This window comes from Saccopteryx bilineata, chromosome 3 (assembly GCF_036850765.1).
Source record: "Saccopteryx bilineata isolate mSacBil1 chromosome 3, mSacBil1_pri_phased_curated, whole genome shotgun sequence".
NCBI lineage: Eukaryota > Metazoa > Chordata > Mammalia > Chiroptera > Emballonuridae > Saccopteryx > Saccopteryx bilineata.
This window is the reverse complement of record NC_089492.1, coordinates 57027774-57171952: the sequence shown is the minus strand read 5'-3', so window position 1 is coordinate 57171952 and position 144179 is coordinate 57027774. Positions and strand designations below refer to the sequence as shown.

The window sequence follows — 144179 nt, the reverse complement described above, 5'->3', positions numbered from 1 at the left end:
ATACACCAGTTTATAATTCTCATACAGCATCAGGGTGGTTAACTCATGGGGTCAATAATCTCCATACAACATCAGAGTTGTTCACTCTTTCATGGACCAACACAAAATTTCTGGCTGAGCAGGGGTTGAAAACCACTGGATCAGAATATTATCTTCAATGCGCCAAGGTTGTGGGTTTGATCCTTAGTCAGGAAACATATAAGAATCAACCAATAAATGCATAGACAAATGAAACAACAAGTCAATGTTTCTCTCTATCTCTCTCTAAAATGAATCAATAAAAAAAAAAGTGAGGAGTGCTTAGTGGTTGGTAGAATATGAATTAAATTCAGGGAGGTACCTAAGATAAGCACCAGGTTTCTTGCATGAGCAAATAGTTAGCTATTGGCACACATGCTGATGTGGAGGTACACTAAGATGAGCAGACATAGGAGGTAGGTAGATTATTTTTGTTTATTTTATTTTATGAGAGAGAGAGAGAGAGAGAGAAGAAGAAGAAGAAGAAGAAGAAGAAGAAGAAGAAGAAGAAGAAGAAGAAGAAGAAGAAGAAGTAGAAGAAGAAGAAGAAGAAGAAGAAGAAGAAGAAGGGGACAGATAGAGAGGGAGGAGAAGAGATGAGAAACAACTTGTAGTTGTTTCACTTTAGCTGTTCATTGATTGCCTCTCATATGTGCCTTGACCGAGAAGCCTAAGCTGAACCAGTGACCACTTGCCCAAGCCAGTGACCTTGGGCTCAAGCCAGCAACCTTGGATTCAAGCGAGCCACTTTGGGCTCAAGCCTTGGGATCATTTTGATTCCACACTCAAGCCAGCAACCTGTTCTCAAGCTGATGAGCCCGTGCTCAAGCTGGCGACCTCAGGGTTTCTAATCAAGGACCTCAGTATTCTGGGTCAACTCTCTATCCACTGTGCCAAAAGATTAGAAAGGAGGTCAAAAGATTAGAAAATTGTTTTTAGAATATTTGAAGTGGCATGTTAGTTACCAGTTGTGGCCACTAGATGCCCATGTTCTAATCTTCAAAATCTATAAGGTAAATAGGAGTTTATAGATGTGATTAAGTTAAGGATTTTGAGTTGGGAGATTGTTCTGGATTATCCAGCTGAGCGTGATGCAATTACAAGGGCCTTGAGAGAGAGAGAAAGAAGCTAGAGGATTAAAGTTGGTAGTAGAAGATGTAAGGAAGTAAGCAAAGATTGAAAATGATGTAGCCATAAGCCAAAGGATGTTGACAGAATCTAGAAGTTGGACAAGATAAGAAACAGATTATATTCTGGAAACTCCAAAAAGAAAGAGCCCCGTCAACATCTTAAAATGCAGGATCACCTTGATGTGCCTATTGGTCAAATAAGTTTGTAAATATGATATGTGTTTGCTCACTTATAGTTTGCACTGGGTGTGGAGGACAGACTAAGCAGGCAGGGTCATTATAGTCTAAGGCTTCGTTTCAAAACTAAGCTTTTCCCCATGCCCTTGACTGTTGCATGATGTGGGGTGGTGCACTCTCATGAGGAATCCCATTATGCTTCAGATAAATGACTTTGTTTCAGAGACTTCCTTGTTTAGATATTGGATTAAAGGTTTTGATTTCTACACTATAAAATGGGGTAGAGGAGCCCATGATGGAGGAGAGCAGAGAAAGGCCACGTGGAGGAGAGGAGAAGCAGCTGAGATGGCGGAGTGTTAAAGGAGAAGCCAGTTTGTGCAGAAAGGAGGAGATGAGGAACAGAGGTTAATTAGACTGGTGAGCTATTGAATAGAAACCTTTGATTCTAGGAAACTTGGATAAGTCAGTGACTTTGGGAGCCCTGAATGGAAAGGGAAGTGTTTTCCCACTGTGTGTATTTCTTGCCCATCGGGTGTGAGCTAAGATTAAAACTAATGGCCCACCAGTTCTTGGCTCCACTGTTTTATTACTGTCTGTCTGAGTCAAATGTGAGCCTGCATGGGCCAGGAGGCTGTGATGGTGGCCGCGGCAACTGGCTTTATAGTGCCCATCACCTATGTCTCAGTACACAGTAGACTTACTCCCTGGCAAATGGAGTGTGAGTGAAAATCTGTACAATGAACCCCTGGCCCCTTTTTTTATCTGTTCGTTGGCTTCAAGGAAGCTCATGGTCAGGGATGTAGCCATTCCTTGCCCCTATGCAGGCAGCAGATGGAAAGATACCTCTCCAGAGAAACTCAAGTGAAAAAAACCTGAAGATTCTGACAGTTGACCTAATCATCCTGTAATGAAGTCTTTCACTTAACATGCACATCTTTGTTTTTAGTTCACATATAAAAAATAAGCAGATACTGAAGATTTCCAAAGATCTGAAGAAGATTCTACTATGAGGAAACAAGCAGAAAGAAAAGGAAATGGGAGGAAGCAGTGCCAAAAATATTAAAAATTCATCATTAATCTTTTTAGAGAGATCAACAAATTATTGCATTAATAAAAGGAAAACGGTGATATTTTTAAGGAATAGTCAAAATGTTACATTGTGGAAAGGAGATCTTTGAAATTAAAATGTATTTGAAAAAAAAAACATTAAAAAACTCTAGGTTTAGAATAAAAAGTCAGTTTTATCTTCCAGAAAGGAGAACTAAAATTACAAAAAAATATTAAATAGAAGAGAAATGATAAGACCAAGAATTGTCCAAGAAATCCAACCTTCAAATACTAAAAGTTTCAGAGATAAAAATGAAAGAAGGATATTATCAAACAACTAATGCAAGAAGAGTACCAGAACCAAAGAACAGCTGTTTCCAGGTTAATAGGACCCACTGAATGCCCAGAACAATTAATTTTAGAAAAGATTCACACCATAACACATCCCTGTAAAATTTTAATTTTTTTTTTTTTTGTACTTTTCTGAAGCTGGAAACGGGGAGAGACAGTCAGACAGACTCCCGCATGCGCCCGATGGGGATCCACCCGGCACGCCCACCAGGGGCGATGCTCTGCCCACCAGGGGGCGATGCTCTGCCCCTCCAGGGCGTCGCTCTGCCACGACCAGAGCCACTCTAGCGCCTGGGGCAGAGGCCAAGGAGCCATCCCCAGCGCCCGGGCCATCTTTGCTCCAATGGAGCCTTGGCTGCGGGACGGGAAGAGAGAGACAGAGAGGAAGGAGGGGGTGGGGATGGAGAAGCAAATGGGCGCTTCTCCTATGTGCCCTGGCCAGGAATCAAACCCGGGTCCCGCGCACGCCAGGCCGACGCTCTACCGCTGAGCCAACCGGCCAGGGCCTATCCCTGTAAAATTTTAGAATATTAGAGTGGATCCTCAAAGTTGCCATACAGAATAAATATAATAAATCATAAAACCATGACTGAGAATCAGAATGCGTTGCACTTCTCAACAGAAATGCTTGAAGCTAAGAAAGAAAGAAAAGAAAAGAAAAAAGAAAAGAAAAGAAAAAAGAAAATGCCTGTGGTGGTGCAGTGGGATAAAGCATTGACCTGGAACACTGAGGTTGCCAGTTTGAAACCCTGGGCTTGCCTGGTCAAGACACATATGGGAGTTGATGCTTCCTGCTCCTCCCCCTTCTCCTCTCTCTCTCTCTCTCTCTCCTTTCTAAAAATTGAATAAATAAAAATAAAGTCTTTGAAAAATTATTTAAGAAAAGAAAAGAAAGGAGGGAGGGAAGAAAGGAGGGACGGAGGGAGGGAGGGACAGAAGGAAAAGAAACTTTTTTTAGAAATAGATAAAAGAAATGCTTGGGCTGGAGGACAATGGAACAGTGCCTTTTAAAATTATAAGGCCAAGTGATTTCTAAGTTAGGTGTCTATACTGAAGTCTATATTAGAAGTCTATCTATATCATTCAAGTGTGATAGAATGAGGACATTTTTATATACACAAGGAATCAAAAAGTGTATCTCTTATGCTCTCTTTGTCAGGAAACAATGACTAGGTAAATGTGTAGTCTCTGCACAAAATAAGAATACAACAAGAAAAAAGAACGGGGTGGGAAAGTTCTTATAACACAGAGGCTTTAGCACAAGAGAGGCAAAAATAGTGGAAGAATGATGTTGAAGGGAGATCTGGGGAATGAGGCAGGATAATAAGAAGCTAGGTAAATTCCTTCACTTGTGAAATAAGAGAAACAAGGCCAATCTGAGAATTTACAGCCAGTTAATGAGTCACATAGTTTTATCTTTTCTAACCAAGGACACTTAGGAGCAAATAGTTTACACATAAAGACTGTCCAAGAGGCCCTGGCCGGTTGGCTCAGCGGTAGAGCGTCGGCCTAGCGTGCGGAGGACCCGGGTTCGATTCCCGGCCAGGGCACACGGGAGAAGCGCCCATTTGCTTCTCCACCCCTCCGCCGCGCCTTCCTCTCTGTCTCTCTCTTCCCCTCCCGCAGCCAAGGCTCCATTGGAGCAGAGATGGCCCGGGCGCTGGGGATGGCTCTGTGGCCTCTGCCTCAGGCGCTAGAGTGGCTCTGGTCACAACATGGCGACACCCATGATGGGCAGAGCATCGCCCCCTGGTGGGCAGAGCGTCGCCCCTGGTGGACGTGCCGGGTGGATCCCGGTTGGGCGCATGCGGGAGTCTGTCCGACTGTCTTTCCCTGTTTCCAGCTTCAGAAAAATGCAAAAAAAAAAAAAAAAGCCTGTCCAAGAATAGGCTGGCCTAAGTCCTGGTTCCTCTTCAATCATGCTCTTTAGATAAAACTAACTAGAAAATAGATAACTCTAATACTTGTTTTCGCACATTCTGATGAATCAACATATTGAATGACTTACCTAGAAAGCTAATGAACATTCTGCTAAGACTGTGCCCTTCAATCTCCCCTAGGATACCCAGCGGCAAAAGGAAGATAAAAAACCTCAAGACAAAGGACCTAGTGGCACACTCTAAAGCAGTGGTCCCCAACTCCGGGCCATGGACTGGTACTGGTCCCTGGGCCATTTGGTACCAGTCTGCAGAGAAAGAATAAATAACTTACATTATTTCCGTTTTATTTATATTTAAGTCTGAACAATGTTTTATTTTTTTAAATGACCAGATTCCCTCTGTTACATCTGTCTAAGACTCACTCTTGACGCTTGTCTCGGTCACATGATACATTTATCCATCCCACCCTCAAGGCTGGTCCGTGAAAATATTTTCTGACATTAAACCAGTCCGTGGCCCAAAAAAGATTGGGGACTACTGCTCTAAAGCATGCCTGTTGGTCAAATAAGTTTGCAAATATGATGTATATGTTTGCTCGCTTATAGTTTGCATTGGGTGTGGGGGACAGACTAAGCAGGCAGGGTCGTTATAGCCTAAGGCTTAGTTTCAAAACTAAGCTTTTCCCCATGCCCTTGACTAGTGCATGATGTGGGGTGGTGCACTCTCATGAGGAATCCCATTATGCCTCAGATAAATGACTTTGTTTCAGAGACTTCCTTGTTTGGATATTGGATTAAAGGTTTTGATTTCTATACTATAAAATAGAGCAGAGGAGCCCATGTGTTGGGCAGATAAAATGTATTATGCTCACTTTGTTAAAGATTACGCTGCCCACGAGGAGGCCGTTGCCCAGGTGATATTCATGTGTGTTGGGGTGGGCTAAAGGCAGGCAGAATCCTTGTAGCCTGGGGCTTGGTTTTGGGATTAAGCCTTTCCTACCCTTTTTTGATGTGGGCTGGTACAATCCAATCTTGCCTCAGAGAAGTGACTTTGTATTAGAGACTTCCTTATTTTGTATATTGGATTAAGAGTTTGGATTTCTACACTATAAAATGGGGACGAAGCGGGAGCTTGCTCTTGGTTCCTGGGATGATTAGCATGAGAGAGCAGAGGGAGCAGAGCAGAGAGCAGAAAGAGGCCAGGTGGCCAGGAGAAGCAGCCAAGATAGCGAAGTGTTGAGTGAAAGGCCAGTTTGTGCAGTTTATGCTGGAGAAGGAAGGAGATGGGGAACTGAGGAGAATAAGTCTGGTGAGCTAGAAACCTTTGCTTCTAGGAAACTCAGATAAATCAGTAGCTTTGTGAGCACTGAATGTGATTGGGTTTTGGAGCCCAGTGTGTGTTTTTACTTGCCCGCCGGGTGCAAGCTAGGATTAAAGATGAAGGCCCATCAGTTCTTGGCTCCGTTGTTTCTTTACCGACTGTCCGAATCCAATGCGAACCTGCATGGGCTGGGCTGCTGTGATAGTGGCCCTGGCCGTGGCTCCTGGCTTTACACCATGCTAGAGGAGAGCAGAGAAAGGTCACATGGAGGAGAGAAGAAGCAGCCAAGATAGCAGAGTGTTGAAGGAGAAGAGAGTTTGTGAAGAGAGAAGGAGATGGGGAACAGAGGTTAATAAGGCTGGTGAGGTAGAAAACTTTGATTCTAGGAAACTCGGATGAGTCAGTGGCTTTGGGAGCCCTGAATGGAAAGGGAAGTGTTTCCCCACTGTGTGTATTTCTTGGCCACCGAGTGCAAGTTAGGATTAAAGCTAATGGCCCACCAGTTCTTTTTGTTTGTTTGTTTGTTTGTTTTTTGTTATATAATTTTATTTAATGGGGCGACATCAATAAATCAGGATACATATATTCAAAGATAACATGTCCAGGTTATCTTGTCGTTCAATTATGTTGCATACCCATCACCCAAAGTCAGATTGTCCTCTGTCACCTTCTATCTAGTTTTCTTTGTGCCCCTCCCCCTCCCCCTTTCCCTCTCCCTCTCCCCGCTCCCCCCGTAACCACCACACTCTTATCAATGTCTCTTAGTCTCACTTTTATGTCCCACCTATGTATGGAATAATGCAGTTCCTGTTTTTTTCTGATTTACTTATTTCACTTCGTATAATGTTATCAAGATCCCACCATTTTGCTGTAAATGATCCGATGTCATCATTTCTTATGGCTGAGTAGTATTCCATAGTGTATATGTGCCACATCTTCTTTATCCAGTCATCTATTGATGGGCTTTTTGGTTGTTTCCATGTCCTGGCGCCCACCAGTTCTTGACTCTGTTGTTTCATTATCATCTGTCTGAATCAAATGCGAACCTGCACGGGCAAGGCGGCCGTGATGGTGGCCGTGGCTACTGGCTTTACACCCTCTGAACCTGTCTCAAAGGTCTCCTTTTTCTCTAACTTTCCAGAGAGCCAAAACATTCCCACCTAGGTGCTCTCCTGTTGATTCTTCTAGCTTAAGCCTTCCTTTATTACATTGTCCGCAGTTTTAATAAACGCACTCTCAAAATCACCTGGACTCGTGTTGTGAAATCTTTCCTACATAAAGTCAAGAATCTGCACACTATCTGCAGGCCCAGGCAGACCTGCTCTGTTCCCATTCCCTATCAGGTAACAAGATGACAGCTACTACCTGATGGGGCAGTAGCGCAGTGGATAGAGCGTCGGACTGGGATGCGGAAGACCCAGGTTTGAGACCCCGAGGTCTCCAGTTTGAGCGAGGGCTCATCTGGTTTGAGCAAAGCTCACCAGCTTGAGCCCAAGGTCGCTGGCTCGAGCAAGGGGTTGCTAGGTCTGCTGAAGGCCCCCGGTCAAGGCACGTATCAGAAAGCAATCAATGAACAATTAAGGTATTGCAATGCGCAACAAAAAACTAATGATTGATGCTTCTCATCTCTCTGTTCCTGTCTGTCTGTCCCTGTCTATCCCTCTCTCTGACTCTCTCTCTGTCTCTGAAAAAAAAAAAAAAGATGACCGCTACCCAAGAAGCCTAGAAAACAGCAGTCCCATTTGAAATTCGATGATAAAGAGTTCTAGGAGGGATATCTCCAAGAAAAGTAATATATTTGAAAATAGAGGAAAATTCTTGCTCCTGCTGGTGAGGAGATGAATTAATGATAAGAAATTAGCCTGACCTGTGCTGTTGCAGTGGATAAAGCATCGACATAAAACAATGAGATTGCTGGTTCAGAACCTTGGGCTTGCCTGGTCAAGGCACATATGGGAGTTGATGCTTCCTGCTCTTTCGCCCCTTCTCTCTCTCTCTCTCTCTCTCTCTCTCTCTCTCCCTCTCTCTCTCTCTCTCTCCTCTTTCTGAAATGCATAAATAAAAGCTTTAACAAAAAAGAAATTAGACTAAAGAGCAGTAAAAAAAAAAAACCTGAGGCAAACTGACCAAAAAGAAATGTAATTATATCACTCTAGATGACTCATCTTTTAATAATACTTATGTAGGCATAATTAGATCAACATATTAGTTTAGTTTAACTACAGATGCTAATGTAGTTATTTTCCAGAACATGTTACTTTCTTTAGGATTTTCAGTGGTCTGATACAAAAATAGATCTACAAATATAAATACACTCTAACCATTACCATGGTAGGTTATAACTAACCAAAGATTATATTAATTATCTTTTTATTAGATAATTAAATATTAAAATCTCTTTAATATTCTGTGCTATGCCCAAAGTACAGTGCTCTTATTTAAAAGGATGTCTCATTGTATCTGGTTTAAAATGTTGCTTATAGGTAAGAGTAAAGATGAAAATAACTATATTTTTATTTCATTTTCAGAACTGAGAATTTTGTCTTTTTAAGCTTCCTAAAACATTAATAGTGAATAGTATTATCACAATTAGCATTGTTATTTCTAAAGATTTAATTTTAATATAAAGACGAAAAAAGAGATCATTTGCAGGTCACTTGCTCAATCGAATTATGTAACTTCCACTCCCTCTTAGAAATCTCAGCCACATGGCAAACTCAATTGCCCTGAACTTCTTATAATGTTAGCCTTTATTCCGGAACATATTTCTCTCCTAGGGTTTTTATCAACAAGATTACAAACAATGTTTTGTTAAACAATGAAACCACCACTTAACACGCTCTGCAGCTGACTTTCCTGGAAACAACTGGTTTATGCACATTCTAGAGACTCTCACTTAAAAGAGAACATGTTTCTGGAAAATTATGAACTGCAAATTATATTTTGTCAGTTCAATCACTTTTTAGATCTACAAGGGGTGCTCTCTATTTAAAAAGAACATTGGAATAAATTATTTTGTAAAACCTAGACATTTGTGAGAGTAAATAATATATAAGTAATTCTTTAGTAAAAATCACTTTTTCAGTTTGGATATGTGTCGCTGCTTATTTTACAATAGAACGTTCCTGTGTAAATAATAATAGTCTCTGTTTCTAAATTACCATTTCCCCATGTATTTACAATGTCTACAAAGCTATTTTTACGTTATTTCATCATAGATGGCTTGCCATAGTGAAGTGGTCATCTGTACTAAACATTCTATCACGATCATGAACCTCGCCTTTGACAGTTGGTAAACATATGGTTGGTTGACATACCAATAAGTTAAATATAAGTTGTAAATATAAGTTAATTTATAGTGTGGCATTGGGCTTCTCTTTCAAAGGTGTGTGTTCTATCCTACTTTCCTAAACAATTAGAATACATTATACCATAATTAGAAAATTCTTTCCCCCACAAAAGAGAAATATTTTGTGGGCTTATCAAAAGATTTTAAAGCAAATGTAAAGTGACTTACAATTTTTTTTAAAAAAAAGGGACTTTCAATTGTCAATTGAGTAATTATTTTGTTTTAAACCTCTGTTTTCTCCTTCCTTGCACTGGCCATGATGAATAACACTTATGTGAACCCTAAGAAAGAAGATACCTTTTAAGGAGGGGTCCTGGTGGCTAACTGGGCTGAAATTTAAAAACCAAAAACAAAAACAGAGCCTAGCAGCCATTTCTACACAGGTTGCCACTCATGCAAACTGCACCTCAAAGAGAAGTCTGCACTGCACTGCCTGCCTCTGCTGTGTTTCTACCATCTGAGCCAGCCCTTATTACAGACCTCCTGGAATCTTATTTCACCCAGTAAGGCTGAGGCTTTCCCCATCCAGCTGGAACTGCCACAGGTATAGTCCCATCAGCTTCTAAACCAACCAATCAAAACAGTTCCATTTTGACCAATCTGGACAGTGCCTTTTGGACCAATCAAACTGCAAGGACTTGGAGTCCTCATTTGCATGAGTCCAGACCAATCAGGGACCAGGGGGCAGGAACTTCTGTCTGTATTTGTTCCCCTCTGGCTTTGAGTGCACTTTCCATTTCCAGGCAGGAGTGAAGAGTGCATTTTCCCCTTCTGAAGCTGAAACACCCAAGATGTCTCACAGAAGCAGAGAAGAGCAGTGTAGAGCAAAGCAGAATAACCAGACCAGTGCAGACCAGGGCTCAGCACGGCAGACCAGCGGAGAGTAGAGCACACCTGTCTAGCCAGACAGGGACCTGGCCTAAGGGTCAGGTCATCTAGCCCTAAAGCCTCTTCACAGTTGAGCTGTTTTCAGCACAATTGGGAATTCTTGTTGGTGTTAAATTGATACCAATGCCGTCAGTTGATACTTATAAGGAGAGAAATTTAAGTATATGTTAGCCTACTTGATGCAGGATCCTTCTAACAGAAAATATAAAGAGTGATTGATAATATACATGAAATACTCTAGTAGAATTGAAATAGCCATGTTGGTAAAAAGATACAGCTCTTTCTACATCAGGATTCAAAATGATTGTTATAGGAACACAAACTAGAATATTTTGTGGTCAGTTATATTGTTTAATTTTTAATATTCTCTGGAAGAACATCTGGATATTGTTAAGAAAGTAAAATCATTGACCTCTGAATACATGTACCTTCCACCAGAGATGCACAACATTGACATTTGGATTGCCCTGGCTTCTAAAATTTATAAGCTGGTGTTCCCTACCGCATAGGACAGTACTCTTTCAGTATGTTGGAAATTTTATTTGCTCTTAACTGTGGAATTTTATTTGGGATTTTTCCCTAAGGTGTGAATACACACACCCTTAAAAAGGATGCCAAATGCTCTGTCCAAATTATACATGGCCAAAAGTGTTCCAGATGTTCAGAATCAACCATATTAATTGTATTTACCCAGCCAGAAAATGCATAATTTCTGAATTGTATTAATATAGAAAATTACTATAGTTCCTTTTATTCATTCAGTTTCTTGTGTGTGGGTGATGGGGTGACTACATTAATGTGACCTTTGGATCCCCACCCTCATCCTTCAGGTCTTGTTTTTGTCTTTACCATAAAAATTTACATGTAAGAAGAAATGGTTTTTCTTTGCTTTTTGTCTTTATTGTTTCTTCTGTATTAATCATTACTTCATTTTATAGAAACTTCCTGAGGGCTGAGGCTCTGCTTTCAATGGTCTTTAATGCCTGGCACAATGCCTGAGGAACAAAAAAGATTTTCAGAATTCAACAATTACAGTATTATCTTGTTTCTAGGACTCATATTATTTTTCACATTTTAACTATTTAGAACTTAAGCCTTCTGTCATAATCAATGTTAACAGATTATTTCAGCTGCAGACCTAAGAGTAAGTTGAGACAGTTTTCTTTACCGGCTCATCTATCCTCTGTAGCCATACTCAAAGACTACCCCTTGAACGGACTGTCATTTAGTTACACTATTTGCATTCATAGCACTTCTAACTGCTACATTTTTAACTTGAGTTAAAATTCCTGTTGTCACTGAAAATGTCTTCAAAAAGATTACATAATGGAGTAATTGAAAACCACTAGGTATGAAGCAGATTGCCTATACAACTAAAGACAGCAAAACAAGACCAGAGAGAGACTGGATTTCCTTATCTCATCATGCACATGTTTTAGGAGGTCTAGTTTCCTCTCTCACGATTAGTCTTTTCTCCAGTGATTGACTCTGCGAAGGCTCCACCCTCTGCAAGGGAGGCCGACATCACAATAAACCTAACATCTGTTAAACAGCTGTATAAAATGAGCAGGGGAAATCTTCTAGGTCCAAAATCTAGGCTGGACATAGGAAATTAGGAGAAATAGGTATACTGTTGTTATTGGAAGCCAAAGGTCTGGCTAAGGATACTCAAGAAGAATAGCATGGACAACCAGACTTGTATGCCTGTGTGAGGGGTGTAGAGATGAAGCTTGCTGGCCAGAATTTTGGGAGGTACAGCAACCAGCTCTCTGAGCTTTGCCACTGGCACAAAAGCAGAAAGTACTCAGTGTGCTCAGTATAAGTGAATCTCCTATTGAAAGTTATAGGGATATTACTGGAACTCTCAAAAAATAACAGGGTAATGCCCACTTTTTAGTTCTTAAAACCTAATAGCCAATGTGGGATGTGTAATCTGTCCATAGAAGGAAGGACAAACACTGTCCTATCTGTTGCGTCTCAAATCAAGTTAGAACTGGCTCTCTATGATCTTATAGCTAAATCTTTCTGGTGTCCCCCTAAGGTGTGTGGAATACCTTTCAATGTTACTTTTCTGTGCACTCAAGCATATTCCCCCAGTGCCGCTCCCTGGGAACCTCCTCAGAGCTTTGTCTGAGCAGTTTGCTCTTCTGGCCACCGTAGAACCTTTCCAGGATGTTTCATCATTTCACCGTCTCTGTCCTCAAACTTACCCCACCGTTCTTGGCTGAGTCCCGACTCCTGCGTCGCCTCACTCACTCTCTCATTCTGGAAAAGCACACCTTCTAGTCGAGTAGCTGCCAGAGAAAAGGATCACCAAAAGTAAAATGTTTAAGGCTTGGTGTTTCTGAAGATTTTATTCAAGATGATGAAAGAAAATAAAATTATGGAAGAAAGAGGATTAGAAAGCCAAGTGTGACTGAAGAATGGGTGTTAAGATGTAAAAGAGAAATATTTTATTAGTTAGAATTTGCTCTGAAGGTATTATTTTCTTGGTACAGTCAGTTCTTTATAACAACGTGCATGAATTCATTTAAAGCATTGTGCTCTACAAAAGCTTGCACTAAAAACAACAAGGCATATTGAGTAAATAGGTTGGGACATATCACGCTGCTCAACTTTATAGTAAGAGCACCAACAAAAACAATAAACATCTATTTTTCTTTTCCTCCACTAGTAGCTCTTGACATTGGGTTTGCACATTTCTTCTTTGAGATCTAGGAGCATTTACATCCAAAGGACCAGATTTATCAGAATTTAAAATCTGATTCAGGCACCTTCATCATTTTTTTTAAGCACAGAAGTAATGTTTTGCAACTTTCTTATCTGTCTTTACAGCTCCACCAGACAGCATAATGCCAGTAAATGCATGGCTCTTCTTGAAACCGCTAACCCAGCCCTTCCTTTCCCCAAAGGAAGTAAACTCTGTAGGACCTCTTTCTTAAGGTGCTAAGGCTTGTTCTTGAATTGTGGAGAAAATTTGCTCCTAATTTATTGAAAATCACATGATGAGAAAAATTGTGTATTTGCCAATACAATTTCAGCATTATTACCCTGATATTATTCCTCATTTATTAATAGTGTCTGAGCTAATTCACATTGCTGAAACACATAGGACAGCAGAACAGACCTTAGGCTCTGTTCTCTGAAAGACTTTAGGGAATGAATACACCACCCCTAGAATCCTACCACTGTTGTGATTTGCTTTCCCGACCCCACTTCCTCAATCTTCTCTTTATATTTCTTTTCTTTCTTTTTTTTTCTTTGTACAAGCAAAGAAAAGATCATTGATTTAGTTATGATGGTCTTCAGTTGCACACAGAAACCTAAAATAAATGGCTTAAACATAATAGATATTAATTTTTCTCACATGAAAGAAGTCTGGAAGTAAGATCATCTCATGATGTAAAATTCCTGCTCTGTTCCAGCCATCACATCCACATTCCAGGCAGCAGGAAGGAGGAAGAGCAGATGGGCAGAAAGGCACAAATCCTCCTCTTTTATGAAGCCTTCTTAGAAGCTTCAGAGAATGCTTAAATTGTATCTCATTGGTAAAATCTAGTTGCAGAGGGTCTAAGAAATACTGTTCTGTAGCCAAGCACATTTGCTGGGTTCCATTATTAAAGAAGGGAGAATGGATACTGTGAGGCAATCAGCATTGTTTGCCAGTGTTATTTCAAAATGTTTAATATGTCTTGAGCATTTTTAATGTACCAGGAACTGTGTCAAAAATAAGTGAAATTCGATTTCTACCATTAAAGATATATGACAATATGAGGTGTAAAGTCAGACTTAGGAATTCATGGTATAGGACCTGGCTGGGTAGCTCATTTCATTAAACCGTCATCCTGAAACACCAAGGTTGTGTGTTCGATCCCAGTCAGGGCACATACGGGAAGCGACCAATGAATGAACAACTAAGTGGAACAACAAATCAATGCTTTTCTCTCTCTCTCTGTCTCTCTCTCTCTCAAACCAATCAATCAATAAGTAATTTTTCAAAAGTTAAAAAAGAATTCATGTAAATAATAGGGCATGGATTCAAGTCCAGTTATGGAAGGGTGCTCTACTCAGAGTACACCACCAAAAATTACAATTTTTAACTTGATCTCTGTATAACAATATTGCCACTTGCTTCACAATCATACCTGGGAACAGAAAAATCACCTTGAAGCAGATTCTTTTATTCTGGGAAGGAACAGGGGCCAATTCCCTCAAAGAGCTCAGAGACATCTTGGAGGAAAGCAAGCTGTAATCTAATCTTTGTTCTCTAAGATTTGAAGTTATGGAGATCTTCCATAATTAACAAGGGTGATCAAGATAAATTTTCAGGGCTAGGTGTAGGAAATGGGGTCCCTGAAGTAGAGTTATTGTAAAGTTAGAGGGGAAGTCAGCTCTGATACTCAGTCTGAGAGAGAAGTGAAGGATGGGTGTATCTGGGTCCTGTGATGTTGTGTCCTGGGACTGGACCTGGCCCAGTCTCCAGAAGTCAACTTGTGCTTTGGAAATTCCTGCACATCTGAAAGGGTAGGGTGTTCCTAGATATCAGAATAGAAGTGCAGAACTGCAAGGACATATCTTGGAAATTTACTTCCCTAATAACCCACAGCCATGGATCTCTTTAGGGGAGCAAACAGGGCGGAGGACTTAGCCAGTAGGTACATGCCTTCCACCCAGCTTTCAGCAGATGACTCTCCTTTTGCTAATTTCTTTCCCCTCACATTCCGGGACAGTATTTCATTGTTCACCAGTTCTCATAATATGCTTGGACCATTCTGCCTTTCCAGCAGCCAATGAGATCTGGTTTGGCTGAGACCATCCTTCATTGAAGACAGTGTAGGGAATGTGTAACCCACACCCAAAAGAGAATCACTGTAACTGGAGCAAGATACCATCTGTATTAGTTTCCTATTGCTGCTATAACAGAATACAACAACCTCACTTCCTTAAGACAGTACAATTTTCTTATCTTACAGCTATGGAGGTCAGAGGTAAAACAAAAAAATGGGTCTATGCACCAAACTCAAGGAAGTGGAGTAGTTTTGTTCGCTCTGGAAGCTCTAGGGGAGAATTCATTTCCTTGTCTATTTATTTATTTATTTATTTATTTAGTATTTTTTCTGAAGATGGAAACAGGGAGGCAGTCAGACTCCCGCATGCACCCAACCGGGATCCACCCGGCATGCCCACCAGGGGGCGATGCTCTGCCCACCTGGGGTTTCGCTCTGTTGCAACTAGAGTCATTCTAGTGCCTGAGGCTGAGGCCACAGAGCCATCCTCAGCGCTCAGGACAACTTTGCTCCAATGGAGCCCCGGCTGCGGGAGGGGAAGAGAGAGACAGAGAGGAAGGAGAGCGGGGGGGGAGGGGGGTGGAGAAGCAGATGGGTGCTTCTCCTGTGTGCCCTGGCCAGGAATCGAACCCGGGACTCCTGCACGCCAGGCCGACGCTCTACCACTGAGCCAAACAGCCAGGGCCTTCTTTGTCTTTTTAAGCTGCCTGCCTTCCTCGGCTCATGAGCACTTCCTCCATCCTCAAAGAGCATCACTCCGAACTCTGCTTCTGCGACCGCATCTACTTCTCTAACTGTAACCCTTTTTTCTCTTCCATATGAGGACCATTGTGATTACACTGGGCCCACTTTGGTGCTGAAAAAAGAGTGCTGCAATAAATCATAAATTCCAAACTGGGCAGGTCATGGTGGGCAGTCATATCTCAGGTCTATAACTTCTTTAGTGAAAAGTTTTTAAGCAAGCCCTGTCCATTGCTGTGCATCTAGGTTAAAATGTCAGAAGTAATACCTCTTGAAGTTGTAACCACCCTCAAGAGAGCAACTTAATCATCATTATTCTATAATCCAATCCCTGACTTGGCTTTACTTTCTCCTAGCTTCACTTAATCTTCCTTACTTCCCTCCTTAATTTCAAATGAATAAAAGAAACTGCAAAAACTGCCATTCTTGAAGCATTTGAGACCTTGCTTCCTGGCAATGTTGTCAGTTTTGGCTCAAATTCATACAAATTCTCTGCAGATTTGGCTCTTTCTTATGTGGACATTAATAATTCAGAATAATCTTCCCACCTCATGATCCTTAACTTAATCACATCTGCAAAACCTTTGTGCCATGTAAATGAACATAATGCACATGGAAATCTTTGGAAAGTCATTATTTTGTCTATTACATCAACATAGCACATGAGGCCACTATGAAAACAAGAAACTGTTTAACTTTTCTGCTTCGGAAGCAACTCACCAAAGCCATATCTGACTCAACGGGCAGGTCCCTCTGCTGCTGTGAGCCCACAGAAGCAGGTCCTAGGTAAACAGACTCCTCCCTTGGGACGCTCAGAAGCACCATAGTAATGGGCAGAGGTGCTGAGATGGCTTTTTGCCCCACCAGAAAAAAAAATTACAGAGGATATTTTAGCCCAAAAGATATGCAGATTTCTAATTTGAAGGCCTGCACATTTCACAGAAACCCCAAGCCCGAATAATTAAACAAGCAAGGGAGAAGCACTAGGGTGTTTGCCAGAAGTATTCATGGGGACACAGAGCATGCACACTTCCTGCTCTCCCTTGCCTTCCTCCCGTGTAGACAAAGGGCAGTCACAGCCCCCTCATGGGTAAAACACTGAGTGTGGAAACTGCAGTGAGATAAGCCAGGAATCCTTCAGGTGGCTGACTTCTGGAAAAACTGAAAAGCATTGAAAGATAAACAAGCTAAGGCCACATCTACACATCTTTTTTTTGAAAGACTTGTTTGAGAATATGTATATTAAAGCAACTTTAAAAATTACTCTAAAATGGTGAGATATAAATGTGGAATATTAAAAAGAGTGATGAGTAATACTAGCAAAATATGTATTTAATTCTAATTATTGGTGTATGATGTGAAAATATCCAAAGCTTTAAGATTACAAAATGGAGCTTAAATTACAAATGATCTTTACACAGGAGATTCCAAGATACCAGGAGGAGGGAAATCAAACTATCCTCAATTTTTATATTTGAAAAGATAAAAAGACACACTATTTCTGGATGTTGCTAGAAGAATGAAGAATAAAGAATAAGGAAGAGAGAGATAAGAAACATCAATTCTTTGTTGCAGCACCTTAGTTGTTCATTGATTGCTTTCTCATATGTGCCTTGACCAGGAGGCATCAGCAGACCTAGTGACCCCTTGCTTAAGCCAGTGACCTTGGGTTCAAGCTGGTGAGCTGTGCTCAAACCAGATGAGCCTGTGCTCAAGCCAGAGACCTCGAGGCTTTGAATCTGAGCCCTCTGCATCTTAGTACAATGCTCTAAAGACTGTGCCACTGCCTGGTCAGGCTCTACCACATTCTATTGGTCAAACAAGTCAATAAAACAGTACAGACTAAACAGGAAAAGAATTAGCCTTCATGTCTCTCACTTGGAAATAGTAGCCACTTTTAATCTACTACAGAAACCATTAATGGAAGCAGCCTCTGTGAAGTATATAGGTTGAATGGAAAGACATAACTCCTAAGGAAAAGGTTGAGTTCTATTATCAGAACAAAAGTGGAATAGAAAATGTACATTATGTACTTGGCCATGTGAGTAGTGTTAGGATAGATCAATAGGGGTCAGTTTGAATGTAGGACTGAGAAACCTCTGGGAAATATTAATGATAGAGTAGATAGAAGCTCATACACTCAAGAGCAAACTGTTCTTTGATTCCATCTTTGAGGGTCTTAATAAAAATCCTTAGCAGAGAAGATCCTGCTCTTTAACCAGATAGAAAGATTGTCTGATAGATATTGGAAACACAAGGTGGGACAGCTTTCTATCTTGTGAATAGTTTTGGTAAAAATATGGGTGGAAGTTAGCCAACCTTGCAGAACAGATCAAAGATTGACAGAAGCTACAGTGAGAGAAGGACAAAGCTGCCTGTCCAGGGAGCAAGACTAACCTCCTTCCTCCGTATGAGACAACCAGGAAACCAGATATCCACAAGTCCATGTGGGAGCTGGAAAAGAACTGAAGGCAAATGACAAGCAGTGCTCCTTAACCCTTGAGACCTAAGGTGACCAATCATCCTCCTCTAGGGAGGACAGTCCTTCTTTTGTAAGTTCTGTCCTCCCTTGAAAAGTGTCCTCCTACATGTCCTCCTTTTTGATATTGAAAGACTAATTTGTAAACGTCCATATTCGATCAATGCAAAGTCGATCCATTGAGTGTGATGTAATGTATTTGTATTTACATGATTCATCAAGGATCAGTAGTACAGTGTGGCCAAACATGATTGTGAGATGCATGTGCTCTGCATGGAAGACCTTGAGAGAATGCGCGATATACCGAGATCGCAAATGGCTTTGTGTACTTCTTACTGAAACACAACACAGCACATACAATATTGTAGACTCATGATTATTTCTTTCTCAGTGAATATTCAATCATAGACAGGTAAGCACAATTCACGTAAAATTCAATATGAAGGATATTTCTTGTTCAGATATTTCCAATATATTGTTATAAAATGATACATTGACAAAAATATTCATTCAATGGAAAAGTACTCATTTAGATAATATTATTAAAAATTAATAGGCAATTATTAAAAACTAATAGGCATGTAAGCATAATTACAATATAAAATATTACAAATGTTTTTATTTCGCATTAATCATATATAGTTAAGTGTATTATTGTTGCAATGAATAAAATGTTTCTTTTATTTACAATATTGTTTTCTTCAATTTATTTTTGTCCTCCTTTTCATTGTACAAAAGCTTACTGACACTATACCTGGCACATATCCCACTTTTATTTCCAGATATCTCATCAGTGACTTTTTTAATTGTCCAACCTAGTATCTAGAACACAAAGTAGGTAGAATTGGGAGAACTTTGACGTTTGTGGAGTCAAGAGGATGATGTTGGAGGATGTACTAGGAAAACCCATAATTTCCGGAGTAGAATATAAACCAGGAAAACACTGTTTTGTTACAGTTACTGTTTGTCTACTGAGTTCCCAGGCAAGTGTAACCTGGAGATACACAGATGCTATGTAGAAATTTTGAGAAAAAGGGAAGAAACTCTGTATACCCGTTATCCCTCTACCCTAAGTTATCTATTCTTAGCTTGAAATTTAAACATCATTAACTTGCTCAAAGATTTGGGGAAGACATTATTTATATTCACCTATCTGAAAGTAATGAACATTGCTAAGGTATTTTTTCTCCTGTTTTTAGGGAATAAATGGCAAAAATAGAGAGTTTTGAAGCTCAGTTTAAAATTTTCTTAAGTTAAAAATCCAAAATCTAGGGTGAGTCAGTATTTATAATTAGTCATAAACAGCTAAGTATTGGAGTTATTATAAGACAGTTGCCAACTGGGAAAGGAAGGGTGGGGCGTGGAGGGCCAGAAGGCAAATGGAAGGTAACCACGGCTTCGCTTGGCGGTCAGGTGCCTAAACTTTCAAGTTTCAGTTAAGTTCTTAAAGGAGAGAATTTTAGTAGCATATATAAAATCTCTTTCCAAGTAAGTCCCCTTGACACATTACCCCTTTACTTGTTTGAGGTACAATTATGCCAATATCACTTTTATGTCCTCAATTAATTACTCAAGTGACCACCTGTCTAAAATAGAAGGACATCCAGTATCCTATTGTAAGTTCTTCTCATCAACAAGATATAAGAACTCAAAGGGGTTAGTCTTGTCTACAAACGCCATACAGAAAGACAAATACAAAATCCCACTTGTTTACCAGTGGATTCTAGTTTTAAAACATCATTGTTATTCATTATAGCACTATTAAAAACTGATTTCAACTGATAGGAATGTGGAAAAACAGGAACTTTTGAGAATGCAAAATGGTACAGTTACTCAGGAAGACCATTTGCCTAAATAAATATAATCTACCATATTATTCAATAACCATAAAGCTAAATATAGTCTACCATATTATTCAATAATCATGCATTTGTGTATTTTTCCAAATGAGTTAAAAATGTGTCCACACAAAAACTGGAACACAACTATTTATAGTAGTTTTATTCATAATTGCTTAAAATTGGAAACAACTAAAATGCTCTTGCACAAGTGAATGAATAAACAAACTATGGTCCATTTGTATTATCAGTTTTCTTCAGAAACCCAACCAGGAGTGCTGATGGTGTAAGTTCCACTCTGAGTCCTAAGACAAAAAAGTACTTGGAGACCTTCAGGCAGAAAAAGTGAATTTTCTTTTACTCAATTTTTGTTCTATTCTGGCATTTATGGACCAGAAGAGGCTTGCCCACAATAGGGAAGGTTACCAACTTTACTCATTTTATTTATTCAATTTTTAATTTCATCTACAAACATTCTCACAGACACATCCAGAATTAAGTGTAAGTATCTGACACCTTGTCAGTCAAGTTGACACATAAAATTAACCTTCACAACATCGACACAATGAAGAGGTGAGTTATTAAGTTATGCAAAAATATGGAGAAATCTGAAATGCATATTGTAGGTGAAAGAAGCCAATCTGAAAAGGCTACATACTATATGGTTTTAATTCCATGAAATTCTGGAAAAAGAGAACCTATGGAGGCAATAAAAAGACCAATGGTGGCCAGGGATTTGTAGGGGAGGCAGTAATGAATAGGTGGAGCAGGAGCAGGAGGGATTTTTAGGGCAATGAAACTAATCCATCTGATTCTGTAATGATGGGTCTATGGCGTATGGCATTATGCTTCATCAAAACTCATAGAACTGAATAGCACAAAGGCTGAATCCCAATGTAAGCTTTGAACTTTAATGAATAATGTTAACTTAAAAATAAAAGGCCAAAGGGAGAGGCAGCAAGTATTTATTGGAGAGTCAAAAGAATTTGGGAAGCACTGGTTCAAGCAGAAACCCAAATAGTTTTCCAGTTAGTAGGTGAAGGCAAAGGGGTATTTGTAAGAAAGGGAAAGGGAATAATTATGTGAGTAGAAGAAAGGAATGTCTGTGGGTTCAGATAAGATAACATAGCAATGCAATTCTTAAGAATATTTAAAATTTTCAGGCCCATGGTCATATCTGCTTTTCTGTTAGCTTTGCAAATAGTTCTGTGGAATACTATGCTGCTTTAAGCCCAGTGCAAAGGTTATTTTGCCCAGCTTCAACATTCCAACGGTTTAAGGGGTATGATATGCAAAGTAGTTTCTTTAGAATGATAGCTCCAACTCCCTTTTACAGTGACTTAGTTAATATTATTTCTTAAAATAACAGTGCATCAATATTAGTTTATCAATTATGACTAACATACCACATCAATTCAGGATGTTAATAATAGGACAAACTGTGGGGAGAGGGGATATATGTGAACTCTCTGTACTTTCTGCTCAATTTTTTTTATAAACTCAACATGTCCTAAAAATGAAATCTGACAAACAAAAAACTCTTTCTATACAGCCAGATGTATCCTTGTGACTTGTGATATTGCTACATGTCTGAATCCTTTTGTAGGCTGCAGAGTGTCTTAGACTTGACATTTTATTTTGAGTGTTTTAAATTTTTTATATCCACACACTTAGCTTTCCCCCCCAAAGTCTGACTGTCTTATTTGTGGGCCTTGGTTTCAGAGGCTCTTTCTGTCTGTTAAATATTAGAGCAGACACAGCTCTTGACCCAAGACATCCAAGCTTTTCTATGAAAACTGAGGCCCCAGTACAAAGTCTCTCTTCCTACTTGGTGAGCTCTTATTTCCTGTTAGCTAACCTAGATGGATTTAAATCTCACCATAGATTTACAGAATTCTACAAATAGTAAGAAAAATCAACCCACCTTCAAAAAAATAAAACATGCCATAAGTCCAGACTCAGAGATAACCAAGATGTTGGAATAGACAGAGAATTTTATATAACCATAATTAAAATGCTAAAAGATCTAGTGAAATAAGTGAACAATGAGCATTAACAGAAAGTTAATGTCATTAGAAAAGCAGAAACCATGAAACAGTTAAGTGGAAATGCTACAAATAATAAATATAAGACTAGAGATGAATTGTTCTTTCAATGAGCTTATAGAAGCCTGGAAATCACAGAAGAATTAGTGGACTCGAAAATAAGCAAATAGGAACCATACAAATTAAAAACAAAGGGAAAAAACAACACCTGTGGGATAATAACAAACTAATATACATGGAATTAGAGTCCCAGAAAAAGAGAGTGAGAGAAGAGTAGAAAAATTTTTGAAGAGATCATAACCAAGAACTTTCCAAAATTAATTTTAAAATACAGTCTGACCTTGTGGTGGTGCAGTGGGTAAAACATTGACCTGGAATGCTGAGGTCACTGGTTCAAAACCCCGGGGCTTGCTGGATCAAGCCACATACAAGAAGCAATTACTATGAGTTGGTACTTCCCATTTCTTTCCCCACTGCCACTTTTCTCTCTCGCGCGCTTTTCTCTCTAAAATCAAGAAATAAAATTGTTAAAAAAATAAATAAATAAAAACAAAAGAATACAAGGTAGAGATTCAAGAAAAAAAAAAAAGAAAGCCTAAAATGATCATTGTCAAACTGCTGAAAACCAAAATTAAAGGAAAAAATCTTGAAGGCAATCAGAGGGGTTAAACATTACATATAGATCTAGTACCACAACCTGGAAAAGCGACCAGATGGTCAGTCAGCAGCAATTGTCACTGGTAATCTGACCAATGCTGGGTTTCTCTTCTTTATCCACATGCTATGCAAGCAGAAAACTCATGTGGACTTAATCTGGTATCTTTAGGTTTGGAGCTTCCCCAGAGTCTGGCCCCTTAATGGTCTTACCTTCTTGTTTTATAAAGATCAAAGCCTTGGCTTACATCAACAAAATGGAGGTTTCCCCAAGACCAAGTTTTGCTGTTTCCAAAATGTGGGGTACGAAACTGAGCTCTGTTTCCTCAAGTTGAGTTCATACAGTACTTCCTAGAATTCTAGTTCATGGTTCCATGGACCGTGGAAAGAAGAAATTTATCTGCTGAAATGGACTCCCCATATGACCAACCGAGAGCTCAGTTTTTATGAATAAGAGTCTAGCAGCCATTTGCAGCCATACTCTTGTCTATGGGAAGACATCAGGCTGAGGTTCCTGCACTGTACGGTACCTTGTTTGTGTACTGTCTGAGTCAAACACTGCAGGAAAACCCGTGTTTCGTATGGACTGAGACCTGACTTATCCAAACAGAACTTCGCAAATTGTATTCTTGTTTGCATCTATACTGACCAGTTAGAAATGCACAGTTTGTGGGTGGAGCGATGTCCTAAAGCGCAGCTACCAGTTCCATCCCAAGTCAGGGCACATACAGGAACAGCTCGATGTTCCTGTCTCTCTCTTAGAAAGAGAGAGACAGAGAGAGAGAGAGAGAGAAAGAAATGCAGTTTGGACTGCACAATTTAGACACCTCATCTGCATAAATGGGAACCTGGGTGGGAACATTCTGTATAAAAGATGGCCTCCCTTTTCTCTTGGTGGAACATAATTTTGGTTACTACCTAAATCTGTGTCTCTGAGGCTGCAGCTCCTTTTTGCTCTAATAAATGTTTTTTCTTCTTTAACAGTCTAAAATTAATTTTGGCTTACAGTTCTCTCAGTGAGAGTTGGTTGCTTCTTCTACTAATTTTTTTAACTACAAAGGAAATGTCACTGTACATGTTTGTCCACTAGAGGGTAATATGAGCCCTAACTTCTTAAAACATGAGACTGAACCAGAATCTTGCACAAATGTTTTATTAGTACATTAGAGAAAAAAGTAATCAATAAACTCTACAACTAAAATTTAACTAATCTTTATATTACCTTTTGATTGGAACATACATAACATTTTCTAACAATGCACTATAATATGCAAAAGTTAAGCAAATATACAACAAAATTATTGCTAGACATTCTAGAATGATAAAAGGATCGATCTGTCAAGAAATTAGAACAATTATAAATACACATATAGGCACATAACAAAAAAATCCCAAAATGCATGAAGCAAAACTGACAGAATGTAAGGGAAAAATAGGCAATTCAACAACAAATATTAGAAGATTCAATATCTAACTTTCAATAATGTACAGAACAGCTAGAAGAAAGGTACAGAAATAATACCTGAACAACATTATAAGCAAACTAGACTTGATAGACATATAGAACACTTCATACAAAAACAGCAGAATACAAATCTCAAGTGCATGTGGAATATTCTCTTGAACAGATATATATTAGACTACAAAACAAGTATTAATACATTTTTACCATTAAAATTTACAAAGTACATTCTCTGATCATGATAAAATAAATTCAACAACACTAAATTTTTGGACATTCACAAATATGTGGAAATTAAATAACACTTTTAAAAGCCAATGGATTAAAGAAGAAAACACAAAGGAGAGTAGAAAATACTTGGAGATAAATGAAGTAAAAAACAACATACCAAAAATCAATGCAGTAAAAACAATGCTTAGAAGGAGACTTATAACTGCCATATTTTAAAAAGGAAGAACTCAAATTAATAACCTAATCTTTCACCTTAAGAACCTAGAAAAATATAAAAGTAAGATAAACCCAAAACAAGCAGCAGGAAGGAAATAATAAAAATCATAGGAGAAATAAGTGAAATGGAGCATAGAAAAACAATAGACAATCAACAAGTTGGTTTTTGGAAAATATCAACAAAATTGATAAACCTTTAGCTAGACTGATCCAAAAAAGGAGAAAAATAAGAAGAGAGAAAACTCAATTACTAAAATAAAGAGTAAAAGATGGGACAAGAAACAAGGGAATGCTAAGAGCAATTGTATGCAAATAAATCAGACAACCCAGGTGAAGTGGACACATTTCAGAAAGATGCAAACTATCAAAACTGACTCAAGAAGAAATAGACTATAACAAGAAAAAATATTGAAGTTGAAATTAAAAAAATTTTCTACAAAAAAAGCTCAGACTAGATCACTTTAATGGTAAATTCTACTACCAGCCATTTAAATAAGAAATAACACTAATTTTTCAGAAATATTATGAAAGGAAGGATCATTTCCTTCCTTTTATGGACCCAAATCATTTTATGGACCCAGTGTTATCTGATACCAAAATCAAATAAATATATCACAAGTAAAATAAACTAAAGACCAATATTCTTTATGACTATACTGTAGATGCAAACATTCTTAACAATACTAGCAAACTGAATATAGCAACACATAAAAAGCACTGCACACCATTACCAAGTGTGATTTATTATAGGAATGTGAGGGTGGTTCAACATACAAAAATCAACCAATGAAATATACTACATTAATATAATAAGGACAAAAACCACATGATTATTTCAGTAGATGCAAAAACCAAAAAAAACCCTATTTAACAAAAGTCCAATATTCTTTCATGAGAAAAACACTAGAAACACCTCAAACTAAAAGTAGAAGGGCACTATCTCAACATGATAAAGGGAATCTATAAAAAACCCACAGCTAACATTATACTTAATGGTGAAAGACTAAAACTTTCCCTCCAAGATCAGGAATAAGACCAGGACATCTGTTTTTGCCACTTCTATTCAACATTGTGTTGAAAGTTATATCCAGAACAACTGCGCAAAAAATAAAAATGAAATAAAATAAAATAGAATACAGACATATTTGAAATGAAAACTATCTCTAATTACAGGAACCATAATCTTGTCTATTGACATTTTTTAAAAATCTACAAAAAAAGCCTCTTAGAGCTAATCAAAGAGTTCAGCAAAGTTACAGAATGCAAAATCAACATTCAAAAATCAGTTTATTTCTATGTACTAACAATGAGCAATCTGTAAATTAAATTAAGAAAACAATTCTCCATATGTGGTATCAGTAAAAATAAAATAACTTGGAATAATTTTTACAAGAGAAGTGAAGACTTGTATACTGAAAACTACAAAACATTATTGAAAGCAATTACAGCAGGCCTAGATAAAAGACATCCCTTGTTCATGGATCAAAAGGCTTAATATTGCTAATATGACAATACTCTTCAAATTAATCCATATTTATGAATGCAATCCCTATCAAAATCTCAGTTTCCTTTTTTTTTTTTTGCAGAAATTTACAACCTGATTCTAAAATTCATATGGGAACGTAAGAGATCCAGAACATCTAAAACAATCTTGAAAAAGAATCAAGTGGAAGGGCTCAACACTTCTTGATTTAACAACTTACTGCAAGTCTACAATAATCACAACTTTGTGGTTCTGCCATAAGAGTGGATATATGGATTGATGGAAAATAGAGTAGAGTCCAAAAATAAATGCTTACATGTATGGTTAATTGATTTTCAACAAGGGTGCCAAGAGATTTCAATAGGAATGAATATTTTTCTCCACAAATGGTGCTGGGACAACTGGATCTCCACAGACAAAAAAGTGAAGTTGGACCCCCTACTTCATACCATATATGGAAAGTAACACAAATAGGATTAAAGTCTTAAATATAAGAGCAAAACAATAAACCCATAGGAAAAATCATAGGTGTTAAGTCACCATGACCTTTGATTAGACAATAGTTCTTAAGACATAAAACACCAAAAGTTTAGCCAACAACAAGGTAAGTAAATTGAACTTCTATAAAAATTTAAAATCATTATGTATCTAGTGACAATATTAATAAAATGAAAGACAACACACAGAATGGGAGGAAATATTTGAAATGATATTTAATAAGGGTATAGTATGCATAATATGGAAAGAATTTTTCATCTGAAAAATAAGACAATAAATTCAGTTAAAAAATGAGGAAAGGATCTGAATAGACATTCTCCAAAGAAGATTTACAAAGAGGCAATAATCACATAAAAAGATGGTCAAACCTGAACTATGGTGGCACAGTGGATAAGGTGTCAACCTGGAATGCTGAAGTGCCCAGTCAAGGCACATATGGGAAGTAATTGTGAGTTGATGCTTCCTGCTCCTACCTCTCTTGCTCTCTCTTTCTTTTTGTTCTCTCTCTAAAATGAATAAATAAAAGCTTAAAAAAAAGGATATTCAACATGATTAGCCATTAGGGAAATGAAAATCAAAACCATAATGTGACACATCCATTAGAATAACTATAATTAAAAAAAAACAGACAATAATAAGTATTGACAAGGACATAGAGGAATCAGAACTTTAACACATTACTGGTGGAAGTGTAAAATGATGTAGCCACTTTAGAAACCAGTTTGGCAGTTCTTCAAAAAGTTAAACATGGTTACAATATGATCTAGTAAATCCACTCTTAGCTATGTACTCAGGAAACTTAAAACACATGTTCACATAAAAAACTGAATATGAATGTTCATAGCAACACTACTCCTAAGTAAAAAGTGGGAAAAGTTTCAGCTTTCTTTCTCTCCTCTTAAATGCTTTCTCCTTTTCCATCTTCCTGAGCTCTCTTACCTCCTGGTGAGGTTTATTGGGCCCAGTGAGTCCAATGAACCACTATTTTTTTTTTTTTCTGTTGAGCTTTCTGGCCTAAGTTCTACAATGTTCATACTAAGGTGAAATTATAAAAAGCAAAGCAGCCACTTGGCCTTCTCTGATTCTAGGTCCTCAGGCTTGCCTTTAATTTGGGGGAGAGGAGTTCTCCCTGATACAGCATAACAGGGCAAAAGTAGGGCTTGGAGCCAGAGCTTCCCAGCATTAAGTCACCTATCAATGAAGAAAACTGTCCATCTCATAGTGCTACCATGTGATTTAAATGAAGCAAGTATGTGAAGATCTTGCTACAAAAAATTAATTAATTGCCTGACTCTTTATTACTAAAAATCACATTTTATCAGAAATCAAACAGTGGATTTGTTCTGTTGATTAGCTATATCACCTGAGGCCAGAGATTTTGACTGTCTTATCTACCACTGTATCTCCAGAACCTAAGGGATACCTTGCTCAAAGTAGGTGCTCAGTTAATATGAATGAATAAATGAATGAATGAATGATGAATGAATGAAATGTATGAAGAAATGTTTGCTGAATGACTTATTTATCTCTCATCACTTAATAGCACCTTCCACTTATTTAAGTATTGAGAACATGTTTGATGAATCAACTTTATATTTGAGTATGTAGGTGGTACGCTTATCCTTTCCTAAATCTGAACGTGTAAAGTTCTGAGGTGTAAAGGAGAAATGCTGGGCTTCATTTCAGGAAAATCTGGGGTTGTGTCCTGGTTTTCCACTTAACAAACACAACAAGCATTTAAAAAAAATTTTTTTTACAGAGTCAGAGAGAGGGATAGACAGGAACAGACAGATAGTAATGGAGAGAGATGAGAAGCATCAATTATTAGTTTTTCGTTGTGCATTGCAACACCTTAATTGCTCATTGATTGCTTTCTTATATGTGCCTTGACCATGGGCCTTCAGCAGACTGAGTAACCCCTTGCTTGAGCCAGCGACCTTGGGCTCAAGCTGGTGAGCCTTTGCTCAAACCAGATGAGCCCTCGCTCAAGCTGGTGACCTCCGGGTCTTGAACCTGAGTCTTCTGCATCTCAGTCCGACGCTCTATCCACTGCGCTACTGCCCAGTCAGGCAACACAACAAGCATTTTTGAGCATAGATTGTGCCAAGCCCTAGGGTAAATATTTTATGCACATTATCTTACATTATCTCAACCTCTCTATTATGAATCATGCACTATAATTACCTTCATTTTACAGATAAGAAAGCAAACACTTGGAGAGAATAGCATCTTCTCCAGAGGAATATACTTAGTCACAGCAGCAGAGCCAAGATATAAACCTAGATTTAATTCCAGCTTCCATTCCACTGACCATATGGACTATTTCAAGCTATGTGACATTAGTTACTAAACCTTCATGTCCCTATTTCTGTACTTTAAGATAGCTAGTACTTGCCCTGCCTGGATTATTTCAAGCTGGAAAATATATATCAAAATATATATTTTTAAATTTTTATTTATTGATTTTAGTGAGAGAGGAAAAGAGAGAGGTGATGGTGGTGGTGGTGGGGACAGCAAATCTGTTCATTTATTATGTATATGTGTGCCCTGACCAGGGATCGAGACACAACCTCTGCACTTCAGAATGATGTTCTAACAAACTGAGCTATCCAGCCAGGGCATCTCAAAAAAAAATTATTTTTAAAGCTCCAAATTAATGTAAACATTACTATAATTCTTTGATACACAACTTATGAACACCTTTTTATTCTCTAGTCTTGTGATATTGTATTTTTTCAATAGATACATTTAGCTATACTAGGCATTTACAAATTCAACACGGTGTTTGAGATTGAAAACTGTATCTGAGAATCAGATATTCTGTATCTGTCACAACATAACTTTTTTTTTCTAAAAAAAATTGAAAATGTAGGTCAAATGTGAGACATATTTCCTAAGGGCTTATTATGAAAACCCAGATTAATCCTACTAAAACCTACCAGCCCATTCCACTTTGGTGTCCCACTAATTTGCCCTGAATTAGGAACTGATTTGCAGTCTTGACCCATGAGAGCTCTGGGATGCTCTTGGAAAATGCCAAGCATTGCAGTAATTGAGGCAATCTGCATTCCACCATAGAGAGTGGGGTTGATTTGTGAATTAGGAGAATAACTCGTTTGACAAATTGTTTGACTATATTCACAGTTCATTATATTTAAATCAGTCATATTGATGTGTGAGTTCTATGTAAATATGTTTATTGCATTTCTTAGCAGAAACTGCCAAATAGGCCATCAGATTATAACAACATATACAGACTAATAGCTTTAGTTGTTCTGTTTGCTTTCTGTGCCTCTAGTTTGAGTTTCCATGTTTCGCATATATCTGTTCATGGGCCCTATATTTTCTGAGGCCTAGAATAAATTCTTTCTTAACACATCAGTAATCATGTGGACTACTCTCTAGAGATAAAGAGGAAATTGACAAGCTATGGATGGATTAAAGAATTGAAGATAAACTCAGTGCATTAGGCCAGGCCTTCTGGCAACTACAGCACGATCCTTTCTACATCAGGACACTCACCGCTTCCCCTGCTGCGGTGCAAACCCACAGGGTCAGGTTTTCTTGTTAAACCCAGTATCCTTGGTGTTGATGCACTGCCTGACACATGTAGTAGTGCTCAGTGTGTCTGTGCACATGTATGTGTGTGTTTCTGTGTATGTGCGGAGAGAGAAAAAGAGAGAAAGGGAAAAGGAGAAAACAAAACTTTACAATTTGAAACAGCAGAGAATAAAATATCAAGTGAAGGACTTTCAACTCAACTAGCATTTATTTAAAACCAGATATCCGAAAACTATGTTAAACTCATTGAAATGTCATAAAACCCATGCATAAAGCTTACTTATCAGGAAACTTTTTAGATATTTTCTTGTAGCCTATTAAGTTTGGACAGTTGTTACAAACATCTGAATGCCTACTCATCAAATTAGAAGCAGAATATTAGGGATGTGATAGATGCCACTTATGGCCATTGTAAGATCAGTGGCCATGGTCATGCAGGTTCCCATTGGATTTGGGCAGATGGTAAAGAACTGTGGAGCTGGAAGATGGTGGGCCATTCCACTTATTCAAGTCTTGCAACAGTGGACAAGCAAGCAGGCAGTGCAAAACTGCTTCTCCCTCTCTCTCCAGGCTCACCAGCCAGACTGTCTTGGGAAAAAAACCCTTCTCTGGCAAATACTGTAATATCAAACAATGGCCCCTCCCTAGAAGGCAGGCAATCTGCAATTTGCAATCTGCTGCCCTGAAGACAAGCACCCACAGCCTTATGTAGACTACACACATGGTGCTGCCCTGTGCTTATGCACTAATCAGGCAAAATACAAGAGAGCAAGGTTAACACATTTGTTTACCCAATAGCCATGTAGCAAGAAGTGGCATCATCAGAAAGAAGACATAAACCATAAGTAACAAGAAAAAAAAAGAATATGAATATTTAAGCTGCTGCTTTTCCTCAGCCCACAAAAGAAATCTGTGTATGAGTTCCCTGGGATTTTGCTATATAGAAAAGAGATAGTAAGTGAAGGAGTAAGAATAGATCAAGGTAAGGGAAATCGAGAGCAGTAAGTGCATGGCCATTAGTAGCAGCCATCCCGGCCATTCACATACAGGTTTCCATTAGATTCAGGCAGATGGTAAAGAAACAGTGGAGCCAAAAAATGGTGGGCCATTCCTTTATTAAAGTCTCGCACCAGCCGATGAGCAAACACACAGTGAAAAACACTTCCCTCTTCATTCATTCAGAGCTCACAAAGCTCTGACGCATTCTCCGGTTCCACAACCAGGAGAATCTTCTCCAGTTCCTCCTAGAATCAAAGGCCCCACTAGTCTCATTGTGGAGCTTGCAAAAGCACCTCACCTCTGGTTCTCCATCTGCATACCTTCTCTCTCTTTGCATAAACTCTGCATTCTTTCTGCTCTCACTCTGCAAACCTGGCTTCCTTCTCTTTGCAAAACTTTCTGGCCTGAAAACCTCTCCTCCAGCCAACATTAGCAAGACAATGGCCCTTCCCAAGCAGGAAGGTAATTTGCAATTTCACACACCACACACCTGGTGCTGTCCAGCACCATTTTTTAACACTAAAAGTGAGCAAGCTCAAAAAGTACAAATTTTACAAACTCATTTGCCCAATAGTAAGCGTTAACCAGGCTATATTTGAAAGGAGTTCATGGTGATCTGAGAGGGAGTAAAGAAAACAAGACTTAAGGAAGTTTTCCTGGAGTTGTGACTGTCTTTCCCCTTTCTTTTTTTCTTTTTAAATTTTTTGTATTTTTCCGAAGCTGGAAATGGGGAGACAGTCAGACAGACTCCCGCAGGCGCCAGACCAGGATCCACCCGGCACGCCCACCAGGGGCGACGCTCTGCCCACCAGAGGGCGATGCTCTGCCCCTCCAGGGCGTCGCTCTGCCACGACCAGAGCCACTCTAGCGCCCGGGGCAGAGGCCAAGGAGCCATCCCCAGCACCCGGGCCATCCTTGCTCCAATGGAGCCTTGGCTGCGGGAGGGGAAGAGAGAGACAGAGAGGAAGGAGAGGGGGAGGGGTGGAGAAGCAGATGGGCGCCTCTCCTGGGTCCCCTGGCCGGGAATCGAACCCGGGACCCCTTGCACGCCAGGCCGACGCTCCACCACTGAGCCAACCGGCCAGGGCCTTTTCCCCTTTCTTATTTGGAAAATTTTACAGTTTCAATGTAATTATAGACTTACAAGAAATTGCAAAGATAGTACTTAGAGGTCCCGTGTACCTATTCCTTTACATGTTAGTTTGTTTGAATTTTTTTTTTCTTCAAGAGGTGACTCTAAAGAGTTGTTTGTTATTAGTTAGATTGCTGTTTTCTCTAATTATGATATTTTGCTGTGATGGCCTATGCAAAGGTTTAGTTTTTAATATTGAAAGGAGATATAATAATTTTTAAAAGCACACCAGACTAAATATGTTTAATGTGCACAAAGTCCTAAAAAACCTAAATAGATTGGGAAATTTATGTACTGCCATACAATGACTGGTATTAAATATTATAATCATAGATTACACAAAAATATTTTTATCTGTTTAAGAAGGCAAAAAAGCATTAAATAAATTTATAGTTTTTAAAGCTAAGATAATGGAAACAAACCAAATATCTGCCAGTAGAGAATTAGTAAACTATAATACATTTAGTCAATGGAAGGATATACACATATTTAAATGAAGGTATAGAAATATTGCGGAGACAATAACTACTCGGAGGCCAGATGGCGTGCACCAAGGGACATAGGGGAGACCACCTCACAATCCCCTGTACAGCTTTCATGAGAAAGGCCTGACCCTCAGTCCCTATGGGTATTTGTTGATACACACAGATAGAAGCAGAGACAAGAATAAGGAAGTCAGGAAGCAGAGAAGAGAATGGGGAAGTCTGGAAGGAGAACTTTTTTAGAGCAGACAAAAGAGCAAGGGAACTATCTCACTTTTGAGATATCTACCCCTCCAGTTGATTAATCAGAATTGCTAATTCTATCTCTATTGTGCTCTGTTCTGCATGGTACTGCTTTCAATACTTTCTGTCAGTGACTCCACTATGGCTTTTGTTTCAGGGCACTGAACTCTGTCCCTATTCTGTGTTTCTACTCAGAGCCTCTGCATATAAATACATATATATCCTCCTCCTCCTCCAATAGATATGTATTGTCACAGGAAATGTCCACAATATGTATTTATTGTTTTGTGTGCTATAGAAAAGATCTTTAATATAGCCCCATCTTTGTGTGTGGTTATGTGTGACTCAACAGCTGTCTCCATGATGTCAAGTCCAGTGCTCATTTTTTTGTCATCTACTTGACCTCAAAGTACCACATAATATAGTTAATCACTCTTCTTTCTTTGAATGCATTATCCTCTTTCTTTATGAGACACCATATTTTCTTAGTTTTTCTCCTGGTCTTATCTCCTCTTCTCCTGCTCTCTGCTTGATCTCAATAAACGGAATGCTCTGTTGCCTGGTATCAAGCTCTATTCCTTTCTAAGGATTTATTTTCTCCTTACGTGATCTTTTAAGATCTTTAGGCTTTACAATCCTAAGGAAAAAGAATGAAGCTGGGGGCATTACAATACCTGACTTTAAACTATATTATAGGGCCACAATAATCAAAACTGTATGGTACTGGCGGAAAAATAGACACTCAGACCAATGGAACAGAATAGAAAGCCCAGAAATAAAACCACATATATATGGTCAAATAATCTTTGATAAGGGGGCCAACAATGCAAAATGGAGAAAAGAAAGCCTCTTCAACAAATGGTGTTGGGAAAACTGGAAAGCCACATGCAAAAGAATGAAACTCGACTACAGCCTGTCCCCGTGTACTAAAATTAATTCAAAATGGATCAAAGACCTAAATATAAGATCTGAAACAATAAAGTACATAGAAGAAGACATAGGTACTAAACTCATGGACCTGGGTTTTAAAGAACCTTTTATGAACTTGACTCCAATGGCAAGAGAAGTGAAGGCAAAGATAAATGAATGGGACTACATCAGAATAAAAAGTTTTTGCTCAGCAAGAGAAACCGATACCAAAATAAACAGACAGCCAACTAAATGGGAACTGATATTTTCAAACAATAGCTCAGATAAGGGCCTAATATCCAAAATTTACAAAGAACTCATAAAACTCAACAACAAACAAACAAACAAACAATCCAATAAAAAAATGGGAAGAGGACATGAACAGACACTTCTCCCAGGAAGAAATACAAATGGCCAACAGATATATGAAAAGATGCTCAGCTTCATTAGTTATTAGAGAAATGCAAATCAAAACTACAATGAGATACCACCTCACCCCTGTTAGATTAGCTATTATCAACAAGATGGGTAATAGCAAGTGTTGGAGAGGCTGCGGAGAAAAAGGAACCCTCATACACTGTTGGTGGGAATGTAAAGTAGTACAACCATTATGGAGGAAAGTATGGTGGTTCCTCAAAAAACTGCAAATAGAACTACCTTATGACCCAGCAATCCCTCTACTGGGTATATACCCCAAAACCTCAGAATCATTGATACGTAAAGACACATGTAGCCCTATGTTCATTGCAGCACTGTTCACAGTGGCCAAGACATGGAAACAACCAAAAAGCCCTTCAATAGAAGACTGGATAAAGAAGATGTGGCACATATACACTATGGAATACTACTCAGCCATAAGAAATGATGACATCAGATCATTTACAGCAAAATGGTGGGATCTTGATAACATCATACGGAGTGAAATAAGTAAATCAGAAAAAAACAAGAACTACATGATTCCATACATTGGTGGAATATAAAAACGAGACTAAGAGACATGGACAAGAGAGTGGTCGTTACCAGGGGTGGGGGGAGGGAGGACACAGGAGGGAGGGATGGAGAGAGTTAGGGGGAGGGGGAGGGGCACAGAGAAAACTAGACAGAGGGTGACGGAGGACAATCTGACTCTGGGTGAGGGGTATGCAACATAATTTAATGACAAGATAACCTAGACATGTTTTCTTTGAATATATGTACCCTGAAATATTAATGTCATCCCATTAACATTAATAAAAATTTATTAAAAAAAAAAATCTTTAGGCTTTAAATAACATCTAAATGCTGATGACTTGAGATTTTTATTTCCAAACGTGGCTCTTCTCCCTAGCCTCAGACTCTTAAACTCAACTGTCAATTTGACGTTAATCTTTGGATATCTAATAGGTCTTTCAAATTTAAAATGTCCAAAATAGTATTTTGACCTGTTGCCCTCTAAAAATCTGTCTCTCTCTACTCTAATGCATCCCTGTGTATGAACTTGCTCTTGACTACTTATTGTCTTTATATCTTAACCATATTTCCCCTCATTCACTCTACTCCAATCTATTTTACCTTTTTTCTGGTTCTTAGATACACCAAATTTATTCTTGATCAGGATCTTTGTATCTGATGCTCCCTCTTCCTGAAATTCTCTTTCTTCCAATTTTCACTTGACTAATTCCTTCATACCATTCATTTCACTGTGTTGGAGAGACCTTTCCTGATCATTATACCTAAAATTTCTCTCATCCCTCAATAGTTCTCTGTACCTACCTTTATTTTATTGATAACACTTATATTTCATCATCTTTCTCTACTGAAATAGAACCGCTGTTAGAGAATCTTTCCATCTTATAAACTTCTGTAACCAGAATATCTTGAAGAGTTCCTGGTACAGAATAAGTGCTCAATTAATATAGACAGATAGATGATAGATACGCAGATGGTAGATAGATAGATGATAGATAGATAGATAGATAGATAGATATGCACTGAAATAAAGTTTGAAAGGATATATACCAAAGAGTTAACAATGGTTCCTTTTGAGCGGTGAGTAGTAGGGAAGGTTTCTACCAACCTATGTTTCAGTTAGTTTTAAGTTACTTGAAATGAAATCATGTTACTTTAACAATTATAAAAATTAATAAATATTTTTAATTAGAAATAATGGTTGATAAAGTTTTGGTGCTTACATAAAATGGTTAATTGAAAGATACATTTATGTGAGATACTTTCTTCAAGATGTTAGGTAAGTAATATGTTACTGTATATAGTAAAATAGCTATAATTTTGAATTATGGGAAGTGTCAGAAACATTTCACCCAGTTCTTTTTTCTTTGAATTTGACCACTGTCTCTCTTGTAAATCACTTTAGTTCTCTTCAAAAAACCACAGAACAAATCATTAGCTTGGTAATAATTTATATTTATTTTTCTTTCAATTATTATATTTTTCATCTCTATTTAATATGTTCATCCTGAACAGGTCTGTTTTTTGATGATCATACTACCCTTGTAACATTAGCTGTCATGCCCAGGTCTGAATGTTAAGTCAACATGAGTTTGAGAGACCTTCAACTTATCAAGTATTGCAGGTCTCTGATTGTTTTGGAACTCTTTCTGATACCTGTGGACTTAGTTCAAGGCCAGCTATTTTTTTTTTCTAATAGGATGAACAAATGGTTAATTTTTTGCTCTGGTCATTCAAGTACAAGATCTTAACCATGTATAAAAAGTCTAGGGGCAGTATCTGGTCCTACTTTCAGATTCTTTCAGATTCTTTCCCGTGGAGGTTTTGCTGTAGATTTGCAAAATGATGACCATATCTTTGATCTGGGGAATTGTGATAGCAATGTGCTGTTTCTTGTGGCTTATTCTTGGAATGAGGAGAAGGTAAAAAAGTTTTATCTTTAAGTTGCATCTAACTTCATTCAGTTAGTGTTCTTTTACTTTCATTGTTATATAATAAATTTAGCTTTCTGTACTTAGATATACTAACATTTTCTTCAGTAATTTTCTTCTCAAGTTAAAAAGAATATGAATAAAAAAATTTAAAGTGGAATCTTTTTAATTAGATCTAACAAAAGATAAAATAACAGGTTATTTTTTTTCAGCATTGACCTATCAGTGGTAATGCAAAAATGTACAATCTTGTTAAACATAACTGACAGCAATTTTATGAGCTGTCTGTGTATGTTTATATGTGTGTATACAGAGGAACTCTGGACTAGTAAGGATACAAGTTGTAAATGGGATCTGCATTAGAAAGGCTTTTTTTCTACCATGTGGATCAAATAGATACTCTGACTAAATAAATATTTTCTTTTAGCTAGTTCTTGTGCATTATATAGACTCAGCCTAAGTTTAGATGAGAGCACAGTGGCTGCCTTGATCATTCTATTATTTTTTCTTATTAAAGATATTCTACCATGATGAATTGGGGAACTGCTAAGTGTATGTAACATCACTTTTATTTGTGTGTATCATTTATTCATAACTAGTTCAAGAATACAAGAAATATAAGTATAGTCATACATGTAGCCATAGTTTAAATTCTGATTGGAACAAAGAGTATTTAGGAGGGGAGGAGTATGTAAATATTTTGTTACATCAATCTCCAAAAGACAGGATTACCTAGAGCATATGTTCAGCTGTGTAGATTATGTGCGGTATACCTTTTACAAGTATTATTTGTCCCTTAAAGTGTTTTAATTCAGGCCTGATAGTTTCTAGTTTTAATTAATCTACTTATCTTTGAACTAAGAAAATAAAAATAATTACTTTATGCTATGCTATTCTATCAAGATGGATAGTAATTTATATTAGAAAATAAATGTTTATATTCTTTAATAAAAACAATTAAAATAACATAAAGGAATATTGAATTATAATTGATGATTTTATCAATGCTTATCTTGCTTAATTTTATTTTATGATAAGCTAATTTCTCAAATGATATTCTCATCTTTAACTATCATCATATGATAATATCTTCAGACTATGAAGATTGTAAAAACTTCATTTCTGCAATCCTCTCTGTTATTCAGTATTTTATATCTTTAAAAAAAATACTCAAGCAGATAATGCTTAGAAAAATATGAGTGCTAGAATGTAGTTTGGTTTCTGTATTGAGAGCAAAAATCTTGTAAGCTTGTTTATCCTTTTCATCCTCCTTGTTGGGAAAAGTAACTAGCAGATAGTAGGCATTCAGTAAGTGTGTGGAATAACAGCATGGATGGATACATGGGTTGGTAACCATTTTCACCAATATACCATCTTACTAGGTTACTATAACCCATTATTTTAGTAAACAAGCAGGACCCTAACAAAAAGTATCTATGAATTATAGAGTTTTGAAGTTTGAAGTCAGTAGTAAAAATTTTAAAACCTGGTAGAAATATAAAACAGTGTGCAATTTTCCCTATGTCTCATATTTTTGTGTCTTACAGACAAAAGGGTGAACCACCTCTGGAGAATGGGCTGATTCCATACCTGGGATGTGCTCTTCAGTTTGGTGCCAATCCTCTGGAGTTTCTCAGAGAAAATCAAAGGAAACATGGCCATGTTTTTACCTGCAAATTAATGGGAAACTTTGTCCATTTCATCACAAATCCCTTGTCATACCATAAAGTGTTGTGCCATGGAAAATACTTGGATTGGAAAAAATTTCATTTCACTACTTCTGCAAAGGTAACCATTTTTGCATTTCTACAGAATTCTCTTCATTTTCTCCATTTTAATACATTAGTTCACTAGTCATTTTGAGTACTTCAAAGAGATGTTGAAGACATGTACCAGTATATAAATATTCTTAGAAATATAATAAAATTAAACATAATCTCCTGGTACTAATTATTTAAAAAGTCAAAATACATATAGATTGTCATTACTTGATCAGCCAATGAAGACAAAATGAAAATTATATATTTTACTGAATCAGAGGACATTTTATAAGTAAGATAGGTACAAACATGCTCATGTCAACCATGTCTACACAACACTCAGAGTGCATGAAGTGAGAACTTAACATCAAATTGTTTTACCACACTCTTGCTGTACCTTTGTTTAATTTTGTTAGGGAATTGATCAGATAGTTTGACATCATTTAGATGTGATCTAAGAGGCTCTTTTAGAGAGAAAATAATTATGGTAAACAACATTAACTGAGTCTCTGCAAAGAAGTATTAGACATGGTGTCTGCTTTTAAATACATTAAATTCTGGTTAAAATACATCTACAAAGACTATAGAAAAGAACTAATGATTAAGCACCATTATTAATTAGTATGGAATTAGCATGCAATAAATGCCTTACATGATAAAAATAAGAAATAGACGAATAGATTGGCAGAGGGAAGTTCTACTGAGGAACTGGGTTTTAAACTTGGCCATAATGAAAGCACATGATTTGATCATTTATTAGTAAAATGTTATGAACCTGTATGTGGAAAGGCCAATCTCCACCCACTCCTCTTTTTTAACAGGTAGACTTTTTTTAAAATGAAACTTTTCCAATTGTAAAAGTATCTAATTTGTTTTTCAGCCATATGCTAGCACTGAGTCAGGTTTAATTTTTTTTTTCACACGTTTCATTTACTATCAGGCATTTGGGCACAGAAGCATTGACCCGAGTGATGGAAATACTACTGAGAACATAAGCAAAGCTTTCATCAGAACTCTGCAAGGCGATGCTTTGAGTTCCCTCACAGAAGCCATGATGGAAAACCTCCAACTTGTCATGAGACCTCCAACTGTACCTGAATCAAAGATGTCGGCCTGGGTGACAGAAGGAATGTATGCCTTCTGCTACCGAGTGATGTTTGAAGCTGGGTATTTAACTCTCTTTGGCAGAGATCTTATAGGACAAGATGCACAAAAAACACTTATTCTAAATAAACTCGACAACTTCAAGCAGTTTGATAAAATCTTTCCGGCCCTGGTAGCAGGCCTCCCCATTCATGTGTTCAAGACCGCACACCACGCCCGGGAAAAACTGGCAGAGGGCTTGAGGCACGAAAACCTGGGAAAGAGAGACCATATGTCAGAACTGGTCAGGTTCCTGAATGACATGCTCTCCACCTTAGACGACATGGAGAAGGCCAAGACGCAACTCGCTGTTCTGTGGGCATCGCAAGCAAACACCATTCCAGCCACTTTCTGGAGCTTATTTCAAATGATGAGGTAACCAGCAACTTATTCAGTTATTTCTTTCTTTCAGTAGAAGGCAGAAATTCAACAATTAGAGAACCACGGGCAGCTATGACTGGTAAATGTGTCTTAGAGAAGCAGAGATCTTCCCAGGGAAAAGACTGTGTTGGTGTAGGGGCCATTTCGGTCATCTGGGCCCTGAGTCCTACTCTTAACCCCAGACTTCTCATCATAACAACATACTAAAGTCCATGACTTGGTCTTCATAAAAGTATATTTAATTGATTATGATTTCTGTACAACAAGAGGGCAGGATCTATGTTTTATTCATTTGTGCATGAATAGTATGTTTTTTTCTCTCAATTAGTAATTTATGTCTTACTGTTTATTTGACCAACTGTAATGGTTATAGATCAGTTATTCTTGATGAGATTCAGCTAGATTTTGCTTTATAAAACTGTATGTAGCAAAACAAACAAACAAACAAAACTTCTATGTAACATTATTTTACATAAACATGATTTCTTTCCAAAGTGTTAGTGTTTTGGAAATTTGACATTCAAATGGTTTATTAAGTTATTCCAGTTAAATTGGATGTTTAGTATCATGTAAACACATAATGACTATTCCCTAGGGTTGAAAATGCCAAATTTCCATTGATGGCTGATAATTTTATGTCTGCAAAATAAAAAAAATATTTTCAAAACCACTGCACATATAAAAACCCATTATCAATCTAATAAAAATGTTTTCTAGAGTGTTCACTTCAGAGTGCTCTGTCCAAAACAAAATCACGTATTTACAGGAAGATTACAACATCAATTTAATGTCATATAGGTAATAGTAGCCATTTTATGGTAATCACACAAATATTTATCTGTCAGACATTTCTGAGAATCAAGTTACCGTAATCATGTCATACAGTGATTCCTTATCATGGCATTAAGATTCCAGTAATCTTCAGTGCATTAAAATGAAGTAGCATTCATTTCATAAAGCAAAGTGCTAGAAAAATTATAAATGGAAATGCTGCTGTTCCATCTGAAATTGTGGCATGGATTTTAGGAGTAAATTTAGATTTCCATTTGCAATTAAGCTAGTACTTTACAACTGTTATTTTAGATGTAATTTTCTTCTCAGTAGTTATGTACATGGCTAATTTGGTCATTTAATCTTTACAAGAATGACTTATTTATAAAAATATGGCTAAATTTTACTTCTACATAGCAAGTTCCTTCTAAGGCAGCAATTCTTACTAATATCAAAGGACCCAATTACAAAATAAGGTAAAAAAAAGGGGAAGTAGTATGCCTTTTCCATCTTTTCTGGTATTTTGATCACCTATTTAAAATATAGGCGGAAAGCCTATATGTGTTTGCAGAATCTTTTGGTATAGAAAATTTATTTTATGTACATCTTTTTATTTCTTTTAACTTTTTATAGGAGCCCTGAAGCAATGAAAGCAGCTATTGAAGAAGTAAATAAAACACTAGAGAATGCTGGTCAAAAAGTCAGCTTTGAAGACAAACCTATTTCTTTGAATCAAATGCAACTTAATGACATGCCAGTACTAGGTATGCTTAACTTACTATGTTACATTTCAGGTACTGCTTCCTACCTACAGTAATTGTCAGGATATATATATTATGCATGTGCTTCTAGGCCTCATGTTAAGTATTTCCTGTATTTTGATCTTCACAACAATCCTATGATTAGGGACTGTTACTGTTTCTATAACAAGTAAGGAAACTGGCACTTAGAAGTTAAACTGCTGTCTTGGATGGAACAGTGGAGCTGATTACAACATTAATGTGCAACTTGACCTCACACTCTCAACCACTTCTGTGCACTGTCATACTCTGTCTTTTTTGTTATTACTCTTACACTAATTTCACAGTTAATTGGGAGCATAGCATTAATTTTTATGAAGTCAAGGAAGGGAAAGTACCATCCAGAAAACTCAACTAGATGCATGGATTAGATAATGGAATTAAAGGTTATATTATTTTTCATATTTTTGCTGCTCTATATTTTATAAAAACACAAAGAAAAAAGCTATGTTCTTATAGTAAGAAAGAGGGTATTTTTTAGTTATTTTTTGTCCCAAGGAAAGAAACTAATGTATAAATTAATGTATTTGGGGGGGGGCAGTGTGTATTAGTGGTGGGGACAAGGAGGCCAGAAGCATAGGTTCCACATTGGGCTCTGTCATGGGAGACCTTGGACATGTCACTTCACTTCTGGGGCCTTACTTTTCTCATTTGTAAAAATGCTAACATGTTGTGATTTTACACACAATCGTGTAAGGAGCACCCAAAACACAATTAAAAGGATAGCGGCTAGAAGGTTTTATATTTTAGCTACTCACAGGGTGGTTCTTGTCCCTGTATGTCTTTACCAGGCAGCAGGGCAATGTCATGCAACAGCAGAGAGTGTAAAGATAAAAACAGGTCTTGTAAATACTGAATTGAAGCTGCATTAAACATCTGAAAAAATACTTCTGTACTAAAGTATCATTAGTAGATCAAATCTCAAAAGTGATAAACTGAATAGTTCACATGAAATTGATTTACTGATTTCCCCAATTGTATTAGATGTCTAGTGACATGTGTAAATATGAGTATTTTTTTATAATATTATGAAAGTCTAGTTCTTATTGATGATCAATAAGATTATATCTTTATCTAGAGATTATTATTGACTCAGATTATCAGATTAAAAAACATTTAGACACAACTGAGCCATTCATCACAGCACAGTGGTAACAGAAAAAGAGTTTGGAAATTCATGTCTAGCCAGCTTCCCACAGTCTGTTTAGCTCTGTGTTATGGGCTGCTGGAAGTATGTCAGTCTCTATATTTATGTGGCCTTTAAATACCTGATTTGTTCTTTCTTCTTCCCTCCTTCTCCTTCTCCCTCTCTCCTCCTTTCTTCCTTTAAAAATATTTAGATAGTATCATTAAGGAGTCTCTGAGACTCTCGAGTGCCTCCCTGAACATCCGGACTGCTAAAGAGGATTTCACTTTGCACCTCCCGGATGGTTCCTATAACGTCCGCAAAGATGACATCATAGCCCTGTATCCTCAGTTAATGCATTTAGATCCAGAAATCTACCCAGACCCTTTGGTAAGTGCCTGTTCATCAAAATTTAATATCCAGGTGATATCGACCCAGATGGAAATAAAGAGGAACTTTACCATTATATTAATAGAAATGGTTTGATTATTGAGCCATAGCAATTGTCTCCTCTACTATATCAAATATTCATATAGTTTGGAAAATCTGGAGGATGGCCAAAATTTTTCATTTTTTCCCTGATATCTGCCATCACATAATCTCTGCTAGATTATGTTTTCAGCCATGATAATAAAGCTGCTGTCTTTCTTTTTCTCTGAAAAGTACCTGCTCCCAAATCCAGGAAATTAGAGGCTGACTCTCCTAGTTTCTGATCTGAATCCTTCTTCCTAGTTCTGCCTAACCCAGGAACTAGTCACTCAGAAAGGGTAGGAGGCATCACAAAGCTTTCTTGTTCCCATTGATTCCTGTTAAACTCCTGCTTTTTATTTCTTTCTGATTCATGGTGAGGTATTTGCCAAATTACTGATAAGTTGTGTTAGAAGAGAAATCCTTCTTTGGAGCTTCTCTGTCAAGAAAAGAGATACATTTATTTAAAACTAGCTTATCAGTTTGTTCTCTTTGTATTTTTATTGCAGACATTTAAATATGATCGCTACCTTGATGAAAATGGGAAGACAAAGACCACCTTTTATAGCAATGGACTCAAGTTAAAGTATTACTACATGCCTTTTGGGTCAGGAGCAACAATATGTCCTGGAAGATTATTTGCTGTCCAGGAAATCAAGCAATTTTTGATTCTGATGCTTTCCTATTTTGAACTAGAGCTTGTAGAGAACAACGTTAAATGTCCACCTTTGGACCAGTCCCGTGCAGGGTTGGGCATTTTACCACCACTAAATGATATCGAGTTTAAATACAAATTCAAACATTGGTGAACATATGGTTGGGAACAGGAGGAAGTAAGATGATGTGACACATTGCGGAACGCCAGCACTTCCTGTTTCTTTGGGCAGTGGGGAAGCTGACTCAGCAGGTCCAATTCTGTTCACCGATGCTTGCTTTGGAATCTTAATATTTTGACGACAGTTTCCAGAAGCTATCTCAGACTGTGTTAATGAAAGGAACTAGTTTAGAAGCACAATGTGTTTTCATTTGAATAAGCCAATGAATGTTCATGTAGCCATGGACGAAACCTTATTATTTTCAGAGGAAAAACTCTTTTGTTTCCAGAATGAAGATATTTCAATTGGCAGAATTTTTTTTTTCCTAAGGAAACTGCTTTATTTTTATAAAAACTACCCAACAATTACAAATTCACGTTTTAGTGAAACCACATGATTTTTTAACGAGATGTAGAACTCTTCAGGTGTAGATGTGTATTAAAGGATTACATTATGATGTTTAGTGAAAAAAAGATGTTTTTCAGCTTTCTGTATGTCAAAAATTCAGGAATTTAAACATAATGATCGGTTGTCCTGAAATCATTAAACTTGTTTCAATTTTTCACATTTATATTTTAATTTATTCTTTCTAGAAAATCTTATGTCTATGTCAAGGTTCAACTATCTAATTTATACTTTCATTCAATTCCATATTAATGAGAAGACTTTTTCAGATAAGGCAGGTTTGCTGGTATACTAAACACGCACCGATGGAAAGAGTGGAGCTCTCAGGTGATATGTTCTAAAATTAAAACTGGGGGGAAATTATCATTTAAATGTTTTGGATATGAAACATGAAAAGAGTTTGTGACTTGACATGTATGCTATTTAACTAAAATATTTTTTCTCTTTAAAGGACTTGTAGTTGAGAGAAAAATAATTTAAGACCACATGGTAGTGTTGAACTACTGTGTCCAACAATGCTTTGGTAAAATATTTTAAGTATTGAAATGATCAGCTGTAATATTTTTATTCATATTCCTGATGTATTTATATGTAAAATTATATTTACCTTTTCTCTTGTTACAAATATTAAGAAAATATTGTAAATTTGATAATTTTGAAATGATTCACCTTTTAAAAATAAAAGTGTAAATGTGCATGTTTAAAAATTTTTTTTTGAAATAGCAAAAGGATTTGTTACAGCCTGGCAGCAGGGAGGGACATTATTAAGAACTCAAAAAACATTGCAGTAAGGCCTTTTAATGCCTTCTCAATGGCTCAGTGTAGACAAATGATTCTCCCTGCCTCAAAGTGGCCTTGGGCATTGGCAAAATGCATAATATTGATCACATTGATTTTCTTCCCTCAAGAAAGGTAAAATCTTGGAGTGTTCACTCTCAATGACCAAAAGCATATGATGCATTTGAGAAAGTTTCCCTCCTCTCAGGGCAGAAATAAATTATGCAGAATGAGTTTAGAAAATGCTCATTCCATTTGGCCTGCCTCCTTATTTCTTCCTCCCATGGAGCCAAGATCTGCCCCTTGGGGGTGCAGAGAAAGCCCCGTCTATCCAGGGCATTAAGGCCCTTCATACAAGTGAAGATGGCTCTGGAGTCTCCAGCCCTCGGAACTAGCTCATCGTGGTCCTTCTCATTCTTGTCTCTCTGTCCCCATTTAGTGTCTCACCACCACCACACCCACACACTGGCCTCAGGTGCCTGGAGTCCAGTTTATCTTCTCTGAGTCAAAATACTCATCTCTGTGCTTATGCCAATTACTATCTTCCTCTTTTAGGATGCTAAAAAAAAAAACTCAAGTCCTCATATGAAAATGAATGTCTGAATTTAGCTCTCAGTTCTCATTTATTTATTTATTTATTTATTTATTTATTTATTTTTTCCATTTTTCTGAAGCTGGAAACAGGGAGAGACAGTCAGACAGACTCCCGCATGCGCCCAACCGGGATCCACCCGGCACGCCCACCAGGGGCGGTGCTCTGCCCACCAGGGGGCGATGCTCTGCCCATCCTGGGCGTCGCCATGTTGCGACCAGAGCCACTCTAGCGCCTGGGGCAGAGGCCACAGAGCCATCCCCAGCACCCGGGCCATCCTTGCTCCAATGGAGCCTTGGCTGCGGGAGGGGACGAGAGAGACAGAGAAGAAAGCGCGGCGGAGGGGTGGAGAAGCAAATGGGCGCTTCTCCTGTGTGCCCTGGCCGGGAATCGAACCCGGGTCCTCCGCACGCTAGGCCGACGCTCTACCGCTGAGCCAACCGGCCAGGGCAGTTCTCATTTATTTTTGAGGTCAGAGCTATTTATCATGACATCAAGCAGGGAAGGTTTCCTGTAAGGGATGTGTGGGAACAGCACGGAGGCCTGTCTATCCTGTAGAACCAGAAAGACCCAAGATCACCAGGGCTGCAGTCACAGGGCTCCTAGTGAACATCTCTGTCACAGCCAACAGCAAACGTTGAAACTGCCAGGACATTCAAAACCTCAGCCTTGTGAATGACCCAGAAAACCTAAAAAGAGCTGAGCTGCAGAATAGGGTGGGAGGCAGAATGAGGATTTCAGGTCAAATGACAGGGGCTGCCCCAGCTGTCAGGGCAGCGGGGAGTCTTCATTTTACAAAAGGGCACATTGAGGGGTGGTGAGTTGTCCAAGGACCCACAGGGAGTCAAGGAAGAACCAGGACTAGAACCTACAGGGCCCCACCTCTCTGAGTGTACACACACACACACATACACACACACACACACACTCCAAGGGAAGGGATGAAAGAGGGGTAGGGAGAGATAAGAATGGAGACAGGAGAGCCCAGCATGCAACTGCGCAAACCAGCATGGACAGCAGGAGGGCCACCCAGGAGGAGGCAAGGCTGACGGGGGCGTTCCTTCCCCTCCTCAGTGCTGGAGGTTCAAAGTTGGGGATCTCCAAGATGCTTTCTCTGCCCCATCCCACCCCTACACACACTGGCCCCCACTCCTTCCCTCCCAGAACCCTTGAATGTCCCTGGCATTCTTACTGCCATTTGGGCCCCCTACTGCCCTCCCGTTCTCATCCACACCTGCTCCCTCATCCAGTTCCCCTAAAAATGATGTTTGCATCTTTCCTAAAAGTGCTTTTCTCTTTCTAAGGACTTTTCCATCCAGTGTCTCCCCCGTGCTACATGAGGTAGGCTAAATTGCTCTTGTAACCCCCACTTCATAGTGTTTAGGAAACTTCCTCAGAGAAGCCCAGTGGCTCACTAGCTCCTTGGTGATGAATCTGTGAGCAAAGCCCAGGTTTCCAGACTCCAGCTGGTGCCTTGCCCTCAGCCCCACCCTGCAGAGTTTTCCAGCCTCTGCCGAGTTCTGCTCTTCCTTTCTCTCCTCCCCCCTCAGCTGTCTTTCCTCAGGGCTCTTAGTTCTGACACCAACACCAACCTACCTCCACCTGGGGACAACAATTGGGGACACTGGGTGTGAGGCAAGGGGAGTTGGCACACAGTCCAGGTCTGTCCCAACCTCACCTTTGGAGCCAAGCTGAAATCTGGGAGGACTGGGGTCTTCCATATCTGATTAAGCCCTGCCCCTTCTGGGCTCCTTCTGACCCTTTCTTGTGGTTCCCAAATACCTGTACCTCCCATCACTTCTCCCCTCTGGGGAGCTATTTTTTAGTGCCTGAGACAGAGGCCACAGAGCTATTCTCAGCACTCAGGACTGGAACCAATCAAGCAATGGCTGCAAAGGGGGAAGAGAGAAGGAAGGTGCAGTGGGGAGGGAAGGGGTAGAGAAGGAGATGGTCGCTTTTCCTGTGTGCCCTGACTGGGAATTGAACTCGCTACTTCCACACGCCAGGCTGATGCTCTATGGCTGAGCCAACCTGCCAGGGATAGATGTGATTTAAGATGAACAAAGTTCTGTTTTTTAGCAACTGGTTTAAAACTGAATTTCTAGTGTCAGTTCCTAATCTATTTCATAATTTGCTGGAGGTATCCATGTATCTTTGTGTATCTTTATTCTTGTAGACTAGGGGATGGCCACTGATAGGACTGCGGGCCAAGGGTGCCTTGCCACCTGTTTTGTGTAGAAGAGACACTAAGAATGTTTTTTACATTTTTAAACAGTTAAGAAAAAATCAAAAGAAGAATATGTCTTGACATGAAAATTCTACGAAATTCAGATTTCCATGGCCATAAATAAAGTTTTATGTGGACATCAGCACATTCATTTATTTGTGCTCTTGGCTAGGGTCATTCTTGCAATGCATTGGCAGTGGACACTATAGGGTTGCACAGCCTAAAATGTTTATTATCTGGTCTTTCAGAGGAAATGTTTGCCAACTCCTGATGTATAACAATCTCAAAGCCTATTTTATGCTATAATTTTATCAACTTCAAAAATGCATTAACGCAAGAGATTTTTTTTTACTAATGTTTAAAACAGCAATGTGAAAGGACTATATTTAAAAAGTAGAACATATGATTTTCTTGTAAACAACTTTAACTTAGAACTTTATTAAAGCCTACACCATTTGATTTAGGCACGAGATCTTTATTTGAAACAGAGGATTAAAATTTTTTAAAATTATAATATCCCATTATAATGTCAAATAGGTCCCAAATGTATATATTAATGGCTAAGCTTATTCAAGATTACCGTAACCCAGGTCCAGGCTTACACACTTTGCATGTGTCATCTCATTTGATCCTCATGAGAGTCCTCTGAGGTGCATCACACTACTATCCCTGTATTACAGAGGCAAGAGAAGGAATGCCAGAAAGGTTAAGTCACCACTGACCTAAGGTGTGGACAAGTCCTATCGGGGGTGAGGACGACGGAGACACAAAGACCTGACTCCGGGGACCAGGTTCAGTGACGCAGATCCACTTTATTCAGGAAGTAAGCTAGCTTATATACATGGGTTCAGCCTATAAGGTGTTACAGTGTGTTCCTCAAAGCCAATGGCTGAAAAGATCAGGGAGCTGCGTGGTTGGTGCTAAGACACTTCCTTATAGCGGGCAAGCTTCCTTCCTGGGTATGCCCAGGAGGGTTCTGGGAGCTTGAGTATTCTCACAGCATTGCATCAGCCACAGCTGCTAGGAATGTGCTCTGCGCTCCACTCACACTAAGGTTACAATGTTGGCAAATGGCAGAGCTGGGAGTGTTGGAATCCAGGTTGTTCTGACTCCAGAGCCAGCATTCTTCACTCTGTAGCACGTCCAAGTGACAGGCTGCCTTGACTCAGGTCACTGAAGATTGGCTACAGTAAACAAAATCCATGATGTCATTTTTGTCCTACAGTCTGTTTGGAAGCTTCATCTGGCCATAGGGCGAGGACAGCTGTCATGTTCAGCTGGTCCAGGGTTGCCAAGAAGCTGAGCTTTCCCACCTCACAATGACTCTGTAAGCCTGTGAAGAGTGACTGTACAATCAAATATAATATTGCAATGTTAAACTACACTCTCCACACACACACACACACACACACACACACACACACACAAGAAGGCATTTTCCTAACTCACCAATAGTTTGAACTCATTAATTGTGGAATTAAGAAGTGTTGTTCCTCTAGGATCAGTGTTCAACATTTTTGAGCTGGTTGGGATTATGGCTCATTGGCGTTGGTCTCATTTACAGATAATGGACTAGCAATACCATACTCACCAGCCCTTTCTCCACACCACCTTGGCTGATACTAATTCAGACACTTGGACCTAGAAAGTGATACCAAGTTATCCTGCAACACTGGTCCTTCATAGAGCATCATAGGTCATTCAAAGTCATCTAGTCTAAGCCCTCATTTGAGTTAGAAACTGACATCTAGTGAAAGAGAAATGATTTTGTGTAAAAGGTCACACAGCAAGTTACAGGACAGGCCTGGCTCTAGAAAATTTATTTGCACAGCATATACTATAACCACTGATTTAACTGGTAACATTTATAACATTAAGAACTTCACCCTCCAAACCAGTCATTAGGTTTCACAGACTGCATTAAGTCCATATCTGTATCTCTGTATCTATGAAGTTACACATGAAAAAAACTTAGAAAAAAGCCCTTTCTTAAACTTTAACATTACTATAGATTTACAAATCTCCTCTTTTATTGGGAAAAAATGTACACCAACAATGTCTGCTATCCTCAGCTTCACTTGCAAAAGAACCACTTGCTGGTGAAAGTTATCCAGCAGCCCCATTGCAAAATTAGCACGAAAACGCAACAGTTAACCATCCTAGAGTAATTTATGGTGGATTAAGGGATGGCAGGTGTAGGAATTGTAAGAGTTTGAGGGAGCGTCTAGGAGGGCTTACAGGGGAAAGGGTGATCCATGTCCCTACTTGCTGTTTTGCAAATTTCAACCTTGGGAGAAGGTTAAAGAGCACAATGAGGACTCCACCATCATCTCCATCCACCAGGTGTTCACATCTTGCCACATTTACTTTTACAAAGAAAGAGGTTTAAAAAGTGATCTCAGTTATGTTTTTTTTTCTCATATAATTTATTTTCCTTTTAACGTTCCCAAATCTGGGGTTTTACCTATTTGCTTCAAATCTTTCCAAAGAAAAATGGGACGAAGGTACCAGGGAGATGCTGATGGGGTATCAACTTCCCCTCTGTACCCAGTGCTCCATCTAAAAGTAAACTTTTTGTACTTTTCTGGCAGGAAAAAAGTGAAATTCGCTCAACTACCCCGGAAATAGAAATTGTTATCTTCAAGCATTAAAATATCTCCAAGCGGGGAGATATGCACAGGAAACTTTTCCCAGGGTTTCCGGAGGAACTCAGGGAGCCGGTGGAGACACGTGCCGCGATGCTTCCAGTGTCGAACACATGTGTGTCTGCCCAGGGCTGTGCTTTCCTGCAGAGTGAGCTTCGGAGTTACTCGAGGAGTGAGGGCAGGTGTCCCTGAGTGTGCTTTGGCTATGAAAGCATGACAGTCAAGCAGAGTCAGCAGTCAGTTTCTCAGAAATTTGGTTGAAAGTGCCTTTGCTTCATCATTGTTTTGGAGTGATTCCAGGGAATGGCAGCTCCGCAGGAAGCGTGATTGTGGTTGAGTTAGCTGTGGCCCACCGAAGTCCTAGCTGATGCCTCCCACCTGGTGGGAGCGCGCAAAGCTGAAGACAGCCATGAAGGAGATACATGGTTGTGCGGAGGCGCTTTGCCTCCGGGGTCTCTGTTTTTTTCAGTCCAGGTTCCGACCAGTTGTCAATGCTTTATTTGGCTGCTTCACTGGCAGACTTTTGCTTCTCTCTATTGATCTCCCACGCTTTTAAAATATTGGGAAAGAGTTACACACAGAATTGAGAACACAGCTGTTCCGAACTCAGGCCCACATTGCGTGATAGGGCAGTTTACTATTTGCTAAAATAAAGAGGAGGTGGATCCAGTCTCAGCTCCGTGCACAGCTGGGCGCGCTGCAGACGGGGCTCAGAGAGAACAGAGTGATGGACAGTGTCAGCCGTAGCAGCACCGGACAGAACCCTGTGTCCTTCTGCTCAGTCGTTAGTTTACTGAATGCCCTACATTTATACTCTATTTGTTAAGTGAAGTTTCAGAAATGTTCAGCCTGCTGAGGGTCTTGGCTTATTTTTGGTTATAATCAGGCTCTTGCTTGTGGCGTGGCCGAGTAAGCCATGCATTGCACAGTTTCCTGGGGCTGGAGGGTGACGCTGTGATATCAGCCACCTCTTAGGTACCTGTTCCTATTGTAATTAGATCAAACTAATTGTCTTGGAATAGCTAAAGCTGATTGCCAAAGAAATAGTATCAATATTTACGGCTTCTTTTGACTCTACCATGTTTAGACAGTCCTAGTTTATAAGTTCTATGTCCCAAAAATTCTCTTGTGAATAAAACGTTTAGGACTCAGGACATATTTTCTGAAGCAACTACATTGTAAGTGGAATTTAAATTCCCAGGGAAACGAACAAAAGGTAAGTTGCCCATACCATCACATGGCTCATTCTGTTTTGAATAATTTTGCAATGTGAAAGAACAGAGAGGGAACATGATATTGAAATATGAATATTTTAAATCAACTCTGAAACAATTTTACTTTACCTTGAAAACAGATGTCTTAAGATGGGAGACAGAACACGAAGATTGTGAAGGAGTTAGCTAGGTACTCTCAAAGGAGGTGGTTTAGAATCCTACAGTCTTCGAGTTATGGGTATTTACCTACTTTGTAGCTGAGAAAAGAAGAGGCACATGGTTATTTCTAATTTTACCTCAGAGCTTATTTATTTTGTGTACTTTTATGCAGCTGTGTCACTAAAGGCGAGATGGTAGAGGGGAGGAGGCTAATGGCATATAAATAAAAATTTGAGAAAAAGGGACAGATCATGTTTCAGTTTCCTAGGGATGTCATAACAAAATACCAAAGACTGGGTGGCTCCAACCCCACAAATGTATTGTCCGAGGTCGAGGTGTTGGCAGGCCTGGTTTCTCCTCAGGCCTTTCTCCTCAGCTTGCAGATAGCCATCTTCGCCCTGTGTCCTCACACGGTCCTTCCTCTGTGCGTGCACCTCCCTGGTGTCTCTTCCTCTCATGATGGATCAAATAGGATTATGACCCGTCCAGATGACTTCATTTAACCTTAATTATCCCTTTAGAGTTCCTATCTCCAAATATAATGACATTCTGAGGTGCTAGGCATTAGGATTTCAACATCCAAGCTGGGGGTAGGGCACAATTTGGTCCATACGTGAAAGGAAGCTGGAAGAACATTGAGAAGGGGCAGCACTGCCAGTGAGCCAGTGCACAGGGCTATGCACAGAGCGCTGGTGGAAGGAAGACAGCCGGGAGCTTTTGCGTGAGGCAGAGGGTGGGATGGGCACAGGGCTCCTGACCAGCCTGTCCGAGCCTTCTGTGTGTGTGTGTGTGCAGGGGTAACTAAGGGGGCTCAGTTTCATCCCATGAACTGTGCTTTTCCCTGAGGGGCCCTACGTCCCAATGCCATCCCTCACAGGCTTAGGGAAGGGCACATGTGTCCCAGTTTATAGGTCTTCAACAGGAAGCTGGCACTGGGCATATGTCCCAGTGCCCATCTCAGACACGGCCAGCAGAGAGCAAGAGCCAAGGGTTCTCTCCAGACAGAGTGACCCAGAACCGGTCAAGGAGTTTCCACCCCACAGGAGGTCCCCCTGTGTCTGACAGGGGTATTTCAGAATGGCTGCAGAGCAGTGACTACTGTGTGTCTCCCACTCTTCATGTTCCTTCCAAGTGACAATATTTCCTTGCCTCGCCCTACCCCTGCTCCACTCCGGTCCATCAGCTGAGTGTGTGCCTTTTTAGTTCCTAGATCTCCAGATCAAGAGCAGGCACCTCTGGCTCCAACTTTCAGCTGGATTTGGGACTTGTGGACCCCTAGTGGGTCTTCTTTGGGAAAGGGCGTGTTCTGTCAATCATAAGAATATAATTGCTGCGAGGAGATCAGAGGGTGAATTGTTTTAGAGACAATGTACTGTGGGTTCAACGAATCCTTTTCCCCAGCAACACTACACATTCTGGCTTCTTCTGCAGTTAGGTTGGGGCCAAGTGACTGGGTTCTGGTTAACAGGATGAGGTCACAAGTTCTAGAAGCCACTCCCATCAGGCTTTTAAAAACCTTCTTCAAGACCCTCTAGTTCTTTTTTCTCTTGCCATGGTGACCTCAGGTCAGATGTTGGAGACAAGCATATAACGGAGAAGAGCCACCTGACTTGCTTGTGCTGGATGTTGTGTCATTGAGAAATAAATCTGTATTATGTTGTATGGAAATATTGGCATACCCCAGCTTTTTCTAATACTGAAATTGCCTCACTTTAAACATGATTCTTTTCTTGTTTATTTCCTTTCTGATTGTCTTTGATGTTTACTTTCATAAAGATTTCTTTTCTTTCCCATTCCAGCCAGTCCCTAGTAGACCACTATCTGGCTTGTTCTCCAAAATGGGATCAATTTCACAGCAACTGATCTTCCCAGACCTCAGCATGCTTCTCCATGCTGCACTGCAGTTACGTCTTTTTTTTTTTTTTTAATTTTTAATTTATTTATTTTAGAGAGGAGAGAGAGAGAGAAAGAGGGGAGGAGCAGGAAACATCAGCTCCCATATATGCTTTGACCAGGCAAGCTCAGGGTTTCGAACTGGCAATCTTGGCATTCTGGGTCGACGCTTTATCCACTGCGCCACCACGAATCAGACCAGCTACATCTTAATCAAAACCAAAGTCAAACTGGTAGCCAGTCCATGAGGATAGCCAAAAACACTGAATGCAACAAAGTAAAGTGCATTCACCAAAGTTCATCTCAGAAATTTTTTGACCAGTTGTTTGTGGTGGAGGTATACGTGAGACCCTCAGGGGCACATTCCAGAGATGGTGGTGTCTGCTCAATTGCTCTCTAGGGAAATCAGCGGGCAATCCTAAATCCTGGCTGATCTTCTCAGAACTTGTAAAGTGAGGTTTAGAACCTCAAGCAACAGCCCTTTCTCCCACGCAGTACTTAGCTCTCCAATGAGAATATAGGCAACAACCTGATTTGTTCTAATCCTGATCCTGTTGTTCTGTGGTCAACTACTCATTTGTTCACTCTCACCCATAGCATAGATACATATACATATCTATACCCCTCCCTGCTCCTGTCTTCCACTGAGTAAGCGGGTGATTGCAGGTCTGTAGGCACCACAGAGCAAATCTCAGCTTCATTTGGTACTTTGTATTTACATATAGGCAGTGGGTCCTTAGAAGCTAATAGGTAAATATTGTAACTCTCCAGATTCCAGCATTTATGCATCAAGAATGACCCCCACTGAACTGCTGGGCTAACCTAACATTATTTTAGTCTGACACTCTGGAACAAGGCAAGGCAAAATTATGAAGTGAGGTTTATCTTTCGTGGCCCCTTCCTCATCTCAGTGTGTCCATCTTTCATTAATGAAAAAGTTAAGGGTTTCTGAGTGCTTGGCTGCACCAGCCATGGTACATGGTGACTTATATAGATGAAAAGACCCTGTGCCTACCCACAAGTTAAAATTCTAGTTCAGCAATCTTAGAAACCCAGGAAGATCTAATTCCAACACCATGCATACCTAAAGGTAGATTTAAAATAAAATGATACCCTTTTGGTGTGTGGGAATTTAAAATGTAACCTCTCATTGCAGAATGAATAGACTCCATCATATATAGAGGATTTCGAGTGGCAGGTGGTGATACTCTTATGAAGGGCGAGAATGTCTTCTAAGGTCCTGCAGTCAGGTCTGGAAACCAATGCATTTAAAGGCTAGCCTTGCTTCAGGAATACAATGGTTGCCTCTTCTACCCAACTGCTCACTTACAACACACCAAGAGTTGTTTTTTTGGAGTTGTTTGCCTTATTTTCAAAACTCTTGCCCTTATCAACCCTCGTGTGCCATATGAAGCCTGAAAAACAACTTTGCTGCTCAGTGCTCCAAACTATACAAACTCTCATTGGAAGTCTTCCAATGCTGTCTCATGGTGTTTGAAATTTTGGCAGGAGATCTAGCGTCAATAGTTGTTTGCAAAGTATTCACCTTGGCTACCTCTGGTGAAATGGCGTACTCATTAGTGTTTCTCTGGTAAGTCAGGCAGCCTCTGAATCTAAAGTCACTTAAGGGCAGTGGTGAGGCTAATTAGTAAGAATGTAATAAAGCTGAAATATTGCCCAAATATGGCATGTATAAAACACACACACACACACACACACATTCACAATCTAAGTAATACTTTGCATTCATATAAAATAAGAACAGAAAGAAAGTACTTTCAAATAATAAAAATCTTCAGACTAGATGATCAACCAAAAATGATGCAAGAAGAAACAAGAGGGTAATAACACAAAAGATTAAGTAGCCCTGGGCACTTAAAGATTTTTTTAAAATACCACCTAATCTTATAAGTACAACTGCAACATATGATTCCTCTATAAATCATGCCTGCCACCAAGAATTAAGATGTTGATGTTGGGCTCATGACCAGATATGCCATGCTCCTGTACACAAATATCAGTTGGAAAACCACAGAGTACTAAGTGTTATGGATGGTGGAAATATCCTTCTGAATGTACAAAACTGTGGCAAATCCTTCAAGGAAGATTCTGTGAGTCCTTGTCATGATTATGGGGTAAAGACAGAAGGAGGAAAAGGTGATGACTCACAGGGTAAATACATCTTGACCTTTAATTTTATTGAGGAAGATGTTAAAGAGGTTTTTATGCTAGAATATATTCATAAAATATACATGTTGGATGGACACAATCATATGATTACTCTTCAGTGTTTGTAAGCTAAACTGATAATTATTTTAAAAAATGACTGAACCCAGATGGAAATAATGTGATATGTGTGTAAGAATCTAGGAAAATATTTCTGGTCAGAGTATGTTCATTTGTGCCAAACGAGAAGACTAGAGATCGATTTCCCATACACAGACATGCACAGATGTACTCATGCACTTACACAAAGATGAAGACGGAAGAAATTAAAGTAAAAAGAGAGCAAAAGACAGACACTGAAAGGACCAGCTAGAGAAGGTAAGCTGGGGTAATTACGAATGATACTTCCATAACTGCTCACGCTCATGGAGCCTAGGCTATAGGGCATGACCACTTCTTGTTGAACAAAAGTTATCCATGTAATTCTAGTAAGGCGTGCATGACAGATGGATTTCTTCCAGTGAAGAAATTGATAACAGAGGTAGTGAATATGCCGATAATTTCAGAAAGTGTTTGATATGTTTCAGAAATTACATAATTATTATGAACTTGTTACAGAAATAATTTTACTTGAACATGAAGAAGGAATTTGCTTGAAGTAAGAAGTCAACACAGGTACCACGAATAGCAGAGCACCCTCACAAACTATAGGCCTGCTTAATAAATGCAGCTTCTCATTGTAATATATTGTATTGTTTGAAGCAAATAAACAAAAAACCTAGCAATATAGTTTAGTGGTTTTGTTACAGCTATATAACAGATTACCCCCAAACACAGTAGCTTAACAAAATAAAAATTAACTCTTGATTACTGTGGGTCAGGAGTCCAGATCTACTTAGCTGGGTACCTGTGGCTTAAGGTCTTTTCTGAGGCTGCAGCCATCTCAAGACACGATTGGGGCTGAGCTATCTGCTTCCAGGCTCACTCATGTAGTTGTTGGCAGTCCTTAGACATCTGCATCCAAGTTCACTTGTGTGGTCATCTCTATCTGGCTGCTTCACACCATGGTAGCAGGCTACTCCCAAGGTGAATCATCCAAGAGACAGCAAAAGGGAGTTCTCAAAATAAACCCTGCAGTCTTTTTATGACCTAACATCAGAAGTAATATCCCATTACTTCACTTGTATTCTGTTTTTAAAAGTAAATCAAAAATTTTCAGCTCCTGCACAAAGCCATGAGTACCAGAAGGCAGGGATCATTGGGGGTTGGTTATCTCAGAGGCTGCCTAAAACAGTGGCTAGGAGCCTGGGCTCTGGAATCAGAATGCCTTGACCTCACAGAGCTGTTAGGAGTGAAGGAGTGCTTAAAACACTGCCTAATATTAAGTAAGCCTTACAGAAGGTTTAGTTACGATTATAAGTGTTTATGCTTTAGGTTTCAGAATATTATGGGGATAAAAAAAGAAAACTTTCTGTACTAGTTTACACAGTAGAAAATATGTTTGTTAAATGCATTATCCACAGAGAGGTGGCATTAAAGGAAAAAAAAAAGTTCAACATCAAGAATGGCAGAACTCTAAACTGCTGCCCAAGCAGATCACAGCCAGAGCTCCCCTCCGGGCAGAAGCTGCAAACGAAGGGGAATGCTGCCCTCGAACCAAAAATCTCACCAGGCGAAGTCCTACAAGGCTACCTTCTCAGAACCTGAAAAGCAGAAGCTTTGTCCCGCTTCTGATGGCTTCCTATCTCTATTCCTAAGGAGAAAATAGTGGGTGGAGAGCCTCTTGACTTTGCCCTTCAGAAAAAATATATTTGAGAACTGTTCATTTTAGCCCAAGGTTACAGAATTCCAATAAAACTAAAGCCAAAGTATACATGTCTTTGCAAGTCATTATTGACTTTAGCGGACAGCTATGCCTCCCCACCAAGCCAGAAAAACATGCAATTGCCAGCAGGAAAACATGAGAAGCACTCTCACAATTTGTCTGTCAGGCTGGGAAGTGTAGGAACAGAGAAGTCAGAGGTCCACCTACTATTTCTTAAAGGGGTCATCACAGAAAACAAAGAAGTACATCTCCCAAAATATGTCATCTTCAAATCATAGCAGAATTTTAAAGACTTTATGACCCTTCACTCCATCTATCAATCCATGTGTTCAGAAGTAGGTACATATAAATCACCAAGAAGTTAAAGTAATTAATGAAATTTAGTGATGAGAAGTGACATAGGAATTCTGTTGAGATTTTCATAGATTAGTTCTCTTAAGTCAGATGGAAGCCTCAGGTGCCAAATTTCATCTAATATTTTTAACTGAGACTACTAATAATAGTAAATTTATTGCATGCTTATTAAGTGTTAGACACTGTGCTGAGGGCTTTCATGGACTATTTAACCCTCATAATCACCTTATAATGTATGTATTATTATTACATCTTTTTACAGATGAGGAAACCAAGACTTAGAGAAGTTAAATAACTCATGGCCAAGTAATGATCTGAGCCCAGTAGGCCCCAATGCTGAGCCCTAAAAACGTTCTACTGTTGTTGGTGTGAGGGGAAAAGCAGAACTTGTTTAGTAACTGTCGGTTGTGAGATGGAGCACCTTTCTCTCGGAGCAGAGCCTGTGCTGAGAATGCACTATTAAGTTGGGAATGTCTGGAGTCCCAGTAGGACCAGATCCCTGAAGACCAACACTAATATGCTCAAGATGTTGGAAAGTCAAAAGGTACATCTCAAGTCACTAGCCACTGATTAGAAGGTGAAGGAATTATTTCTGAGGAAAGATCCGAGGTAGACACCAGTGGGGTTTGACAGAAATACTTACAAAAGGAAAGGGAGGAGCACTGTCTTTTGTTTCTGTCCCAAGCCCTCCATGAACAAAACTGGGGAAGAAGGATAGGGGATGGAGCTTGGGACAAAGGAGTCAAATATAGTCGTCCTTAGCTTACAGTATGCCACTTTATAATTTTTGACTTCATGATGATGTGAAACTGATACGCACTCTGTGTAAACCCTACTATAAATTTTGAATTTTTATCTTTGCCTGAGTTAGTGATACTCTATATTTGGTAAGATATGCTCTGGGGATGTTGGACAATGGCAGCACCTGCAGCTCCCAGGCAACCACTCAATAATGTGCTAAACAACCCACACTCCACAGTGTATTCATTATGTTGGGTGATTTCGTCCAACTGAAGGCCAATGTGTGTTCTGAGCATGTTTAAGGTAGGCTAGGCTAAGCTAAGGTGTTTGGTAGGTTAAATAAATGCATTTTCAACTTACGGTATTTTCAAATGACAGTGTGTTTATTGGGATGTAACCCCATTGTTAAGGAGCTGTAATTAAAAACACTATAAGAAAATGAGACCACAAAGCAGTCCTGCTTGTGTTATATTCCTGCTGAGGAAATGGTGAAACAAGGCTTGGATGATTGCAATAAAAACTCTCACTTGGAAAAAAAAAAAGAAAACCCAGCAGTCACTGCTCCACAGGAAGGGTGGACTCTCATAGGGCAGTATTGGAAGCGTTCTCTGCCATGGCAGTGTGTAGTCCTTTAAGTAGACCTTGATCAGGTTCTCAGTGAAGAATCCCTCTGCTGTATTCTCTGAGATCCTAGTATCCGCCCTCTGAAGGGGTGTTCATTGTTTTCACGGTCACATCGGAAGCGGGCTCCGGGGAGTCTGTGCTCCTTGCAGGCTTTTAAGGTCAGTCCATTCCTAAAGGTCACTCAGGTCAAGTTAGGGCCAGAAGTTGTATTACTTCCTGCTAGTGGAGAAGGCTGAAATGCATAGAGAATGGTGAGTCTGACAGAGAAGGTCCTGATGCCATTTGAGTTCATGGGTCCAGCTGCTCATAGTTCTAATAAATCCTCCCTCTGACTCCTTAGATTCTCTTTAGATTTTGTGAGATACCCAACGAGGCCATGGCAACTTAGAGTCCTCACTAATAATAACTCTATAATGAATCCAACCATCAAAGGTATTTCATTCAATGTCACAGGTACAAGTTATTTGGCCTGGACTAAAGTTCTAGTAATTCTTGCCGCATTTTTATTATATGACATCCATTACACATTAGCAAGGTAGAAAATCAAGTATTATGGCTGACTTATTAGCTGATGCATTTACTTAAGAGACACGGTAAATAAACATGAATCATAATACAGTGGTTTTTACGGACCCTGATCTTCCTCCAGAAGGTCAAGGAAGTTTGTATCAACAATAAAAACATCCACAAAAAAATCAGTGGGTTAAACAAAATGTGGTAGATGCATACAATGAAATATTATTCAGCCTTTAAAAGGAAGGAAATTTTGACATGTTACAACACATGAACCTTTGGGTCAGAATGCTTAATCTTGAATGATTCCGCTTATATGAGGGATTTAATCAAACTCATAGAGACAAAAAATGCAATGGTGGTTGTCAGGGTAATGGGGAGTTGATGTTTAAGGGGTACAGAATTTCAATTTTATAACATGAAAAGAGTTCAGGAGATTACACAATGTGAATGTATTTAACACTTCTGAACTGTGCACTTAAAAATGGATAAGGTGGGGTCTGACCTGTGGTGGTGGTACAGTGGATAAAGTGTCAACTTGGAACACTGAGGTCGCCAGTTCAAAACCCTGGGCTTGCCTGGGCAAGGCACATATGGGAGTTGATGCTTCCTGCTCCTCCTCCCTTTCTCTCTTCTCTTTCTCTTTCCTCTCTAAAAATGAATGGTTATAAATAAAAAAATGGTTAAGATGGTAAATTTTATATTACCTATATTTTTATCACAATTAAAAAAAATATCAACAGGTTAGAGCAATGTTTTGAAATCTTACTGTTGTTAGATAATGCACATATTTGTTGATAAATTAGTCTAGATATTAGACTAGATGACTGTCCAACCTAGATACTTAAAAATTTGATGATAGCTATTATCCAGGTGAGTGGTTCTTAATTTTCCCCATCAGAGTACACATAAAAAATAATTCTATTTTAGGTACATGTGGGTAACTGGGGTATCTGAAAGGGTCTACTTGAGGCTAGAGGACACCAGTCCATGGCCTCTAGCTGTTCTAATGTCCAAACACCTTGCCAAGTACTGATTATCTCTGTACTCTCAGCCTGGCACACCTGCTGGGAAGCTCCCACTAGGCGTCTGTTCACATGTTAGTGACGTCAGTCAAAGCTGACAAAGCAAGTTTGTGTAACCTGGAGCTTAAAGAAGATGGAGCAGTTTTGTTCAGGTTTTGTTTTGTAGCTTGCCAATTTTATCTGTGAAACCTAGACATCACAGGTGATATGAACTTAATAGCAGCTGATTAACTGCTATTAGCTGGTCTTCAGATGTTAGTTAAGAGACAAGGTTGAAAATAAGAATAAACATTAGTTGTTCATTAATGTAGATGAAGCACAACTATCAGACCCTGAGAGATTTGTAGCATTCAGTATTAATTTTGGATATGAATATAAATATTAACTGTTCTTGATAGGATTAATTTTTCCCCTATCTAACCACCTATAATTTCTGATGATATACTGTAATGGATATTTCTGAAGCCATACAATTAGGAAAATGGATATCACATAAAGAGCATTAGCATTGTGCTAGGTCATTACACATTACCTTATGTCTGGGTATACTTAATTCCAAAAACAAAAAATAAATCCCTATCTTAGATCAAATACTGCCTATGTCATTATTAGATTCCATGGTAGGCTTTTTGAAATGTCATTTTGGGTAAAAATGTTTAAGAGTAATGAATCTGGAAAATGAAATTGTGGCAAACTAAAGGTGATAGATAATCTCTTTGAAGGGGTAAGGGTTGACTTCCTCTTCCGTTGAGTCTGGGTGAGCTCCGTGACTGCTTGGATTATGAGTGATACTGCATTTTAAATGGCTACGTTAGCAAAGCCTTGCCCTCATAGAAGTTTTGCTCTCTGATTACAATAGGTTACGTCCATCTATGAGCTTGGATATGCCCAGACAGTACTGACTTTTGAAGAGTAATAATTCAAATGTCTAGAGTTCAAATGTGGAACAGGAAAAAAATATTTCAGACATTTCACACAACACTAGGAAAACTGGGAGAAAAGCATAGATGAGGTTATCCTAAGTTAAATATAAGACAAATCCAAAGAAAATTTCAAGTAATAATTAAGTAAGAACCTAAATGAATATTTCTTGCCATTCTAGTCACAATCCTCAAGAAATCCTCAAGGCATTCCAAAATGGAAAGAATCTTCATAAGGACCCATCAGCTGATTTCTTGCTTTGGGAGAAATAAGTAGGCTTCAAAGTCAGCACATTAGCATTACAACAAAATATTGACGTGAGTTCTGGGAGATGATTCTAAGATCATGATAATAGTTATCAACAGAGTGATTTTAATTTTCATCAAATTTTAAATTATTTTTAAAATACTATAAATTTTAGAACAACTAAATGAAATGATCCCTATTTCACACAGACAGTAGTGAGTCCTGCAAGGATGGGTGCATAATCATTTATTGTGTTGTATAACATTTTACAGAGGTAAATTTGTCTAAGGCCTCACTGGCGGTGAGCGGGGACATAAGGACTAGGACCCAGGTTATAGTCATTTTCTTTGCTGCTATGCCACATCTATAACTACATTGCTCCTACAGCAACCCATGTGGGACACAGACATTTGAGAAATAAACAACATCAAACGTGATATCTGATGAGCTCATTGTCATTATTATAATATACTAACACTTAATTGAAAAATTAGTTCAAGCATGTGAAGTCATGGGCCATGATGTTTTTGTTGGTTGCTTAACTGAAGCTCAAAGACAGATAGCAAGAAATTTCTGTATACTCCAGCCTCCAGTTCCCCTTGGGTGCATCTTATATCAGCCACACATTAGGTTCTATGACTATTTAAAAAAAAAAATCTCAAATAAAGCAGGGGATCCAAAGTTGGTCCTATTGAGATGTATTCATTGAATTGATTTTATTTCCTACCTTTTGTTCTGTTCACCTTATAATGGCACACTTTTCAAAGCTTATAAATAATAGGTCTACACAAAAAAAGTAGCCAAACTCATAACCATATCAATCAGGACGGAGAAATACCCATAGAAGTGAAGTGTGCATCTGTGCGCATCTTAGAAAGCTTAGAAATGGCAAGCATTTTGTCACTGAAGAGCTAGCTGTAAAGCTTCCAAAGTCAACATAAGCCAGCCTGTTCAACTCTGGACCCAATAGCCAAGACCAAATGGACCCAGAGCCATTTACTGATAAGAATAGACCTTGAACAGTATTTATCAAGGTCTTTTTATTTTTGAAAGCACTACAGCTGTTTGGGACATTGAAACCAACCTGCACTTGCATGTGACCCCTTGACCCTTTGCGTGCTTTAATTCTTGTTTAGGCTGAGGTAGTTCTGTAGTCTTAGGTCTATACACTCGATAAATGGCATTAAAAGAACAAACTGCAATACTATCAGCACACTTTCACTAAAAACCCAAACCAATATATAACGAGTAGGGAAAATGCTAGTTACAACTTTTTTTTATTTATTTTTATTTTTCTTAAGTTGGAAATGGGGAGGCAGTCAGACTCCCGCATGTGCCCGACCGGGATCCACCCAGCATGCCCACCAGGGAGCGATGCTCTGCCCATCTGGGGCATGGCTCTGTTGCAACCAGAGCTATTCTAGTGCCTGAGGCAGAGGCCACAGAGCCATCCTCAGCGCCCAGGCCAACTTTGCTCCAATGGAGCCTCAGCTGCGGGAGGGGAACAGAGAGACAGAGAGGAGGGAGAGGGGGAGTGGTGGAGAAGCAGATGGACGCTTCTCCTGTGTGCCCTGGCCAGGAATCGAACCCGGGATTCCTGCACACCAGGCTGACACTCAACCACTGAGCCAACCGGCCAGGGCCTAGTTACAACTTTTTAGGAAGGCAAATCCCATTGAATAAACTCTCCACCTTTTACTTTTTTTTTTTTTTTTAACCAAGGACCTCACTTGATTGGACTAAGGACCTAAGTTTGTGATTGGAGACAGAAGAGAGGCTCTACTTAATAGAAAGATTTTGGAATTCAAGAAGCACTAACCTCCAAACAGGGAGCACGGAGTTGGGTAATAGCATATGCCTAGGAGTACAGAACAAGGTCAGCAAAAACTCTCTAGGGATGGACAGCAGGATTTTGGAAATAGTAATGGTGTTCTATTATTATTATTATTTTTTGGCTAAAATATTTCTTTCGCTTCCCATGTAATCTCCTTTTATTAAAATCTAAATGAAAGAAGACCTGCATGTAAAGATTTGTGTTTTGCTGGGATTTGATTTTTTGGGAGGGCAGGATAGGTAAGAAAGTGTTTAAGTTTGACATCTGTGTCAATGTATTGATAGTATGGGACAGGAGCCATACACGAGGGGCGGTGGGTGAGTGTTCCTAATCAAACGAATTAACTAGAAGCAAGGAAGATGGGGTTAGGATGCTCATGAAGATGAAGTAAATGTGGAGGATTGTTGGGAAGGGCTTGATTTCCATAGGACATGGAGGGAAAGTAAGAGCTTATCTCACCTAGAAATTGGAAGGGAAACTATTGCTATTGCTTTCTTTTTCTCACCTTTTCCTCTCTCCCTCACTTTAGGAGGTGGGTAGTTAATGTATCTTTACATAACTTAATTTTCTCATCCTTGGGACATATTACCTCTCACTTCATTGCCTTTCACAGATTTGTTTTTTACAAATTGAAGGCAAGAGCCTCCAGCAGAAAAAGATTACAGCTCACTTTATGTGTTGGTCTGGAATGAACCTTCAGTATCTCAGAGGTGGTCTACATTAATTTCTGTTAAACTTTCTGGATGAAGCCATTAAAGTCACTCTGAGTGACTTTTCCAGGTCACTCAGGAACTAGTGGCAGAGCTGAGGATTAAACTGGGATCTGACTCCAGGGTGATGTTTATTCCACCAGGCTACATGGAAGTGACACAGACCCCCCTTGAAATCACTGAAAAGCATACTTGCTTACTGTAGGGATGGGGACAAAGTCTGTGACTTATCATCTACAAACCTCGGTTTGCCATATATTAGTGACTCTAAGTGATCTATGTTCTGATCCCTAAAGAAATAAAGTAGGTGTTTTGTTTGTTTTTTCGTAAGAGAGAGACACAGAGAGACAGACAGGAAGGGAGAGAGATGACAAGTATCAACTTGTAGTTGCAGCACTTTAGTTGTTCATTGATTGCTTCCCATTCATGCCTTGACTGGGGGGAGGAGGGCTCCAGTGGAGCCAGTGACCCTTTGCTGAAGCCAGCGAGCTGGGGATCATATCTATGATCTCACACTCAAGCTGGCGATTCTGCGCTCAGGCTGGTGAGCCTGTTTTCAAACCGGCGACTTCGGGGCTTGGAACATGGGTCCTCAGAGTCCTAGGTCGATGCTCTATCCATTGCACCACCACCTGGTCAAGCTAAGTCAGCAATTTAAAAGGAATGAATGACTTTTGCCTTATCATTTTCCTTTTATTTTTCAACACTTATTTTTTATCAATCAATTTTCTTGGGTGAATGTACTCCAGAAAATAGAATATTTTCTGTTCCTTTAATAAAAATTGCATAAATTAGAAAATAAGTATGATCAAAATATGGAAAATAATTCATTATGTGGAACTGAGGGACAAGTGGGAGAGAATGAGAAATAGACTGCAACCAAGGAGTTAAATAAATCTCTGGAAAAGTAAGAAAGTCAGCTATATGTACATTTACATAGGTGAGATCAGATGTTAACCACAATCACAAGCGACTAGAAAATTTTAAGATGAAAGATCACAATGAGGACTATGGAAGTCATTATGGAAAAGGTTGAAGAAGATCTTAATATGGCTGTTTTTGATATTGGAGGGTGACAGAAGTCAGAGCCCAGAGAATTAGAATGGACAGCTCAGGCAGTTCAGATGTTTAAACAAAGCACTTCAGAAGCAAACTTTGACTCAAACTCCACTAATAAACAAAATGAAGGAAAATATGAAGATGTATGAAGTGTAGGAACATTTAAGGAGAAAATTTACTCTCCCTTATATTTCTTTAATAGGGGGAGGAGGGAGAGAGGGGCAGAATGAATTAATTAATGAGAATAATGCAGACAGGATTATTTTAGAAAATAAACAGCTGAAGGAGATTATGAAGAGTCAATAAGAAAAAAGACTGTCAGGTTGGGGAGCTGGGTGAACAAGGTAAAGGGACTAAGAAGTACAAATTGGCAGTTACACAGTAGTCACGGGGATGTAAATTACAGCATAGGGAATATAGTCAATAAATACTGTAGTAATTATGTATGGTACCCAGTGGGTACTAGACTTATCAGGAGAAATTACTTCACAAGTTGCCTGAATGTATAACCACTATGCTGTACACCTAAAACTAATACAATGTTGAATGTCAGTTGTAATTGAAAAATTAAAAAAAAAAGATATTGTTCTAACTGAAGAGTCACAAAGTGACAGGCTGGCAGGGATTGTTGAATTTTTTAGTGATAAAAAGACCTAAGAGAAGTGAATAAACTATGCATTAGAGTACTCAGTGGCACAGAGGAAACAAAGGAAATTTCACACTGAAATTTCATAGTATACAGAGAGAGACCAAAGAATCAGGAGTGGAAATAAAAATAAAATCAAGCGAAAGCCTAAAACAGTGAAGAACAAAGAAGAGATTTTAAAAGTTTAGAAGAAAAATCAGTCAATCCTCAGGAGGTTAATGAAAAAAGTACAGTAGTTGGTTGTTAAACTATGCAATATCTCATATAGTTCCCATTACCTTTGTATCCAAGTTTGGTTAGTATAATGAGGCATCTAAGGCATAGAGTTTTAATGCCTTGACTAGCTGGTAAATGGTCAAGTCAGGGTCAAACCCAGGCCTGTCTCCAAAGCCTGTACTCCACCACCCTTAACATTTTGTGTAATGAGTACTAACACTTAAAAAAAAAAAGAGTTTATGTGTATGCATTGAAAAAGAATATTTTTCTACATTGATTGCTAAAAACATTATTGCACTTGACAAAATTAATCATTATTTTCAATGTACCTAGCCTATAGTTCATAAGTTGACCTCAAAATATCATTCACAGCTAGTCTTTCCAAATCAGGGTCCAGTCCAAGCCACACTAGTCTAGTTGTAGTCCTTACCTCCCCTTTAATCTAGAAGCATCTCTTCTTTTCATGACACTGATCTGTCCTATAATGGCTTTCTTTTGAATTTGTCAGATTACATTTCGGGGGCAACTTTTAACTTATTCTTCTACGTTTTTCCTATTAACAGAAAGTTACATGTAAAGGCTTGATAAGAGTCGAGTTAAATGTTTTATAGTTGAGAGTGTATCATAGGTGATATGTACACCCGAAGGCAGTCCTCTAGGACAGCGGACGGCAAACCGCAGCTCACTAGCCACATGCAGCTCTTTGGGCCCTTGAGTGTGGCTCAAAGGCCAGTTTATGAGTATGCTAATTAAGTTAATAACAATGTACCTACCTATATAGTTTAAGTTTAAAAAATTTGGCTCTCAAAAGAAATTTCAATGGTTGTACTGTTGATATTTGGCTCTGTTGACTAATGAGTTTGCCGACCACTGGTCTAGGAGATGCATCACACCTGGTTGTCCCATCACTAGGGGTGCTCAGTTTGGTCAGTGAATGAGGATGATGACATTGTACACCACTTCACTGCTCCTCTTTCATTTTACAGTTATGACTTCCCCTGTGATGAGAATGTGTACACTGCTTTGATATAACTTGGGTCCACCACATACCAAATTCATTTCCCCATCAATCAATCATCTAATAATTTTATGATAATCCTTGCCTGAGTCAACAGTTTCATTAGGGACTGCAGAATGTTGATTTTATATTTCTATCTATAATCATCTATATTTATTAGCTGGCATTTTTCTGTGAAGTATATATAGCATTCAGTTATCAAACATGTCTATTGGTTACTCAGAAATATAGGTCTTACTAGAAAGGCAGGATATATACATACTTCCCTCTATTGACCAGTTGTCAAAGGAAGGGGTGGTTTAATGGCTGCCTCAAATGGTGACAAAAAGGTTTTAATGACTCCTTTGAGAATCATGAAGAACTCATGGATTTTCATAGACTTGATTTCAGTTAACTATCATCTTGATGCTGAAATAGTGCCCAATAAGGCCAGTGGGAACCACTGAAACCTGGCTTTTGTGCCCTTTTGTCTTGACTCCACTGGTCTTTGAAACTGTTACTTTTAGTCACAGGATCAGCTGTGCTCATCTTATATTTCCCTTTCCCAAACCTGGAATCAGTCACTTCCTCAAGGGCCCCTGGCTTCTTTTATAAAAGACCAAAATTTGGGCTAGAAATAGTAAGCAGTTTTTTGTGTTTTTTTTTTTTTTTTAACTAGACTCTACTCCTATGGTGAATCTTTTTTAACTTTGCTCTTATCATGATTTTTTTCCCACATCATTAAATATACTACTAAGTATTTTAAAAATACACAAATAGTGTTATTTATAAAAGCACCAACCTATTTTGTTGAATAGGTCTGCAACAGGTAGACTCTAACATAATTTTTTTAAAGCTATTAAACATTTGGCCTAAGGAAATTGCATTGGCCTGCAAAATTTTCATTGACTAACCTGTGTGTTAATGTTATCCTTTACCAGCTACTCCATAGATATCATTAGATTGAAAATACTTTTAATAAGAATTTTCAAATTCCCTTACCAGTAGATAGTCCCAGAAAACCAACCCAAAAGGAAGAGAATAAACAACAAAAGTTTTATTTTCTCTGGATTTATTTATTGGTTTTCACTGAATTCCATTTGTCCATCTTTAACTCCAACATAACATCTGCAGGTATGTTATTTTGGTCGGTGCTTAATTTTGTAAAAATGAATCAAAACTTAGAACTGAAGGACCATGTTCAGATCTCTCTGTTTGGAGATGAGAAAATTGTTACCTGCATAGTTGGTAGGAGAGGCGTGATGAGGAATTTAGGGGTTCAACTTTTATGCCAATGGCTCCATCTTCATTTTACAAGCCTGTCACTCATTTCTCTATTAGTGGACATGGTGACTACTGTAAAATTGCATGCACAACTTTAGAAGATCAAAATTGAATTCACTGCGGTGAGAAGTGGACTGCAAAGATATAAAAGATACATGAATTGAAATCTGAGTAATCAGAATTTAGCCTAAAAAAATAAAGGGAAAAAGAGTTAAGGAGTAATTTTGTGGCAGTGCATCAAAATGGAGAATGCATACTCGAGGGAGCTGAGACACTAGTGGAACATTTCAAATCCTTTCTACGGGGAATGGTCATCAGTGGGCAATATACTAAAGTGATAAACATCTGAGCCAAGTTTAATGGGCAATACCATACTGAAAAAACCATGAGGTCTAGAGCACAATGGCTCTATAAATATTTTATTTAATGTTTTTATTATTTAACATGATTACATTTCCTTTTTTTAAAATTTATTGATTTTAGAGAGAGAGGGGGAGAGAGATAGAAACATGGATGTTGCTGTATGTGCCCTGACTGGGGATCGAACTGGCAACCTCTGTGCCTCAGGACAACACTCTAACCAAAGGAGCTATCTGGCTGGGGCAACATTATTACATTTCTGAAAATGCTAATTATATTTAGTCAAGTATTTCTTATCTACACTGCAGGACAGATAAAAAGCAGTGCTAAATGATACTGATGTCTGGTAATTAATTCCTTGCTCTTATTTGAATAAGTAACTTTATCCTCTCTCTTCATTTTATTAAACATGCTACAGGAAAGCTAGTGATGTAAATTCTTTCCCAGGGCCCACACACCCTCTGGTGGAGATGGTAAGTAACCACATTCCCACACACATGTTCTAATGTTAACTTATCAAAGGTAACTAGAGATTTGTTTTACAATCAGCAGTTTCTTGCTCTTTGTAAAGATTAACAGGGTCTGTGGAATTAAGCATGTATTGCCAGATGATGATATATGAAAAAAATTATCTCCTTCACTGTTACCTCAAATGGCTCTCTCCATATATACATGTCGGTGGGTAAAAATGCAGTTTTTCTCATCTTACATTGACTGTGGTATAAGACTTAAGTCCACTTGTGAAAGAAGTTAAATTGTAATCAACAATAGTATTTCTGATATTGTTAATTGCTCCTAAGCAGTGATAGCTGCTCTAATAATCTCTTCTCCTATATTGAGGATAATCATCTTCTACCACTCCGGGGTAGAGTTTAAAAAAGCTGTATTAAGAACCTTTCAGATTTCCAGGTTTATTAACTCTGGCTTAAATTTGAACAAGAATATCATTTCTTACACTAGATCAATGTAAAAAAAGAATGTGATATTCATCTCTCCAGTTAAAAGAAAGAATATTCTTATGGAAATAGTGCCAGATCCTTTCAAATACTCTGCTTTTTCTGCCACATTTTTGATGTAATAAAACTGTTAGCACACATTGAGGAAAATAAAACAAAACACTGAACTGCATTAGAATACTCCACACAAAAAAGTTACATAGGACAAATATGATCAAATCATGATAAATTAACATTTCACCTGAGAATGTTTTCGGTAGTGAAGCTAAGAGTTACCATGTTCGCTGAATATCTTTTTTTTTTTTTTCCAGAGACAGAGAGAGAGTCAGAGAGAGGAATAGATAGGGACAGACAGACAGAAACGGAGAGATGAGAAGCATCAATCATTAGTTTTTTGTTGTGCGTTGCGACACCTTAGTTGCTCATTGATTGCTTTCTCATATGTGCTTTGACCGTGGGCCTTCAGCAGACCGAGTAACCCCTTGCTTGAGCCAACAAACTTGGGTCCAAGCTGGGGAGCTTTTGCTCAAAACAGATGAGCCTGCGCTCAAGCTGGCGACCTCGGGGTCTCGAACCTGGGTCCTTCCGCATCCCAGTCCGACGCTCTATCCACTGCACCCCCGCCTGTTCAGGCTGAATATCTTTTAGAGCAGTGGTCCCCAACCTTTTTTGGGCCACGGACCAGTTTAATGTCAGAAAATATTTTCACGGACCGGCCTTTAGGGTGGGACAGATAAATGTATCACGTGACTGAGACAAGCGTCAAGAGTGAGTCTTAGACAGATGTAACAGAGGGAATCTGGTCATTTTTAAAAATAAAACATCTTTCAGACTTAAATATAAGTAAAACGGAAATAATGTAAGTTATTTATTCTTTCTCTGTGGACTGGTACCAAATGGCCCATGGACCAGTACCGGTCTGCAGCCTGGGGGTTGGGGACCACTGTTTTAGAGTATTACTTAATACACTAAACCTTACTTAACATGCTGAATATTCACCCTATTTGCTGAATATCCTTTAAAAAGTGACTTAATCCAATGAACAATGTGAACTGAGGAACAAAATTGAGATAGAGGAGAGATCAAAGGGACCAGAGGAAAAGAGAACAGAGGGAAAGGGGATAATAGGATGGGATAAAGCTGAAGGGAAGGGGGGAGGGCATTATGGAGGGGGAGAAGGGGGATGTTGAGGGGGATATGGGGGAGGGGGGATGCATTCGGGGCAACACTAGAATCTATGTAAACACAATAAATTAAAATCAATTTAAAAAAGTGAAAAAAAATGACTTAATCTTATATTGGTACTGTATTTCCCCATGTATAAGATGCACCTTAATTTTGGGGCCTTAAATTTGAAAAAAAATGTATAACAAAGTTATTAAACTCAAGTTTTATTCATCATAAAATTCATACAACTCCTCATCACTCAAGAAAGCGGGAAATGCAAGTAAATAATCTACAACCACCCTATAAGACATACCCAGTTTTAGACCCCAAATTTTTCCCCAAAATGGTGTGTCTTATACATGGGGGAAATACGGTTATTTCTAAAATAAGTGTGTATACTGCAAATGAGTAACAAGAAATGAGATGTTTGTCACCCAGCACTGTAGGATGATGGAAATAGAAGTACACCAAAAGGAAGAAAACACTGACTTCTTTTTTTTTTTTTTAAGAGAGAGGAGGGGAGGTAGTGAGACAGACTTCCACATGCCACCTAACTGGGATCCACCCAATAATACACCCCCCAATCTGGGGCTGATGCCCGTATCAACTAAAGTATTTTAGCAACTGAAGCTGACATGCTCAAACCAACCAAGCTATCCTTGGAGTCCAGGGCTGATGCTCGAACCAAACGAGCCACTGGCTATGGGAGGGAAAGAGAGAGAGAAGGGGCAGAGGGAGGGGGAGAGAAACAGATGGTTGCTTCTCTTGTGTGCCTTGACCAGGAATCGAACCTGGGATTACCATATGCCAGGCTGACACTATCCACTAAGCCCAGAGGCCAGGGCCTCCTCTATACTCAAAATGTGATTCTTCCAACTCATTTAACCTCTTCCTCGTGAAGATAATGGGGATAAATTTATTCTATCTCCCAGGTTTCTCATCAAGGTTTTGCCCTACCTCATCCTGTCCACACAGCTCTTCTCCCTACATACTTCAGGAGGGAGAACTTAACTGGTAAGTTCCTAGTAAGTCAGAAAGTTTGGGAAGTAATATTTAGAAATGTATAGGGAACAGGACAAAAGACAACCTCAGAAGAGAAGAAAGAATGGAAGTGAAAGTGTATGTATTGGTTGGAGATTGTGCTCCAACACACTACTCCTACCCAAACATACAGATAGTAGAAAGATTTTTAGGTGACTTGGTATAGAGCAGGGGTCCCCAAACTACGGCCCGTGGGCCGCATGCGGCCCCCTGAGGCCATTTATCCAGCCCCTGCCGCACTTCCGGAAGGGGCACCTCTTTCATTGGTGGTGAGAGGAGCACATTGACCATCTCATTAGCCAAAAGCAGGCCCATAGTTCCCATTGAATACTGGTCAGTTTGTTGATTTAAATTTACTTGTTCTTTATTATAATATTATATTTGTTCCCTTTTTTTTTTTTACTTTAAAATAAGATATGTGCAGTGTGCATAGGGATTTGTTTATAGTTTTTTTTATAGTCCGGCCCTCCAATGGTCTGAGGGACAGTGAACTGGCCCCCTGTGTAAAAAGTTTGGGGACCCCTGGTATAGAGCCTATGAGTAAAAGTAAGCACTATTATTCATAACAGAAAGAATAGTGAGGAAATAATCAAATGTACTTTCATATATACTGCTCACAAAAATTAGGGGATATTTCAAAATGAATATGAAGTGATAAAATATCCCCTAATTTTTGTGAGCAGTGTATATAAATCAATTATTTAAGTAAAATCTTAACTTTGATCAGAGAACCATCCATAAACATGGAATTAGGAAACTTATTTTCAAGTATGAGATAAAAATTTTAAGTCATAAAATTTAAAAACCTAGAAATGCAAACACCTTTTATAATTTTATTTTCACTAATAGACTAAATTTAAAAATCTTATTTAAAAATAATTTAGAAAAAGAAAAAAATAGTTTGTGAATCATCAGTTGTCCTGTGCACCTGAGGACATTAGCTCAGATAAACACATGCCACATACTAACCAAAGCCTAGCTGAGCTGGAACTCAACCCAGCCTCTCCACTATTTTTATTATATCTAAAACAAAGGAGTATGGTGCCTGTGGACGTAATTCTGCATTAAAAGTAATTTCTTATTTCAAGAACTGCCCATAGAGAACTCCTAATCATTTATAATCATAAGCTTTGGTGCCATTTTTTACTATGAAATATACTTAAGATTTGCACTTATGTTTTAAAAAGGACACCTATGCAAAATAAATAAATTTGGGTACTTTTAACATACATAAAAGATTGCCATTAAGGAATATCATAATTAGGAGAATTGTATAACATCATTCTAGAAAATAACATTGAAACACAGATGTTTGCAGATATCCTTGTCTGTTTAAAAGGTTATTTGGAAATCGGTAACTCCAGGTCATATCTGCCTTCTTTGCTTGCGTGGAAGATTGGGTAATGGAGTTAATTTGAGAACAAGAACAATATCTAATGACTAGTGAGAATTTTCTTTATAAGTACAGCCAACTTGAGAGGGTAGCCAAAGTCAACATCTCCTCAAACCAGTGTGATTTCAAAGGCATGAGTGATACGTGATTAAAACCTCTAGAATCATCTTTCTGTGTAGCTTTTTAGTTTATAGGTATTTATATATATTTTAGCACACTCTCAATTTATTGTGATTAAATTTCATTACATCAACTTTCACTCTGTGGGAGTTATCAGTATTAAAGTAAATAAATGATGAGATATTACAGTCTAAATTGAAACATCAATGGCTAATAATTTTAAATTATTAAAATACATTAACAGCTATTTTAAGGCTATTATAAAGCTATTTTAACTCTAATATAGATAAAATCTATAAGAAAATTCTTATTATAAGCAATCAGATAACATGACTAGTGACCAGCATACTTTTCTGAGTAGTCAAATAAAACTTACCATGTTGAGTCATTTCTATCATGTCTTCATAGAACAACAGTGTTCTTTCTTATCTCTAAACTTCTAAAATCACAGCACCTACCTATACCCGGGACTCTGACAATCCAGGTACTCACACCTGTTAGCTCCTTTGGAGGGCATTCCTTAGCCCTCTTCATCCATACTCTAACAGGGGAACTGCCAGGACACTTTAATTGCAGGTACAGGTGCTATCACGCCTGGAAATGAGCCAAAGCTGCCACTTCTATACTTCTCTCCTTCTTCCTCTAAAATCCAGTCAAAATGTACAAATATTCTCTATCACCATTATTAACTCTATTGGCACTATTTTGACCTCCCATTTTTAGAATACAAATGCAAATATTCCAATGTTAATTCACAGATTACTTGTTGACCATTTACTGAGTGAGTCCTGAATTTAAGATACAGTCCTAGGCTCTGATATAGCAGTGGGTAAGAAAAACCCCTGTTCTCCCAAACTCACATTCTGAGAATCTGGGGTGATGAGGCTAATTCATATACCGGGACTCACAGAATGGAGGCTGCCCCACATTACCAATCTAAACAGAAGTCTGCTGCATTGACAGGAAACATCTGTCAAGTAAACCTAACCCGCACCAACTCAACTTTTGCTAGCTCACCTAGCCCTGGAACACAGGACCTACTAGCTTTACGGGGAAATCCTTGCCCTCCTAACCAATCATGCCCTGGTTCCGGGTCACCTCTTCTAATGCTGCATGAAACTCCTGTTCCAAATCCCTTGGGAACAGTGCTCCACTGCTTGTGAAGCACTGAACCCCAACCCCATGGATATTTTTTTCCCTTGGATAAAAAGAATTAATCACGTACTAAATTGTTTTGGCATATAACCAGAGAGGGAGGAACGGGAAAAACTGTCTGTTTGTTAGGAGATGAAGATAAAAGTCAAATAAATTGCAAAAAAAAAAAAATCAGGTATTGCTAATGCTATATAGTAAACAGAGGAATATGACAGAGGTACAAGGGGATGATCCGGGTGGGGCATCAGGGAAGGCTTCTCTGAAGAAGTCACATTGAGGTCAGGATGACAAACTGGCACAGACCATAAGCAACAGGCTGCTGCCAAATACGATTCTGCTATTTGTAAGCTCGTAATAAATATTAAACCCAAGCACTTATCTCTAAGATATGTATTCCATATTGCAAATAATTCAACACTTAATATTAAAGTCAGATTATTCTGAGTTGCCCTAGAACACCTGTATATAAAGTAACACCTACTTACATTATAAATATTTAAAATAGGTTTTCAAGGGGGAAAAGACTTCCTAGCCTTGATGTTATCATGTTTTATATGATGCATATGTAAAACATTTATTTGCACATAGTTTTATCACATTAATACAAATGAGCACCTCACTTCAGGGAATGTTAAATTGGACATCGATTTGTAGAAAGAATGAACACTTCTTTCTATAAGATGTTACTTCATTCTACCACCTACTATGCTCAAAAGCCCAGGCCCAAAGTAAAATTCCATGCTGCTGGGAGCAGGACTACACTTGTACTCGACTACATTCCTGCTTTCACTTGTAAGCCTACTGATGTTCTGAATATTTGTATCTAGAGTTGTTACTTTTAATCAACATAGATTCTGATGGAAAACTACAAATTACACTTTTTACCATTCCTGATTCTAGGAACAATAACAATGATAATCTGTTAGCATTAGAAGAAACAAGCTTTTACCCCTGTTAAAAAGATATGACAAGCCCCAGATAGAGTCACTTGTGCTAAGCAAACCAAGACTTACTAGCTAAGCTAATGCAGTTACACTTTGCCCAGGATTGTAGTCATAACTGGTCAGAGGGCCATATTTTGGTCATCATAAATAATCTGCCACACAGACCTTTCCATCCCTCATAGGGATACAGATGAAAGACCATAGGAGAGTTTTATTAAAAGTTTGAGTTAGGCCCTGGCCGGTTGGCTCAGCGGTAGAGCGTCGGCCTGGTGTGCGGGGAACCGGGTTCGATTCCTGGCCAGGGCACATAGGAGAAGTGCCCATTTGCTTCTCCACCCCCCCCCCCCTTCCTCTCTGTCTCTCTCTTCCCCTCCCGCAGCCAAGGCTCCATTGAAGCAAAGATGGCCCAGGCGCTGGGGATGGCTCCTTGGCCTCTGCCCCAGGCGCTAGAGTGGCTCTGGTCGCAGCAGAGCGACGCCCCGGAGGGGCAGAGCATCGCCCCCTGGTGGGCAGAGTGTTGCCCCTGGTGGGCGTGCCGGGTGGATCCCGGTCGGGTGCATGCGGGAGTCTGTCTGTCTCTCCCCGTTTCCAGCTTCAGAAAAATACAAAAAAAAAAAAAAAAAGTTTGAGTTAAATTTTGAGGACACATCTAGAAGCAAGATCTCAACAGACTGAGAAAGTGCTCTGGAAAATGGCAGTTCTGCGGTCTATTAGGCATTTAAAATCAAAGAGGAAAATGTAAGAAGAAAACAGGAACTCCACTGCTGGCACAGTGAGGAGGTGGGAGAAAGCAAAGCAGGGACATCTCTAGGACTGGATAAATAACAAAATGGAGACACATACTTCTGGTTGGCAGGTATGGCATAGTTAATAACACTGGGGAACAAATTTTTTGTTGCTTCCACAAAAACACTGGTTCTTACCTAATTCGAGTATGCTGATCTCAAATCTGACATTAGTTTTTCTCTGTAAGCTACAGTGTTTTTGCAATTCAAGATTCTAGGTTTTCATCTTATTGTAAAATTTTCAACATTTAGTTTAATATAATGAAGTAAATGTCTTCTTGGGCATCATCTTTGTGAAAATATAATAATTTATATAATGCAGTAAATACACTAATACACTAAAAGATAAGATTGCATCAGAATTTGTCTACAATTTTGAAATAGAACATATTAAAACACTTATTTTAATCATAAAATTTGCGCAAAACTTATTTAAATTCTATTCAGGCAAAAATTTGTGTTTGTAGTTCTTGCGTTTGTGTACTTGAGGAAAATCTCGTTTGATGATCCAGCAGTAGTCTGTCAACACTAACAGCGCCAAGATTTTCGGGAAACTTATCAAGGTGACTGTTCAGGAAGTTAATCTTAACGTTCATGTTATATCCAATGTCACGGAAAGCCAACAGCATCCTTTGAACCAGAAGTTCATAGTTTTCTGCTTTTTTGTTGCCAAGGAAGTTCTTTGTAACTGCCACAAAAGACTGCCATGCTGCTTTCTCCTCCTTATTCATCTTCCTGGCAAATTCTTCGTCATGTATGAGGGTTCAGATTTGAGGTCCATCGAATACACCTGCTTTTATCTTCTCAAAAGACAAGGCAAGAAAAACAGAAATAATATGTTGAAAGTATTCACTTTCTCTATTCAGAGCCTGAACAAACTGCTTCATTAAGCCAAGTCTGATGTGAAGTGGGAGAAAAATGATCCTTTCTCGATTAACTACAGGTTCATTCACAATATTTTGCATCCCTACCTCCAGAGCTTCACATTTCGGCCACTCCTTCTGTGTCCAGTGTTTCTCCCGAGCTCGGCTGTCCCACAAACACAGAAAGCAAGGATACTTTGTGAAACCTCTCTGTTGTCCTAGCAGGAAATTTACCATTTTAAGATCCACACAAATGATCCAGTTATGCTCCTCATACTTTAGTAAGTCGAGGACAATTTCTATGTCATTATAATCTTCTTGCAGATGAGTTGAATAACCAATTGGAACTGCTGCATAAACATTACCATTGTGTAAAAGAACATATTTCAGACTCCATTTAGAGCTGTCAAGAAATAGCCGCCATTCTGTTGGACTTTAAGTGGTAACTCCTAGCTGGCTGAGAAGACTACTGATATCATGACAGTAAACAAAGTGTTTGTCTCCGGAAAAAAAAATCCACAAAAATTTGTTCATGCTTCCTGAAATGGGATACTTTAGCTGACTAGTGAAGTATATCCATTTCTTGAAGCCTGGAGGCTAATAACTCAGCTGCTTTCTTTGATAGGCCCAAATCTCTTACTAAGTCATTCAATTCGGGTTGGCTAAACAGCTGAGGGGTTAATGACTGCTTGGCATCAGAAGACCCTTCACATTCTACAACCACTTCCTCATGCATCTTATCAAAATACACTCGATCACCATGTTCACTTTCTTCATCCTTAGAAGAAATAAAACCATTGAAAACTGGAACTGGGAGTGTCTCAGAGTGTGGGATAGGTTGTATTGCTGAAGGAATATTAGGATATGTGATCATATGCCGTTTTTTCTTGCCGATGCCCTTTGTATGAATCAGACAGAAATAACAGTCACTGCTGTGGTCCTTAGGTTCACGCCAAACCATGGGAATACCAAAAGGCATTCCTTTGCATTTTCCTTTTGTCCAGTCACAAAGAATTTCCTCACAATTATGACATACAATATGAGGACCAAATTCTTGTCTTGATCGCTGTAAAGCCAGAAGCCAAGGCCAGGGCCACTATCACAGCAGCCTTCTGGCCTATGCAGGTTCGCATTGGATTCGGACAGTCGGTAAAGAAACAACGGAGCCACAAACTGGTGGGCCATAGTCTTTAATTCTAGCTTGCACCCGGCGGGCAAGTAAAAACACACACTGGGCTCCAAAACCCACTCACATTCAGTGCTCACAAAGCTACTGACTTATCTGAGTTTCCTAGAATCAAAGGTTTCTAGATCACCAGACTTATTCTCCTCAGTTCCCCATCTCCTTCCTTATCCCAGATACAAACACTACACAAACTGGCATCTCACTCAGCACTCCGCCATCTTGGCTGCTTCTCCTGGCCACATGGCCTCTTTTTGCTCTCTGCTCTGCTCCGTCTGCTCTCTCATGCTAATCATCCCAGGAACCAAGAGCCCAAACTCTCGTTCTGCCATTTTATATTGTAGCTTCACAATCTCTAATCCAATATACAAAATAGGGAAGTCTCTAATACAAAGTCACTTCTCAGGCATGATTGGATTGTACCACCCCACATCAAAAAGGGTGGGAAAGGCTTAATCCCAAAACCAAGCCCCAGGCTACAAGGATTCTCAACACACATTAATATCACCTGGGCAATGGCCTCACGTGGGCAGCACTATTTTTAACAAAGTGAGCATAATACATTTTATCTGCCCAACAATCGCCAAGGGGAACTTGAAAATAGGCAATATATGCACGTGTCACAAATGATGAAATATTGTGTCTTTGACGTTGAAGTGTGTAACAGCCTCATATATAACAGAAGGTGTCAGGACTATTCTTACATTTACGCCTACTTGAAGAAGCCATGATTCAATCTTAAAATAAGAGGATGTTTTTATCAGATAACAATTTTTTACATTTAAAAACAACTACAATTATGTAAAAGTGATGTTTGTAAAACATTAATTGCCTTGTGGTTATGTTCAATCTAAGAGTTGTTTTGCTTTAACTCGAATTTAAAAACCAATGCATACCATAAACTGTAACCAAAAAAAATTAAAATTGCATAAAAACTAGAGCATGCACCAAAGAACGAACTTCAGATTTGGAATCAGCGATGCAGAAATATATAGAAACAGTTCTAAAACCCATGCAACAGAAAACGAAAAAAAATTGTTCCCCAGTGTAATTAACTTGGACAGACAGCACACAGAGATGGTGTGTGGGGAACAGACAACAATGAGGGGCTCGGGGGTCTCCCGCTCTGGTGGAGGCTGTGCCAAGGAGCCTGTAAAGGAAGTTACTCTGCCATTTCTAAGGTATCTTATCTGATTCATAAGCAAATGGGCAGGGCTCACTTAAGGTAAAGACTGACCTTTGCTAGTTGCGCACTGGCCAGAACTGCACTCTGGGACCGACCCAGTTTATAATCACACCACCCTGTGTGGCTTCTTTTGGTCAGGCCTGTGACCTGCCATGCGGCCCAGAGCTTGTCAGGTTTTTTGTTCACAACATGAAGTCATCTGCCACAGAGATCCCATCTGTCCCCCATAGGCATGTTACCTAGACCTGAAATAATCTTTTTTATGACTTCCTTGTCTTGCCTTTAAAAACCTTCGTCTTGCTGTAGCCCGTTGGAGCTCCTCTCTACTTGCTGGATGAGATGCTGCCTGATTTCATGAATTGCTCAATAAAGCCAATCAGATCTTCAGTTTTACTCCACTGAATTTTTTGCATCACTGATCAGGGACAAAAACTCTTAAGGGGAAAGAAAACACAATGTACTTATCAACAATATGTGTTGTTAACCAGGTTTTCAGAAATCCACTGTGACAAAAGTTGAGAAAAATTTGCACCTTTATTTTGGTGGGATAAAAACAGAAACGGTAATGGGAAATTGAGATAACATTACAACTCAGTTTCTTTTCTGCCCATCAAAAAGATGCACCACAGGAAATGTTACTCATGCTTAAAATATTCCACTGAGCCACTCAAATAAAACTGCAAATCAAGGAAATTTTGAAATGGATTTTCAATGAGTTTTACTGAAAACATTCTTTATTGGTAAGCAGACAATTCAAACTTTTTGATTACATACATCATGCAAAGCAACGGACCTCACACGTGGTTATCTAACTGCTCACTGTGATTTACTCTTTCTTGAGATAACAGATTTTAAGTTATAGTGACTATAGTAGTAAAAAGAAATCAGAAAAATGACTCTGATGCAAAATACTATGTAGTTCATGTAAAAGTCTTGTTAATCCCTTCTGGATGTTTAATTCTCTCTCCTAATGTAATTCTCTGTATTTTAGAAGACTATCAGACACAGAAAGGGCAGTGGTTTTGTACAGGCACCTATAGGCACTCCACATAATTGATTAAATAAAAAGCTATGAGAATATAAAGTTTCAAATAATTTCTCAGGATTTGGTTAATTGCCCCCATCCCTGTTTTGTTAATCCAATGCCCTTTTATTTAAAATCTTATTTGTTTCAATAGATTATTTCCTTAGGAAGATGATTTTACTCCTGTGAAAATGTAGTATATCCCTGGTCATCTTTTTGTACTGAGATTAACTTCTTGAACTGTTATTTATATATTCTCTAAGTTGTTTTCAATGAATGGAAAGAAACAAGGCTTCCTATTCTGGGGGGGTGGGGACACTTAGGAATAATCTTACTCTATGTTATAATAATCAGAAAAAGTTTTCTTTATGGTGGTGTAATCACCACTTCTTTTGTGGAATCTCTAGTAACATTCCTAGTATTAAAATCCCCAATACAGGCAAATTCACTGCCTTGAATATGACCAGAGCCCCCTGAGAAAGGTGAACTCCAAATGTATTGGCACATTTGAGTCAGCTGGCAGTGAGCAGGCACAGAAGACTTTCCCAGATACCCAGAAGTGACTGCTGCCCAGCAAACACCAAACATATACATACACAGGTGGCTCTGATATCGGGCAGTGACTATAGAGGTTGAAAGAAATTTTAGGAGCATGACAGAAAAAGCCAAGGCTGCCTTGAACACTGTTAGTAGAGCTAGGGGTGAAGGCTAGCAAGGGCTCAGAGGACGTGAGGGGCACGGCAGAGAACAGGCGAACTGCCACCAGAGGATCTAGCTGCCAGGAACAGACTGTTAGGAGAAACAGGGAGCTGGATGGTGCTGCCAGTGAGGGCTCAGAAGGAAGTGAGGAACATGCTGGTGGACACTACAGGAAAAGAGATTACAACTGTATATAGCAAAAAGGTAGCCGAATTGTGTCCTGCAGTTATGTGGAAAGCAGAAGTTGCAAGTGACAAACTCAAAATACTTAGCTAAAGAGATTTCTAAGCCAAGTTTAGAAGGGGCTGCCTGCTTTCTTCTTGCGGTTTATAGTAAAATGTGAGAGGACCTAGATAAATTGAGGCAAGAACTGTTAATTATAAAGAAAACAGGACTTGATGACTTGGAAATTCCTAGCCTACCCAAATGCAAATGCAAAAAAAAAAAAAAAGGTTAAAAAAAAGGAACTCGAAAGCCTGCTCTAGGGAAGGAGGTGAGTGGTGGGTGTGACATCCGCACACACCTGAGAAATGTCAAAGGCCTGAGGGTTCAGTCACTCCAAAAGGTTCTTTGAAGAGATGAAGGGTGTGACTCATAAATTTTCTCAGGATCTCAGGAAAAGTAAAAAAGAGATGGGATTATCTGGGGAATATATGTGGAGGTGCCTCTGGTCTATAGTGAATCCCCAAAACATACACAGAAGAGCCACGGTTCTCTGAGAATGCTAGACTGGCAGACATTGCCATCTTAAACTAAGACGGATAGAGTATGAAATGAAAGATGATCAGATCTCCCAGGATGCCACAGGCAAGACACAAGTTGACAGGACTGCTCAGCTACAAATATGTGCTAGCTTTCATGAAAAAAGAGGAGACTGAGAGGAAGCCCCAAGCCTGAAGCACAGTGCTGTCAGCCACAGAAGGCTATTCCCAGGCTGGGCCTGGCTGAATTTCTACATTACTTGGCACTGGTGGCTCCTTTTTTTCATTCCATTTTCTGATTATTTGAACAAGAATGTCTATAACTGTTATTCAATGCCTGTCCTGCCTTCATATTGGGAAAAGAGAAGTGGTTCTGTTAACAGAGGGAGAGAAACCAGGTTTCACGAATCATACCCAGATCCTAACTCATACCTGAATTAGATGATTTAATAAATGAGGTTTGGGATTTTGGAGCTGGTGAGATTCAGATAAGATACTGCATTTGAAGTTGATGCTGTAATGGCTTGAGACCTTTGAGCACCTCTGCATGGGGTGACTTTATTTGGGAATGGATGTGATTTTTGAGGCAGTAGTCAACTGTGGTAGATAGAATGGCCCCCCAAATGACTCAAGTTCTAACCCCCAAATGTGTGAATTCTGCAGATGTGATAGTAGTAAGCATTTTGAGATGAGGTGATCCTGGATTATGTAGGTAAACTAAATGTAATCACCAGCGTCCTTATGACAGAAAAGCAGCACTGAAGTTGGTAGTAAAAGAGGTAAGAACAGAAGCAAACATTAGAGGGGCACATCCCTAAGGGAGGGGACGCTAGTGGCCTCTACAAGTTGAAAGAGGCAAAGAACAGATTCACCCCTGGAATCTCCAGGAGAAACCTGTTCTGTTACTTTACAAGGGAAAGGGGACTTTAAAGATGTGGTTAACGTTACTCTGGTTACTATGGACCTTGTGATGGGGAGATAACCCTGGATCACATAGTGGGCCAAATCTAATCACATGAGTCCTTGAAAGCAGAGAACCTTTCCTGGCTGTTGTCACAGAAATGAGATGATAGAGAAGGGTCATAAAGATAGTGTTGCTGGCTTTGAAGGGAACAGAGGCCACAGGCCAAGGAATGCAAGTGGCCCCTGGAAGTTGAAAAGGCCAGGAAACGTTTCTCCCAGACTCTTGAAGGAATGCAGTCCTGTTCACTTTACTTTAGCCCAAGGAGACTAGATTGACCTACAGAATTAGAAGACACTAAATCCTTGCTGATATGAGCCACTAAGTTTGTAGTAATCTGTTAGAGAAGCAATAGAAAACTAACCAGGAGTGGTGGTGTCTTTGAAGAAAATGTGTTTCTACCATCCCTGATGCGCCTGCCTCCTTCGGGAAATACCCGGCCCTGCAGAATGCAGACTTCTCCGCTGGTCGTACTTTACATCCAGTTGGCCTAGCAGGACTGACATTCTTGCATTTCTACACTTGTTTTGCCCTAAAGTAGACGAGACGAGATTGGGCGCGTTCAGGGTGGTATGGCCGTAGACTTGCCCTGGAGTAGAATACATCCTGGTGTTGATACTTTGAACAGTGTTTAGTATCTATAACGGGTCCCCTGAAAATGTGTTGAATGAATAAATGAATGTGATCAAGGTAGATGCTAGGAGAAATGGTAACTCCTCTATTTTAAAGTGCTATCTGCCATATCTCAAAATTGTTGAAAAAAGAAAAAAGAACTGTTGCCCTTTACATCTGTTTCTAGTTTATGATGTTCACACTTCTGTAAAATACAAGGCCAAACTGTATTTTTTGATACAGGGAAAAAGCTAAATCAGAAAGTAAAAAGGATGCATATTATCTTAATAGGAGAAATAATCACTGTACTCAAAGCATTTCAAAACCAGATTATAGATACTCTTCAGTATAGATTACAGAAAAAATTTAAAAATATTTCAGCAGAAGATTCCTTAATGGCTCTTGATCAATGCAGCATCCAGAAACTTTAGTGCAAATTTTACCAAGTTTATCAAAATGGGGATTGTTCATTTTCTCTGCCAACAAATGCTGTTACATTAACACTGACATATAACAAATTGGTATGTCTGCATATTTAAAAGTTATTAACATAAGTCAGTCCTACAAGTAAAAACTCAAACACATTAATCTCAAAATCCACTCCTAATCCAAACTCATCAACACTAAGGCTGATGGGTAGAAGAATAAAACCAAAACGTATCTGTATAAATAATAAAAACAAGCTGGTACTCTTAAAATTAAGTTTTCCTTATCAGTATGGCACATTGCGTCTCCTGCACGTGGAGCATGAGCAGGAGCTGTACTATTTTAGTTGCTGGAGTAACACCGTGTTAAGAATATCTGCTTCTTGTAGTGTCAGGTTTTCATCGGTTAGCTCTTTGTTTGGAAATGAAGTCACAAGAATAAAGTCAAGAGTTGCAAATTCAGGGCGGGACTGTACAATGAAGTCCCGAACATCCAGGATCCTGAGAAATAAGATAAAAATAATTTGTGATACAGAAGTTTTACTGCCACATGTGCTTCTAGCTAAAATTAGATAACAAAGTTAACAATACTAATCCTTAATTGTTTTGTAACTTTAATTTACACTATGTGAACAGATGGATTAATCTTAGCTTTAGGATAAAATGTGAAGAGTAACAATAGAGTATACCAACTATCTACATTATCTACTTTTACTGTAAACAGAAACAACCTTCTGATGAATTATGTAGAAAATAAATGTCAACCATGTTTTTACAACGAAAATGCAAGTCCTACTTTTCTCAGAGTATAAAATGTTTTGGCAGCATATGTCCCAGAAAAAGGTACCTCAAATTGGCCTCTGCCAAAGTGCCTCTGAAATTATAAAAACTGTAAGTCATAAAGAATAATTTTTAAAAATTACTTTCACATAAGGCCTCTGGTTTAAATAATGGAATAGGTAAACACGGTACTGGAATCCCTTCACAACCACATCAAAATTATAACTGAACTACAGAAAAACCGTCATTCAGAACTGCCTGAGATCTAGCTGAACCGAAATCCTACAACTAAGATGTAAAGAAGCCACACTGAGACCGGTAGGAGGGGTGGAGACATGGAACGGGCTGCTCCCACACCCATGTGCAGTGGGTAACAACTGGGAGGCATATCTGGCTGTGAAGGTCCTCCCTAAAGAGTGAGGATGGGGTCCCAGCCCACACTAGGCCTCCCAGCCCAGGGTTCCCATGCCAGGAAGAGAAATCACCATAACTTTTGGCTGTTAACACCAGTGGGGATTATGGCTGAGTGAGACACAGGGCTGTTGGGCCACCCCTACACAGACTTACTTGGATTCACTCCCCCTGAGCTCCAGCACTGGGGCAGCAGCTTGAAAGGCACTAGAGACATACGGAGAGAAACTGAATTTTCTGGTATCGAAAGGAGAGCTGGAGGGGCAGCTCTCTCCCAGACGGAAATGCTGACAGGGGCCAGCGATCCTCTGATAACTCCTCCCCCAATAGTGCCAGCAGGCAGGAACCATGTCTGAATCTCCATCAACCTGGTTAACACCACTAACCCCACCCTGGTGATTTCCTGAGACTTGTCCCACTCAGCTTCAGGGCGTACCCAAGCTAGTTTCAGTGGCTTTTCCATACAAATGGCCTGTTAAGGCCCATGCTTCAGATGTTCCTAAAATCTCTAAAACAAGCAGCATCATCCTCAGAGAACTCTGTACTTCTTGTTAAGTGGTCCCAGACGCAGCATTAGCAACAGCTGGCCTTGGCTTGCAGTTTGGCCTTCCTGGGAACCTCCAAGCCCAGCACAAGTAGCAGACATTGACAGATCACGTTGTAGCTCATGTTGGTGGCCCCAAGCAGAACACAGGAGGTGGCTGACCTGGACTTCTACCTCCTAGGAGGCCTCAGAGCCAGCAGACCCAGTGGGCAGCTTTACACCACATCAAAGCACCACCTAAACACCTCCACAAGTGACACATTCAAGAGGCAGACTCAGCAGGCACCAGAGCCTCACTGAAGTTAAGTCCTGTTCTGTGGGGTGGGCCCCTGCACAGCTGATCCTTCACAGCAGTCACAGCCAGTCCTTGCAGCTGATTGGCCCAGGGTAAATCCCTCCCACTAACATGCCAACAGCCTCCCACTAAGGCTCACCTACAAGAGGGCATACACAAACCATACATGGGGTGAAGAGGCACACACAGAGTGCCCAGCTTAGATGAACAGAAAGAAAGGCTGTGCCACTGGACCCTACAGGACACTTACTACATTAAATCAGCCACTCTACCAAGCCTGAAAGAAACCAGCTCTACCTAATCCATAGAGACAAACACAGGGAGGTGGCCAAAATGAGGAGACAAAGAAGTATATCCCAAATGAAAGAACAGAACAGAACTCCAAAAAAAAGAACTAAACAAAATGGAGACAAGCAATCTACTACATGCAGAATTCAAAACATTGGTTCTAAGGATGCTCAATAAACTTAGAAGAGTAGAACAACTTAGGGAGAACTTCAACAGCATAAAGAATGACATGAAAGTCATAAAAAAGAACCAATCAGAAGTGAAGGATACACTAACTGAAATGAAGAATTTATACGAAATCAGTAGTAGAGTAGATGAAGCAGAGAATCAAATTAGTGATTTGGAATATAAGGAAGCAAAAAACATGCAATCAGAACAGCAAAAAGATAAAAGAATCTAAAAAATAACAATAGTGTAAGGAGTCTCTGGGACAACTTCAAGCACACCAACATCCGCAGCATGGGGGTGCTGGAATGAGAGGAGAGAAAGCAAGAAATTGAAAACCTATGTGAAAATATATAATGACAGAAAACTTTCTTAACCTGGTCAAGAAAAGAATGTATGAGTCCAGGAAGCACAGAGTCCCAAAGAAGATGAACCCAAAGAGGCCCACACCAAAACACATCACAATTAAAATGCAGAAGGTTAAAGGCAGAATCTTAAAAGCAGCAACAGAACAGCAGTTAAGTTACCTACAAAGGAGCTCCCATAACATTATCAGCTGATTTATCAATAGAAACTTTGCAGGCAGAAAGGATTGGCTAGATACATTTAAAGTGATGAAAAAAAAAAAAAAAGGACCTATAACCAAGATTACTTTACCCAGCAAAGCTATTATTTAAAATTGTAGGACATATAAAGAAATTCCCAGACAAAAAATAAAGCTAAAGGAGTTCACCACCACCAAACGAAGTACTGCATGAAATGTTAATGGGTGAAGAAGAAAGAAGAAGAAGAAAGAAGAAGAAAAAAGAAAGAAGAAAGAAGAAGGAAGAGGAAAAGATAAAAAAATATGAACAAAAATTGGCAATGAGTACATATCTATCAACAATTGAATCTAAAAAACAAGCAGAACAGTAACAGACTCATAGATTACAGAACATGTTGACAGTTGCCAGTTTGGGGAGGAGATGGGTGAAAAAGGTTAAGGAATTAAGAAGTACAAATGGGTTGTTACAGAATAGTCATGGGGATGTAACGTACAGCATAGAGAATATAGTCAATAATACTCTAATAACAATGTATGGTGTCAGATGGACACGAGGTTTATCATGATGACCACTTATTAAGTTATATAAGGTGTAATCACTGGGTTGTATACCTGAAAATAATATGTAATATTATATGTCAACTGTAATTCAAAAATAAAAAATGAGCTAAAATGGAAAAAAATTACTTTCACATATACATAGTAACTCCGGGAGAACTCTCCAACCAACCAAGATATCTGGCTAGGGCATACACAGTAACTCAACTAACGTCATAAATGTATTTCTCAGAGGGATACAATAAACAAAAACAATATGATGTACAAGTGAATGTTAAAATGACATTTAAAATGGTTTATTTGAAGTACTTGACAATAGCACAGTTAAATGTCACACTACAAATTTATACTATGGAGAATTTGCTATGTAAAAGTCAATCCTGATCAGAATTACCATAAATTTTATAGGAGTATAGTCCAAATAAGATTTTAATATATTAAATTAAACCTGATTCCACTTCACATTGTTTAGCAACAGTGCAAAACTGCAGCTTTTACCAATTTTCTTTATTATTTTCTTTTATGATACCTGGATTTGCCTTAGTATTTGAACAGTTTACAAAGGATGTTTAATTACCAAGTATTTCACTTCATATACATAGCTATTACCCTTTTAAAGTTTTTTTCTTTTGTTAAAAACTCATTGCAAATCTAAATAATACCCTATTCTTCATTATCCAAGTTACATCCAATTCTACAGAGATAAGTAACCATGCACGTAGAGCAAACTTGAAGCTTACCTGTGTGTACTATTGAATCTTTGTATCAAACGACTTCCATCTGCAAGCCTGATTTGAATTTTTGTTGTTGGCACTGAATCATCAAGAAGAACAATTGCATTCAGTAGAGATTTATCTTCCTCTTCTGGGGAGGAAGGTGTACTGACAATTTCAGGAGTGAGGCTATAAAAGAAAATGAGAATTAGAATACAAGTCTGAACACACAAGGTAGGTGACAAAGTGAAAACCAGGGATAACCACTTATGCCTGTGTCTGACTCTAGAGCTACCACCCCATTGCATCCGACTAGCAAGAACAAGGCTCCCCTGGGGTCTCCTGTACTTCTTCCAACCTCTTCCATTAATTTTTAATTATTTCGAATCCTATGATTTTGACTTAGTTTATGCAATCTCTTTCAAAAGTCTATGTGGGTATTCGTTCCTCCTTTATCCCTTTGAAATTTAGTGAAACTGTTTAACACATACCAACCTTCAGAAACCTGAGGGACTTTGAGTTAACATCAAAGGATGACAGACTTAGTTTCGATCTCATCTAAGTTCATTGCATAAACTTAAACGAATCTCTTTGAATTCCAAATCTATCATTTATAAAATGGAGGATACTATGCTATGAAGGTAAGTTAACAGGCATTCCTCAGAGATATTCAGGTTTGGCTCCAGACCACCACGATAATGTGAGTGCCACAGTAAAGCGAGTTGTAATCTTTTGGCTGGTGAAGGGTCCTGCCTTCAACTTGGAAAACAATCAGCACATCTGAAGCACAATAAACTGAAGTGCAGTAAAAAAGGTCTACTGGACACTAAGACCTAGCACAGTGTGTCAACAGGTACCAGCTAGTTTTGCAAATACCATAAATTGTTAACTTAATATTAAATACAATATTTTTAAAAGTTATGTTAATATTTAGTCTCCAAAGTCTCATCTATTTGCCATGTGAAACTTTATCATTCAATTGATCAAATGATAGTGACATTAATATATTGTACGTATGTTTCAAGTATTACATCAGAAAGATAATTTAAAAAAAGGAAAATAAGGAAGTTAATTGATAAAACAGGGTTTCTAGGCAAACTGGAAGAAAGGAAGTAGGTTGTAAGCATAGTAATTCCCTCAGATAGAGGGAGAAACACCTTCAGACTGAAAAGACGGAGGCCAGGATGAATTTAATAAATGTAGAGGTAACAGGGAATATATTGAGAAAGTGAATTCTTAGCAGCCTCTAGTTGCTCAGTGAAGCTGCAAGTGAAGACATGCTGAGATGGGACGGGAGAACAGGAGGCTCAGGGCAAGCAGGGAGTCCCAGGAATGCTCTTTGATTCTGGTGGGGAGGCGCAGCCTGGCTGCCCAGCGCTGTGTGCGGACATCCCAGCAGCACTGCTCTGCACAGGGGCAGACAAATCCACGGCTGTACAATAAGGCAAAGGGACTGTGGAATTGCTGGGATAAGAAGAAGAAAAGGCAGGGGGAAAGGGGCTGTTAGGTTTTAGAGAAAACAGCCCTCAAGGTCCAGGGACCAAGATGAAGTCAAACCTCAAGTATGGTGGCCAGAATGAGTGATGGGAGCAAAGAGAATCTTTTGGACTGAACAGTATAACAGGTAATGACTGCTCTTAAGTAGAAACAGAGATTTGCTTTGCATAATGACTTCATCTTCATACACACCAGCTCAAATGCCGGGACGAATGTCTACTTGTCAGCCCTACCTATCAAAAATGAATTTGTGCTTTTCTAGGTCTTCTGCTTGTCCTGCTCTACTAAGTTTATTTTTATTTCATAACACCCTTTTCCTACCATTGTAACTTTACGGTTCTACATCTATGATTTGTGCTTTATTATATTAACACTTTGGGTGTTTTTTTTTTAATTTTGTAGTAAATTATTGGGTGATGTTGGTTAATACAATTATGTAGGGTTCAGGTATACAATTCTGTAATACTTTATCTGTATATTGTGCATTGTGTGTTCAACACCCCAAGTCAAGTCTCCCTCCATTACCACTATCCCTTTATCCTTCTTAACCTCGCCCACCCCCTCACCCTCCTGCAATCCCCACACTGTTGTCTGCGTCCATGAGTTTTTCTTTGCTTAATCCCTTCACCTTTTCCACCCAGGCCCCCAAGCCCCGACCCCCATCCCCTCTGACAGCTGTCAGTCTGTTCCCCTATCTATGAGTCTGTTTCCATTTTGTTTGCTAGTTCATGTTTTTACCCTATAATTATATATATGTCACCATAAAAAATTAGGTTAGTTTCCATCTATGTAAAGTTCTGTTTTCAGTTAAACAATGGAATTATTATTATTAGCCCACCAAATATGGAGGAATGACAGATCTACACGGGATAACTGTGAAGATTGAGTTAATGTATATAAAGTGCTTAGAGGGCCAGGTAACTGCTTTCTAAGTATTAGCTACTATAATATTATTACCGGATCTTCTTATCTAATTCCATCTCCAAAGTCTTAGTTTTTACTTTTGAGGTAATTTTTTTTTTAATTCTCAAAGGAAATTCATGTTGAACAAAGATAAGTATTTTTCTCGTTTTAGGATTCTACCTTCCAAGCTTTTGTCCTTCTCCACTAAATGCCTTGAACCTCAATCTGGGTTTTATGTATTCTTGATCCTGATGATCCTCCATATCCAAGTTGACTTGGCCACCATGAACCAGTCGCTGAAGCTCCAGGGGAATTTCTCTTTTAAAAAGGGGGAAAAGATTTTGGTTAACTTTTGGGAAAAAAATTAATCTAGACTGCTGAGATTACTATAATCAAGTTGAAAGCTACACTGGAAAACCACAATTTTTGTGTAAATTGTAATACAAAAATTTCTGTGATGATTGAGTAGGTATTTCTCTATCTACAGATAATCCTGTAGATGTTTCTTTCTTAAAGTACATCACATCATTCACTAGTGATTCTCAACATAGGGATCTTTTGTTGTCATTGTGATCTTGGAGTGTTTCTAACAAATTATAAGACAGTAGTTCTTACCTGAATTAACACTAGAAACTTCCTAGGAGGACATAATAGTAAATTCAGGTATTTCTTTCTAAACTACCTGGAAGTTTTTAAAATGACAGGGGTGTTTCTGACTGATGTGTGCCTCCCAAGTGTGCTGCTCAGGGCAGGATGAAGACGCTCTGGCACGGGGAGGCTTCCTGCATGATGAGGACCTGGCTCAGGCTCCACAGAACCACGGACGGCCATGCCTGAGTTCTGTGATGGCGACACTACTAATAATGTTGGAGCCTAAATTCTAAGGCTGAAGCTCTGTCTTACATATGAGCTAGCACTCAAACCTGTTTTGGGTTTTTTTTTTGTACTGTATTAACATGCTTTGAAATTTCCATCTTCCATATAAACCAAGGGAAGATTTACCTTGTTTAGTTTGGAACTTCAGCAACTCCCTGACTGCAATGCCACTTCCAGAATGAAGTTGCCAACTTCACATACCTCGTTATTCTGATTTTATGTCTCCCACACTGGTATGATAAATACTAGACTGCACATAGGTGCAAACTTATCTGACTGCTTTGTTACGTCTCCTGGTGTGGTCATACCTGGGCATTTAGAAATTGAAATAAAATTTTATAATAAACTTTCGTTCCTGCAGTATTTTTAAAATAAAATTTCCACTGATTTTTTGGACATAATGTACACAGAAAGATTATATTATTTATGAATTCTTCTTTGAAGAGAGTGATGATGGTATTACAAAATATTTGTTAATAAAGGGAAAATGATCGTACAGTTGGTAATCACTGACACCAATCGTTGCTTTCCAGGAGTCTTTTCTAAAACTGTTCTTGATTAGTGTACCATGATTGTGTGAACAGTAGCCTACAAAGTTTATAGATTATTTTCATTTAGTAAGTTAGTTCTGATCTTTATTATAGTACATTGATCATCAATGTTTTCTTCCACCATCTTGAAATAAGCATCAATTTCAGCAGTAGTATTGCTCTTCACAGATGAACACTTTCCCTACTCACTAACTCCCAGCTCTTCCCAGTGACTGCAGAGGTCCAACTTCCTAGCACTGACAAACTATTATACCTTTGTATTCACACTCACCATACACTGCCCGTGTACAGAACAGCTTCCTGCCTATTTCAATGACGTCAGTATACTGCTTACAGTATTTCTTGCCCTATATTTGATATTCTGACATTTCTTTGTAGAATTCAAATTCAAAATCCATGCTAATTAATGTTCTAAAATGCTTTTCCTTCAGAGTTCCTCCACTAACTCAACTCCAGTGAGTCTCTTCTCCACTCTGCTTCAGCCACTCCCTTGGACATATTTCATCACTTGGAAAAGCCCCACCTTCAATTCCTGGGTAGAGTATAACCTCCTACTCCAGTCCCTTGACTGCCACTGAAATCTCCCAGTTCATCACCAATATCTTAGCAAAATATCTTATCCTTCAGCAAGAAGGGCTAATGAGCTATGACGTTCTTTGGACGGGTCAGAGTACTATGTATCCAGTTTACTTTCATAAATTATAACTTCAAACTAACCTTTTGAAATCTTCTGCCAGTAGTAATGCCACTTTAAAAGATTTCTAATATAAGTTGCTGAATTTCAGGCATACATGCAATGAAAGTCACCCTGTCAACAGTAAGCAGGACAGTGGCTTAGTGGATGGGTAGCTACATGCTAATCAATTCACTGACTTATTACATTGAGATCTGTGACCAAAGCTCATCAGAGTTTTAAAGGCAGCAATGTTTTATTGCCGCCCCATCCCTCACAGCTGAAAACCAGTAACTTATGGGCAGCTATAAGTCCTTTATATACTTACCATACCCTTTCCCAGGAGCCACTGGCATAATATAATTCTTAAAATCCAGTAGTGCCCTAATGAAAGGCATTCTGATTAAAAACAACAACAACAATAAAAAACCCTAAGTAAAAAAATAGAACACAAATAACACAGCTTACCCTCTTTTAACGGACTCCAGAAATTGAGCATTTGTTGGGTCATTGTAAGGTCTCAATTCTCCATCATCTAAACTGAAACCATTGCTCCACAATTTAAGCAAAATCTGGACCTTTTGAGCATAGAAAAAAAATTAAAGAAATACAAAAATCCATCTACATCAAACAATTTTAAGTTTCAAATGTGGTATTTCACAACATATTAAAACACTTAATTTAAAACTTTCTTGGGGTGGTGAACACACAATACAATATACAGATGATGTATTACAGAACTGTACAATTGAAACCTATATTATTTTATTAGTCAATGTCATCCCAATAAATTTTAAAAATATGGAGTTATTTGTACTGTTCTTTACTCACAGATACAATAAAGACATAGTGAACATAAGTGAAGTCAGTGGTGTTTGCGAAGCAGACTTGTATTTAGCTTAACAAAGGGAAATGGCTAAAATACCAAAAGTCCAACAGGCCCCACACCTGGCCCCTGGGCCTGGATATAATTATTTCTAGCTTACTAGAAAATGACAACAATGAGAGCAGCCAGTCGCCACTCCCCAACCACCATTCTCCTTCTGTGCCCAATATTCTCAGCTAGAGCTCAAATATTCATTCCACGGGGAAAGGCAGAATTTCCAGTGAGCCTCCGAGTCTAAATTATACATGTTTAAAATGAGGTTATAACTTCACAATTTCAAAAGGTAACAAATAATAATTTTAGGTGTTATGTTTACAACTCAGCTCATTCTATATTATGTCAGTACACCATTTATATAATCATTATATAATATAAGCTCATTTTAGAGTGAGTCATATATTCTTTCAACAAAGAGTTACATATGTATCTCTTAAGTACAAGGCGCATCTGGGATACAAAATATAAAATTTGAGACTAAAAAGTTACACTTTAGGCCTTTTAATCCATGTTTCACAAATTAAGAAAAAAGATTATATTTATATTACCAATTTTTAATTTTAAAACAAACAGTAGTAACTAGAGACAAATATCTATAATTTGTCATTTTGATTACTGTACCTACATCCTGCAGCTGATTTTCTCCATAGATGTATTCAGATCGCTTACAAAAGGAATTACCCAGTCTGTATCCTCCACCTGTAAATGACTACAACACACAGCAAGTAAGCTGAACATTCACCAAGGCTTATTAATTTTATATAAGCAAAATGTTGTAATAATGTGTGATATATATTTTAAAACTAGATAAACTGCAATTACTCAAACTGGTTTATATTTTACAGGAAAATGTTATGTTAAAATTACAATCGTATATTACAGAGAAGTGAATTCAAGTAAAAATTGTTTCTTTCCATAAAAGCATTAGTAACTCAGGAATAGAAATAATTTAGGCCAATCTTAAACTAAGAAATTTATTTGTACATTGAAATATATATTTTCAAGTATAAACAGATTTTAAAAAGCCATCATTAATATTTTATAAGTCTTATAATAAAAATGTTTAAACCATATTTCACAAACTAAATAAGAGATTCATAAAGAAAACATTTTATAGAGAGGCATACATTATCCTGAAAAAAGCTCTACAATTATTTTATAAGCTGCTTTTTATTCAACTTCAACATATTAACTATGGTTGTGCTTTTTATTTTGCTATAATAATTATAAGGTCTTCTGCTTTTCAGGTAGGATAGCTTATGAGGTTAGAAACTCCATTCCTTTTAACCACCATTTATATCATAAATGAGCTTTTAAACATCACATTGCTTTCTTTAGTATAGACTAACATATCAATTCCATATTTTTCTTATGCAATTAGAGAACTTGCAAAAACAAAAATTATCTTAGACTTGACTAAAAAAGAATTCCAAGCTATTGGTAAATAATGAAAACTAAAATTTATGTTTCATTGAGAATAGTGGTTCTCAACAGAGGATGTCTGTGACAATGACACATGTCCAGGCACACCTGAAAGCTAGTAAACTGTAATACCTGTGGCCATGTGGTAGTTTAGAAAACCTCCCCAAATGATTTAAAAGGGAAATCAGGTTGAAAATGCTAATTATGAGAACATATGACAATTTTACACAAAAATACACTTGAAGTTTTCTTTAACATACCAATACTGTGTCTATAAAGTTTTGTAGAAATTAAAGAAGGTACAATAAAAATATTATCCAATGAAGGAAGAAGAACCTTTTCAGCAACAATGGAGCAACTGGTCCTCATAAGTCAAAACATGAATCTAGACTTAAACTTTAGGTAAAATTAACTAAATGGGTCATAAGTTTAAACGGAAAACGTAAAACTACAAAACTTTTCTAGGTAACACAGAAAAAATCTGGGATCCACAGTTAGGTGAAGAGTTCTCAGACAAGACACTAACAGCATAATCCACAAAAAAGGGGGAAGCAAAATGGACTTTATCAAAATTTAAAACTTTTGCTCTATTTAAAACCGTGGTAAGAGAATGAGAAGGCAAGCTACAGAATAGGAGGAAATATATGCAAAATTTTATCTTACATAGAACCCATATTTATTAAAATAAAGAACTCTCAAACAATTTTGTTTGTAACAAAACAATCCAATTTGAAAATGGGCCAAAGTCATGAAGACATTTTACTAAAGAGGATAATTTTTAAAAAATTTTAAAAAGAGGATAATAAAGACACTGGCAAATAAGCGTATAAAAAGATGTTCAACATTACAGACCATTAGGAAATTGCAGATAACCTCATTAGCCATTAGGGTAATGGAGGAAACTGGATGAAAGATACACAGGACCTCTCTGTATACTTTTTGCAAATTCCTGTGCGTCTAGAATTAATAAAATAAAAATCAAGACGCATGAAATGTAAGAAGATGCCTAAACTTTCAATCATTAACAGAAATACAATCTTATAAAAAGTAATCAAATATTTAAAAGAGAAACACACAGAAAAAGAATGTTATCAAACATATAACTAGTATACTTAGTTTTAAAATTGAGCATTTACCTTAGATTTGTCATCACCTGAAGATCTTGTGGCTTCATTCAAAGGGACAGCCCCGTGTTCCCTTGCCTCTTTGAAAAGTTCATTCACAATTTTCCCAGTTGAAGGTCGAACTACATGTAATCCACTGTATTCTTGTTCACTTGAATAGAACCTTTAAACATTACAGTTTATGAAAAGAAACTCCAAATAGACATAAATTACTTTCAAGTAAAAAGCTACATAGTCTTAGGGAATAACTGATTTGAAAAAGATAATTTATATGCCTTCTATGTGGAAATATTTAAATTTAAGAATAGGATTAAGGAACTTAAATAGTGAACACTTCGTATAGTTTGTAATGGAATTACAGACTCTTGGTAGCAAGCTCACATGTGGTGTGAGAACTGGCTTGTTTCTCCTTCCCTCACGCCCTGCAGTCGCTTATCACATGCACTTCTGGTGTCTGGGGAAGAAGTGCTGACAACTAGGAGCTAAGTCTCTTCCCTGAGGAATCCACTCAGTCGGGACCTAGTTAAGTGGAGAGACTCAGTTAGATCCAGATGGTGTGAACACCTAAATCTCCACTACAGGCCTACACTCCTCAGAATTTTGGGGACTGAAAAATTATAAACCTCTGGTATAAAGTTAAAATGATTTAGACCACAAACAAGTTTTTCAGTATGTAGAAATGATTTTTACTCTCACTTCAACTTCATAATGGTCTTCTGGAACATAAAAATTTCCTTTGCATTAATATCCTATTTTATCTTGTAAGATTTTTTTCAGTCAAGAATAACAGAAAATACAACCAATAAAATATCAACACGGAGACTTCCAGTATAAGATGACAATCAGGGCTCATGTTTTTAACTACCCATTTTGTCCAAATCAGTTTCAAATTTGCACTGAACTTACTCATAAGACAAAAGGAGGGGGCAAATTATATCAGCACTGGAGAGTAACAATGGAGGTCACCTTTACAGTTCCTCCAAAATTAATATGTGCAAAACTGAACAGAAAGAGGGAAGGGCAGACCAGCTGTCACTTCACGTTAAGTGAAGGAAAAATCCAGCTGGAGAACAAGTGGACACAAGCAAGCAGAACCCACTAACATAAGGTGGCTTACAACTGCTGAGGGTGCTGGTGGACAAGGAGGTGAGTTGCCCCTATCCTGCTAGAGCTCTGGGGAAAACACTGAGGCCTCGTTACCCAGACCAGGAGCCAATGAAGCCTTCCTGCCAAGCTTACATTCAGAGGGTCTATATGCTGCCAAAGTGGGCTATTTTTCTTTTCTCTCTTTTTTAAAAATTTTATTTATTTTTTAAGTTCGAGGAGGGGAGATAGTAAGACAGATCCCTGCATGTACCCTGGCTGGGATCCACCCAGCAACTCCCGTCAGGGCCCAACACTTGAATCAACCGAGCTATCCTCAGCACCTGGGGCCAACGCTCGAACCAACAGAGACACTGGCTGCAGGAGAAGAAGTGGGAGAGAAGGGGGAGAGGGGAGAGGAGAGAAGCAGATGGTCGCTTCTCATGTGTGCCCTGACCAGGGATTGAACCTGGGATGTCCACATGTCTGGCTGATGCTCTATCCATGAGCCAACCAGCTAAGGCCAAAATTTTATTTTTCAATTACAATTTTATTCAATATTTTGTATGGTTTCAGGTGTACATCATAATGGTTAGACAATCATATACTTTACAAAGTGACCCCCCCCAATATTTCAAATAACCACCTGGTACCATTTATAGCTGGCCCTTAGGACAAGCATTAATATTAGGAGCTGGACAACAGATGATTTTAGGTAGCTATGAGAAACAAATAGGAAAGAGAGGGAAAAAAATTATATGGAAAGGAAGGGTAATGAAAGAAAAGAGAAAAAAAGAAGAAAGAGAAGAAAAGAAAGCTTCTTGTTATAGCTATCTCCTGTTGTAGGTCCTTTGCTCCCTATCCCAGGTCTCTATCCTAGGAAAATACAACTACTGTATAGGGTTCTTTTTTATCTTGATCTCACTGGAAAACCAGACGTTGAAAAAGATTTACTAGCTTCTTTATGGTTAATGCTTTTTATTTATATTTATTTTTATTTTACTTTTTTGTGGGAGAGACAGAGAGAGGGACAGACAGGGACAGATATACAGAAAGGGAGAGAGATGAGAAGCATCAATTCTTCGTTGCAACACCTTAGTTATTCATTGACTGATTTCTTATATGTGCCTTGACTGGGGGTCTATAGCTGAGCCAGCGACCATGGGGTTCTGTCTATGATCTCCCGCTCAAGCCAGTGACAACAGGGTTTCGAATCTGGGTCCTCTGAGTCCCAGATCGATGCTCTATCCACCACCACCACCTGGGCAGGCTATTTATTTTTACTTTCTTTTATTAATTTTCCTTTTTATTGCCATTTATTGGGGTGACACTGGTTAACAAAATTATCCAGGTTTCAGGTGCACAATTCTACAACCCATCCTCTGGACACTACATTTATTGCATGTTCACCTCCCCAAGTCAAGTCTGTGCCATCACCATTTGTCACCCCCCCCCCCCCAATAATGCTTTTCATTACCTGTTTAAGAAATCCCTGCCTACCTCAAGGTCATAAAGATAGTCTATTTCCTCTGCAAGTTTTGTTTTCCTTTTATATTTAGATCCATAACCCATTCAATATCCTTGACTCTCATTCTCTATTTAAACTTAAATGATCATCAAAATATTTGTCCGCTCCCATAAATAACAATCTCCTTTGTAAAAATGACTGTCAAATATGTTTTCAGCACACTCTTACTTATGGTCCAGTGCTGAGTTTAAAAGCCCCTACGTAAATCAAGTTCATCTCTCTCAAACTAAACCTATGTTCCTCACATATACCTTTCCATTAACAACCACATTTTTTTCCCTGTATCCCAAAATAAGGTCCTGGGCAGATGGCTCAGCGGCTAAAGCATCATTCCAGTGCACTAAAGTCATGGGTTCAATCCCTGGTCAGGGCATATACAAGAAGCAATGAATCAGTACACAACTAAATAGATCTAAGTGGAACAGCAAGTTGATGCTTCTCTCTCTCTCTCTCTCTCGCCCTTCTCCTACCTTTTCCTCTCTCACTCGCTCTCAAATCAATGGTAAAATAAAAAAAACACACAAAACTTTGACTTCTGTTTTCATCATTCATTTACTCCCTATTTCCCATGCCATCTAGTTTCAACAATGAAATCTCTGCAAGTATCCTACATTGACTTCACCCTTTCACTCCATCCCACTGGCACACCCAAATCCAAAATTTTACATTCCTTAAACTATAATTATTTTCTTCTTGATTTGTCTCCTTATCCTCTATTCTCCCCATTACTATTAATTTTATATTGTATTTCTCTAAAAGTGTATAATAATAGCTTACACTTATCAAGGCGATTTGTGCTCAATTAATCCTTACAACAATGGTATTATTCCCCTTTTACAGATAAGGAAACTGAAGCTTAGGGAATTTTTTATTTTTTATTTTATTTTATTTTTATTTTTTTTGTATTTTTCTGAAGTTGGAAACGAGGTGGCAGACAGACTCCCGCATGTGCCCAACCGGGATCCACCCAGCATGCCCACCAGGGGGCGATGCTCTGCCCATCTGGGGTGTTGCTCTGTTGCAACCAGAGCCATTCTAGTGTCTGAGGCAGAGGCCATGGAGCCATCCTCAGCACCCGAGCTATCTTTGCTCTTGGCTGCGGGAGGGGAAGAGAGAGACAGAGAGGAAGGAGAGGGGGGAGGGGTGGAGAAGCAGATGGGTGCTTCTCCTGTGTGCCCTGGCCGGGAATCAAACCCGGGACTCCTGCACGCCAGGCTGACGCTCTACCACTGAGCCAACCAGCCAGGGCCAAGCTTAGGGAATTTAAAAAACTTTTTCATTGGCAAAACATATTAAAAAATTATAACTGAGGGGTGCCCATTTGTAGAATCAAATTTTTATTATTATATAGGCTTTCCACTGCCTTCTACACAAGCACAACTCTCCTTGGTATTCAAGGCTGTCCATGAAGGGCCTGTGTCAAGGACTGGCTACAAAGTTTGTGGGGCCCAGGGAGTCTCCTTGCTCAAAATTTATGAAGAATTTCAAGACAGTTAACAGCAAAGCATTATACTAAGCATAAGGTCCCTCTCAGCAGGGCTCTGTGTGACTGCACAGGTCACATATCCATGAAGTCCGCCCTGGAAGCACTGCAGCTATCAAACCTTATTTACCACTAGTGTACTGAAGATCTGCTGGTTCCTTTTCAAGACGCCTCTTGCCATTTTTATTATTCTGTGCCTATTTGTTTCTGGAATTTTGTCTCTTGTCTTCTGTGCTTATCTACTTCCTACTAATCTTTTAAGACCCAACGTTGTGCTAAACATCTTATACATTTTATTTCATTTAATTCTCAAACCAATACTACTGTCTAATTACTTGTAGAGGACATTGTTTTAAGTTTACACATTTTTGAAGGAGGATACTCGAATCATTTTTAAAGTTCTACTTGTGATATATAACCTTTTGTAGATAACTATGTTACAAGAGGTGTCAGGCTATATTCTGAGTTTTTGTATAGATTTTGTTCTTCCTCTTATAAAGAAAAACATAGATAATATTATATCTAGAGTTTCAGATAGTAAAAATATTTAAGCTTAAATGACAATAAGCAAATAGATATTTTGATATCTATTACTGTCTAAGAAGGTGGACCACAGAAATAAGCAGTATTCTGTACCAAGCAAAGCAGGAGATATGTAATGAAACTGGGTAAATGTCTATACTGAATATAAAATCAAAAGAACTGTAAACTGTATACTGAGTATTAGAAAATATCAGACTTATCAAAAAAGAAGATTAGATTACTGATAATGTTTCATATTATATTTAATATAGCTTAAGCCTCAAACAATATCATTTAAGGCAGTTCCTCCTTTCAAATATGTAGATAATTCTAGAGATCTACTCTGAGGCATATTGTCTTTAAAAACTTGCATTATCAAATCATAACTACTCATAGCAACATTGTTTCAGATACTATATCTAAACATATGTGGCAAATAAAAGAAAATAACATTCATTACAATATTAATAATTATGTAGAAAAAGCAAGGAAAATATTAATACACTAATCTTACAAGAAGTCAAATATTTTGATTTGTTATATCATGAATAAATTAAGTCATTCAAAGTCTGCTCAATTGGGGAAACAATGGGCCAATAAAGAGTAAAACTTTGATACATAAATATTTTAAGTATTTTCAAAACTTTGGAGAATATATAAATTAAGGAAGCAGTTAAAATATATAATATAGATATCATACATACATATGTATGCAGGTATATAGACACATATATGTCAAATAAGACTTACATGAAAGGATAGGATATTCAAATACTGCCAAGATAATAACTTGCATACCACAAAGGAAAAACTGTCCTTTACAATGGAGTGATGTGGGGTCAGCACCTTAGCCAAGTGAACACATCACCAACAGTGGGAAAACCTGAACTCATACGGCCCCCGATGTGAAATAATAAGTAGCAGACAATATCATTTACTAGTGTTTTTGACAAATATGTTAAACAAGAATCTAATCATGAAAAAAACAATAACTTAAATATGGGACATTTTATAATACATCTGACCTAGACCATTTAAAAAAAAAGTCACTGTTAGAAATTTTAGATTACGTAGATGAGCTAGAAACAAACAACAAAAAGGTGGAAGAAATGCGCTGGACTCAGATACAGGACAGGAATAATCAAATGCAATGCATGGCCCTTGGCTCTGAGAGAGTGGACTACGGACTATATAGTAAATGATTTAATGAAATTATCTTTCTTTTTTTTTAATAGATTTTTAGAGAGAGAGAGGAAGGAAGAGAGTGGGGAGAGAGAGGAGAGGAGAAAAGAGGAAGAAAAGAGAAAGAAAAAGGGGGAGAGAGAGAGAAACATTGGTCTGTTTTTCCACTTATTTATGCATTCACTGGTTGATTCTGGTATGTGTCCTAACTGGGGACTGAATCTATAACTTTGACATGTTGGGATGACACTCTAGTCAACTGAGCTACCCAACCAGGGCTAACTACCATTCATTTTCTTAAAAAAATTTTTTTTTGATTTATTGATTTTAGTGAGAAGGCAGAGGGAGAGAGAGATAGAGAGACAGGAACATCAATCTGTTCCTGTATGTGCCCTGAGGAGGGATTGAACCGGCAACCTCGATGCTTTGGAAGGGTGCTCTTAACTAACCGAGCTACCCAGCAGGGCTAATTACCATTCATTTTGGAAGGTGTGACATGTTATCAAGGTTAGAAAGGAGTGTGTACTTCTTATTAGGGGATGCATGCTGAAGTGTGCAGGAAGAAGTGTACTGATGGCTGCACTTTACTTGCACACAGCTGAGTAACAGAGCACATACACAAACGCGATGCTGCAACACGTTAGCCATGGTGATGCATACACAGCGTACATTCAGGGTACTAATTTCTTGATTATCTATGGGTTTGAAAATTTATAAAATAAAAAAATTGGAGAAAATTATAAATATTATATTTTTCTTATTCAGGTCCAGAAAGATATGCTATTTTCGTCTTCCCTACAAAAGAATGTGGAGTAGCAAGAACAGTAACAACAAAAGAAAAAAATTTTTCAGCGAATTTTTCAGCTTTTGGTAAAAAAATCAGACTTTCTGAGAATGAGATATAATGGGAAAACTCAAGTTCCCCACCAGTGATGATATTTGCAGTACTAAAAAGACATTAATAAAAAAGATTCCTGGGTACAAGAAAACTCATGGCAATAAAATATACTTGGCTCTCATCTCTTTAGTGTTCACAGCTGGTTCTTTTTATAGTTTAGGGATTTTAACAATAGTAACAACTACCTAGGAGGTTATTTATTAGACTGATCGTCACCTAAGGGAAGCAGATTCCTGAAGTTACAGATTCTTAAATGGAGGCCCACAGACACATATGAGGCTTCATGGAGAGGCTTGAAGTAACACAAAAACCCTTAAACAAGATTGACAAAATTGTGCATAAATGTTCTGAGAAGAGAGGATCTGTAGCTTTCATTAGGCCCTCAATGAGTCATATGACTCAACAAAAACCCACTATGCTCCAGAAAAATACTATTCAGTATATAATTCTATGCTGGCTACCAAATAATAAGTATTTAAGATTAGGTTTCCATAAATTTCTTCGAGCTTTCTGAATATTAGAGTTTTAGAAATAGTATCTAAGTACTATTTATTTTAAGAAATTATAGATTTTTTTAAAAAAATTTCAAACCCACTTAAAATAATTTGGGATTAGCAAACTAAAAAGAGATACAATTTTTACAAATGAGCTAATACATACCTTTGAGGTGGTGTTCGTGGGCTTTTAAAGATTGAAGCTTTAGGTCTATCAGATTTGGAAGACTTGCATTTTGCTTCATCTTCATACAATTCTGCCAAGGCCAACTATAAAATAATAGATATGTTATAAAGTATAACACCAGAAATCTACTCTTCCATACAACCAGAAATTATGAGTAAAATATAAATTTGTAATTATGTTGTAAAGGTTTCTAGTAAAAAATGAAGGCTGCTGCTTCAGAAGATGACTCTTGTTCAAAATAAAACAACTGACTTCTCACTTTATAAAACTAAACAAAGTGCCACATCTATTAGAATAAATTAAAGTTACAATAATTATTTATTTTCAAATAACTATTCAACAGTTTCAAAAACTGTATTTGGTAACAGGTCATTCTCAAAGTTGAACCTACAATTCTACAGTCACAATTTGTTCTCATTAGAATTCAAAAATTATTTCATTTAGTTGTTCAAGTTTTCTAAGTCCAAACACATAAAACAATTGCAAAATTATCCTATTTAAAAGTCTACCCGACATATAAGTTTCATAAAGTTTAGGAAAATGAGCTACTAAAAAAATAAAAGACAATGAATTATAATATACATGGTTTATATAACTTTTAGAAAGTAACACTGCCAAATTATGCTTTTAGATATATGGCTGGCTGTCTTCAAAACAAAATAATCAAAACAGTTCTTGAAAGTATAATTTTAAAAAGTTATCCAAATATTTTAGTTTTAAGTTAGTTGTTTCCACTTTTGATATCTTTGGACAAGAACCCCAAAATAAATGCCCCTTGTATTTAAGTATAATTGGGATGGCCAAATCTCTGGGGAAAGAAAAACCCAAATCAAACCAGCCAACCGACATATCAAACTAGCCAACAAACAAAGTACCCCAAAACCAGATAAAGTGCTCCTACTGGAAACACGAGAGACAAGAAAACTACCTAACAGGCCTGACCAGGCCGTGGCACAGTGCATAGTGCATCGGCCCGGGGAGCTGAGGACCCAGGCTCAAAGCCGTGAGGTCGCTGGTTTGATCACAGGCTCATCAGCTTGAGCGAAGGATCACTGACATCACCCCATGGTCACTGGTTTGAGCTCAAAGGTTGCTGGCTTAAGTAAAGGGTCACTGGGTTGGCTGGAGCCCCTCAGGGAAGGCACATGTGAGAAAGCAATCAATGAACAACAAAGGTGCCACAACTATGAGGTGATGCTTCTCATCTCTCTCCCTTCCTGTTTTCTGTCCTTGTTTGTCTGTCTCTCTCTTTTTCCCTCTCTCGCTAAAAAAAAGAAAGAAAGAAAGAAGGAAGGAAGGAAGGAAGGAAGGAAGGAAGGAAGGAAAGAAAGAAAGAAAGAAAGAAAGAAAGAAAGAAAGAAAGAAAGAAAGAAAGAAAGAAAGAGAAAGAAAGAAAAAAAGAAAGAAAGAAGAAACACTAACCTGCAGGGATTCCTTCCTTAGTAGAAAAAGAACAACAGGGAATTGGGGCAAAGTTAATTCTTTGAAGGTTCTATTAATCAACTTTTAAAACTATACACAAGAAAACCAAAAGGCTTTATTTTTCCTCCCTGCATTTTCATCCTCCACAGACGTCAACTTTGATATTTTTAACATGGTAATTTTGCTAGACATCATAATTATAGAAGTGCTCTCTAATCCAGAAGAACTGAATTAAATCCTAACTTAGGCTATTATTCTGATATTGGAAGAATTTAATTTCTCTGAATGCTAGCTCCCTCTGTAAATGTATATTAAAAATTACCTTGTTTTATGGAATATAGACTATACATGAAACACATGAGAAGTGCTCCCTTACTAGAAGATATTATTTTAAAATGTTTAATGATTATATCAGTGTTTTATTTTCTCCAATTTCTTTTTCTTTCTGAAGTATTATCTATGTATCTCCTATAACCATTTCCTACCTTATCCCTTAAAAACAAGAAAAAGAGAGAATGAGAGACAGAGACAGACACTCTGACAACCTACCCAAAATTTTTGAAATCTGTTCAAAACAGTATTTCTTTATGGACTTCCTTGTGAGCTGATTATATTCCTCTGCCTCTAAGAATTACTATTATGCTATTCCTTTTCACATCAATGGAAATGTTATCTGCATTTCGAAGTCTCATTTCAGCCATCCTTCATAAAGCCTTTCCTAATTTTCTTAACTAAATGATATTTCTTTTCTAAATCCTCATAGCATATGCTATCTTATTACTGGAATTTATACTAAACATTATACAGTATTGTCATCACCTGTCTTATTATTTTATCTCCCCAATTATATTTTAGGTTTCCCAAATTGCTTCTAATATAGTACTTAATAGGCACCCGGCAAAATAATTGTGAATTATGTAGACTACAACACAACATAAATCATAGAGATATAGATAGAGTAATAAAGTTACAGATTTTAAAACTGAGATTATTTTTGCCATACAGTCTTATATCTTGTTAGGTTTTTGCTTTAAGATTTGAATAAATACTGTAAATCAAATAATTTTCTTCTCAGAAACGAATAAAACAAGCAATACCTTTTGACTCCATAGAATGTGGAATATATATTAACAAAATAGAAATATGGAGAAAATTATTTAAGAGCAGGTAGTCAAACTTGAAAGGTCCTGGTTATTAATGGTACATCATTAACTTAGAAGAAAATGAATGATTTTCAGAGAGAGCTAAGCCAGGATGCATGATGTCCCTGCAGCTTTATGTGGTATAAGTTCATTAGTAAATATTCAAAGAAACTTTATTCATATTATTTGACATAAATAAATTACCATTAGTAGAAGAAATAATGATTTAAACTGATCAAAATAAAGTGAAGTACTGGTCAAAACCAACAGAACAACAACAAAATCTCACAGATACAACACATGTATTGTGAAGTACTGATGTATTGTGAGTTCTCAAGATTCAGTGTTCCACAACTGACACTATTAAATTATGAAGGTATTTCAAAGACAGAGCACAAAATATGTAAGCATGGGTCATCTTTTCTCTAGAATTTGCAATGTGAAGAACATGAAAAGAAACCTGAAGGCAAAGTTACTGAGTGAGAAAACCAGGTATATCAGGTATATAACAAAAGATTAAAAGTACTGGAATTCTAGCCCTGGCCAGACAGTTCGGTTGGTTAGAGCTAGAGCATCATCCTAAAGTGCAGAGGTTGTCAGTTTGGTCCCCGGTCAGGGCACATACAGGAACAGATCGAGGTTCCTATCTTCTTCTCTAAAATCAATAAAATAAACGTTAAAGGCACTGGCTGGTTAGCTCAGTGGTAGAGTGTTGGCCTGGTATGTGAATGTCCTGGGTTTGATTTCTGGTCAAGACACACAGAAGAAGTGACCATCTGTTTCTCTACCCTTCCCTCTCTCCCTTCTCTCTCTTTCTATATATATCTCCTCCTGCAGCCATGGCTCTATTGGAGCAAGTTGGCCCTGGGCACAGGATGGCTCCATGGCCTTGTCTCAGGTGATAAAACAGCTCACTGTTGAGCAGCAGAGCAATGCCCCAGATGAACACAGCACTGCCTGTAAGGCTTGCTGGGTGGATCCTTGTCAAGGCACATGAAGGAGTCTGTCTCTCTGCCTCCCTGCTTCTTCTCACTTAAGAAAATAAATAAATAAATAAACAAGGGAAAAAGGTGCTGGAATTCTCACTCTTCTAGTGACCAGAAGATACAATGCAGATATTTTTTATATAGAATAACAACATCAGCATCACCTGGGAACCTTGAAAAATGCAGATGCTCAAGCCCACCCTAGATTTAAAAAAATTGGGGACACAGCCCAGCATCTGTGTTTAAAAAAGCTTTCCAGGTAAATTCTTATTTTTTCTTTCTTCTTTTCCAAACGAGAGGAGGGGAGATAGAGAGACAGACTCCCACATGTGTGTCGACCAGGATCTACCTGGCAACCCCCATACTGATGCTCTGCCCCTCAGGGGCCATGCTTGCAATCCAGCTACTTTAAGCACCCGAGGCAGAGGCTCCACATAAGGATCCTCAGCACCAAGGCTGATGCACTCGAACCATGACTGCAGCAAGGGAAGAAAGAGAGAGAGAGAAAGAAAGAGAAAGCGAGAGAGAGAAAGGTGAGGAGGAGGGTTCGAGAAGCAGATGGTTGCTTCTCCTGTGTGCTCTGAGTGGAAATAGAACCTGAGACATCCATGCCAGGCTGACCAGGTGATTCTAATGCCCACTAAAATGAGAATCAATGATGTAGAATACTGATATCCAACAAGATTAGGATACTCATGGTAACTGTAACCTAGTATCAGATAATCTTAGTCTCTTCTTCCTTATAGAACTCTCTTTTTATCCCACCCAAAACTCAATCCTAATCCTAGTAAGTACTTAACCCTTTGAGTAGTGATTTTGTTAATCCTTTGAGTGAGGACGTACATGATTGTTCGTATTACTCAAAGTGTTAAAGTTATCCCAAATTCCCAATTCCAACCTTATGGAAATACAGAATTAAGAAGAGATAGCTTTTTTGTTTGATATCATTCTGGAGGAAACTGGGAGAGAAGCATACATAAATTAATTCAATACTTTAAACTACTGTTAAACCCATGTGTGTGGCTGGACTAAAGGGCACCAAAAGAATTACAAAAGTCTCTGAAAATGTTCAGAAATATAAGGTCTTTAGGGTTAGTACTGTCACTAACAAACCCACCCAACTTCCCCCCAAAATGTTTCCCAATATGGGCAGACGAAAGGAGCAGGTAACCACTCCTGATTTGACATCCACAGGAGATTTCTGCAGTTTCTAAGTCAGAGGCTCATAACACTGGGAGGTTTTCTGGGAGACAACTCTCCATCTTTTTCCTTGTGGGAAACAAGGGAATCTCTCCTGATATTAAATGCCAACAAAACTGCCCTGTGTGGTAGCTAAGATATATGTACTTAAGGATATATTTGCTTGTTCCATTAGTAATATATCACCTTTTTCCTCTATAATACCAGGGTGGAATCTTAAAGAAAGCTGTCAGGAAAGTAAAAAATATCTACTAAAAACTGTACTATCTGAGTAACTTTTAAAATAAACATGGCTAGATTAAAAACAAGATAATCCAAACATAATCAATATCCAAGAAGAGAGTCAGGGAAAAGAACATTATCCAATTCTTTTAAACCTTTGATACATACTCTATTTCTTCATATGTCATCACTTGTTGTTTTCAGGTTTCTTTGCAATTTCTTCACATTCTTACTAAATTCTAAAAGGAAAGATTATCAATACTTAGTGTATTTGATATACCAACTCACATTCATAAGAAAAAAACCCAAACCAAACTATATCTTCTTATTGATCATGGAAATGAAAACATTCTCACAATTAGTGACATCTATCAGAACATTTCTGATCATTAGTCATACACTAATTCACTGGATTGTTAGTAAATTTGCCAACAATCAAGTGATCAATAATCAAGCTGTTCTCATTGTACACATACAAAGAAATGGACTTAAAGTAAAGATATTAAGTTACATATGTTATAACTTTTATAGCATTAGAATAAACTAACAAGTGAAAATTATAGTATTTTTCACCTTTAAGGGAAAAGGAACTAAATATTCACCAAGCCAGTACTGGGCCAGGGCAATATAGGAATTGTGCACAGGCATTTTACTGACATTACTTTATTTCATTCATGGCACCACCACCTCACCCCCAGTTTATAAATACACTGAGGATGAGAGAGGTTAAGACATTTATCCTGTATTCATATATTCACACACCTACTAAGTGGCAGGATCAAGATGCTAACCAAAGTTGGTCTGACCAGATACTCCACTTTTCCCCAGCATCCCAGGTTGCCTCTTAGTGATGGTGGTCTACAAAAGAAAAGATAAGGGCCCTGGCTGCTTGATAGCTCAGTTGGTTAGAGCAGTGGTTTTCAATCGCATAGGGCCTATATTAACCTTCATACAATAGCAGGGTGGTTAACTCATTCATGGACAAGCACAGAATTTCTGGCAGGCCATGGTTGAAAACCACTAGGTTAGAGCATCGTCCCTATAGACCAAGGTTGCGGATTCAATCTGCAGTCAAGGTACATACAAGAATCAACCAATGAATGTATACATAAGTGGAACAACAAATAGATGTTTCTCTTTCTCTCTCTCCCATCCTTTCTCTCAAATCAATAAAAATAAATAAAAAAAATTAAGAGGAAAAGATAAAGTTGATGATAGCTTCCTATTCCTTAATTCTCTTTACTACTATTCAATTGACTTATTGGCACTGGAACTATTCTACACTGAGTTCATCTCCTAACCGGACCTCACCATTCTCCAAATTCCTCATTTTGTGCACTGCTTATTTTGGCACTTAGTCAAACACTGTCTTAAATATATTCATATCTTTTGCAAAAAAGGTAGGTAGAAATGTCTTTTTACACTTTCAACAGTGTCCAGTACCAGCTGTGGATCTGATGTGCTGGGTGTCTCAGCATTCTCAGAGCTTAGCAGTATGTTAGTCCACAGGTGGTCATGATGTTCCTTCAGAGAAGTAGAATGCAGGTGTCAAGTAACAGAACTGTAAAGAACTGTAAAGTAATAGAACTTTTCTACTAAGGCTGTGGATTCAGTGTCATTTATGTTTAATTATAGCTCCTTATAGATGGTCGTTTGTTGGATATTATCAATAAACTTATAAGGAGGCAGAAAAAAGGCTAAACTGAGCAAAGTAGTGTTAAACACCGGATAAAGCAAAATTTGGCGCGCTCTTATTTAGTATCTACCCAATGTCAGTGTCCTATAATATCTTTTATAAAGTTTTATTTCCCCCTTTCTCAGGTGCATTGTTTTATAGACTGAAGCTTTTCCAACTAGGCTGTGCAGCCATAGGATAGAATACAGCCCCTTTAAAAGGGAAAAGCTACCTGATTTAAAAATAAAAAAGCACCATTTTTATATACAAGAAATCAAGACAGAAGAAACACCATCCAAGACAAAGATCAAACCAGCACACCTGTTAAGTGATCGCCGATTTCCCCACGACCACAGAAAAGCCTTCCTCCACAGCAAGTCGTGAACCACTAAACCGACCTCACAAAATGCCCTTCTACATGAACAGCTGCTTTGTCAATGGCCAGTGGGGTGGGGGTGGGGGGAATGGACACTTGTTCCCACGCACTGGACGCCGCGCCGCCCTGGGGAGACGGGCCGCGCCGGAGTCACAACTCTGTGCTTAGATCGGATCTGGTGAAGCCGCCTTCCACATGGCCCCGCCCGCGCCGCCCGCCCTCGGCCGCTGGCCGCACCTGCAGGTCCCGTGCGCTCGGGGGCCGCGGCCCGGACGGCCTGTCGGGCCTGCCCGGATCTGCATCGCCGCCTTCCGCCATCTTTGACGCGCTTGCCCACGCCTGCGGCCGACGTGCCGCCTGCAACTTCCGGGGCCAGTTACCTGGCAACCGCAGGAGGCGGTCCCTGCGCGCCTCCGTTTCCTTCCCAGCCTGCGCGCGTCCCTCCTTTCCGTTGCCAGCCCACCTGACCCGACCCTCTTTTTCCTTAAAGGAAGTGGGGTCAGAGAATTACTTTGCGGAGTATCCTCTGCGTGGGCCTCGTGCTCCCTCCGCGAAAAGCCTGAAGGTGGTGAGGCCACCCCAGGGGGCAGCATAGGCTTGCTGGTTCGTTTAATTAAACAATGAAAACATCCTTTGGCTGTCGATCTGAGTAAAACTGCCCCTTTTCTAGTCTTCAAATATTCTTCTGTTCCCTATCAAGACTAGGTGGCACGTCGCCCTAAAGCGTAAATGCTCTTCGCGATCAGAACTAGAGACTACTGGGCCCTTCTCCATCTGAGGTTTATTTAAACTCGTATTTTATCCCAGGCACTTTTATGCCCCCCTGGAAGCAAAGGTAAAAAGTAGTCAAGCTCAGTATGAAACTCTCCAGTCAGTGGGGAGATTTGCAATAGAGCTTTGCAGGAAATGTGAGTGGAAGGTGGGGCATAAAGGAAAGTTTTCTGTTGGTACCTGCCATGTGCAGCATGCTAGATGCACTCCGTGTGTCACCTCTCTATCCCTCTACTAGATGAGTGTTGTTACTGTGTTATGCCCGAGGAAATTATATGATCACTAAATTTCACCCTGCAGTAAATAGTGGTACCAGATAATAAACTTCTCATTTGTTGTCCCAATATTCTTTTTAATACACCTTCTGCCATAGAAAACCCTGGATCTTTTTTATGTTCAGTAGAGACAATGACATTTTGTCTGAATCTTAAAGGATAAATACTCCGAGTAGACTGTAGACCAAAATGCACCACAGGGAAAAGTATAGGTTTGAAGTATCATGTACATGTTGATAAACTACTACGTGGTTGAAGCTTAGGAGAAACAACAACAGATGGGTGAGGTGGGGGGCTTGTGGAACTATTGATAGATTGCAGATGTAGGTTTAGGATAGATTCTGACATATCTAGCTTTATTGAAAAGATTAAACATTATCTCTGGGCCAGTGAGTCTCAAACATCATTGATACACATTAGAACTGTAGCCCCCACCTCAAGTACTCAGATTTAGTTATTATATTGTGGAACTAAAGCATCATATTTTTAAAAATACTCTCCAAGTTGACTTTGCTTTTGGCGATGTCAGTATACCCGGAACTGGACCTGCCATCCCACTTCCAACAATTAAAAAAACTATATAAAAATATATAATAACTGTTTTCAGACATTGAGAAACAGGCAGTACAGGTCTGTGATATACCAGAGAAGGGAAACAAGCAAGATGAACTATGTTTGCTGTGGCTTTCTGCCTGGAACTTTCCTATGATGCAGGTGGGAACGGAGATGGTAGAGCCACTTTGGAAAATAGTTTCTTCTATAGTTAAATGTTCAGTTATCATAAGACCCAGCATATCCACTCTAAGTATGGACACAAGAGGAATGAAAATATCTGTTGCAAAAATATTTGTACCCAAAGTTCATAGAAGCTTTATTCATAATGGCCCCAAACCGGAAACACATAAATGGATACCATTTTGATAAATTCAGTAGAATACTACTCAACAGTAAGAAGGAAGGAATTACTGATTCACAGACCATAGATGAATCTTAAAGACATTATCTTGAATAAAGGAGACCATATGCAAAAGGGTAAATATTGTCTGATTCAATGTATATGAAATTCTAGAACAGGCAAGACTAATATTTACTGACAGAAAGCAGGTGGTGTGTTTAGCAAAAACCTTCACGGCCAAGAGCTTTTCTGAAAGAAAGGGTTTATTGAGTCACATTCTAGCCAGAAGAAGGACCAGGTCCTGGGGCACGTAGTCTGAACCACCAGGAGCAGAGGTAGATGGGAAAGACCAACATGTCCTCCATCCTGGGGCTATCTGCTTTACAATGAGTTTGGGGAAAAAAGATGTTGTTTTGAAAGAGTTTACAATGGCTGTGGATAATGGGGATGGGAAAAGGTGAAGAGAAGACAGTTCTGAGACAGGAGCATAGTTTTAAAGGAAGAAGTATTTGCTACTTTTGGATTGGTTGGGGGCATCACTCTTAAAAGTTTGTGCATAAGCAATATGTGGTAGCCTCTGATGTTTGGTGCTTCCCTCTAGATAAAAGATAGAATAGTCAGCTGGAATTTGCTTCAAAGTTTCAGCTAACATTCAGGAATGTAAACAGTCTTTTGTTTCTGCCCACAGAGGTTAATTGGTTAACCTCCCTTGTCTCTCTCCCCCATTCTCAGGCCTGGTATAATTAAATTTTGGACACTTCAGAATATTTCTCTTATCAGTTGCATGGATTGTTTCTTTGGGTAAGAATAAACTTGAAAAGTTTGACTGAAAAAGAACATATGGGCACTTCTCTTTTTGTGTGTGACAGAGACAGAGAGTCAGAAAGAGGGACAGATAGGGACAAATAGGAAGGGAGAGAGATGAGAAGCATCAATTCTTTGTTTCTGCACCTTAGTTGTTCAATAATTGCTTTCTCATATGTGCCTTGACTGGGGGGCTACAGCAGACCGAGTGACCCCTTGCTCAAGCTAGCGACCTTGGGCTCAAGTCAGCGACCTGGGGCTTCAAGCAAACAATCTTTGGGCTCAAGGCAGCGACCATAGTGCCATGTCTATTATCCCACCCTCATGCCAGCGACCCCGTGCTCAAGCTGGTGAGCCTGAGCTCAAGCCAGCTATTTCAGGGTTTCAAACCCAGGTCCTCTGTGTCTCAGTCCGAAGCTCCATCCACTGCACCACTGCCTGGTCAGGCTGGGCACCTCTTGAGGTGATAGAAATCTTTTATATCTTGATTGTGGTGGCAACTACACAGGTATATACATTTGTTAAAAACACACTGAGCTCTAGAGCTATATATACTTAATAGTGAGTGCTTTTGTGTGTGTGTGTGTGTGTGTGTGTGTGTATGTGTGTGTGTGTCTGTGTGTGTTTTTCTTAAGTGAGAAGCAGGAATTCAGAGAGACAGACTCCGGCATGTGGCATGCGCCTGACCAGGATCCACCCGGCAACCCACTAGGGGGCGATGCTCTGCCCATCTGGGGCATTGGTCTTTTGCAACCTGAGCCATTTTAGCACCTGAGGCGGAGGCCATGGAGCTATCCTCAATGCCTGGGCCAACTTGCTCCAGTGGAGCCTTAGCTGTGGGAGGGGAAGAGAGAGATAGAGAGAAGGGAGAAGGGTAGGAGTGGAGAAGCAGATGATCACTTCTCTTGTGTGCTCTGACTGGGGTGAGTGCACTTTATTATATATAAACTATATATTTATAAATTTGGTTGAAAACACCTCTCCAAATGATTTCATTGTCTGGCCATTGTTAAGAACCACTGATCTAAGGCAATTGGAAGCCATTAAAGGATTTAAAAAAAACTATTTATTTATTCATTCATTTTTAGAAAGGGGGAGAGAAAGAGAGACAGAGAGAGAAGGGAGTGAGGAGCAGGAAGCATCAACTGCCATATGTGCCTTGATCGAGCAAGCCCACGGTTTTGAACTACCAACCTCAGTGTTCGAGGTCGAGGCTTTATCCACTGCACCACCACAGGTCAGGCAATGGATTTTTGATTTAGAAAGATCACAGAGGCATCCCTGTGTTTACCAAATCAGAGTTAGGAAATTCAAAGGTTATTATAACAATAAGTGGTGATCAGGACCTAAGTTTTATCAGTGGCAGTTGAGTAGAGAGAAGCAATAGTTGGTAGAGATATTTGGTTAGGACCTAAACGTTCTAGGGTCTGACATGTAGGATTACATGAAAGAAAGAAGACTAAAGAATGACATCTGGCCATGGCTGGTTGGTTCAGTGGTAGAGCATTGGCCCAGCATGTGGAAATCCTGGGTTCAATTCCTGGTCAGGGCGGCCCACGGTCAAGGTACATATGAGAAAGCAATCAATGAACAACAAAGGTGTTGCAATGAAAAACTAATGATTGATGCTTCTCATCTCTCTCCATTGCTGTCTGTCTGTCCCTATCTATCCATCTCTCTAACTCTCTCTCTGTCTCTGTAAAAAAAAAAAAAATTCCTGGTCAGGGCATACAGAAGTGACCATCTGCTACTACACTCCTCCCCCTTCTCTCTTTCTTTCTCTCTCTCTCTCCCCCTTCTGCAGCCAAGGCTAGATTGGTTCAAGTACATCAACCTGGGTGCTGAGGATGGCTCCATGGAACCTCTGTCTCAGGTGCTAGAAATAGCTTGGTTGTGAGCATGGCCCCAGATGGGGGGTGCTAGGTGGATTGTGGTTGTGGCGCATGCGGGAGTCTATCTTTCTATTACCCCTCCTTTCACTTGGAAAAAGAAGAAAAGAAAAGAAGAGAAGAAAGAAAAGGAAAGAATGACATTCAAAGTTTTGGTTAGATAATTTTATTAATGGTGATACCTATAAATTATTGAGTTGGGAGAAGTAAACATCAAAGAAAAAACATATGATATGACCATTTTAAATTTAAAATTTATATGGGACTCTAGGGTAAAGCAATCGCAAATTTGGTCAGGGCATACAGGAGAAGTGACGATCTGCTACTGTACCCCTCCCCCTTCTCTCTTTCTCCCTCTCTCTCTCTCTCCCCCTCCTGCAGCCAAGGCTAGATTGGTTCAAATACATCCCCCTGGGTGCTGAGGCTGGCTCCAAGGAACCTCTGCCTCAGGCGGATATTAGGTGGCTAGGAGGGAATTCGGATTTGGAGATGCAGATTTGGCATTGATAACATATAAGTGATAGCGAAGTAGATGAGGCTTCCAGAGGCAGTGAGGCACGTGAGAAGCTGTGAGGACCGACAGTACACAGAAACACCAACATCGAAGGACTGAGTGAAGAAAGGAGAACATTTGAAGGAGACTTAAGGAATAGTCAGAGGTAAGATGCAGAGAAGAGACTGGAAAAATTAGTGACAAGGAGGTTTCAGGGAGGGTACCAACAGTGTTATCTCCTACAGATGATCAAGTAAGATTAGGACTGAAAAGTATCCACTAAATTAAGGGAAAAGGAGATTGCTGTTGCAAAAGTCACTAATAATTTCACAGAGAGGAAAATCCATATTTTAGTAAGTTGAGAGTGACAGCTAGGATAGTAAAGGCTATATTTTCAGTAGACTTAAAGTCAATGCTGTGCAGGAGGTGGCTTATGCTATCGACTCGTAAGAGCCTATTAAATTTTCAAGAAGTTTATAGGTAGCTGTTAAACAGTTATTAAAAATTAAATTATATGAACTATAATAAAATCATATTAAAACTAATCTAGTAAATACTTAAAAATCATCATTTCCTGATATTTAAATACCTTTTATTATTATCTATGCTCTTGAGGTTATTTAAGTCTATTTTTAAATTTTAAATTGGGTTTACTGGGGTGACATTGGTTAATAAAATTATACAGGTTTCAGGTGCACAGTTCTACAGCACATCTCTGTACATCTTCTTGTGTGTTCACACCCCCAAGTCAAGTCTTCGTCCATCCCCACTTATCCCCCCATACCTGCCTCCACTGCCCCACAAGCAATCTCCACAATGTTCTTCGTGTCCATGAGTTTCTTATCTTCTTTCTGTCCTTTATTGCACAATCCCTTCACCACCCAGCCCCAGCCCCGTGCCCCTGACAGCTGTCAGCCTGCTCTCTTTAACTCTGTCACTATTTTGATTGTTAGTTCGTTTTGTTCATAAAATTCTACATATAAGTGAATTCATGTGGTACTTGTCTTTCTCTGATTAGCTTATTTCACTTAGCATAATGCTCTCCAGGTCTGTACATGCTGTAGCAAAAGGTAAGATTTTTTTTTTACTATGGTTGTATATTATTCCATTGCAAATGTACCTCAGCTTTTTTTATACACTCATTTACTTTTAGGCACTAGGGTTGCTTCCATATCTTTGCTATTGTAAATAACACTGCAGTAAACATAGGCGTGCATATATTTTTTTGAATTAGTGTTTAGGATTTCTTCAGATAAATTTCCAGAAATGGAATTACTGTGTCATAAGGCAATTTCACTTTTAATTTTTTTGAGTTAACTCCATACTGCTTTCCACAGTGGCTGTGCCAGTCTGCATTCCCACCACCAGTGCACGAGGATTCCCTTTTCTTCACACCTTCACCAGCACCTGTTTTTTGTTAATTTATTGATGATAGCCATTCTGAGAGGTGTGAAGTGATATCTCATTGTGGTTTTAATTTTTATTTCTTTGTGGTTTTTGATGTTGAGCATATTTTCATATATCTATTGGCTATCTGTATGTCCTTTTTGGAGAAGTGTTTATTCAGGTCCTTTGCCCATTTTTTAAATTGGATTATCTTTCTGGTGTTGAGTTTTATAACTTCTTTATACATTTTGGGCATTAAGCTTTTATTGGATGTATTGGTGAATATGTTCCCCCATTCAGTGTGTTGTCTTTTCATTATGTTGATGGTTTCCTTTGCTATGCAAAACTTTTTAGTTTGATATAGTCTCATTTGTTTATTTTTTTCTTTTGTTTCCTTTGCCTGAGGAGATATATTAGAAAAAATATTGCTACAAGATCTGTCTGAGAGTCTCCTGCCTATATTTTCTTCTAGAATGTTTATGTTTTCCATTTTAACATTTAAGTCATTTTTTCTTTCTTTCTTCCTTTCTTTTCTTTTTCTTTCTTTCTTTCTTTCTTTTTTTTTTTTTTGAGTGAGAGAGAGACAGGGAGGGGGAGAGATGAAAAGCATCAACTCATGTTTGCAGCACTTTAGTTTTTCATTGATTGATTTTCATACTTGCCTTGACTGAGCCAAGCTAGTGACCTCTTGCTCAAGTCAGAGACCTTGGGCTCATGCCAGTGACCCTGGGGTAGCGTCAAAGATCCTATGCTCCAGCTGATGATCCTGTGCCTTCCCTCAAGCTAGTGACCTTGGGGTTTTGAACCTGGAAACTTAGTGTTCCAGGTGGACACTCTATCCACTGTGACACCACCAGTCAGGCTAAGTCTTTAGTGAATTTTGAATTTATTATTTTGTATGGTGTAAGAAAGTTTTCTGGTTTAATTATTTTTCAAATTTCTGTCCAGTTTTCCCAACACCACTTATTGAATAGACTGTCTTTAACTTGTTGTATATTCTTGCTTCCTTTGTCAAATATTAATTGACCATATCAGCATCAGTTGATTTCTGAACTCTTTATTCTATTCCATGGATCTCTGTGTCTCTTTTTATGCTAGTACCACACTGTTTTGATTACTATGGCCTTAAATCATAGGTAACTTTTTAAAAAGTATAGTTTGTTATCAGGCGGCATGATTCTTCCAACTTTATTCTTTTTTCTTAAGATTGCTGTGGCTTGACGCTGGCCAGTTTGATCAGTGGTAGAGCATCAGCCCGGTGTGTGAATATCCTGGATTTGATTCTCAGTCAGGGCACATAAGAGAAGCGTCCATATGCTTCTCCACCTTCCCCTCTTACTTCTTTCTCTTTTTCTCTCTTACCCTCCTGCAGCCATGATTCAATTGGAGTGAGTTGGCCCCAGGTGCTGAGGATAACTCCATGGCCTCTGCCTCAGGTGCCAAGAAGAGTTCGGTTGCTGAGCAACAGAGCAATGCTCTATCTACATGGGCAGATCATCGGCCCCCAGTGGGCTTGCTGGGTGGATCTCAGTCGGGGCACATGTGGGAGTCTGTCTCTGCCTCCCCTTCTCTCACTGAATAAAAAAAAATTGCTGTAGCTATTCGGGTCTTTTGTGGTTCCATATAAGTTTTTGGAATATGCCATTGGTATCTTGAGAGGGACTGAATTAAATTTGTAGATTGCTTTGGGTAGTATGAACATATTAATAATGTTAATTCATCCTATCCATGAACATGGTATATACTTTTACTTATTTGTATGTTTTTCAATTTGTTTCCTTAGTGTCTCATAATTTTCCAAGTACAGGTCTTTTACATCCTTGGTTAAATTTATTCCTAGGTATTTTATTTATTTTTTCTGATATTTACACCTATTGTATCTATATGGTGGAGATAACCATATAATGGCATGCTACTGCACACTTGTTTGTTACTCTACATTCATTGACAGCCTGTTGGGAGCTTGAAATTTACTGTGGTTACAGTATTTACACTTCCAAAATTGGCAGATAACACAAATAAGAGTTTGATTGAACTGTTTGTTGATTGTCTACTTTAGATTTAAGGATGTGATGAAAAAAATGTTTGCAATGCAGTTAAAACTTAAGTGTTAGTTCTGGACAGTTGGCTCAGTGCATAGAGCACTGGTCCAGCATATGGACATCCTAAATTTGATTCCCAGTCAGGGAACACGTGAGAAGTGGCCATCTGTTTCTCTTCCCCTCCTTTTCCCCCTTCTCTCTCTCTTCCTCTCTTGTAGCCAGTGGCTCCATTGATTCAAGTGTCAGCCCCAGGCGTTGAGACTTGTTTGGTCTGAGCATCTGACCCAGATGGGAGTTGCTGGGTGGATCCTGGTTGGTGCGCATGCAGGAATCTGTCTCACTATCTCCCCTCTTCTCACTTAAAAAACAAAAACAAAACAAACAAACAAAAAAACTTAAAAGTGTGCTGTATCTGTAACTGTTAAATTGTAAATAGCTAAAAGGGAGAAAAAGACATTTTTTTGCAGTATTTGAAAATCTTTGGTCCCTTAAAGAAAGAAGTTGCTCATGTTACATCATTGAGTTACTGCATATATTTGTATTGTTTCATATACATCTCATAAGTGAGGAAAGCTATGGTATCTCTTCCTGTTCTTCTCCAAAGAAATATAATCACAAATATTTTACTTGCCCTTTATTCTTTAACTATTTTATATTTTCAGTGGTTGAGGGGGTTCAAGAATCCTTGAATTTATCCTGTATTGATTATCTTCCAAGAGCCTCTGTCTCACACTTTATTTGACATATAAAAAGTATTTTTCCCTGGAACTTAATTGTTTTTTTTTAGTTGTATTTATTTTTATATGTTTATTTTTTAGTTGTATTTATTTTTATATTTATTTATCTATTTATTCTTATTAACTAGAAACTTAATTTAACTTAATTTTAATGCCTTATTATACTTATTTTTTACTTCAATTAGACTGTAAGATCCTGGAGTCCCTGGGTCACATCTTTATCTCTAGTGCTTTAACATACAACATGGAACATAATATGTACTTTTAATAAGTGAATGAATGAATGAATAAAAATAATAAGGATACATAACTCAAACCCAAGTTTGACTATCTTAAAGCCCATTTTTCGTTCATAGAAAGTCAGGATATAACAAGACATATCAACAAAGATCTTTATCACATATAGATAGGAGAGACAAGAAAACATAGGCCAATCTGACTTGTATTAATAAACGACACCTAACTTTAAGTTCTCAACATAAATAAATCTCACAGCTATATAATTTTACTTAATAATGGAACATCAAAGAAGCCAATATCAGAGGTCATACACAATGGCCTTATTTCATCTTTTAAAACATTTTAAAATTGGCTTTTTAATATTTACAGAATATAGAATATATATAGTTGCTTATTTTTTATGGATCGTGTATATTATTTCACGTAATTTACAACACTCTATGTTAGGATTTGTCTTCATTCTATAGAAGAAGTAATTGTGGACCAGAGAAATAAGATTAATTTCCTCATGTCACCCAGCTATTAGGTTACAAGCTAAGTTTCAAATTTAGGCCCATTGTATAAATATTTAAAGTGTATGCTTCTCCTTTATAGTCTTCTGGGAGGTTTTTTTTTTTGGTTTTTTTTTGTTTTGTTTTTTTTTTTTGCATCTCCTTACATTGGTGACTGTTCCATTCCTGAAGTTTTCTCAAGGTTAATTCTCATCATTCTCTTCTTACCTACCTGATATGTCTTTTGAGCTTACCCTACCATTTTATCTCCCTTCCAGAGTTCTGTCTTCAGCCTTTATTTTCTTAATGTATATGCTTTCACTACACCATATCATCCACTCTCATACCTACTGCTTGCACACAGTAAATTCCCATTATTTTCACTAGTTATGTTTTATAAAGTTGCTCAGAAAACTGAGTTAGTGGATACCAAGCCATTGTTCTTAGAGAAACTACAGGGTTAGGTTCCTGCAAGGTTCTGATCACATTTTCATCAATTGATTGATACATGGCCTTGTATTATGCCTGTTTTTGTTGAAAGACACGTTATTTAATATAAATTGTTGGTTCATTAACACTGAACTCACGTCTAAATGGAGCTTATCTAATACACGTATTTTTTCTGCAAGGCACATCACAACCTTCCTGCACGTAGGAACTTGGGCTTGCAAACAGCGGTTTCCATTATGCCTGGGGCAATTTTTAACAGCAAGAAAACAAAAAAGCAAAAACTATGACGTAAGTAGACCAGGCATTTGTTTACAGTATAAAAACTGAAACAAGAAGCTAGAACATTTTCTTGTTTGGCCCCTCAGCTGGGAACCTGTTCATTGGGCAGTTTAATTTTTATTTATTTATTTGTTTTTACTTCTGTGCACATGTTTGTGAATGACCACAAAAGTCCTGTGAGCATTGATTTGGGGTTACAAATACATTTTCTTGAGTATGTCAATATGCAAATATGGAATCTGTGAATAGAGGATAGAATGCATTTAAGATTTCCCAATCTATTTTTCCAATACCTGCTTCTTATTGTCACATTCCCAACTGCTTTTTCAACTATTATTTACATTTGGATGTCTTGAACCAAAACCTCTTTTTTTCTTTAGTGCATTCCCCTAGGATGACAAATGGCCAGATGTTCCAAAGGCAAAGGAAAGAGAAAAATGGATTTCCTCTGTTTATATATGAGAAAGTGGCAACTGCCTGAATGGAAGGAGACAAGCTTTGCCTCCTGGAAAGGGATGGAGAGGGAGCTGGGTCCTCACTATAATCATTTGCAATGTAAATATCTCTCTCCAAGGTCAGAGGAGCCACAGTGTCTGTTTCATAACTTGGAGATGTCTCCACAGTCCTGTGGAGTCCTCATTTTCCCTTGCCATGTAAACACATACCAAGAGAACTTCTGGAGTTCTCTCTCTGGATCTCTCACTATCTATAAAGTTGTAAGTTAACTTTCTGAGGCTTGCTTTTAGCTCAGGATTTGATATTTGTCCTATTATTATTATTATTATTATTATTATTATTATTATTATTAAGTGAGAAGCTGGGAGGCAGAGACAGACTCTCACATGCACCCCTACTGGGATCCACCTGACAAGCCTCGTATCAGGCAATGCTCTGCCTATCAGGGCCGCTGCTCCGTTGCTTGGCAACCGAGCTATTTTACTGCCTGAGAGGAGGCCATGGAGCCATCCTCAGCACCTGGGGCCAACTTTTGCTTGAACCATTTGAGCTATGGTTGCAGAAGGGGAAGAGAGAGAGTGATATGGAGGGGACACTTCTCCTGTGTGCCCTGACAGGGAATTGAACCAGGACATCTACAGGCCAGGCCAAGGCTCTACCGCTGAGCCAACCGGCCAGGGAGTATTTGATCTTCTTTAGAAAAATGTATTCTGAAAACACCAACTCTGTAGAAACAGAAAAAGATTTTATCTAAGCTCCACAGATCAGTGCCTGACTATGGCAAAGTAGACACCATCCTCTTTAAATCATACCTTATCCTCCTTGCTCCTCAAAAAATGTAAGAGAGGTTCACTGCCACACTCAAGGTTTATATCTATAATGTTTTCTAGGTTTATTGCAAAAGCCTATTTTTCTGTCTTCTCTGATTAAGATCTGGAGAGTCTGGAGTAGAGTTTGGCATCTCAGGTTACTCAAAGCAGTTCACTTGGACACTAGTTAGTGTGTATTTCCTGTGGCTCCTGCTCTACTATGCAGCACTGTCACCAGGGTGAAGGTGGAGTTTCTCCCTCTCCAATTCCCAAATCCAAATTCTCAATCTTTACCAATTAGATAAAATGCTTTAAAATAATTATTACTGCCTGACCGGGTGGTGGCGTAGTGGATAGAGCATTGGATTGAGATGCGGAGGACCCAGGTTGGAGACTTCGAAGTCTCCAGCTTGAGCACAGGCTCATCTGGTTTGAGCAAGGCTCACCAGCTTGAGCCCAAGGTTGCTGGCTCAAGCAAAGGGTCACTCAGTCTGCTGTAGCCTCCCCTCCCTTCCCCGGCAAGGCACATATGGGAAAGCAATCAACGAACAGCTAAGGTGCCGCAACAAAGAATTGATGGTTCTCATCTCTCTCCCTTCTTGTCTGTCCCTCTCTTTGACTCTCTCCGTCATAAAATAAATAAATAAATAAAATTAAAATGCTTAAAAAATATTACTGAGCAGTCCCTTAAGGTTTTAGCTGCCATTCGAAACTGTTATCAAGCAATTACGTTTTAAAATTGGGAATTCACTGTTTTCTTTCTTTCTTTTTTTTTTGTATTTTTCTGAAGTTGGAAACGGGGAGGCAGTCAGACAGACTCCCACATGCGCCCGACCAGGATCCACCCAGCATGCCTACCAGGGGGCAATGCTCTGCCCATCTGGGGCATTGCTCTGTTGCAACCAGAGCCATTCTAGCACCTGAGGCAGAGGCCATAGAGCCATCCTCAGTGCCTGGGCCAACTTTGCTCCAATGGAGCCTTGGCTGCAGGAGGGGAAGAGAGAGACAGAGAGGAAGGAAAGGGGGAGGGGTGGAGAAGCATATGGGCGCTTCTCCTGTGTGCCCTGGCCGGGAATTGAACCCGGGACTCCTGCACGCCAGGCTGACGCTCTACCACTGAGCCAACTGGCCAGGGCTGGAAGCAATTACGTTTTAACAAGTTCCCTTAGAAGAATTCGGGTGAATACAGCCAGTTCAATCTTAGCAGATTCATGCATTTTTGATATTGCAGTGACCTTTTGAGTTTACTTCTTATTGTTCTTGGCTTTATGAGGTGTTTCTTGGCCTATCAATGAAGTGTTCCTGCACTTAAAAAACAAAATAAGCAAGTGTAATGCAAAATAGATTCACCAGAGGGAGTACCAGCTCACAGATTTCAGCTGTAACTTAAGCATCCAACTCCAGTTTCACATATTTTCCAATTTTTATTGAACATGAGAGTACAGTTTTATATAAAATATAGGTGAGAGAATTAAATGCATTATTGTGATTGTTAATGTGTAGAAATGTAAGGTTGAATTTGTTGTAAAAAAAAAAGAGAGAATGAGAGGGAGACAGAGTGAGAAAATAAATGAATTGTGGATATGAAATTCTCAATGCTTGTTTCTGTTAATTGCCTAATAGCTCAAGAAAGATAGTTTTAAAAAATTATTTAAAGCATTTAATGTAACAATCTTATTAATTAATTAAAATGCAAATTTTAGCCAAGCTATTCCTTAAACCTTCATCTTTTTGTGAAAGCACTCTTTCTGGAGATTTAGCAAACATCTGATGTTCTGCTTCTCCATTGCCCCAGGCCTTTCCCATCTCTCCTGGTTTACCCCTCTACCTTAGCCTCAAGAAAAATACTCCCATGCTTCACTCTCAGAGTAAGGATAAAAATTAGGTCAGTAAATTTAAATAACAAAATGCAATATATAAAAATTCACCCTAAATTCCCACTGTGACATCAGGATCCTGCCTGTCTAGAGGAGTGAGCCTGACAGTTGAGTTTACATTTTCTAGATCCAATAGGTTATTCTTCATTGTCTAAGGGCAGCATAAATCTGAAAAGAAAAATCTTTGAGTTATGAGATTTAAGACTTAAACATTTATTCTTGAATTAAAAGAACTGTCTGGCTTTTGAAACTGGATGAGATTCATTTTGGCCTGCTGCTATTTGACTCTGACAGTAGCCAAGAAAAGATGAGGTCAAGGTTAAATAACATTTTTTTTGAGAGTAGATGGGGAAAAAAAGAAGTATTCACTTGTTCTACTTAGTTGTGTACCCATTGATTGCTTCTTATATGTTCTCTGAGCGGGGCTTGAACTGGTGACCTCAGTGTCAAGCCAGTGCCCTCTGGATCAAGCCGGCGATCCCAACCAGAGACCTTTATGCTCTGGGACGACTCTCTATCCACTACACCACCAACCAGGACAAACGGCTTTGACATTATTCACATTCATGCTTCTTTGCTCTTTATAGTGGAGAAGATAGAAAGAAGTTCTTGCTGGTTTCCTCTTTTAACTTTTTATTTATCTTCTACTTCTTGCCAAGTGTGGGAATTGATTTGATCGAAAGACTTGGTGCCCTTAGAGTAAGCACAACTATATAAACAGTGTCTTCCCCTGAGAGTAATAGCCTTAGGCAGAGAGATTAAAGGAATATGTCTATTAAATAAGTACATATGGCCAAAGTAAGTGGATGCATTTAGGGCTGCACCAGGCAGCAGTAATGGGCATTGTTGTTGCCAAGGCACAAGTTGGAGATTTTCAAAGAGTATCACTCACTAGAATGAGATATCACCTGTGGAGCTCAGGAGTTAATGATTAATTCAGCCCATTGTACTAAGTGAAATGAGCCAGAGGAATTTAAAAGACAAATACTACTTGATATTACTTATATGTAGATATTAAAAAAAAAAAAAAAAAGAAAGCTGAACTCATAGATACAGAGTTGATGATAGTTACCAGGTGTTGAGGGTGAGGGAAGTGGAGAAAGATTAGTAGCAAAAACTGCCAACTTTCAGTTGTAAGATAAATAAGGCATGGGGATCTAATGAATAACATGGTGACTATAGTTGACAATACTATATTGTATAATTTAAATTTGCTAAGAGTAGATCTTAAGGGCTCTCACCAAGAGAAGTAAATATGTGTGATCATGGATATGTTAACTATATATATAGTCAATCACCACATACACTTTAAATATTTTACAATTTTATTTGTCAATTATATGTCAATAAATTTCTGAAAACAGTAAAAAATTTATGCCAGAAAACAAATTTTAAAAGTTTCTTCATTTTAGTAATACTTAGGTACCAAAGCCTATATATATGAGAGAGGTGAATAAAGAATAACTATTTTTATTTCAGGAGTTATATTCACTTTCTAAAAAGATGTTTTTGTAGGTTGTATAAATAAAACCATTCTATAGAATGTTTATATATAATTACATTTATAAAACGACTGTGCACATTTTTAGGAATATAATTATTGTTAAAGAAGTGACAAAGTAAAATATTTTTATATTTTAAATATTATATTTCTTTTGAACATCTATAGCTCACTCTTAAGTACATCATAAATATTAGATTGATTGACAATCACCCCCACCTCTTAAAGCCTTAAAAATACTGTAAGTCTTCAGCCCTGGATGGTTGGCTTAGTGGTAGAGTGTCAGCCTGGCATGTGGATGTCCTGGGTTTGATTCCCAGTCAGACTACACAGAAGAGGCCATCTGCTTCTTCACCCCTCCCCTTCTCCCTTCCTTTTCTCTATCTCTCTCACAGCCATGGCTCAGGAGCAGCAAGTTGGCCCTGGGTGCTGAGGATGGCTCCATGGCCTCCCCTCAGGCACTAAAATAGCTTGGTTGCTAAGCAATGGAGCAACAACCTCAGATGGGCAGAGCATTGCCCTCTAGGGGGCTTGCTGGGTGGATCCCAATCAGGGCGTGTATGAGAATCTGTCTCTCTGCCTCCCTGCTTCTCACTCAAGAAAAATAAACTTTAAAAAATACAGTAAGTCTTCACTTATCATGGATAGGCTCTGTGACTTTATGCAAAATGATATATAAGAAAACCAATTTTGTCTTCTTTTTCAAGATTGTTGTGGCTTTATGGGGTCTTTTGTGGTTCCATATAAATTTTTGGAGTATTTGTTTTAGTCCTGTGAAATAAGCCACTGGTATCTTAATAGAAATTGCATTGAATCTGTAGATTGCTTTGGGTAGCATGGACATTTTAATGATTAATTCTTCCTATGCATGACTATAGTATATGCTTTCACTTATTTGTATCTTCTTCAATTTCTTTCTTCAGGATCTTATAATTTTCTGCGTAAAGGTCTTTTACATCCTTGGTTAAATTTATTCCTAGGTGTTTTTTTATTTTTTTATTTTTGAGGCTATTGTGAATGGGATTATATTCTTAGTTTCCTTTTCTGATGATTCATTATTGGCGTATAAAAATGTAAATGAGCTCTGGCCAGATAGTTTGGTTGGTCAGAGCATATTCCTGAAGCAAATATGCAACTAATTTCTGCATATTTATTTTGTATCCTGATAATTTACTGAATTCATTTATTATTTCTAATAGTTTTTTGGTAAGATTTTTAGGGTTTTCTATATACAGTATTATATCATCGGCAAATAATGACAGTTTTAATTTTTTTCTTTCCAATTTGGATGACTTTTATTTCTTCTTCTTCTCTGATTGCTGTGGCTAAGACTTCCAGTACTATGTTGAATAAGAATGGTAAAAGCAGACGTCCCTGTCTTGTAGCTGATATTAAGAGAAATGCTTATACTTTTCTATCCATTGAGTATGATGTTGGCTGTGAATTTTTCATATATGGCCATTATTGAATTTATTGGGGTGACACTGGTTAATAAAATTATACAACTTTCAGGAACACAGTTCCACAATGTATTATCTGTACACTGTATTGTGTTTTTACCACTGCAAGTTAAGTCTCAGTCCAACATCATTTATCCCCCTATACTCTCTTCCACCTTCCCCCATACTCCCTCTCCCTAGTAATCACCACACTGTTGTTTCTGTTCATGAGGGTTTCTTTCTCTCTTTTTGCTCCTATTTTTCACAATCCTTGCACTCCCTCCATTGACAGCTGTCAGCCTCTTCTCTATCTACAACTCAGTTCTTATTTGGTTTGATAGCTCATTAGATTTCACATATGAGTAAAATTATATAAAACCCATGTCTTTATAATCAATTAATATTTGACACAGGAGGCAAAAACATACAACAGTGTAAAGATAGTCTATTCAATAAGTAGTGTTGGGAATATTGGTTAGATACATAAAAAAAAATGAAACCAGACCACATTCTTACACCATACACAAGAATAAACTCAAAGTGGATGAAAGATTTAAATTAAATATTAGACTCAAAATCATAAAAACCCCAGAGAAAACACATACAGTAAAGTCTGTTCTTATAGTAATATTTTTTTTTTCTGATATAGCTTCTCAGGCAAAGGAAACAAAAGAAAAAATAAATATAAGGGGATTCATTAAACTAAAAAGTTTTTATATAACAAAGGACATCATCAACAAAATGAAAATACAATTGTGAATTAAATGGGAGGACATATTTTCCAATAATATATCTAATAAGGAGTTAATATCCAAAATTTATAAAGAATTTATATAAGTCAACACCAAAAACAAACATCTGATTAAGAAATGGGCAAAGAACATAAATAGACACTTCTCCAAAGGTGAGATACAGATGGCTAATAGACCTATGAAAAGATAATCAGTATCACTAAACATCAGAGAAATGCAAATCAAACCCACAATGAGATATTACTTCACACCTGTCAGAATGACTATCATCAATAAATCAACAAACAAGGAAAGAATGTGGAGAAAATAGAACCCTCAGGCACCACTGGTAGGAATGCAGATTGGTGCACCACTATAGAAAACAGAATGGAGTTACTTCAAAAAATTAAAAGTGGAACTGTCTTATGCTTCAATGATTCTGTTTCTGGAAATCAATCTGAAGAAATCCAAAACACTAATTCAAAGGAATATATGCATCTCTATGTTCACTGTAGTGTTATTTATAATAGCCAAGATTTGGAAGCAACCCAAGTGCCCAACCATAAATGAAGAGATAAAAAAGCTTTGGTACATTGAAAGAATGAAATACTACTCAGTTGTAAGAAAGGAGGCAATCTTACCCTTTGTGCAGCATGAGTGGACCTGGAGGGCATAATACAGTACTAAGTGAAATAAGCCAATTAGAGAAAGTCAAATACCATATGGTTTTGCTCATACATGTAATCTAATGAACAAAATATACTGGTGAACAAAATAGAAACAGAGGCATGGATAGATGGAGCACACTAACAGCTGTCAGAAGGGAGAAGGGTTTAGGAATGGATGAAAGAAGGTAAAGGGTTTAAGCAACAATAAAAAACATAAAAATATATAAAACACATAGACAGAGACAACAGTGTGATGATAGAGGGGAAGGGTTGTGGGGAGTAGGTGGAAGTGGACAAAGAAGGGGCAATGGAGATGGAAAAACACTTTGTATGGGCTGATGGGTGCATGAGGCATTGTACAGTGATGTTCTGCTGAGTTGTAAACTTGAAACCTGTATGGTTTTGTGAATCAATGTTACTCAATAAATTCAATAAAAAAGAGTGTTTTAGCATTATTATAATGAACACTGAGAATGAACATGGTATCTGTCACCTGAAGGGAAAATTATAAAACACAGATCATGGGAGGGTATATCTGGAATATTGGCTTATCTATAATTGGTTTTATATAATCATTTTACATGTAGTAGTAGTGTGATTTGGGACAAATCACTGAACTGTTTAGCCCTTCTTTGTTTATTTTCTCATATTTATTAAGAAAAAATTTAGAATCTCAATAGCTTTAAAAAATGTTATGAGTTTTGCAATGTCTAAATTCAACAAATATTGCTATTGATGAGGATTTCCAAAGTAAAGTCTTCTGATTTTAATTCTCCAGTAGGTGGCAATATTAAAACACTGAAATAGTTGCATATCTAGGAACTGAAAACAATTCTCCCCTAAGGATTTTAGAAGTATTTTTTGCCATTAAAATTTTTAATGTTGTACAAAGAGTATATTTATAAAATTTACTATTGTACTTTAATGTAATCATTTAGAGTATTAATTGATTGTTAATTTGTTGTTTAGTGTATAGAAGTCAAATTCCAAATCCAATTACTTCAGACAACATGATTTTCAATCTCTCATAGTTTCTTTAATTTAGTTAATTTTATAAACATTTTTGGTTTTAATTAATCAATTTATCTAATTAAAAAACTAAAAGTGGGTACAGATTGAACTTTGTTTAATTGAAATATTAAAAATACTGTATAAGAAGATAGTTTGAAGGGGTGCCTTAAATAAGATCTGTGGATAACTTGTTAAAAAGTCAACTTTTACTCATTATATAATTGTACAGAAAACTAAGGACATCAATAAAAAATTGGAAGTTCAGGCCTGACCAGGAGGTGGTGCAGTGGATAGAGCATCTGACTGGGATGCAGAAGGACTCAGGTTCGAGACCCTGAGGTCACCAGCTTGAGCGTGGGCTCATCTGACTTGAGAAAAATTGCAAGTTCACAAAACATCAAGATTTTTTAAATTCTTATTTCTTAATTAATTTTAACGGGGTGACATTGATAAATCAGGCTACATATGTTCAGAGAAAACATCTCCACGTTATTTTGACATTTGATTATGCTGTAATCCCATCACCCAAAGTCCAATTGTCTCCCATCACCTCCACTGGTTTTCTTTGTGCCCCTCCCCTCCCCCAACCTCTTCTCACTCCCCCCCCCCCCAATCACCACACTCTTGTCCATGTCTCTGAGTCTCATTTTTATGTTCCACCTATGTATGGGATCATAGAGTTCTTAGTTTTTTCTGATTTACTTATTTCACTCAGTATAATGTTATCAAGGTCCATCCATGTTGTTGTAAATGATTCGATGTCATCATTTCTTATGGCTGAGTAGTATTCCATAGTATAAATGTACCAAAGCTTTTTAATCCACTCGTCCACTGATGGACACTTGGGCTGTTTCCAAATCTTCGCTATTGTGAACAATGCCGCCATAAATATGGAGGTACATTTCTTCTTTTGAAACAGTGCTATGGTGTTCTTGGGCTATATTCCTAAAAGTGGGATAGCTGGGTCAAAAGGCAGATTAATATTTAATTTTTTGAGGTTGTATATGACAAACTGACAGCCAACATTGTACTCAATGGGCAAAACTTAAAAGCAATCCCCTTAAGATCAGCAACAAGACAGGGGTGCCCCCTTTAACCACTTTTATTCAACATAATATTGGAAGTCTTAGTCACAGCAATTAGACAAGGAGAGGATATAAAAGGCATACAAATTGGAAAAGAAAAAGTAATACTGTTATTACTTGCTGACAACATGATACTGTACATAGAAAGCCTACAGCAAAAAACTACTAGACCTGATAAATTCGGCAAAGTGGCAGGATACTAAATTAATATTCAAAAATTAATGCATTATTAAACACTAATAATAAACTGTCACAAAGGGAAATTAAGGAAACAATCCCATTTACTATTGCAACCAAAAATAAATAAAGTAACTGGGAATAAATTTAACCAAGGAGGTAAAAGAGTTGTACTGGGAAAATTATAAGACATTGAAAAAAAGAAATTGAGATAGATACAAACAAGTGGAAACATATACCATGTTCATGGATAGAAAGAATAAACTTTATTAAAATATCCATACTAGCTCTGGCCAGTTTGCTCAGTGGATAGAGTGTCATCCTGATGGGTGTTTGTCCCAGGTTCGATCCCCGGTCAGGGCACACATGAGAAGTGACTATCATTTTCCCTCTTTCCCCCTCTCTCTCTCTTCCCCTCTTGCAGCCAGTTAGCCCTTGGTGCTGAGAATATATCAGTGGGTTTGAACAACGGGCCCAGATGGGGGTTACTAGGTGGATGGTGGGGGTGCACATGGAAGTCTGGCTCTCTATTTCCCCTCTTCTCACTTAAAAAAATCACAGACACACACACACACACACACAACCTACCCAATGCAATCTATAGATTTAATGCAATTCCTATTAAAATACCAATGATATACTTCACAGATCTAGGAAAAATACTCCAAAAACTTATATGGAACTATAAAAGAACTGAAATAGCCTCAGCAATCTTGAAAATGAAGAACACAGTGGAAGGTATCACACTTCCTGCTATCAACCTGTGCTACAAGGCTACTGTAATCAAACCAGCCTGGTACTGGCATAAGAACAGGCATACAGATCAGTGAAACAGAACAGAGAACCCAGAAATAAACCCATGTCTTTACAGTCAATTAATATTTGAAAAAGGAGGCAATAGTATATAATGGAGTAAAGACCATTTCTTTAATAAATGGTGTTGGGAAAATTGGACTAGAGCACCAACTTATACCATTTACAAAAATAAACTCAAAATGGATAAAAGACTTAAATGTAAGTCACAAAAACTATAAAAATCCTAAAAGAAAACCGGTGGTAGACTCTCAGTCATCTTTCGAAGCAATATTTTTTGTCAATATATCTCCCCGGGCAAGGAGAATAAAGGACAAAATAAACAAATGGGACTATATCAAACTAAAAATCTTTTTCAAGCAAAACACACCATTAAGAAAATAAAAAGACAATCCACTCTATAGGAGAATATATTCTTCAATACATCTGATAAGGGCTTAATCACTAAAATTTATAAAGAACTTATAAAATTCAATACCAGGAATACAAACAATCCAATTAAAAAATGGGCAAAAGACATGAATAGATACTTCTCCAAAGAGAACATACAGATGGCCAATAAGCTTATGAAAAAATGTTCAATGTCACTAATCATCAGAGAAATGCAAATTAAAATAAAAATGAGATATCACCTCATACCAGAGTGGCTTTTATTATTAACAATTCAACAAACAGCAAGTGCTGGCAAGGATGTGAAGAATAGGGAACCCTCCTGCACTGCTGGAGGGAATGCGGACTTGTGCAGCTACTGTGCAAAACATATGGTATTTCCTCAAAAAATTAAAAATGGACTACCTATGACCCAGCTATGCTACTTCTAGGAATATATCCTAAGAATCCCAAAACATTGATTCAAAAGAAGATAAGCACTCCCATGTTCACTGCAGTGTTGTTTGTAATAGCCAAGATCTGGAAACAGCCTAAGTGTCCATCAGTGGTTGAGTGGATAAAAAAGCTGTGGTACATTTACACAATGAAATACTACATGGCCATAAAAAGAAGGAAATTTTACATTTTGTGATAGTATGAATAGACCTGGAGATTATTATGTTAAGTGATATAAGCCAGATAGATAAAGACAAATACCATGTAATCTCACTTATACGTGGAATCTAATGTATACAATAGACTGAGGAACAAAACAGAAATAGGCAGGGTCACAGAAAAAAAATGGACAGCTGTCAGAAGGAAGTGGGAAGAGAGGACTAGATCAAAGAAGGTGAAGGTGTTAGCCAAAAACATACATATATGTTTTATATATGTTTTATACATGTGTGTATATATATGTGTGTGTGTATATATATGTGTGTGTGTGATATATATATATATATATATATATATAACACATGCATACATACAACAGAGTAGCAATAGCCAGAGGGAAAAGGGAGTAGAGGTAGAGGAGGGGGATAGGGGGGCTAATGAGGATGAAAAGAGTGGAGAGAGACTTTGAATGGTACATGCGGGCATGATACAATGGGTAGAGGGTGTTATATTGAATAGGACACTTGAAATCATGTCAACAAAATAAAAAGAAAAATTAAAAAACATAATAATTGGCTTATTCTATAAAATTTTCAAACATTTTACAAAACTTTTGTTAATATTAAATGGTGACTTGCCTGACCTGTGGTGGTGCAATGGATAAAGCATCGACCTGGAACACTGAGGTCACCGTGTTCCAGGTAACCAAAACTCTGGGCTTGCCTGGTTAAGGCACATATGGGAGTTGATGCTTCCTGCTCCTCCCCCTTGCTCTCTCTCTCTCTCTCTCTCTCTCTCGTGAGTACGCTTGACCTTCTCCCTAAAAAAAATGAATAAATAAAATCTTTAAAAATAAAATATAAAAATATTAAATAGTAATTGGAAAACAATATTAAGGTGATCATTGAAATAGAAAAAAAATTAGAATGGGTTATTATAATAAAGATGTTTTACTACCAAAATATAGCATGTTTGGAGATCCTTACATAATATATCTATGTTAACATAAAGCATTTCTATATGAACTGGCACTGATGAATGCTACTGATGCATAACCAAATACTAATTATTAATATACAGGTTAGAAGATTTAAGTAGGGTTATTTTTGCTACTTAGAAGAAAATCTTTGACATTTTGCTTTATCTTAAAAAATCAAAAGATTTAGGTTAAGAATGATGCACCACTTAGAAAAGATTGTTACATACTGTTTTCTTAGCAAGATGTGTGATCTTGCTGCAAAATTTAAAAATAGGACAGGCAATGCTCTGAGTTGATTTAGGAGGTGTCTACAATGAAGAATAGGGGATGAGCTCAGACAGGCTGCAAATTTTAATTTCCTTTTTAAAAAGAAAGAATGAATAAATCCTAGCTATCAAAAGTCTTTCTATCTGAAGATAGGAACCTGGTAGAGTAGGATAAGTGGGAGCTAAACTCTCATAATCTGGACTCAGGAACAAAATAGAGTAAGATAAAATGGGATACTCATGTATTATTATGGATTAAGCAAAACTGAAAGGAGACATGAGAAAACCAGAGTCTCATTTTGCCAAGTGCAGAGAGTTCTATGTGGGCACAAAAGCATCCCTCTGTCTCCTGGGCACACTGCTAGCCCATTTATCTCAGCCTGCTGTGAAGGTAGGTGTGGCCACTTGGGTGCATGTGAGTTCAGTATTCCAAACCTGGTTTATAAGAACTTCCTGTGATTCTTTCTCACACTCTTGTCCATCTCCCAGCCAAATGCAGAGGTAGAAATTGGCCAAGGACTCCATGGCCTAAAGGCTCATAGAGCCACAGATGGGAGGAGCTTGTCCCTTAGCTGATACTTACCTGAAGCATTTTTATTCAAGTTTGCATGCATGTTAAATAAACTCTTACTGTGAGACTGTAGGATTTTTTTTTTTTTTTTTTGCATTTTTCTGAAGCTGGAAACAGGGAGAGACAGTCAGACAGACTCCCGCATGCGCCCGACCGGGATCCACCCAGCACGCCCACCAGGGGGCGACGCTCTGCCCACCAGGGGGCGATGCTCTGCCCATCCTGGGCGTCGCCATGTTGCGACCCTCCTGGGTGTCGCCATGTTGCGACCAGAGCCACTCTAGAGCCTGGGGCAGAGGCCACAGAGCCATCCCCAGCGCCCGGGCCATCTTTGCTCCAATGGAGCCTTGGCTGCGGGAGGGGAAGAGAGAGACAGAGAGGAAGGCGCGGCGGAGGGGTGGAGAAGCAAATGGGCGCTTCTCCTATGTGCCCTGGCCGGGAATCGAACCCGGGTCCTCCGCACGCTAGGCTGACGCTCTACCGCTGAGCCAACCGGCCAGGGCTGTAGGATTTTTTTATAGCAATTTCATGCTACTTATCCCAGCCAGTTGTGATTGGATTTTTATTTTTATTTGTCATATTACATTTTTCTTCATTGAAATTAATGTATGGATGATATTTTATATACTGTTTTCTTGGCTTAATATTTCCATAAACTTATTTTTGTATGTAAAGAATGTTGACATGCTAACAATCTTTAACACAATATTCATGTATATTTCATATTGTTGATATTCTCTTGTATTACTTATCCATTCTCAACTATTTGGCATTAGGTTTCCAAGTTTTTACATAAATTATGCTACTGAGTCCTACTACTGATTATTTTGGGTATTTTATTCAAAATGAAATTATCTGGTCCAATAAATAAACAGTTGAAAAGAATAAATATGATCACTGGCTAATACACACTCTATAAATTCCTAAAAATCACTGAATTGTGTAAAATTGTGCGTGAAACGCAGAAGAAAAAAGGTAATTTGAATTTATTTGAAACTAAAAACTTCTCCATGAAAGACACAATTTAGAGATTGAAAAGACAAGTCATATTTTGAGAAAATTTTCATGAAACACATATTTGATGCCGAACTTGATTCTGAAGTATACAGACTCCTTAAAATACAATATAAAAAGAAACTACATAATTAAAAAGTGTGCAAAAGATCTAAACAGACATCTAATCAAAGAAGATTTACAGATGACAAATAAGCATATGAAATGGTGCTCAATATCATGTCATGACAGAATTGCAATGAAAATAGTTACAGTCAAACAATTACAATATTGCACAACTACTAGAATGCCTAAAATCCAAAACACTGACAACACTCAATGCTGGCAAGGATGTGGAGCAATAGGAGGAACTCTTACTCATTGTTCAAAGGAATGCAAAATGGTACAACAGTTTGAATCTCTCTCTTTTTTTTTTAATTTTAAAATTTTATTTAGAAAATTATCTTTAACGGTGACTTTGATCAATAAGAGTACATAGATTTCTGGTGAACATTTCTATAGCATTTCAACTGTTGATTATGTTGTGTACTCATCACCCAAAGTCAAGTCATTTTCCTTCACCTTATATTTGTTCCTCTTTACATCTTTCCTCCCACCCCTTCCAGCCTCCCCATTCACTCGTCTCCCCCCCCCCCACATTTTCTTTTCCTTGGTAACCACTTCTTTTATCTATGTTCTTAAGTCTCAGTTTTATATCCCACCTATGTGTGAAATCATAGATTTCTTTCTTAGCTTTTACTGATTAACTTATTCACTTGGTATAATGTTCTCAAGGTCCATCCATGTTGTTGTAAATGTCACTATATTATCATTTCTTATGATTGAGCAGTATTCCATTGTATACATGTACCACATCTTCTTTAGCCAATACTCTATTGAGGGATATTTTGGTTGTTTCCATATCTTGGGCATGTGTGAATAATGCTGTGATGAATATGGGGGTGCATGTGTCTTTATGTACTAATGTTTTCGAGTTTTGGGGGTAGATATTCAATAGAGGAATTGTTGGGTTATGTGGTAATTCTATTCTTTTTTTTTTTTCATTTTTTTTTTTTTTTTGTATTTTTCTGAAGCTGGAAACGGGGAGAGACAGACAGACTCCCGCATGCGCCCGACCGGGATCCACCCGGCACGCCCACCAGGGGCGACGCTCTGCCCACCAGGGGGCGATGCTCTGCCCCTCTGGGGCGTTGCTCAGCCGCGACCAGAGCCACTCTAGCACCTGGGGCAGAGGCCAAGGAGCCATCCCCAGCGCCCGGGCCATCTTTGCTCCAATGGAGCCTTGGCTGCGGGAGGGGAAGAGAGAGACAGAGAGGAAGGAGGGGGAGGGTGGAGAAGCAAATGGGCGCTTCTCCTATGTGCCCTGGCTGGGAATCGAACCCAGGTCCCCCGCACGCCAGGCCAACGCTCTACCGCTGAGCCAACCGGCGGGCCTATTCTTAATTTTTGGAGGAACCATTATATTTCTTCCATACTGGTTATACTAGTTTGCTTCCCACTAGCAGTGAATGAGACTTCCTTATCCTCCACAGCTTCTTTAACACTTGTTATTACCTATCTTGTTGATAATAGCCAATCTAACTGGTGTAAGGTGGTATCTCATTGTAGTTTTGAATTGCATTTCTCAAATAGCTAGTGAAGATGAGCATCTTTTCATTTATCTGTTGGCCATTTGTATGTCCTTTTGGGAGAAGTGTCGATTCAGGTTCTCTTCCCCTTTTTTAATTGGATTGTTTGCTTGTTTGTTATTGAGATTTTTTAGTTCTTTATATATTTTGGATATTACTCCTTATCAGAGCTGTTGTTTGAAAATATCATCTCCCATTTAGTTGGCTGCCTATTTGTTTTGTTGTCAATTCTTTGCTATGCAGAAGCTTTTAAGTTTGATATAGTCCCATTCATTTATTTTTGCCTTTAATTCCCTTGTCTTTGGGGTCGAATTCATAAATTGTTCTCTACGGCCAAGGTCCATGAGCTTTGTACCTATGTTTTTTTCTATATAATTTATAGTTTCAGGTCTTTGATCCATTTTTGAATTAATTTTTGTGCAGGAGGATAAACTGTAGTTAAATTTCATTCTTTTGCATGTGGTTTTCCAATTTTCTTAGAATCATTTATTAAAAAGGATTTCTTTTCTCCATTGTGTGTTTTTGGCTCCTTTGTTGAAGATGAATTGTCAATATATATGTGGTTTTATTTCTGGGCTCTCAATTTTGTTCCATTGGTCTACATGTCTGTTTTTCTGCCAATACCATGCTGTTTTGATTATTATGGCTCTGTAGTATAATTTGAAGTCAGGTAGTGTGATACCTCTGGCTTCATTCTTTTTCTTTAGGATTGCTTTGGCTTATTCGGGTTTTTTTTTTATGGTTCCATACAAACCTGGAACCATACTGGTTATACTAATTTTTTTTTTTATTTTTTTTAAAGTGACATTGGGATTTCAATGGAGATTGTGTTAAATTTGTATATTGCTATGGGAATATGGCCATATTTAACTATGTTGATTCTTCCAATCCATAAACATGGACCATTTTTTCCACTTCATTGTGTCCTTTTCAATTTCTTTCAAAAATGTTTTGTCTTTTTTAGTACATAGGTCCTTCACATTCTTTGTTAAGTTTATTTCTAGGTACTTTATTTTTTTTTGTTGTTGTTGCAATTGTAAAAGGAATTGTTTTTTTGAGTTCATTTTCTGAAATTTCATTGTTGGCATATAGAAAAGCAGTAGATTTTTGTATGTTAATTTCGTATCCTATGACTTGACTTTATTGGTTTACTGTTTCTAATAATGTTTTGGTGGAATCTTTAGGCTTTTCCATATACAAGATTATGCCATCTGCAAAAAGTGATACCTTTACTTCTTTCTTTTTTTAAAAAAATATTTATTATTTATTTATTAATTTTACAGAGAGGTAGAGAGAGAGAGAGAGAGATGGGGGAGAGCAGGAAGCACCAACTCCCATATGTGCCTTGACGACACAGTGCAGAGTTTCGAACCGGCGCCCTCAGCATTCCATGTTGAAACTTTATCCACTACACCACCAGAGGTCAGGCTTTTTTTAATATATATATATTTTTAAATTTTATTTATTCATTTTTAGAGAGAGAGAGAGTAGAGAGAAAGAGAGAGAGAGAGAAGGGGGAGCAAGAAGCATCAACTCTCGTATTGCTTTGACCAGGCAAGCCCAGGGTTTAGAACCAGCAACCTCAGCATTCCAAGTCAATGCTCTATCCACTGTGCCACCTCAGGTCAGGTTACTTCTTCTTTCTTGATATGAATGCCTTTTATTTCTTTCTCTTGCCTGATTGCTCTGGCTAAAACTTCCAGAAGTATGTTGAATAAGAGTGGAAAGAGCCCTGGCCAGTTGGCTCAGTGGTAGAGCGTCGGCCTGGCGTGCGGAAGTCCTGGGTTCGATTCCCGGCCAGGGCACACAGGAGAGGTGCCCATCTGCTTCTCCACCCCTCCCCCTTTCCTTCCTCTCTGTCTCTCTCTTCCCCTCCCGCAGCCAAGGCTCCATTGGAGCAAAGATGGGCTGGGCACTGAGGATGGCTCCATGGCCTCTGCCTCAGGCACTAAAGTGGCTCTGGTTGCAACAGAGCGACGCCCTGGATGGGCAGAGCATCGCCCCCTGGTGGGCATGCTGGGTGGATCCCGGTCGGGCGCATGTGGGAGTCTGTCTGACTGCCTCCCCATTTCCAGCTTCAGAAAAATACAAAAAAAAAAAAATCTTAAAAAAAAAAAAGAGTGGAAAGAATGGGCAGCCTCATCTCAGCCCTGATTTTAGAAGAAAAGCCTTAATTTTTTCACTATTTAGTACGATATTAGCTGATGGTTTGTCATATATGGCCTTTATTATGTTGAGGTACTTTCCTTCTATTTCGATTTTATTAAGTGTTTTAAACATAAAGGGATATTGTATCTTATCAAATGCTTTTTCTGCTTCTATTAATAGGATCTTTTGATTTTTGTTCTTTGTTTTGTTAATGTGGTGTATTATGTTGATCAATTTCTCTATGTTGAACCATCCTTGTGCTCCCAGAATGAATCCCACTTGATCATGATGTATTATTTTTTTAAAGTATTGTGTTCAATTTGCTGTTATTTTGTTTAAGATTTTTGCATCTGTATTCATTAAGGATAGTGATATGTAGTTTTTTTTTTGTTTGTGTGTGTTGTCCTTGCCAGGTTTTGGTATGAGGGTTATGTTGGCCTCATAAAATGTGTTGGAGAAAATTACTTCTTCTTCTTCTTCTCCTTTTTTTTTTTTTTTTTGGAGGACTTTGAAAAGGTTAAGTATCAAATCTTCCTTGAACGTTTAGTAGAATTCACTAGTGTAGTAACTGTCTCATCCTGGACTTTTTGTTTTGGGGGAGGTTTTTGATAGTTGTTTCTATTTCCTTTGTGCTTATAGGTCTATTTAGATTTTCAACTTCTTTGTGGCTTAGTCTAGGAATATTGTACAGTTCTAAAAATTTATTCATTTTCTTTAGGTTATTAAATTTGGTGGCATATAATCTTCCATAATATTCTACAATGATATTTGTATATCTATGATGTCTGTGGCAATTTCTCTTTCATTTCAGATTTTGTTCATATGAGTCCTTCTTTTTTTTCCTTAGTGAGTTTAGCCAGTGATTTGTTGATTTTATTGATCTTTTCAAAGAACCAATTGTTTGTTATATTAATTTTTCGATAATTTTTTGTTCTCTATTTCATTTTTTTCTGCTCTAATATTTACTATTTCCTTTCTTCTGCTGACTTTGAGTTGTCTTTGTTCTTCTTTATCAGTTCCTTAAGGTGTGATGTTAGGTTGTTTATTTGGGATCTCTCTTTCCTGATATAAGCCTAAATTGATATAAACTTTTCTTTTATTACTGCTTTTACTGTATCCAAGAAATTCTGATATGTCGTTCATTTGTCTGTAAATATATTTTAATCTCTGCTTTTATTTCTTTTTTGACCTAGTCATTTTTTAGAAGTATGTTATTTAATTTCCACATTTTTGTGGGTCTTTTTACTTTCATTTTACAGTTAAATTCTAATTTTAAAGCCTTATGATCAGAAAATATGCTTGGTATAATTTTAGTCTTTCTGAATTTGTTGATGCTAGTGTTATGGCCCAACATATGGTCAATTCTTGAAATTATCTATGCACACTGGAACAGAATGTATAATCTAATACTCTGGGATGAAATGTCCTGTAAATATCTATTATGTCCATTTGATCCAGAGTGCCATTTAAAGCTGAATATTTCCTTATTGATTTTTTGTTTGGATGATCTATTTAAAGTGTCAATGGTGTGTTAAAATCACCAGGTATTATTGTATTTTTGTCTGCTTCTATTTTTAGATTAGTTAGTAGATGTCATATATTTTGGTGCTCCCTGGTTTGATGCATATATATTAAGAAGTGTTATGTTGCCTGACCAGGCAGTGGCGCAGTGAATAGAGTGTCAGACTGGGATGTGAGGATCCAGGTTGAAAACTCCAAGGTCACCGGCTTGAGCCCAGGGTCACTGGCTTGAACGTGGGATTATAGACATGATCCCATGGTTGCTAGCTTGAGCCCAAAGATCACTGGCTTGAGCAAGGGGTCACTAACTCTGCTGTAGACCCCAGTCAAGGCACAAATGAGAACATAATCAGTAAACAACTATGGTGCTGCTACAAAGAATTGATGTTTCTGTGTCTCTCTCCCTTCTTGTCTGTACGCCCCTATCTTTCCCTCTCTCTCTTTGACTCTCTGTCTTGGGGGGGGGGAAGAATAAAAGAAGTGTTATGTCTTCTTGATACAATGTCCCCTTTATCATTATGAAATGTCCATTTTTGTTTCCAGTTACCTTTGTTGTCTTGAAGTCAGCATTGTCAGATATAAGTATAGCTACTCTTGCTTTTCTTTGGATATTATTTGCTGGGAGAATTGTTTTCCAACCTTTCACTTTGAATCTACTTTTGTCCTTGCAGCTTAGATGTGTCTTTTGAAGGCAGCATATGATTGGGTTTTGCTTTTTGATCCAATCTGCTACTCTGTGGCTCTTGATCAGTGAGTTCAGTCCATTTACATTTTGGGTAACTATTGAAACTTGAGGATTTCCTGTGGCCATTTTATGTTTTGTTTTCTGGTAGCTGTATTTTGTTTGGTTCTTCTCTTTTCTGTTTCTGCTAATTGTAGTTGTTTGGTGGTATTCCATACTTCTTTCTCCTGTTCTTTTTTTAAGCTGTGTGTTTTAGTAGTGGCTTTTTTTGTAGGTTGTCACCACTATGTTAAGAAGAAAAGTTCATATGTACAAGAGCCCTTTGTTATATGAGTGCTTCTGCACTCCATCTTTCTTTGCTACTGCAGATCTTTATCCTCTCCTCTTTTATGTTAGTGTCATCACAGATTATCTTTGTCATTATTGTGACCTTGTTGTAGCTTTTACTTGTAGTTTTGGCTTGTTTTGTTCCTTGTGTCTGGTCAAATAACCCCCTCAAGTATTTCCTGCAGTGAGGGATTTCTGGTGATAAATTTCCTCAGCTCCTGTATGTCTGTAAAAGTGTTTATTTCTCCTTCATATTTGAAGGATAACTTTGATGGATATAGTATTCTTGGCTGGCAATTCTTATCTTTCAGTACTTTTAATGTTTGAATCCACTCTCTTCTGGCTTGTAGAGTTTCTGCTGTGAAGTCTGATGATAACTTGATGGGCTTTCCTTTATATGTTATGATCTTTCTTCCCCTAGCTGCCTTGAGGTTTCTTTCTTTGTCATTGGTTTTTGACAATTTTATTACAATATGCTTTAGAGTAGATCTGTTTGGGTTGTGGTAACTAAGCATTCTGTTTGCTTCTTGAATTCAAGGCTCTAACTCTTTCCATAGGTTTGGGAAATTCTCATCAATATTTGTTTGACTAGGCTCTCAATTCTGTTCTCCCTCTCTTCTTCTGATATACCTGTTATTCTTATATTGCTCTTTCTGATGGAATCAACAATTCTTGTAAAGTTCTCTGTTTTTTAAATTTGTGAGTCTCTTTCCTCTTCTTTCTGTAGCATCTCTAGTTGCCTGTCTTCAATATCACTGATTCTTTCCTCTATCTGGCTTATTCTATTAGCTAAACTTGTCACCTCAGTCTTCATTTCATGTGTTGAGTTCTTCATCTCTGTTTTAAAAGGGTTAATCTCTTTGGTGAGGTATTCTTTTTGTTCATTAATTTGTTTTCTGAGCTCATTAAATTGCCTATTGGTATCTTCTCACATTTCATTGAGTATTTTCAGAATTTCAATTTTGAATTTTCTCTCATTTAACTCCAAAACTTCCTTCCATGTGATTGATTGTTTTTTTCTGGAGACTTTTCATTTTCTTTCTGAAATATGTCTCTGTCTTGTGTAGCCATGGTATTTGATTTCTTCTTCTTTGATGGCATTTGAGAGTAGTATTGTTAAGAATCCTTAAAAAAAAACTAAAAAATTGAATAATTAAAAAATACTATAAAAATTTTAGGCCCTGGCTGGTCTGCTCAGTGGTAGAGCGTCGGCCTGGCATGCAGAAGGCCTGGGTTCGATTCCCTGCCAGGGCACACAGGAGAAGCGCCCATCTGCTTCTCCACTCCTCCCCCTCTCCTTCCTCTCTGTTTCTCTCTTCTCCTCCCACAGCCGAGGCTCCACTGGAGCAAAGATGGCCCGGGCGCTGGGGATGGCTCCTCGGCCTCTGCCCCAGGCACTAGA

The 144179-nt window shown here is 38.4% G+C and overlaps 2 protein-coding genes across 4 annotated transcripts; one reads left to right on the top strand and one right to left on the bottom strand.

Annotated features, from left to right (window-relative positions):
- The first annotated feature begins 36668 nt into the window (after window positions 1-36668).
- On the top strand, window positions 36669-45163 carry CYP7A1 (cytochrome P450 family 7 subfamily A member 1). Its single transcript, XM_066264664.1, has 6 exons — window positions 36669-36790; window positions 38347-38587; window positions 39500-40077; window positions 41488-41618; window positions 42995-43170; window positions 43758-45163. The coding sequence occupies exons 1-6, from the start codon at window positions 36711-36713 to the stop codon at window positions 44055-44057; spliced, it is 1506 nt and encodes a 501-aa protein (XP_066120761.1). The 5' UTR covers window positions 36669-36710; the 3' UTR covers window positions 44058-45163.
- A 35641-nt stretch (window positions 45164-80804) lies between these two features.
- UBXN2B (UBX domain protein 2B) lies at window positions 80805-111669 on the bottom strand. 3 transcript variants are annotated; one of them, XM_066266172.1, is made up of 8 exons: window positions 111576-111669; window positions 104295-104398; window positions 96951-97101; window positions 95018-95101; window positions 93978-94087; window positions 91590-91727; window positions 89037-89198; window positions 80805-85212 (listed from the first exon to the last, which is right to left on the bottom strand). In XM_066266172.1, the coding sequence occupies exons 1-8, from the start codon at window positions 111654-111656 to the stop codon at window positions 85050-85052; spliced, it is 993 nt and encodes a 330-aa protein (XP_066122269.1). In that variant the 5' UTR covers window positions 111657-111669; the 3' UTR covers window positions 80805-85049. The 3 variants fall into 3 exon arrangements, with proteins under 3 accessions (XP_066122269.1, XP_066122270.1, XP_066122271.1); XM_066266173.1 differs by lacking the exon at window positions 91590-91727; XM_066266174.1 differs by lacking the exons at window positions 80805-85212; window positions 89037-89198 and adding an exon at window positions 93554-93644 and having other exon boundaries at window positions 91595-91727.
- Between the last annotated feature and the right edge of the window lie 32510 nt (window positions 111670-144179).

Bases quoted from the DNA above. Each gene is read 5' to 3' on its own strand.
- UBXN2B (XM_066266172.1), bottom strand. From the start codon at position 111,656: ATGGCGGAAGGCGGCGATGCAGATCCGGGCAGGCCCGACAGGCCGTCC. The intron at 95,102-96,950 runs GTAAATGCTCAA...TGTGTGTTGTAG, and splicing joins CAGGTGATGACAAATCTAAG to TCATTTACAGGTGGAGGATA. The intron at 89,199-91,589 runs GTAGAATCCTAA...TTTCTTTTATAG, and splicing joins GAAGGACAAAAGCTTGGAAG to CCTCACTCCTGAAATTGTCA.
- CYP7A1 (XM_066264664.1), top strand. From the start codon at position 36,711: ATGATGACCATATCTTTGATCTGGGGAATTGTGATAGCAATGTGCTGT. The intron at 36,791-38,346 runs GTAAAAAAGTTT...TGTGTCTTACAG, and splicing joins ATTCTTGGAATGAGGAGAAG to ACAAAAGGGTGAACCACCTC. The intron at 40,078-41,487 runs GTAACCAGCAAC...AACTTTTTATAG, and splicing joins AGCTTATTTCAAATGATGAG to GAGCCCTGAAGCAATGAAAG.